Source organism: Plecotus auritus, assembly GCF_963455305.1.
Source record: "Plecotus auritus genome assembly, chromosome: 5".
NCBI classification, from domain to species: domain Eukaryota; kingdom Metazoa; phylum Chordata; class Mammalia; order Chiroptera; family Vespertilionidae; genus Plecotus; species Plecotus auritus.
Window position 1 is genome coordinate 44,880,833 of NC_137776.1, and position 144,179 is coordinate 45,025,011.

The 144,179-nt window shown below is 38.7% G+C and overlaps 2 protein-coding genes across 3 annotated transcripts; both read right to left on the reverse strand.

Moving 5' to 3' along the window:
* Positions 1–30,389: 30,389 nt before the first annotated feature.
* On the reverse strand, positions 30,390–30,876 carry LOC308248805 (U6 snRNA-associated Sm-like protein LSm4; the record flags this gene model as incomplete). Its single annotated transcript, XM_080669108.1, has 1 exon — positions 30,390–30,876. The coding sequence occupies exon 1, from the start codon at positions 30,807–30,809 to the stop codon at positions 30,390–30,392; it is 420 nt and encodes a 139-aa protein (XP_080525234.1). The 5' UTR covers positions 30,810–30,876.
* Positions 30,877–54,628: 23,752 nt separating this feature from the next.
* On the reverse strand, positions 54,629–119,324 carry MTX2 (metaxin 2). Of its 2 annotated transcripts, XM_080668091.1 has the most exons (10): positions 119,059–119,324; positions 95,714–95,761; positions 94,673–94,719; positions 76,289–76,361; positions 70,163–70,239; positions 68,785–68,877; positions 68,248–68,286; positions 67,732–67,857; positions 65,553–65,629; positions 54,629–55,088 (listed from the first exon to the last, which is right to left on the reverse strand). In XM_080668091.1, the coding sequence occupies exons 1-10, from the start codon at positions 119,096–119,098 to the stop codon at positions 54,905–54,907; spliced, it is 804 nt and encodes a 267-aa protein (XP_080524217.1). In that variant the 5' UTR covers positions 119,099–119,324; the 3' UTR covers positions 54,629–54,904. The 2 variants fall into 2 exon arrangements, with proteins under 2 accessions (XP_080524217.1, XP_080524218.1); XM_080668092.1 differs by lacking the exons at positions 94,673–94,719; positions 95,714–95,761 and having other exon boundaries at positions 119,059–119,292.
* Between the last annotated feature and the right edge of the window lie 24,855 nt (positions 119,325–144,179).

Sequence of the window (144,179 nt, forward strand, 5' to 3'; positions counted from 1 at the left end):
ACTTTCATAAGTGCTACTTATTGTCTAATGTGTGCCAGCAATTCTGCTAGGCTCTTTAAATACAATATTTTGTTTAAGCATCACAGAAACTCTGCAAACTGAGAGTTACCTTTCCCATTTTACAGATGATGAATTGAGGCTCAGAGACACTAAATAATTTTCCAAGTGTCACACACCGAGAGCATGGTAGAGCCTAATTAAAATCTAGTTCTGCTTCCAAAGTTCTTACTAAAACATCTTTTAATGAAGATCAAAATAACCCATCCTCACTGGGGAAGATATGGAAAGGCACAAATATTATTTAAGAGAAAAAAAAATCTATAATTCTACCATCCAGAGGCAATCACTCAATATTTTCACAAATTTCATTTTAATAGTTTTCCAGTATATTTTTTCTCATAATTGAATTTATAGGCCATACATAATTTCATTTCCTGCTTTTTAATTTAACATTACATCATACTCATAAGCTTTAATGGTAGCATGATATACTATTATATAGATATTCCATCATTTAATTAAACATTCTTGGATGCTGCCCGATTTTTTCTATTATAAAAAGCACTTCAATAAACCTCTTTATACACAAATCAAGCTTGGCAAGAAAATCAATTAAAAGATGAGTGCTTGGAATAAAGGGCATGGGAATTTTTAAGACTCTTATTGAATTTTACCAAATTTCTTTCCAGGAAGGTTATATCTATTCAGCGGTGATTGAGAGCGTTAATCTTACAACACCCTTCCCGTGACAAGTATTATCTTTGAATCTGCTAACGGATAAGTGAAAATTTAGGCATACCATTCTTGTTTGAACTACAGATGGAAGTTGCTTTTTCACATATTATTTTTAAAATGCAATATTCTTCTTCAGAGGTTATGCTAATTCCCCTGAATTATTCCAGTGTTAGGCACGTCATGAAGCAATCATAAGCCCTTGAGCTTTCTATTACAACATGCTACCTCCTCAAATAAAATGCATCTGCCATCTTTAGTTCATTTATTCACCAACCCATCCATGCAATCCTTAAACAACCTTGATTGAAAACATTTTGACAAGTATTGAATCTTTTTTTAAATATATTTTTATTGATTTCAGAGAGGAAGGAGAGGGAGAGAGAGATAGAAACATCAATGATGATAGAGAATCATTGATCGGCTGCCTCCTGCACACCCCCTACTGGGGATCAAACCCACAACCCGGGTATGTGCCCTTGACCGGAATCAAACCTGGGACCCTTCAGTCCACAGGCTGACGCTCTATCTACTGAGCCAAACTGGCCAGGGCACAATTATTGCATCTTTAAAATATTCATCTTTTAACCCCACAGACTCTCTCCTATAGGATGCCTTCTATGGATCAGTCACATTTGATTTGTTTCTAAAGAAACTTAAGGAAAGTAAACCCCCCAAAAATAGCCCTCATCTTTTGCTTTTCTTTGTCTCTCTCACCTCATTTCAGAAGAGTAAAACATAACCAAGAAAAGCTGTTTTGAAAACAGTGGAAACTAAGCAGTTGGTACAACCTATAGCTACCTAATTACAAGCTGTGTAAGGGGCTACCCAGTTGTGCTGATATTTAGTTATTCTAGATTCTGTTGGAACCAGCTCCAAGCCTTGAGGAGATCCTAGTTCAGAATCTTTCTGATAGACAGGTAAGTAGATAGGTAGGGTAGATAAAGAGTTGATAGGAGATAGATAGATAGATAGATAGATAGATAGATAGATAGATAGATAGACATATGACCTCTGAAATATCAATAAATGATCATCTAACTTTCTAATTTAACAGCTGTCATATCAGTCTCTTTCAGCTTGTTCCAGGGTTGATCTATCTGTAAACCCACCACCTGCCTCAGGTCTGCCTAATAGAGAGAGCAGATTGGTGCAAGCTAACTCTCCCTAATCCATGGTCATTTCCTCTGCAACATCATGAAAGCATTATTTATGTCTATGTGCGTGTGTGCTTGTGGGGATAGGTGGGCTGGCAAGTATTCTGTAAGCCTTAAAGTGCCACAAACCAATAGGCCTTCAAGCCTTATACATCCAAGCATGTACACATTTGTTCACTTAACAAATATAATGGGTACTTAGCATGTGCTAAATTTTAGACATAAAATAAGAAATAAAAAGGATAAGGTCACTTCCATGTGTAAGGTCCTTGCACAGTGCTTACATTCTAAAGGAGAAAGACAACATGAGGAAACAAATGTATAAACAAGAAAACGTCAGCTTATGATAAACATCAATAGGCAGATATGGTAGAATAACAGGGGGATGTGGCCAGTTTATAACTTTTTAGTTCAGATTTGGCATTCCAGCTGAGACCTGAAGGGTGAGAAGATGCCTAGGAACCAACCATGATAAACCTCCAGGGACAAGGGTCTCAGGCAACAAAGAGAATAGGGTCTGAAAGACACAGAGGGTTGACCAGTGTCGCTGTAATAACACAGAGCTGGGCTAAGAGAAGAACAAGGTAAGGGCTGAGGAGAGAACTTACCTTCTATGAGATCCTGTTGAATTACCTTTAAGAGCTATGGGAAAACTGAAAGGCATTAAGTGTGAGGGGGACATTGGGGACAGACACAATCTGATTTATATTTCTCCCGTATGCACGGCTCTCTCCCTCACCTCATTTTTTGCTGAAATATAACCTGGCCAACAAGACCTCCTCTCAGCACTTTGTTTAAAATTGTGAACACTGGCCCTCCTCCTTTACCGCTCTCATCACCCTTCTGATCCCTTGAAACTGCTTGACCTTTTTTTTTTTTTGAGAAGTTTAAGCGTAGTGGTAAGATTTATAGGAGTGAGAATAAATAATATGCCCTTGGGTTCTAGGGAGTGGGCAGGCTCTAGTAGCAACCTCCTCCACCTTTTCTTTTTCCAGGACACTTAGCACCTTCTAACACACCATGCAATTCACTGTATTTGCCTTTTATGGTCAGTCTCCCATGTGAATGTAAGTTCCATGAGGGAAGGGATATTTGTTTGATTCACTGACCCATCCCAAGAGCCCAGAATGGTACCTGGCACAGAGTCGGCCCTCAGTAAGCACTTACTGATCAAATGAATGAGTTTACATGGAGATAATAATTTAAAGTAATAAATAACTACCATGGTCATATTTCAAATCAGTTTTTTCCATAGAATGATCTGAGAAAACCACACTTTCTCCACAGCAATGGAAGAACTCAGATGGGACACTTCAGTGCCTGTTGTCATCACTCCATTTAATCAAGTCAATGGCAATTTTCTTACGGTGAAACAGCCGGCTTCTTCAAGGGGCAAAGAGCTGCCATGTGTTAGACTGTGGGTCTTTACTCGCGCTGGCGTGTCATTTTACCTGGATTCTCGCAAGGGCATGAAGCAATATGCATTTTATTGCTTGTGACTTCTTGTGCCTTACCATATAGTCCTGCTGCCAGTAATAATAAAGGGACCACATAGTCTATTCATTTACTGGAATGCACTACTCTGTATTTTGCAGCTGTAGCTATCAATATTGTTGCATAAATTCACAAAGGTATATAAGATATCTAGCTACTACAGTTACAGAAGCTTCAGGCACAGATAATATAGAAAACTTGCAAGATTATTATATTTTATATTTATTATATAAAATATGCTGACAAGGTCTGCTTTTGTACCTCATGATTATACATATACTAGAGGCCCGATGCACGAAATTTGTGCAAGGAATTTGTGCAATTCCTTTCCCCCCTTACTGCCAGCACTGGCTTCCCTCTGCCACCCGGGACCCAGGCTTCCCTTGCAACCCTGGCTTTGTCTGGAAGGACGGAAGGACATCTGGTCTAGTTAGCATATTAGCTTTTATTATTATAGATTCACAAGCAAGCCAGGGTCATAAAACAGGATGAGGATGACAAAGGAGCCACAGTGAGGCTCACGGACAAACAAAAGATGGACACCCAAGAGGAGTGGCCCGGCCCCTCCTTCTGTGAAGGCCATTTTGACCCAGTGTCTACTTTTTCCTCTGTGAAAAACAGAAAATGTTCTTGCCATGCCTCAAGATTTCTGGAGCAACCACCCAAGACAAAATTATAATCCACTTTAGGATCCCAAAGAATTTCATGAATAGAAACTAGAATTTTCAGAAGAGTGCCCTGAGGGTTCCTGGTCCCAAAACACAGCAACTGATTTGTTAATCACAAGCACTGCTCCTGCCTTTCTAAGAATCCTCTGCCACGGGGGTTGGCTGCCCAAGGCCATTCCCCTTGTCTTTCCCTTGAGAAACCCCCCTGTTACTCTGGCTTCCACCCTCCCTCAGCCACAGAGGGTGAGTCGTGGTGGCCACAATGCTGGCCAGTGAGACACAGCATCTTCTGTGGGGCTTCTGAAAAGATCTTCATCACTGGTAAAGTGATACATGAGAAGAAACAGCCTCTTCATGCCTCTTGGTTGTTTCAGTTGAATGAGGTTATGTCCACGCAGTGCCTGAGAATGCGGCACTATCTCACACCCAAAAACAAAAGACAAGCTGGGCCAGTTTGGCTCAGTGGATAGAGTGTCAGCCTGTGGACTGAAGGGTCCCAGGTTCAATTCCAATCAAGGGTACATGCCCAGGTTGTGGGCTCGATCCCCAGTAGGGAGTGCAGGAGGAAGCCAATCAATCTCTCATCATTGATGTTTCTATCTCCCTTTCCCTTCCTCTCTGAAATCAATATATATATATTAAAGACAAGCTGGAATGTTGAAGATGGCTCAGCAGAAACACAGGAGAATGTAGGTCCATGGTGATGTCCCACACTGTGAATTTCCTCTCCTGGAGCCACTCTGCTTCTGGACTTCTTGATATGTATAAGAATAAAGCCCTTTATGGGTATAATGATGTCATAGGCTGGATAATGCCCCCAGAGATGTCCCGGACCCAATCCCTGGCTTCTGGAAATTTAAGTTATAATGCAAAGGGGCATTAAGGTTGCAGATAAACTCAAGGTTGCTAATCAACTGATGACTATTCTGGATTATCTGGTGGGCCCACAATAATTACAAGGGTCCGTAAAAGTGGGGGAGGAAATCAGAGAGAGGACCAGAGAGTTGGCAGTGTCGGAAGGACTCAGCAGGACATTGCTGGGGGAAAGAGCCACAAGCCAAGGAATGTAGGCAGCTTCTAGAAGCTGGAAAGGCATGGAAACATATTCTCCCCTAAAACATCCAGAAAAAACACAGCCCTGCTGACACCTTGATTTAGGCCCAGTGAAACCTGTGTTGGACTTCTAACCCACAGAACAGTAATAAATTTGTCTTGTTTAAAGACACTAAGTGTGTGGGAATTTGTTAAGGCAGCTATTGAACACTAATGTGATGACCATACGCTAGTACTGTATTGTCCAAATATGAGCAATTTTTAGAGAGGAAAGAATGTTAATAATTTGAACAGAAAAAAAAAGGGTAAATTGCAAGTATCCTGGGAACACCTCCCTTTATTGTTTATATCTATGAATTGAGTTTTCTGATATTTGTGGCCCAAAATATCGTAATTATAGTGAACATACCAATGCATTCCATATATTGACATAAATTCATTTTTGAAATGCTTTAATTTTAAGACATTAATTTCAACACACAAACATAGAGCCAACATCATAGGAATTAGTAGTTACCTCAACCAAACACCAGCTACACATGTGAAGGGCACCCTCATAATATGGTGAACCCAATCCCAAAGTCAACTCAGAGTGTGGAGGGAAGGAAAGCGAGGAAGAACCAGTCCCCACTTTCAGAAGTTGGTCATTAAGTCGGAAAGGCAAATGTCACAGAAATTAAGTGCTTGATGAACTGATTTATAGAAGGAGCTGTTTCTTGGCAACCCTCAGAATGCTCCTATGCCAAATTGTTTTATTCCCCAAAAGCCAAGGGAAACAGAAGACTAGTATTCTCACTCCCTGGTATTCTCATTCCCAGAAGACAGGGATTGGGTCCTTACCACTAAATGCAGTGAAAGTTCTTTCCCCAACATGAATTAAAAGAAACAGAATGCAAAGGTTCATCTTGAAAAGCTCGGTAAGAAAGGATTTGGCGCATAAAAGAATGACAAGTCAACTGTTGAATACAGAAAAAAAAAATAAAAATTATATATATATATATATATATATATATATATATGCATTAGAACCTCACTTACAGAAACTCTCTTTAATGCAACTCTACCTCTATGCAAACAAGTAAGGATCAGCAACGGAATGAGCTTAAGGGAATTTCCCTTTGGTATTTCAGTAGAGAACAGCAGCAGATTTAAGAGGCATACGAAACCTGAAGGAATTAACTGAGATTATCTGTCTATGAAGTAATGCAAGAAGAAAGAGGTAAATTCAGGGGCTCCTGCTTGGGAAAGGAATTCCATTTCCTGGGATCACTGAAGCGGTGAAAGCCCTGTACACAGAGCCATCATTCTGGGAAAGGATCAGAGGACCCGGCTGCTGTGGCCAGTCTGGGCATCCGTGGGAGAGTGACTCCACTTACCAGTACAATTTCCTGCATTGGGAGGAACAAGGAAAGATGAAGGGAGAGTCTATTGGTTTAAGATGTATATAGGAAGAGATTCAACCTCCTATAAAGTGACAAAATCTGTCGGAAATCACAGATGACTTTTTCTTTTAATTGATTTGTTCAGGTGTATTAGAAAATGCTTGGAGAAAAGCCAACCACCCTTTGAAGACAGAAGGCAAGTCTGCAAAAGACTAAGCAGGTTAGGGAGCACACTGCAGAGGCTGTGAAGCTAGGTTAAAGAATACGTAGGTAGCCCATGCAAAATAGCTTTTATAACAGAGCAAGCATGTCCATGGGGAACAAGACACCTGGAATTTGGCGTTTGATGTGTCTCATTTCTGTGAGAGAGGAAACCAGGGAGCATTAAGGATATGAATTTGATTGGTGGAGCAGTTGAAGATCTGGTATAACCAAGGCGTCTAATTGAGTCAAAATAATCCCTTTTATCCAGCTTAACTGCCACCTGCACCACCACAAAAGAAACCACAGTTCCCATCTAGGTAATGACTTCTTCACTTTTATAAAGAAAAATGGCTCTACTCCATTCTGAACCTTCCTCAACCCTCCATAGCTTCCAACCATTGATCAATAGCTATTAACTTGCTCCTGCTTCTGAAGTATCCTTCCAATTTAGGCTTCCTTCCTTCCTTCCTTCCTTCTCTCCTTCCTTCCTTTCCTCATTCATTTTATAAATATGTGTCAATATCCCAAGAATGCCAGACTCTAAAGGAAACTAAATAAGATCCAGTCTGATTCACTTCCTGATGAAAGACTCCCCTTAGGCAACAGAATCAGAAAGATCATCCCCATTTCTTCGGATTCACCTTTTTCATGTTCCCCTCATTGCCATCCTAGGCAAGGCCCTCCAAAAGTCATCCGGGGCTTTATCAACACCTTCAAGATAGGCTTTCTTTCCCAATCTGCTCTTCATATAGGTACAGTGTAAATCTGGCCCCAACCGCAGTTTGTTTCCCCTACCTCAGAGACCCAGTTAGATCCTCTCCTGCTCAGCAGAATAAAGCAACACCTCAATCTGGTGTTGCTCTAGATCAGGTTCATCTTAGGAGCTAGCTCAAATCTTAAAAGATCCAAAAAGTTGCCCTTGGCCAGCCCCACCTTACGCATTATCACTCTCATTATCTGTGATGTACTCTGGACATATGCACACAGACATTTTTATCTTCTCTTGTTCAGGTGTTGCTATTTAATTGTCCCATGGTTCTATGTGTTTGGCTTCCACAAAAATTTTCCTTTTATTTCATATTCTCAGAGTACCTAATACAGAACTGCATTCACAATACATTTAAAATATTGTTCAACAAATATTTGCCTCATCATTAATTAAATGTGGAAAAGAAAGAAATTTTCCTCTTCCTTCCCCAATTTATCCAAGTGTTCTATTTACTCATTACCATAGCAACAGTGCTATTTCAGACTCTCACAGGCAAAAAAAAAAAAAAAAAGGCCAAGAGTCACGTTGAGCTCACACTGTCTTCTATGCATCCCCTATGACCATAGCCAAACATTAGTGCTCGGCATGCACTACATTTTCAGAGCCATCTCCTTCCTCTCAATCTCCACAGCTAAAGTGTCAGCCCCAATCCTGTCTACCCTAATGTCAGGAACCCATCTCCAAGACTTGGAGAGAAAAATTCATCCACCTCATCCACCAGACTCAACTCAGCAAATAAGACAACTTGAGTGCTTTGAAGATGGCAAGGGCATATCAAATGAGGAGCACCTGGGACAATTTCACTCCCATGTCTTCACTTTACATGGCACTTTCAGGAGCAGCCCTGAGTGGCAGATACTTACCTGTGGCCTTTGGAGACAAATGGATCTAGTTTTGCAAGCCAGGTCAGCCACTAGCAAAGAGTGTGAAATGGGTAACATTACTTACCCTCCCTGTGACTCAGTGTCTTCATCTGTGAACTAGAGATAATACCACCTGCTTTGCAAGATCACTGGGGGCATTAAATGAGACAACACATGCCAAGGTTGTCACTTTTCAACATGAATGCCCTTCCCTCTTGCCCTGCTCTGCCCCTGCCCCTGCTACTTTGAAAGTATCACAGTGGCTTCTCTCTGGCACTGGCCACAGTTTTATTTTCAAGTATCATGAAGTCCAATCTAAACCACTTCAGAAAGGGAATTAATTGGGTCACAGCTGAAAAGTCTAGGGTAAGACCCACATCAGACTCAGCTGGACTGGGGCTCAAGGAGGTCTCCAGGATGCAGCCTTGGCTGGGCTCTGCTCTCCTTCGCCTGCTGATGCCCTTCGCAGCTCCACATGGTCCACAATGGTGTAGGTGCTTCCTGCCTCCCAGGTTCAAGACCAGCAGGAAACACCAGCCTTTTTAATTTTTTTAATCTTTATTGTTGAAAATATTACATATGTCCCCCTTTTTCCCCCATTGACCTCTCCTAGCCCACCCCCACCCCAGGGCTTCACCACCTTATTGTCCATGGGTTATGCATCTGTGCATACAAGTTCTTTAATTGATCTCTTCCCACCCACAACCATTTTAATCTTGACTTTTTAAAAAAGGATTTAGATGAACTCTGATTGAAATAACTTGAGCCAAGGACCGGTCCCTAAGCCAATCACTGCAGTCGGGGGGATACAAGCTGGATTGGCCAGGCTAACAAGCCAATACCCGTGAGAGGTACCACGTTCCTGCACATCCTGAGTTTAGGAAATCTTCAGTTAAGATGGCAGATCTCAGCTTTGAATTGAGGTGTTCCTTAGAGTCCAGATTGTTAGTGTCTGAGGGCCAGGAGAGGGGTACTTCTGAGCAAAGAAACGAAAAGAGGATTTGGGAGATCCCAGAATGACTTTCGAGGGCTTTTTGCTCCGTCAAATTGTGTTGATCTGGGTCGTGGTTAAGTGCACAGCTTCTGGGCTGACTGGATCCAAATCCTGGCTCTGCCACTTCCTAGCTTGACAAGTTATTTCTCTGAGCTTCTATTTCCTCGTGTATGAAAAATTATGAGTAATAATCACCATCAGCAAGTAAAGAGCTTAAGACAGTGTTTGGCTTTGTAAGCCCTCAGTAAGGCTTCTCTGTTAATGGAGACCTTAGGAACAGAGCGCCCACAACCCTGCCAAGGGCATTAACACTGAACCGCAAGTGGATGACTAAAGCTACATATGGAAACCTCTTTGGAGAAACAGTAAACCACACGTGGCACTCTGAGTTTCCAAATTCCCTATGATGTAAGCACAAAAACTTTGCATTGCACTAAAAAATGTAATTAAAATGTACTTCAAATAAAAAATTTAAGAAGAAAGGATGGTTATTGAACATCCTACCCCCAAGTGCCTTTGTTTACTGAGCTCTTACATGGATGGGCATCTAACATGCATTTCATTAAACCAGGAAAGCTAGAGCCAGGCTAATTGCATACCTGGTGGCAGGATTCATTACAGAGGCCCCTTAATCAGATGGTGAGCGTGAGTGATTCCCCTTGGAAGGTGACCTGACTAGTATCTGAAAACACTCAGATGTCCCAGCCAGGTTGATGGAGGGCAGGAAACGTAACCTTTGACCGGGCAAGTGGTAACAATGTTGCCCTTTCTGCAACCAAGAACCAAAGGAATTAAAATTGAGTCAGTCACCAAGTAGATTGCATTTAGGGTCACCTATAAATCTCTCAGAAGCATTTACCAAAATGTTTACTTTTCTTAGTAATTTAAAACGAATGGGAAAAGCCTTTGTACCAAACATTGAAAACAGAAACTTGGTTCTGTCTTCCTGGTTCCATTCCAGCAGTTGGTCTTCACTTCCCCTCTGAGCACCCTTTACTGAGCACCTCCCCAACATGATAATGATGCTGCAAATTACAGTTAATTCCTTCACAAATTAGATATATTTCTGCCCCTTCTGCTGAGTACGCTGAAATGATTCTTCAGTAATATACATATGTGGATGACATTGAATTTTGTACAAACTAAAGCAGAAATGATGACAATTTGTTTCATGTAATTTACTTTAAATCTCCCTTTTGTTTTGCACTTCCCTTTTAATAACATTCAGATTGTGTTTTTGCAGTGTCACCAAGAATCTGAGTGGGACACCAGGGACCCAATTCTGTGGTTTTTCCTGTTTGCAGTTATGCTGTTTATTCTAGGGAAGGGGGTGGGATGTCGTGGACGGAAATGTTCTTTTACAATTAAAACCAAGCAACTGTAAGTCTAAAAGCAACTCAAACCTGATTTTCAGCTTCATCCTGTATCATAAGCTTTGGTCAGTCCAGGGTAAAGATTAGGTGGAATTGTAACTGCCTTCGAACCTTCCTTTCTCAGATGCTCAGCATTGACCAGGACTACTTAAGGCCTGATGCAAAGTAAATGCAGCTTTCAGAATGCTTCCTACTTTGACACTACATCATGTTATCCTTCTCAAGCAACATATTGATTTTAAAATTGGCTTCCTGACATCTAAGTAATTGTCAATTTTTTAAATGGAATTCCTGTTTACTGCATACACATTCTTTTTTTGTTTTTCCCCTTCTCTAGTGAGGGACATTTTGAATTTCTCAGAATCATTCTTGTGTTCTTCTTTTTTTTTCTTTTTTAATCCTCACCTGAGAATATGTGTGGGGGTTTTTTTATTATTATTGATTTGAGAGAGAGAGAGAGAGAAACATCGATGTGAGAAACATCAATCAGTTGCCTCCTATACACACTGCAACCAGAAATCAAACCCATAACCTGAGTATGTGCCCAGGAATCAAACCCACCACCTTTTGGTGTATGGGACAACACTCTAACCAACTGAGCCACACCAGCCAGTGCCATTCTTGTGTTCTTAAGATAAGAGTTGAGGCAAACCAATGGAGTCCTGACCTAGCCCCAGGACCTTTCTCTACTTCTCCACAAAGAGTCCCTCAGCACTCCCTGTGTTCATGCTCCCCCTGAACTTTAACTTCAAAAATCCATGTAGCATTGGTCTACTTGTTAAGAGAGATGATTCTTTGCCCTCATTGAGCAAAATTTCTGTTTGGGTTTTACATTTGCCATATTAGGACAGAAAGGTTTAATTGGCCTCTACCTGCCGGGTCAACATAACACAAGCAATTTCATTTGTAATCTAAACTTTATGTGCATTGTCAGAAATGAAATGCTATGTTGGTCTGGAAATTACTGGGGCTAGACAGGGAAAGAACCTGAGGCGGCAGGCTGTTTCTCAGGGTATCCACCTGCTATTGATTTGAGTCATTTATGAGAAGGCCTGAGATGATCTCTTTATTAGACACTCAGGTAGATGGAACTTTCTCTGAATGTCCTTGAAGGCTGTAGAATAGCAAGAGTACAATAAGCTACAGCGAGAGCTTCATCCAGAGAAAGCCACTCATTGCAAGGCCTCCTGCTGCTCAGGGCCCTCAGAGTTTGGCTTAGTGCTGTCTCTCTATGGCTATGCCTCATTGCTAATCGTCCATTCAGAAGTGTTTCTTGAGTGTTGGCAACATTCTCCTTAGACCCTGGCAGCCACTACCCCTGCCCTGGGCTACACAATTTAGAAAGCTGGCTTTGGCCCATCCCCCATTTTCTAAGCCATGCTCTTGGTACCCAAGACCCCCAAATCTCCTGTCCAAATAGCCCTGGAGGAGGAGGCAGAGGACTAGCTGTGGTTGGGTAGAAGAGGATAGAACCTCAGTGTAAGGCTGGGTTGTTCAAGGTTGGAAGAGAAAGGAGGGTGTGGGACCCAAGGTCCAGGGCCTCCACTTGCAGCTTTGCCTCCAGTCCTGCATGCAAGGATTGGATGGTGAAGGAGAGGGACTGTCCCAGCTCTGCAGAGCCTCCGCCCCAACTGGGAAGACAGATAGGGAAGAAGTCATTGGGAGAGTGATGAGTTCTGCAAATGAGAAGTACGGGGTGCTTTGGGAGCCTCTGCTGGGGGCAGGGAGCCAGACTTGCATGGGAGTGAGTGGAAGAAAGTAGAGATGTCTTCTGTGAGGAAGTCCTATCCACAATTTCCACCCACAATTTCCCATGTACCCAAGCCAAAATTTTCACACTAGCACTCAAATGTGCAATATCTGCAACTTTATAAGCATAAGTCTGATGGGCTAAAGTAACATTCTCTTTCAAGAAGTCTTTTCTAGCTGAAACCAGTTTGGCTCAGTGGATAGAGTGTCAGCCTGCGGACTGAAAGGCCCCAGGTTCGATTCCGGTCAAGGGCATGTACCTTGGTTGCGGGCACATCCCCAGTGGGAGGTGTGCAGGAGGCAGCTGATTGGTGTTTCTAGCTCTCTATCCCTCTCCCTTCCTCTCTGTGAAATATCAATAAAATATATTTTAAAAAAAAAAGAAGTCTTTTCTAGTTTAATTCACTTTTTTTCAAGTTCCCCTTAATTGACAAATATACCTTTTTCTCCTAACAGCTGCTGAGAAGTGTCTTAAGAGCAAGATAAGATCCATTTTTAAATAAAGGAAGCAATTTTTTTTCTCATAAACTGTAGAGTATAAAGTCTGCACCTTGCTACCCATTCAGGTGTCCCTTGACTCCCAGCTCTGTGACCTTGGGCAAGTCACCGCATCTGTGTCCTGGAGAGAACACTATCTCAGAGGCTGGCATGAGAGGTAATAGGATGAAATATTTAAAAGCAGGAAGCACAGAGCCTAAATTGTAGAATGGGATAGGTTTTGGTAACTGTTAGTCATACTTCTCTGTTCTCCCACTAACCTTAGAAACCCAGACTGTTTTCCAAAACTTTTGAATTTAAAAAAAGAGCCCAGCCAGTATGACTCAGTGGTTGAGCATCCACCAATGAACCAGGAGGTCAGGGTTTCATTCCAGGTCAGGGCACATGTCAGGGTCATGGGCTCTATCCCCAGTAGGTGGTGTGTAGGAGGCAGCCAATCAATGATTCTCATCATTGATGTTTCTATCTCTCTCTCCCTCTCCCTTCCTCTCTGAAATCAATAAAAAGATATTTTTTTAAAAAAAATAGAAAGAAAGAAATGCTGTATTCTTCATACTCAACAATACTCTGGTCCACTTTAATGCTAAGAAGCCATGATTATGTTTTCTATAAGGATAGATACCTAATAATAAATGCACACATGCCTATTTAGAGACAGAAAGAGAGCAAGAAAGCTGCTCCTTCCAAAGCAAACAGAAATATAATTAGGGCAAATATCATCATTCAGATTTCTGTTTTATTTGCTACTAGTTTTGTAGTTTAAAGTCAGAGAAATGGATTCCTGACCTGGAATGGCAGATTTGGAAAGAAACTAAACAGAAGTCATTTGGTGTTGTCAGTGGTAAGGGTTGTAAACAAGTAAACAGATGTGGAAATGATGAGCATCATGACACTACAGATTCCCTTTGAATGTGAACACTCCCTCGCCTTCTGTTGCTATCTGGAGTGTAGATACTCTGCACGCCACTCGTTCATCTTTGTTCCCCATCAGCCTCCTACCTTCTAGACTCTACCTCTTAGTTTTACTAAAAAGCTTTCCAAAGATGACGGTCTAGGATAAAGAATCAAACCCTGGAATTATCTGAGCATAAAAATCCACAGCATCATAGCTCTCGGTGGGTTGATAAATAGCACTTTTATCCTCACCTTGGGTTTCCGGGGTGTTATGGTAATGTAACATGCCACCTTTCTATATTTACTGTCTCTGCCTCCTTTTATTTATAGGGACTGACAAAACCAGACATCTATATTTTTTGTTTTGTGTAGTTTTGGGGGGAAAGTGGATCTATAAATGCACTATTTTCAAAATAATGTAGTAAGTGCAGCCTAATAAAGGTTTTTTCTAAAGGCAGTGTGACTACCTCCATAAAGTAAATTTAAAGATAAAAGCTGTTTGGAAGTCTGTTTGAGTTGTTGAAAAAAATAATGGATGTAATAAATAAAATGTTAGAAAAATTTTATATAACAAAACACATCTATTCACACACACACATACACACACACACACACACGTCGACTTTCATCCCCGACACACACACATTCAGCTGTTTTCACTGTCTTCTGTGCAGTTTTCATTCTATGCATTCATTTCACAAAGCAACCTTAATTTAAATGCCATTGAAGGTTTTGCTTTCTAAACTCATATTTCCAGTTTTCTACAGAACAAACAAGTTTTGTCCATTTACTATGAATCTATATAATTTAACTAGAGGCCCAGTGTACAAAATTCGTGCACGGGGGCGGGGGGGGGGTGTCCTTCAGCCCAGCCTGCACCCTCTCCAATATGGGACCCCGGTGGGATTGGGCCTAAACGGGCAGTCGGACATCCCTATAACAATCCAGGACTGCTGGCTCCCAACTGCTCGCCTGCCTGCCTTCCTGATTGCCCCTAACTGCTTTGGCCTGCCAGCCTGATCACCCCCTAAGCACTCCCCTTCCAGCCTGATTGATGTCTAATTGCTCCCCTGCCAGCCTGTTTGCCCCTAACTGCCCTCCCCTGCAGGCCTGGTCACCCCTAACTGCCCTCCCCTGCAGGCTTGATCGCTCCCAACTGCCCTCCCTTGCAGGCCTGGTCCCTCCCAACTGCCCTCCCCTGCTGGCCATCTTGTGGTGGCCATCTTGTGTCCACATGGGGGCAGGATCTTTGACCACATGGGGGCAGCCATCTTGTGTGTTGGAGTGATGGTCAATCTGCATATTACTCTTCTTTTATTAGATAGGATAGAGGCCTGGTGCACGGGTGGGGGCCAGCTGGTTTGCCCTGAAGGGTGTCCTGGATCAGGGTGGGGGTTCCCTTGGGGCATGGGGCAGCCTGGGTGAGGGGCCTATGGTGGTTTGCAGGCCAGCCATGCCCCCTGGTGACCCAAGCGGAGGCCCTGGTATCTGGGATTTATTTATCTTCTACAATTGAAACTTTGTAGCCTGGAGCAGAGCCAAGCCTTCTGCTCGCTCCGTGGCAGCAGCCATTTCTGTTGGGATTTATTTATCTTCTATAATTGAAACTTTGTAGCCTTAAGCGGAGGCCTGGGCTGGCCAGGGTGTGCGGAAAGCTTGGCTTCCTTCATCGCCGGGAAAACCCAAGCCTCCGTCCTGCTCTCTCCGTGGCCACAGCCATCTTGGTTGGGTTAATTTGCATACTCACTCCTGATTAGCTAGTGGGTGTGGCTTGTGGGCATGGCTTGTTGGTGTAGTGGAGTGATGGTTAATTTGCATATTACTCTTTTATTAGATAGGATTACTATTAATGGCTTCAGTCACAATGATTTATATTTTGCTAATCACCGCCTTCTGAAGAATTCAAAGTTTTAAAAACAGTACCTTGGCTAGCTCATAAGCCCTCCTGGGGCAGTGTTCCATTTTTACAGTTGGGGAAACTGAGGTTCTAAAGAGGATATGGGACTAGCCAGGATTATTCTTAGCAGATCCGGGGCTGCAACCCCAGACCCAACCATGGCTTTCTGCCCAACCACAGCTGCCTCCTGACAGCCCCCAGCATCTCTGCTCCATCCTAAATGGATGTTTCAGTGGGTGGAGGTCACAGAAAGATAACATCCTACTCTACTGATCAGTTTTCCCAACTCAAGTGGACCAGGCAGCCACTACCTGCTTCTACAAAAGGCTGTTTTGAATGGTATGATCCTAATCTGACTACTCAGAATGTGATTACTTTTCTGCTTTTGAAAAACTTTTCTGTATTTCATGGGAAGCTGAGCCGGGGGTACTGGATTCCACACAGCTGCAATCCTGAACATCGTACGGTAGAATCGGAGGCTCTATGAAGATGGTATGCACCTTCATGTAAATTTTACTGCATCCAAGTCACATCAAAGGACTGAGCCATGCCTCTGCTGGAGGTAACTCCCTGGGTTACCTCTTGGCGCTTTGGGGTGAGACAGGGGCCTGCAGGAAACTCAGAGCTATGTGACTTTTTCAGAGACATGGAGTCAAACCCAGAAGCCAAGCCGTCTATACACCAGCACGATTCTCGGCAGCTGGATCCACGCAGGAAAGGTTTTTCTCTGGGCTGACAGAGCTCGTGCAGTTCACACAGTCACGGGCACACGCCAGTTTCTGCCAGCACACGCCATGAGCCTGCAGAGCCCGGGCATTAGGAGGGCAGCTGGCAGCAGGGCTCGCAGATCGTGGGAGTGCTAGTGAGCTGCAGTTTCCCTGAGTGCCAGCTGAAAGAGCGGTCCTCCTCGATGGGGCTTCCGCTGCCCAGCTGTCGGCCAGGGAAGCAGGAGCACCCGCCCCACTCCCCAGCTGGCCCAGGAAGCCATTCTGCGCAATAATTTTTAGTAATGGCTGAGCACAGCTGCCTTTGAACTGACGACCTGGTAATCTTCACTAGAAAGGCCCGGATCCCTTTACAAATCCCTCGAGCCTCCAGCCTGGCCATTTGTTTGACTTGTTGCTCTTAAAGTTTCACATAATTTTCAACATGTTAAGCCACCACTTCAAGAGCATTATTGAGTCTGAGGGAAAAGGCAGCCCTGAGCATGTTTTCTTTGCCACTTTGCCCTCTCCCTTTTCTTTCGCAGCTCACCCACCGGAGTAGGCAGGCATAGAATTGGTTTCAAGACTCAGTGCTGCTTTGCTCATTTGAAGGATCCATCTGCTGAATATCTACCGAGGAATCAACGCTTGAAGAAATGCTTTCATGAACACCTACATGCCAATGTAGACGACTCTTCGTGAAAAATAGTGATACAGCGTCCTACATCCTACGAGAGTTCACAAACACACAGATGGCTGCTCCAGAACAATCAAGCATTTGTCAGGAATGTTAGACAAAGGAAGTTTTATGTTCACTCACTATTACTGCTGCCAGCACCATCCGTTTAATACAGAACTTACAGACCCAAAAAGTCATCTTACTTTTGCTTTATGAGCAATACTGCACTCTGTGTGTGCTCCTGGAAATTGACGAAATATAGTCATATGCTTAAAAATAGGCATTTCCTTCTTAGTCTTTCACCCAACCAACATATGATAACTATTCCATGAATCATATGTATGTTTATTAAGTATATATTATCTTCTAAAGAAAACCAAAAATTGTATAAAATATGACCCAATTAGAACTCCTGAATCATTTCAGAATTTTTAAACTATTCTTATTGTGTGTGTTTTTACCACTTCTATTGCTTTATGAATTTAAAGACAACAAAACTTATCTGAAGTCTGATGCAATAAAAAATATGTGGGATATGTCAGAATTGTGTTTTTCTTTTTTAAAATGGTTATCATTTTTTTGGCACTTCCTGGTGCTTTATGGATCTAAGGCATTATAATCTTTTATATTCTATCCAAACTGACAACTCGCTTTGTGCCCAGTATAACTCTGCTTGAAGAATTCTCTAGTGGTGAGTATTTGGCAGCATTATTTTTTATCTTATGTACTGATATTTATGACAAGACTGAGAAATGTGCAGGATAGCCAAATTCCTTCCTTAGTCCATACACACATTTTATTCCAAAAGAAAAGTAATGTTTTTGCTCATGCTGTTTTGCAAAAGACCTAAAAAGGGAAGCATTATGCAAAACGTTTTACTATTCCTTTGAGTTTGGGGGGAAGAGGTAAAAGGGCTTGTAATAAACATATATAGTTATATGTTTAAAAATGGGCATTTCCTTCTTAGTTTTCCACCCAACCAACATATGATCATATGATCCGTTTTAAAATAAACTAGCAATAATATGTGTTTCTAGCAGCATCTTAAGTTTGAAAGTTCCAGATTGAAAAATAACCTTCCTAAGCATTTTTTTCCCAAAAACATTTGTCATGGTCCCTCACTGTGAGATCCTGGGGGAAATGAGTACAATTTCCCTGATCCCCTTATGATTGCTAGGCCTTACTTTCCACAGCCCATGTTCTAAAAGCATATTTGTCTTTTTTCTTTAACTTATCCCCATCAGGTATTGAAGAACAGAAATTTTCCTCAAAGTAGACAACTTCAAGGTAAAATGGTTTAACTACTGACCATGCCACAGGCCAATTGTTAAAGATAGGCCTCCCTGCCCTTTTTACTCCGCTGCTGGGACTCAGTCTAGAACCTTGCCTAAAGACACAAGTCAGGAGGGTGGTCAGTGTTACTTTGATTACTGTATTTGTCCTGGTGATTGAAGGGGTAAGCGACAATGAGAACTGTTTCTGGAGCCCTTAGCAGAGAAATTTGGATTGTACTTCCTATGAAGAAAAACGTGTTGAATACAGAGGGGCACTATATCCTAAACTGACAACTCTTTTTGCTAGTGGCTTTTTGCACAGCAAATATTTAATAAGGAATCCTTTAATGATCAAAGGTTTTTTTTAAGTGTCAATATTCTCAGGACTCAACAGGCTCTAACAATTACGCTGTATTTATCAACTCAGGCTGCTATAACACAATATCACAGAGTAGGTGCCTTAAATGACAGAGATTTTCATTTGCACAGTTCTGGAGGCTGGAAGCCCAAGGTCAAGGTCTCAGCAGGTTTGGTTTCTCCTGAGGCCTTTTTCCTTGACTTGCAGATGACTACCTTCTCCTGTGTCTTCACTTAGTTCTCTATCTGTGTTGTTTGTGCCCTAATCTCTTCTTCTTATAAATACACCAGTCATATTGAATCACAACCTCCCAATATGACCTTTTACCTTAATTATTTCTCTAAAGGCCCTTGCTCACATTTTGAGGTACTGGGGGTAGGACTTGAACATTTTAATTTGGGAAAGTTACACAATTCATCCCATAACATATGCTTATGAGAAATATGAGGTAACTCTTAAGTGGTAATGTTTGTTTGGGTTATTCATAATGTTTTTACATTTTAAATGTAATGGTGACACTAAGTCACTTATCCATCTATGTGGTGCGGAAAGACAGAAGACTTGAAATTCAGGCAAAGTTTAGAAGATTTTCCTGAGACTATTAGTAGAAGTACTTATCCTGTAGCTGTGAGATAGAACATACTCCTGCTTATAACAGTAAGGGGTCCAAGAGAAACTGCAATTTACCTGACATGTTTATATGTAGCCTCGTGAGGTTGAAAGAATCGTGTGGTAGAAATCAAGAGAGCTGAGTTTTACCCTGATGGGAAGTGACTTGCCTCAGGGCACTTGTGGCTTATTTCCTCCGTAAAGGTTAGCAGTTAAGAATAAGCTTCTGGGGTTACATTACTTAGGCTCAAATCTACCACCTTTTAGCTGTGTTACCTTGAGAAAACTACTTAACCTCTCTGTCGTTCTGGTTCCTTATCTGTAAAAATAATAATAACCTACCCAAAAGGCAATGAGATTAAATAATGCTCTATCTCCAATGCACTACAACAGTGTCTGTCATGATATAAAGCTTGGGTACTTACCATTTTTATTGTCTATAAAATGCAAGGATTAAATTAAATACTTTTTAAGTCTCTTTAGACTCTAAAGCTAAGATAGTAATGTTGTTATTATGTTTTATGATTTTCAAAATTGCTGCTTAGCGCTTGCCCGTCAACATTTGTAGACATTGTAGCACCTCAGGAGTAAATTCCCTTCATACTCTTTGCAATAAATTAGCTGTTTTATACTTTAGAGAATCAAATGCTCTGTCCATCACTTTACCAGAAGCTCCTGAAATTATTCTGTATCAGTTCTTCAGCATAACACAATTTGCCCTAAAACGCAAATAAGGTAGTACCATATTGCTTTCTGCTGTATTTCTGTTATGCTGTAAAAGTTTTTTCTTTTGCTCTCATAATATTCAATATTTTATTGTGGGTAGGGGAAAGTACTAGCATTTTTCATGCTCATATCGAGGATACTAAAGCATTCTATGATTAATAAATATACCAGACCACTATGAAGGTCCCTTTCATTTAGAAAATCAAGCATTCAGAGACACTTTACCCTCAATTACAATTCTTTTATGGAAATTGTTGGCAATTTAATTGATAATTAAGTAACATGATAGGTGAACCATGGATTGGGAAGATGAGGAATAGTAACTATTAGAAGGCAATGGGCCAAGTCACACTGTCTGTCACCTGTGTCCCGATCTGAGCTGGGTGTGGGAAGCAAAGCAGCCATGGGAGCAGGAGACCTCCCTCAGACGGGGCGAGGGTTCAGGCCCCTGCAAGGTTGGGAGGGTGGGGGTCTGTGCCCCACCTCTGATGATCCCCAAGTTCTCTCCTGATGTGACTTGGCCCAGCTCAGATTGGGACCCAGGTAACAGACAGAGACTTGGCCGACAGCAGCTGCCCTATATCTAAATCCAGCCTAGCACCAGGAATGCTCAGGGCCTACTCAAGAATGCAAATAATCCTTTCCACTAATATTTACAGGGTAAACTAAGATTGTTGGTAGAGTATTAAATTTGACAGTAAAATAATAATCAAGTTTTCAGATTAAATTAAATAGGCTAATTCAAATAAGTGAATATTCAAGAAAATTTAACTGTACTGGACAAAAAGCTGTTCCTAAAGTAGTAACTAAAATTTCTATTGGTAGTTCATCTCATGGTAAAATTCCTGAACATGCAATGAAACTAAAGCAGCCATATTTTTGTGCAAAAAATTAAAATTTAAAGTTATCAAGACTGCATTATAAAATTTACAAAAGCCTCCATTAATCAAAAAAGGGGGGATAGTAGGGTAATATCATGTAAGGAAAAATATCCTATAAGTAAATTACATCTAGAAAATTTTTACTTTACAAAATTAATTTTTATTTGTAATGCTAACAGCAAGACACCCATGAAAAACACACATGGTGTCTAAATAAGACAAAGGAAAATCGTTTGGGCAAAAATAAAAAGGATCCCAAATCAATTATATAGAAAAGATTGCTTTATTAACTTTTGGTCGAGAATATGTTTGTATATTTTCAGAAAACAACTCCAAGACCATGTGGATTCCTGCAACAGAGAGGAATTGACAGGTCTGCTCCAACCAGGAAGACAAGAGGAGAAACAGTCCAGAGATGGGAGACGCTGAGGACGCCTTGTCACGCTAGCAGTCAGAAGCTGTGCGATGCAGCAGGTTGCCTAGGACCAAACCAGAGAGGGTCGGACCTGCATTGCCACCTTGTGCCCACCATCCAGATATCATTGCTGACATGTACACATAAGGAACTGTTTGACATTGAAACAGGGACTCAGAACTGTTGGACATTGAAACTGGGACTCAAACATTTTTTGTTATTATATGTTTATTTCTAGTCTGCAGAGGCAAGATTTTTTAAAGGAAAGAAAAGGGGGAAAATAGATACAGAAGCAAAGAAGCATTGAACAGACTGTCAAACTACAGCGGGAAGGCAGAGGAGGTTTTTTTTTTGGGGGGGGTGGGGGGAGGCTGTAAGAGATCAACCGAAGGACTTGTACGCATGCATATAAGCATAACCAATGGATAAAAGACACTGGCGGGGGGCGGGGGGGGGGGGCAGGTAAAGGCATGTACTGGGTGGTAGGGGAGGCTGGGGGGAGGTCAATGGGGGGAAAAAAAGAGACAAATGTACTACTATTTGTAATACTTCAAACAATTAAAAAAAAAGACAAAAAAAAAAAAAGAAGAAGAAGGCAATGGGAATACTTGTTAAAAATACAGATTCCCAGATCTTTCTTTGGAACTCTTGGGTAGGGCCAAGGACTCTATTTCAGTGAGTGACCCAGGCTATCCTTAAGGCTAGTCAGGTTTGGGAAATACTGCCAATAGTCCAGAGATTAGATATGTAGAGCCAGCCCTTGAGAAAAGAACAGGGGGGAACAATGCTTTATATGAGGCCAGTATTACCTGAATGCCAAAATAAAAAATAGCACAAAAAAAAGAGCCTACAATCAAATCTCTCTCGTGAACTTAGACACAAAAATCCCCAACAAAATGTTAGCAAATTGAATCCAGAAATATGTAAAAAAAATTAAATAACACAACAAAGTGAAATTTACTCCAGATATTCAAAAAGCCAACAATGTCATCTAACAAATCAACACACTAAAGAAGAAAAACATATGATTTATCAACTGATGAAGGAAAAGCATTTGATAAAATTCAACACTCATTCATGATTTAAAAAAAAAGACTCAGCAATCTAGAAATAGAGAACTTTCTCAACTTGATAAGAACATCTACAAAAATCCACAGCTAACATTATTCTTAATGGTGAAAGATTGAATGCTTTTTTCCCTAAGACTGGGAACAAGGTAAAGATGCCCTATGTTACTGCTCTTATTCAACATAGTTAATTTAAAAGATCACAGTCTTGGATGGAAAAAAATCATAAAAATTTTAGAAAAAAAAAATTTGTGACCTAACGCTACGAGAAGAGTTCCTAAACTTGATACCAAAAGCACAGTCCATAAAAGGAAAATATGATAGATTGTACTTCATCATAATTTTAAAATTTTGCTCTGCAAAGGACCCTTTTAAGAGGATAAAAAGATAAGCTACAGACTAGGAGAAAATATTTGCAATATAGCTGATGGACTCTCAAGATTGAACCATAAAAATCAAACAATCCAATAGAAAATGGGCATAAGACATGAACCAACTTTTCACCAAGGAGAATATACAGGTGGCATATAAGCACCTGAAAATATGTTGAAAATTGTTCGCTATTAGGAAGATTAATACTACAAAAAGATATCACTACGCACCTATCAGAGTCAATGGCTAAATAAAAACAGTGGTCAAAAACTGGATTACTCTTACATTGCTGGTGTGACTATAAAGTGATACAACCACTCTGGAAAACAGTTTGCAGTTTAAAAAAACAACAACTATATATGGAATTACCATATGGCCCAGTAAGTGTATTCTTGGGCATTTATCCCAGATAAGTAGAAACTTGTATTCACACAAAAACCTGAACGAGAGTGTTTATAACGGCATTATTCATCATTGTCAAAAATTGGAAACTATCCAGATGTCCTTCAGTGAGTGAATGGTTAAGCCAACTGTGCACATCCTTACCATGGAATACTCCTTGGCCATTAAAAAGGAACAAACTATTGATTCATACAACAACCTGGATGAACCTCAGAAAATTATACTGAGTTTTTTAAAAAGCCAATCCCAAAAGGTTACACACTGTATGGTTTTATTTTTATAATAGATATAAACTTACAAATAAGAATAAAATTGAAATACAGTTACAGGCATGAAAAACATATTCGTGGTAACCACTGGTTAAAGATGGGAGTGGAAGGAGGGGGGGTAGCTAAAGAGATAACACAGGGAGCCGTGTGGTGGTAAACAGTTCTGTATCTTAATTATAATGGCGGTTACACAAATCTATGCGCGCAGTGAAGTTACAGAGACCTACACACACACACACACACACACACACACACACACACACACACACTCACACACACACACACACACGCATAACTGAGTGCATGTAAAACTGGTGAAACCTGAATAAGCTCTGTGGGTTGTACCAATGTCAATTTCCTGCTTTTAATATTGTACTCCAGTTTTACAAGACGTTAGCATTTGGAGAAACCGAGTGAAGGGTACATAGGACCTCCCTATACATTTGTTTTATGCAACTTTGTGTGAATCTATAATTATTTCAAGATAAAAAAATTAAAGAAAATAAACCCAACTGTTTTAACAAAAGCTGAGGCGTTCAGGAGTGTCAGGTTGGGGGGTTGGGGATGTCTTTCATTTTTTACTTTATACACTTCTATAATTGGTTGAGGTGAATATATAATAAAGGTGAAAATCTTGGCAGGGGTGGGGAGAGACACAGATTTCTCATTGAGGAAGTCTGGAGTAGAACTTAAGAATTTACATTTTTAATCTGTTTCAAGGTGAGCTGATGCTACTTGTCTGAACCCACACTTAAAGAAAAAGGCTCCTTAACCTAGTGGTTTGATAACTGCAAAATTAATCTGAGCCATCATTTCAAATTTCACAGAAGCCATTTCTCTCAAATATACAAATATAGACAAATAGTTCATATAAAATATCTTTCAACTCAAACAAATGGCTACTCAACCTGGTCCTGGAAAATGAATAAATAAATTGACTTAAAATGAAATACAATCAGTCTGTCCAGGGAGATATCCCCATCTAATCTGTATCATAAAATGAATCAACCCTTCTGAAACTCTAGACAGAAGCAGCCTTTGTAAAAATCTCCTGCTCACCCTGAGCATGGTAATCCTGAGCCTTGCATTTTTATACCTACCTACCACCCAAAGGAGGGGTGCCCGCCATCGCACAGATAGAAGCGGAATGCAGCTCAGTAAGTAAAATGTCAGTTTCTTTTCCAGTTCCTTTCTCAGCCACATTTCATACCCTCTTCCCAGAATGTTTATCACCACCAACATCCATATTTCTGTTTGAGTATCTGGCAAGTTACTCCCTGCTGAACAGGCAGGGAGAAGCCCCATAAATCAGTCCTGCAGGCCACATGCTGCCTTCCAGCCAGTCGTGGACCCTTGAATATTCTTCAAAGCTAAGTACTTCAGAGCAGCACTCTTAAAAATAAAGACCCAATTACTCAAGGCTGGATGGCATTAGAAATATACCAAGTCCCCAAGTTAGAGGAACCCTGAGGGGCTGTGAAGAGTGCCCGTGGCTTTCAAGAGCCCTCATCAGCATTGACCCAGAGAGTTTAATGGAAACATACCTGTCTGCAATGCCAGACTTCTCAGATGGAAGAACAAGGTACCCACTGGGATACCAGGAGAGGCAAATAAAGTACAAAATCATGGGTCTGTAATTATCTGTAAGAGATCATGGCAATTCAACGAGGAAGTTTGGCATGTCTGCAACACTCTTACTTTTAAAAATAACACAATTTAAGCATGAACAAATTTTTCTGAATATTGCCACCTTCTTACAATTCAAAGTATGTTCCTCAGAGGAGCAGTGTTGCATCACCTGGGAGCTTCTGCAAATTGAGACTCTCCGGACCCACCCAGATCCACCAATCAGAGTGTACATGATAACAAGATCCAAGCTGACTTGTGGGCACCTTGAAGTTTGAGCAGCTTTGGGGAAAGGTAGCCTAGTGCTCATCTAGCACTGATTCAGACACACACACACACACACACACACACACAACTTCCAGATCACATGGTAGATACTCACTCTTACAAATCAGCAGGCAAGGATCATTAGACTTTTAAGAAACACTTCTACAAAAGGGGGTAGGAAGGGAGGAAGGGAGGAAGGGAGGGAGGAAGGAAGGAAGGAAGGAAAAATTAGATGGACAATGTAGATACAATGTAGAGGCAGAAGAAAACATCAAAAAATCAGTAAGGTCCTCAAAAATATGTTATTTTTAAATACATATTCAAAGACCAGGAAGAGTTCTTAGAAATTATAACCACTGGAATGAGGGGGTAGAACAGAATGACTGGAAGACAAAGTTGAGGAAAATTCTTAAAAAGATAAATGTATGACCATGAAGGAAATAAGATGAAAAGTTAGATAATTTCTTCAGGAAGTCGAACTTTGATTATAGCAGCTTAACAAAGAAAATACAGGGAAAGAGATGGGGAGGAAACCATTGAAGAAATAACAGTAGAAAAGGACACAGAAGAGAAAAACATGAGGTTCCGTATTAGAGGGCTAAAGTATCCAACGTAGTAAATGAAAAAAGACTGATTTCAAAGCTCATAGTCATGAAATTTCAAACTCTGAAAACAATGAGGAAATCCTGGAGCTCTGATGTAAGGCCACACACAAAGGATGGCATAGGAAACCTTAATGGCAAAATTGGAAAATAGAAGACAATAAAGCAATGCCTCCAAAAGACTGAGGGGAAATTATTTGCATACTAGAATTCTATTCTCAGCCAAACTATTGAACAAATGTAAGGATATAATAAAAACATTTTTGGAAATGCAAAGACAAAAAATGATCTCCTCTGCATTTTTTTTACTAGGAAGCTAATAGATTAGATACTTCCCAAAGGAGTGATAAAACAGGAAAGAGGAAATTTGGGGTCCAGGAAACAAGGGATCCAGCACAGAGAAAGGCAAGGGAATGTACATGATGATGGTAAAGGGGTGTTCTAGGGCAGCAGCCATGAGCCAGTCTAGACTTGAGCAAGGTGAAAAAGGCATCCTGGAGAGATGTATCTAAGAAAAACTACCTGATTTGTTTAATTGTCATCAGAGAATATACCCCTTTGGCCCAAGATTTGGGGCTAAACTAGAACAAAAATAGAAAACTAAGCAAATGAAAAAGAGTTATTAATTTCAAGAGAAACAACAACATAGACAATAAAGGAAAAGCTATTGTATCATACAGCTCAGTTGTAAAAAAGATGTACTTAGTCATAGACTCTGAATATTTATCCTACCAAAATGAGTGAAGGTGTCAGGGAGGAAGGGTGTGAAAGCTAAACCTCATTATTAGAGGTAGGAAATTAATAGGTAATACCTAAAGCTGAAAAATAATTTAATCATAGGGTGAGGATGTTATTCAGGAACATAATCACAAGTACTAGAAGAACAAGTTAGAAGACTGAAAAGTGGTTATGCTGAAGAGGTCCCAGGAGAGAAAGACTGAGTCAGGGGCTGCTGCTTTTAATTTTAAGCCTTGAATATAATTTTCCTTTTAAAATTGTATCTATGTACACCTTTTTTAAAAATATTTTTTTATTGATTTCAGAAAGGAAGGGGCAGAGAGATAGAAACATCAATGATGAGAGAGAATCATTGCTTGGCTGCCTCCTGCACACCCCACACTGGGGATTGGGCACGCAACCCAGGCATGTGCCCTGACGGGTTCATAGGTTGATGCTCAACCACTGAGCCATGTCAGCCAGGCTATACCTTTATAAAAGTTAAAAAATAAAGGGACAAAAATAAGCAGAATCAAGATATCAAAACAAACCCATATTTTAGAATCTGATGCATTTATGACAGTGAATGCATATTTCATATTTAATGACAAAACATGTTAAACAGTCTTTCAACTGTTACAATTTCAAGTTAATAAAATTTTTTAAGGAAGAAAAATGAGATAATTTTAATGGAATTATATAGTCACAATATTAAAAAGTGCTTCTTAAGACAGTTCCAATACATTAGGTACAGTTTAAAATCTTAAGTATTTTGTATTTTTAAAATAACACACATAAATCACTCTTTTCCGAGTATGTATTCATTGAAAAACAATACTGAGTAGATGACATAGTACAAGATCTCCAGTCCACAGAGGTTTAAAACATTTATTTCCCATGTTTTCCAGATGTCTATGGGGTAGAATTCTTCATTGATTTTTTTTCCAATTCACTATTTGAATAGTTTTTCCCATTTGTAAACACGAGTATCCAAACAGTAGCTCACAACACATTTCAGTGTACACATTTAAACATTTCAGTGGGACAGAAAACTGCACTTCATTCAAACAACAGATTAGGGATAAAATAGTGGTTTTAAGGTTGTTTCTGACATTTAAAAAGGGTGAAGTATTTTTTATCCCTTTGCTGCCTGTTGTATCTCTAGATACCTAATAACTTTGAAGAGAAGATCCCAGCATGTTATATACACTGAAACCTCCTCCAATAGCAAAGAGATATTTTCCTTTCTATTTTTCATTTCAGGATGCTGGCTACAGTCAACAATATAATTGTGTTCTCGTATTGATTTTCTTATAAAAATGTATCCTTGTTAGATTCATTGATGACTATACATTACTGAGGCACCTGATAAAATTTCATTGTGTTATTACCACTGCACTGGAAATGCTCTTTGCTCGATGAAAAGAATGACTTTTAAGGTGAAGATGAAACTGTGATTAATGCAGAATTCCAGAGAGTGTCATCCTTACTTGAAAACTCATCATCAAGAACCCCCACCCTCAAATCCATTCAGTATTATTCTCTGTTGAGAAGATGCACTGTATCATTCTAACTTGACCTCAGTTTTCCAATTTTAAGAAAAGATGAATTTCCCACTTTACACACTTACCCACAGAAACCTTTACGTTCGTCACAAGAATCCTGGTTCTCTGGGGTGGCCTGTGCAGTGCACCTCACCACGCTGGATAGCCTTTGGTGGCCTGTATCTGGTTAACTGAAATTGATTGGGGTTAGAAGATTTGTTAGAACAACTCAAGTCAAATAGTGACTTCGTGTTTGTAGGGTTGCACAAATATATAACCCATAGCTCTTTTTCCTTTTTTCTTTGGGGGATTATAATAACAACAAGTCCTCCTTTTTACTAAGAAATACTAAAATATTCTCTTTCATTTTTACCAGAATTCTAGGCTTCCTGAAATTCCTAAAGCTCCCCATTGGCAAAACAAGGGAGAATACATTTTTTAAAGTTTATTCAACTATTATAGATTATTTTGAAGGAGTCCAACTACTCTTACAAGATCATTTACTTTCCAGTTAAATGCATCTCAGCCTGTGCCATTCCTGATGAAGTGGATCATGGAGATTCCGTTTAAAAAAATAAATTTTTTTTCTTGGTGGAAAATAATTCTTAAAATCAATTTCTCATTTAAAATTAGAATCATTGTTAATTTTAAATAAAAAAGTATTCAGAATTCCACATCGATTAGATGACAGCAAATTTATGAATAAACTTAATTTTAAAGATTAGGACACAAAACTAGGACTTTGCTACATAAAAGATGGTGTCAGATACCACAACACTTCCTAGTTCAGTCTAATATGAATTAGAAACTATTTTAAACCCATCTTCTTATTTCTTTAAATCACATGCAATAACTCAGCCAGCTCACTAGGCATTGCTAAGAAGAAATTATTTAGGAGCCTGATTGACAAGTAGAGAAATAATTCATAATTAGCATGTCAATTGCATATGACTGGCTGCTTCCCGGGACTTAAAATAACAGGTACACTAAACTGTGCTTTGTAGAATGTTAGTTTGTTTAGCAAATTTTGTCTCCAGTCTAGAAATAAGAGCCCAGTTCTCGTCTTGATTATCAGAGCTCCTCTTACAGGTAACACATTGGCAAGGTTTTCAAATAATCTGACTTGGCTCCTGACTACCCACTGTTTTTGGCTTAAACTGGAGTAAGTTATCTATATATCTGCAAGCCTTGATTTCCATACTTGAAAAGTAAGGACAAGGGTCTGTGCAAGTTCAAGTGAATCAAGAGTTCAAATTGAATTTGATGCTAAAAAAAGATGACCAGGTACATAGCAGTTTTCTCCATAAATCATTTTGAGGGAGTTCTGCCCACAATAACATCCCACTTGGCCATTAAATGTGTGTAAACAAAACTACTCTTTTTTTGTAGTTGTTTTGTTTTTATTTCTGTAACACAAAAGAGGGAGAAAGGCAAAGGAACAGGGCCCAACCAAGGCCCCACAACAGCATCTGAGGCACATGTCTGTGCAGATTTGTTTTGAAAAGACAGTTTCAGGTCTGTCTCAGGAATACTCCCTGGACTCTCAACCTCAGTGCAAAGACCTTAAAATGAAAACTTCCCATCTGTTTGCCACACAGGAATCCAACAAGGGATACAAAACAAACCTGTTTGGAAAATGCCCCCGTTAACACAAGGGGGAAGGTTCTACAGATGCATTAACACACACAACCTTCCAGGGATCAAGTTGGCTGCAACTTCACAAAATCAAAACCAAATAATATTTCCAACTGTAGAAATGCTGGCTTAAAAAAAAAAAAAAAAAGGACTTAATGCCCTGGCCAGTGTGGCTTGGTTGGTTGGAGCATTGTCCTGTACACCAAAAGGTTGCAATTTCAATCCCAGTCAGAGCACATATCCAGGTTGCAGGCTCCATCTCCAGTCAGGGTACATGCCGGAGGCAGTAGATCGATGTTTTTCTCCCATCGATGTTTCTCTCTCTCTCCCTTCCTCTATCAAAAATCAATTTAAAATTTTTTTTAAAAAAGACAACATAAAAAGGACCACAAAATGCATAGGTGGGGTCCCCCAACACCTGCCTCTTTTTTTCTGTTCTGAACAGACTCATGGACTGGAGCAGACATGCAGCCTGTTGGGGAAGGGCTTAAGTCTCTGGGGGAGGCAGGGCCAGCTCACTGTTTGCACGCCTGCCTGCCGGGCTTCTTTTCTGGCTGACCTCTGCCAGTGCCTGAGATCCCGCCTCTGCCACGGCCGCCAAACACACCTCGTCCAGCACCCCCCATGCCTCGGCCTCTCTGCTGCTTCTGCTGCTGCAGGCTACCACAGCCACGACCCTTGGCCACCACCTCCTCTTTGACCATGTCAATGATCTCATGCGGGATGCGCAGGTACTTGATGGTGCTGCCGCGGATGTAGCACTCGGGCATCCGCCAGAACTTGTCCCCATCCCTAGAGGTGCATATCACCTCGCGCAGGATGTTGTTCATCCAGTTGTCACAGCTTACCAGGTGCCCATTGTGCGTCTCCCCGTTTTTAAGCTCCACTAACATGGGGTGATTCTGGGCCGTCCTCAGCAGTGACCACGGGAGCATGGTGGCGGCAGGGACCTGGCCCGCCGGTCACTTCCGCCGCGGCCGCCTCCGTTCACGCGCCCGCCGGTAGCCACTCCGCCGCGCCCCACTAGACTGAATGGAATGGCCAAAAACTACTCTTTTAAGCTAGTCTTAAAAAATATGCACTTAGGGACTTAAAATAGCATATTTTTATTCATCAAATCATTTTTAAAATAGGCTGTGAATGAGGACTTAAACGTGCTTAAGAAAATATTATTTATTCTGCAAAAGAGTTACTATGGCCTAGAATACAAACTGGTCCCTGGGGACTGTTTGGAAGCCACAAGCAGGAGGAGGCAGAGGCCATTGTCCTCCTCCCTCTGTGACAACTCGAACCTCCTCAGCCTTGGCCTGTCCACTTCTGAGGGACCGTCCACTGAGGCTTTTGCAGCCTGAACATGACCGAGATGTTTGATTTGAACAAGGCAGAAAATCACACAACTAAAAACAAATTTGCTATAAGGGGGGAAAAAGTGCTTTGCTTTCCAGATTTTATTTTAAAACATTTATTCAGGCTTCTCTATGATTTCAAGCCCCACAGCCCAAAGGCATTAAACTGAATTGAAGCTTAATGGCCTGAAAAGTTGCCTTTTGAATTAAAGCACATTCAGTTACAAAGCAGGGAGGGGAGGGCATCTGCAACTAATCTGAAAATTCCATCTGATCCTGGACTTTGAGGACACAGAAATAGCCAGAAGAATACAGTGCTTTTAAATCACATAGGGGAGCATATGATTTCTGGGAGCTGGGTTTCTGTACCAATGCCTAGTTAAGGGGCTTTCCCATTAGTGAAGAATAAACTATAATATAGAGAGGTTTAGATGGGCATGGAGAAGAAAAAAATAAGCTTTTCCAGATTCTCTTCTCACTAAGTTATTCACTTACTATGGAGGCAAATTCTACAACCTTTCATTTTATAGGTAAATGGGCCATTGTTCCCAGACCAGTGGGCTCCAAAATAGGAATGATATACTGGATACAGGTAGAAATTTTTAATTTTTTTATTTCTGTGTGCTACTTCAACCATCTTTCTAAATTTTGTGTTTGGTATGTGTAAAATACATGTGACATCTCTTAAATAAATAAATAAATAAATAAATAAATAAATAAATAAATGTACTTATATTGGGGTGCTTAATTAAGAAAATCCAGAGACAGCTCCTCTAAACATTTTATCTGAGTCACAGTGAAGTTGTTTTAAATCTTAGTTCATAAAGAAATCCCTTGAATGCTGCAGGTGCAGCCCCCACAGTTCAAAGAGCCTGATCAACAACAGCTCCTGCTGGGTTTTCTGTTATTGCATCCTGATCCTTTACCTTTCTTTAAAAAAAAAGTGCTATTGTGCATTAACAATGGTACTATTTAAAAAAGTACAAATAGTTGAGTCCTGTGCAAATCTGCAAATATTTAGCATCAACTGTCACTGTAAAATATGTTTATTGGTGTTAGTGCAAAAAAAAAGAGCAACTCTGACATGATCATGTTATACTGGACATCCCAGTTATTATGGTAGCATAGATTATCTCAGGAACAGCGATATGCTTACCATCAAAGTGAACATTTTTCAATCTGCTATTTTTGAAGAGCTATTTTTTATCTCTGTACAAACAGGATATCAATTATAACTTTCTTTTGTTGATTACCTGTATTTCCTTTTTTTAGTGTAAGTTGCCTTCATGGTTATTTAGCAAGTGGTTCTTTGGAGGTAAGAGAAATAAAGCAGGGAGCAGAAAAAAACTTCCAAAAAACTACACCTAAAATTCTCCAGGGGAAAAGAGAAAATATTGCATCCATGAAACAAGAACGAGCTATAAAAACAGAATAAACAAGGATGAGCTTTTAAGGGGGAAAAAGAAAAGAAAGGAAAGATAGCCAAAATAAAAAATCCAGTAAGAAGACTGGGAGATAAAGTCAATAAAATCTTCTAAGGAAATAGACAAAGAAAAATTTAAGAAAATTTGATCAATGTAAAATATTAAACAGCTGATAAATAAAACTGACAAAAAGAAAATGATTGGGAGACAATTCTCAAATAAATAATATAAGAAACATTCCCAGAACTGAAGTTTATAAATCTGAGAAATGAAAGGCCCTCTGAGAATCTAATATAATCAATGAAAGATGTTCACAGAAGGAATTTTAGATCACTCTGGATAAAGGGAAGATCCTAATAGCTTCCAAATGGGAGACCCGGCACAGACAAAGGATCAGGAATAAGAATGGCATCAGACTTCTCAAAAGCTACATTGGGGCCTACAGAACAATGAAACAATGAAGATCATATTCAATTAGCATTTCATAGCCAAACTATCATTCCAATGTGAGGGTAGAATAAATATATTTTAAAATGAGATGAAATAATCACTTCTCGTGAGCTTTTTTCTCAGGAACCCTTTTTTGGAGCAAAACAAGAAAGAGTTAAATATGCACTTCAGCCAGTTTGTCTCAGTGGATAGAGCGTAGTAGGCCTGCGGACTGAAGGTTCCCAGGTTTGATTCCAGTCAAGGGCACATGCCCGGGTTGTGGGCTTGATCCCCAGTAGGGGACATGCAGGAGGCAGCCAATCAATGATTCTCTCTCATCATTGATGTTTCTCTCTCTCTCTCTCTCTCTCTCTCTCTCTCTCTCTCTCTCTCTCTCTCTCTCCCCCTCCTCCCTTCCTCTCTGAAATAAATAAAAATATATTTTTTTAAATATGCACTTAAAGAAGATAGGTAATCCAATGTAGACAAAAGGCAAGGAGAATCCCAGGACCACAGGCCTCTAGAGCCATGGTCAGCAAACAGCGGCTCGCGAGCCACATACCGCTCTTTGGCCCCTTGAGTGTGGCTCTTCTACAAAATACCACGGCCTGGGCGGGTCTATTTTGAAGAAGTGGCGTTAGAAGAAGTTTAAGTTTAAAAAATTTGGCTCTCAAAAGAAATTTCAATCGTTGTACTGTTGATATTTGGCTCTGTTGACTAATGAGTTTGCCGACCACTGCTCTAGAGCAACTGACTCAGATTAGAGCAAGAAGATCCAGGGTCCACGTGAGATATTTCCAGTGCGAAAGAAATCAAAGGAAGGGGAACCTGATAGAGTGTCAGATAGGTTAACCTTTAGGGAAACTGGACAGAGAGACATAAGAGGGTATGGAAAGATCTATTACTGAGTACAAAGAAAACAAATCCAATGAAAATCAATAAAATTAGTAACTCTGGGGAAAGTGAAAACTTATATGACAGAAGAAACGTAATCATAGTACACTCTTGGGCTCAGACAAGAATAATGGTAGTCATAGTTTTATAAACTCTGAAATACTAATTTAACCAAAACTAGTGGAGAAAGACTGCAGGGTGGTGTAAGAGAGCTAAGTCCTCTCTGTCAGAGTCACAGTCAAAGGTGCTGAGTAAAACTAACCACTCACTCTTATTTAGAAATTGTGGAAGTCATACCAAATAACAAACAAACAAAAGAGCCAAAAGAGCTCAAAGCAGTTGAAGGGTGGAGAACAGAGCTTTATTGCATAATCAATGAGACATTTCCTCTTCCTGGGAAACTTTTATGGCTCTTACCTAAAGATGAACACCAATTCTGATATTCTACTACAAAGTGCCTTAATTCTGTACTTTAAAAAGTAGATTATCATGTTCTTGTTAAGCATTTAATATCAAAAGGCAAAGAAATTCCTCCCATCCTACCCACTTCATCACAGGCCTGCCAAGCTCTCTATGCCAAGATGAATGGACCAGACTAGACACTCCACTGGCCTGAATAAAATATATACTGTCTCTAACCTGCCAATGGATTCTTTCAAAAGTTCCTGGGCCAGTTGTTTGAAATATGAGAATGTTTTTTTCTGCATTATCCCTACCCCAGGAGATATGTTTTAGATGATTACTTATCACAGGATTCTGGATTCTGCTCCTTGGGTCGAGGAGGAGGGAGATTGGATGGGGGGAACAGTAAGTTAGATGTAGGTTATTGTTAAGACTGAGCTTTTGTGTTAGATGGTAGGTTCATGGATACTTATTCACAAAATTATATTTATGAAAAAGTAAACAATAAAAACAGGACCATTGATAAGAATATGTCATGAACCAAAATTATTAACTCATTTCTACATACCAGAAACACAATGGAGACAAAAATCTATTAACCCAGAATGCTGTTTAACTCCTGATAATTCAGATGGCACATTGCCTATATATTCATCAATTACATGCAATGAATATTTATTAAATAGCTCCTAAGAAGTAAGGTATTAAATAGGTCCTAGGGTTACAGTAATTAATAAAGGTAGGGCCCAAGACCTGTGGGTATTAGAGAATCACCTTTATCTTTCAGAATTCAGAAATTATATTTAAATATCTAGACCATTTCAAATGTTTTTAAAACATACACACAGCAGTTCCCTCAAACATCTCATATAACTATTTAAAAAAAGGAAGGCAACAGTAAAATGGATTAGGAAAAGTATATATATATATATATATATATATATATATATATATATATATTATTGTTGACACTTGTGAAAGTAGATTTAATTGGAAGTTCCAAAAAAGTCTAAGCAATTTTGATGATGCTGGTCCTTCCTTTTCCCTTGACACGCATGCCCTTGAGCACTGCTTTACGCTTATTAGTCAAGATTAGGGACATAGTTAGGTCACAGATATAGTGGGTACATGTTAATACTGAGAAAATAACTAAAGTCTCTAGATTCTCTTTACAAAGAAATATATTTCCATTATTTTTTGATTGTTCGTTCTTTACACACATTCTTTTCCAGAGTTTCTCTCTAGTTCTCTTGAGTTGCTTTCTTTCATTCTAAAAATGTCTCTGAGTTCCTTGATTACAAAATAAGTTTTAGCCCAGAGGGATTCTGGTTTAAACCATTCTCTCCACAGCTCACAGACCACACACACACTCACCCCACATACACCTGACAGCTGCACAGTCAGCAGTCTCAGACCTGAAGTTCATGGTCATACATCAGGGGCAAGGCTTCACATGGGCTCATTCAGAGAAAATATACTAACCCTTAAGTTACAACTTTGCCAGGGGCTGGGACTGCAGGTAGGTGGTGCCTGGTTCCTGGTCCCCAAACACATAACCTCATCCCTCAGAATAACAATGCTATAGGAGATAGCAAGGTAGTTAGAGGGAAGATCGAAGAGGAAAAATTTCTCATTATTTGAGAAACACTAACATAGCACTTACTCTTTGCCAGCTCTGTTCTAAGTGCTTTACAAATATTAACCTGTGAGGTAGATACTATTATTCACATTGAAAGATGAAAAGATGGAGGCCAGAGAAGTTAGGTAACTTGTCAAAGATCACACAGCTACAAAATGAAGAATTTGATCCAAGCAGTCTGGCTCCAGAGTCTGTGCTCTTAATTATGACTCTCTGCAACATCCTTGAGCCTATTCTCTACCTTCCTAACCCTGGGATAATTAATAATCTGTTTTCATTATCAGAATGAATAGAGTGTGGGTGGGGAAAGTGCTTGGGCTAAGCCCAGAATCTACCTTTTCAGGCAGGCAGAGGAGCAGAAGCTAGAACAGGGGAGTCAGGGTTTAAGATCTGTAGAGTGAGAATCTAGTACTCCCTGGCCAAAGCATGCTTGGAGATGGATAATGCTGGTTGCCAATGTGGAGGGAGGTGACTCCAGGCCTGGAGGCCATTCATAAATAGGAAATAAGCCAGAAGTAGAGGTTAAAGTCTGTCTGAACTGATAAGAGGACTCTGGCTATCTGTGGATGTAGCACATTGGAAAATGAGCCAAATCACTGTCATCAGAGAAGCATATAAGTAGCATTAAGACCTTGGCCTCTTTTCCTATTCAACTCAGTGAATGTTCATGAAGGCCTTCTATGAGGAAAGGATCACATTCAACAGAATAAAATAAGGATATGGCCCAGATTTTTCTCATCTCAGTGAGTCTTTACATTGAACTTGACTGTGGGCATGATAGGCATGAGGTGTTTGGAGGGGACCTCAGCCACCAAGGCCCCTTGAGAGTGCTGTCAGCACAGTCTGCAAGACTGAGAGCAGCAGGAATTCTGGAGGGAAAAATAAATGGGGGGGTGGGGGGAGGAAAGCAGCCAATATTAGTCAAGATAAAAGAAATCCACAATAGGAAGGTCAGCCACTCTAAGAATAACTGTCCTGCAAAAACAAAACCAGGCCAAATAGAACGTCTCCTACCTCAGCCAAAATCATCTGCCTTTTGAAGTTAATGTTATGTTCCGGCTTTGTTTCTGTTTTTTTTTTTTTTTTTTTTTTTTTCTCCTTTATCCCTTATAGGTTCTTCTAAGGTAGGCCATTCTCTGTGAGAAGATATATGTGAACAAGGTTTCATTTGACATCTGTTTTCCAACTATTAGATTTGAGGTGGTTATTTTTAGAATAAAAGATCATTTAAGAAATAATTAGGTGCCCATATATGATACAGACTAGATGGTTTTAAATTTTTTTAGGATTATGTCTAAAATAATTCAGACTGATTGAAAAGTAGGAGAAAATAATGTAGATTTGAAGTTTATTAAAAGGACCAAATATTTAAAAATCAGCAATATAATGTATCTGTGTGTACCTCCATTTCCCCATTTGCATGATGCACTGTCATTTGCAAAACATGACTCCCCTGACTGGGAGCCAGCATGAGCAGTTGGGTTTCTGGGAGTGGTGATGTGGTGATGGATTTGCTATGATCCACCCTCACCCTTTCTCCCGTTTCCACCCATGATGAATGGACACCATTACAAGATGGTGACTGGGGTTAGGAGTGCACCTGGGAGAGCTCACCTCTAAGGGGGAATCAAACGCTGGACCTTGGCCTCTTTTGTGTGATGCTTTACCCCTACTGAACCAATCAGAAAAATAAGGATGCTTATCACTGGCTTGCCAAATGGAAGTGCTGTGAGAATGTATTTTTTAAAAAGAAGGAGAAGGATGAAGAAAGATGGTAGAAGCTTTGCTTTCACAGTAAAAAAAGCTTTACTTTCAAATACCAGCTAATATTACTATAAATCAGGAACTGAGGCAATGGCATAAAAGCTGTTTCTGTAAGTCAACAACTGGCTAGAGACTACATGTGTCTATAAAATAGGTTTCATACGATCATGTTTATTTTAGAAACGTCAATACTAAAACAGCAGTAACAGAAAGTGTTTTTCCCCTTAGTTTAAGCACTGCTTGAATATGCATTATATCCAGCCAGGCAATAACTGAACAAATTCCTTTCTTAAATGTCCCCAAGTTCAAGTATATGGCTTCGAGCACACCACAAGCTTTATAAAACAGCCTAGCTTTAAGTGTGCAATAATCGCTCATTTCCTGGCCATTAATTCAGACATCATGCAATCAGTCAAAGGCATCCATTTTCCTCTGCTGCTATTTTGGGGACTGCTGCCCTATTGTCATCCCTGCCTGAGACCCCTGACTTAGTCGTCTTTTAATTAGAGCCACCAAGAGTGACAGGCGGAGCCAGCCTACTGAGGGTGATCCATCACATGGCTCATTTTGCTCCCTGGCCTCGTAAATGACAGTGTATAAACAGGACATCTTGGATATCAAGATAGCTGCTTAAGGAAACAGAAGAACAAATGGTGACCACCTTGTAAGCTCCTTCCCTGTGATTATAAGCTCTAGTCTAGGGCTGTATTTACTGACACAATATTTTGATTTATCACCCAAATAAACTTTACCAATGATGATGCTATCAAAGATGTTTTCTCTAAGCTTGCCCTTAAACAAACTGATGTCATAACCTAACATTTGTCCAAGGTATTGATTCATATACTTACACTGAGCAATTGGGCCAATTTTTAATGGAACTGCTTTTTAATTAAATCCTTTCCACATTGGTCAACAGCTATAGTCCCAGTCCTAGAAAATAAAATAAAATAATCAACTCAATACTGGTAGGCTTTCTTTGTCATTATAGAAAGCACTACAAATTAGCCTACAGAATGTTACTATTCAATGATCTTTTCCAGGTAAAATTAAAAAAGTTATTTATGCCTGATTAAATATAACCTTATTTTTACAGAGATAAGATAAATAAGACCCAAAGTTATGTTAGGTTGGAACTCAACTCTATACCTATGTGGTGAGCCAGAGAAATGGAGTCTGGAAGTGATGAGGGTCAAGAGGTAAATACTTAGTATTACCTTCTTGGGATTTGTCCATATCTGGGAAGGTGCATGAAGTTTTGGTCCTCACACTCAATATCTACACATGGCCAGAAAGTTAGATGAAAGGCAACTAAAATAATCATGTGGATGAAGCAGTTTTCAAAAAAAGGAAGACTTAAAAAGTTAAGACTCCCTACCCAATAAAGTCTAAAAGGGAAACTGTATTAAAGCCTATGAAATTAAGATAAATAATGAGTAGGCTACCATGATATACTTGCTCATCAAATCCAAGAGATCAAATTTTAGACAAAATCCAGCCAACCAGGGCATTTCACATTAACCCTAAACTTACAGAACCGCCAAACAAGGGCCTTGGAATTTGTATTTTAACTAATGTCTCAGATGGTTCTTATGCTTAGGCAAATTTGGGAATAACTCAAAGTAGAGGCTACAAACTCCTAGGGTGAGTAATATTAATTGCAAAAATGTTCTCACCTGTTCCACTGTTTGTCATACATATGCCAATTATCAGTACACCGAACACTCGGATCCCCCCGAAGGATGGCTGGGGCTATTTATGGATAACAACTGACCCAGAGGTCACCAGCCTCTTCAGCCCAGGGAGACAATAAAGGTTCAAGCAACAGTGTTTGACTGTGACAAGCTCAGCCTCCTTCAAAATGTACCTGTGGTTTCCCCAGGTTCTCTCACAGGAACATGTTCATTTAAAGTCTTCTTCTTAAGCCACAGGACGTTCAAGGCAGTCATCACATGGCAGCTGCAGCTCCTGGTGGCCTCCTGTGTCCCCCTCCTCTCTCTCTCTCTCTCTCTCTCTCTCTCTCTCTCTCTCTCAATGCCCTTCTCTAAAGCCCTGTCCTTCCTTTAGACTGCAGGACCACAATGGCTGGAGGAAAGGGCTGGGACTTGTGCTACATTCCCGTTCCTGGCTTTACTTTTCCAGGACTGCACTGCTAAAGGCAATTCCCCTAAAAAGACTTGATTTTTACCTGCTTGTCAAAAAATTTATTTTCATATTCACAAGTATCACTTTAGGTAATATTCCCAAGCACATAAGGGATTTTTAAATATGTTTATTTTTCAATTACAGTTGACGTTTAATGTTGTTTTATATTAATTTCAAATATACAGCGTAGTGGTTAGACCATTATATAACTTACAAAGTGATCCCCCGATAATTTTTGCACACATCTGGCACCATGCACAGTTATTACAATATTATTGACTATATTCCCTATGCTTTACTTTATATCCCATGACTATTTTGTGACTGCCAATTTGTACTTCATAATCCCTTCTTCACCTTTCTCACCCAGCCCCCTAGCCCTCTGGCAACTCTCAGTTTGTTTTCTGTATCTATGAGTCTGTTTTTGTTTTGTTTGTTCATTTATTTTGTTAAAAGAGAGAATTTAAAAAAAATATCTAGAATATAAATTATTTTGTCGAATTTCAGCTTGATGGCATTTGAAATACAGAATCAGTAAAATGATGGGGCTTCTGCATCGTAGGAACCACTGGGGAAAGAGCATGCCTTTCCTGGCACTTGCATAAGCCAACAGCAAATGGAAGACATTTACAGCTTAATGAATATGGTACATAGACTTCTAAAATGTACTTGCATTTCAATGATCTGTATTAAGTGAATATGTTCTAAGTAAGAGCTCAGTTAAACTAGAACCATAAATACAACTGCTTCACAAACCAAATCTAAAAACTCCAAAGGTCTAGGGTGAGTGTAGAACCTTCAGTAGTGTGAGTCAAATTTGATTCCTTGTTTTTTGGTAATTCCACTGCGCTAAAACTATCAACAAAAGGCAGAGGAAAGACCCCAAATCAATCAATGATAGATGTTGATTTGCTACATAGAGAACCCTACAGTCTGAAAAGTCTGGAAGGACCCCTTCCTGGGTAATGTAGACCAAGAGAAGTTTCTGCTTGGCAAAACATTCTCATATGCTAAACAAGTGCATCAACTGTAGACATTCTGTTTACAACTTAATTAAGTTTACTTACTAGTAAACATCAGGGTCAATTTACTACAGCCACGTGACTCCTCAAGAATTACATGAGTTTCATAAAGGGAAAGGAAGCCATCACCAAACAGAGCCACTCCCCTGCTCAACCTGTTACCTTCAAAACACGTATTGCCCTCATGTGATGAGTGTGTAGGTCTTTGATAATGATAATTCTCCTACTCAGATGATTGTCCAGGAATGGGGTGCACTCACCCTATCACTTCTGTTTCTCCATATGATTAAAGTCTGGCCACTTGTGATGTGGATCCTTATTTAGAAAAGGGAATAGTTCTCTAAAGATGTCAGCCCTGGTCATAGGTACTGATCAACCACTTTTCATTATTCAACATTTTGTACTACAAGACCCTTTTCAAAATAAAATATGAGACAATATATTTGTTCATCTGGTGTGTTTTGGGCCCTAGACATACATCAATGTTATTCTCTTTTTCCCCTTTAATTCATTGGATAATAGATCTTAGTGTTGAAATGCTTCTTTCAATTAAACTTGCAGTAGATCTAAAGATTCAGGATTGTAAACTCATTACAATGGGAGTAACATAGGAGAACAATACCATTGCTGGTGGCCCTGGGTACCCAGATGTAAGGGGGGAATTCCTTATAACAAGTTTCAAATTTAATCTTTGTGTGAGATGATTCAATTCCTGGGAAGAAGACAGAATCAGACATCAAAATGCAATAAAAGGAACTCTGAGCATGTAAAATCAGTAGTGGTGAAATATTTAATAAAAGCCAAATATTGGACTTGGACCTGGAGAAGAAGACTTTGTTTCTGTTGTGACCTGTTGGGGGTGAAATGGAAACCCCCAGTCCCATGTTGAGCCAGACAACAGAAAGTGGCCACATAATCCAGCTCAGACTGTGGTGAAAGACAAACTTGGGGGGTTGGGGAAGGAAGGGAGGAGTGTTCATTCCCAGAATATTTTACCTGATTACTTAAGCCTGACAACTATTTGCCCTATTTAGCAAATAAAAATACTAAATATTAATTAAATTTGTATTTTGGATAAGAAATAATTTGTTAGTATAAATATGTCCCATATAATACTTGAGATATACTAAAAATATATTCTTTCTTTATCTGAAATCCAAATTTAACTGGGCATACCATAATTTGTTTTTGTTTTTGTTAATTCTCATCCAAGGATATTTTTTCATTGATTTTTAGAGAGAATGGAAGAGGGAGGGAAAGACAGAGAGAAACATTGATGTGAGAGAAACACATCAATTGTTGCCTCCTGCACAAGCCCTGACCATGGCCTGGGCCAGGGAGGAGCCTGCAACCAAGGTACGTGCCCTTGACCAGAATCCAGCCTGGGACTCTTTGGTCCACAGGCTAATGCTCTATCCACTGAGCCAAACCAGCTAGGGCTGGGCATACTATAATTTATCCGTTAACTCTACCCGTTTACTGCCACAAAAGGAGACCACACTTGAGTCTAAGATAAGAAACAAAATTTGAATTAATTTGTCTGGTTCAATATTACCTGAAGACCAAGAGTCCTAAAGCAGAGAACAGAGATTTGGTACAAAGGAAAACCTCTTGTTTTTTCTGTAAAATAGAAGGACATTGAATGTTGTGATGATGGTTTTATTTTTGTTAAATTTCCTTGAGTTAATATAATATAAAATCATAATCCTTTGCATTTGTAGTAGCCTGGGGAAATAAGAATGTCATCCCTATGGGAGTTTATGTGCATTTCTAACAAGACTACAGTGACAAAGGACTAAGTACATACCACAGTTGTATTTAACAAGGGAAAAAAGGATTGTCAATGTGGCCCTTGTGATTCAAAATGGGCAACCTTAAGGTGGGTTTATTTATTGTTTGGGGTTTAAGGTTTGGTATGTAAATGTGTGCATTTGAGAGTTTCTCTGTTATAATAGGGTAAATCTCAGAGAAGCATTGAACAGTGCACTGATAAAAACAAATTATTTTTAAAATCCATGATAAAAAATTATGTATTTTTTAGAATGCAGAATACATATATATCTTTTTATAAATAGCAACCTGTAAGGACACAGAACACATTTATTAACTTGTACTAAAAATACCAAGGTGACTCAAGATCAAAAATTATCATATATAATTCATTCCCAAATACACGGACTATCTTTGAGACTAAGGAAATTACCCAGCCACCTACTATATTTCTTGAGTATTCTGATGTTTTTTAACATATGTAAAATCCTATTCTTTCTCATTATGCATCAGGAAATCAGAAATTATTCCAAAGTAAAAGTAAGATTGAATTTCTTTATTACACACCTTAGTCTCTCTTTATTTATCTAGAGATCTCTTAAGCACAAGAACATCTCTTTGTTTTTTATGTCCCTGCAACCCGGCAGTGCCTGACTCACCATAGGTGCTCATAAAGTTATGCTCAGTGGATGAATCAATGATTCCAACAAGATTTTTTGGAAAATAATTCAATACTATAAAGTGTCAACTGCCTTTTAGCATAGGTTTTATTGGGTAAGATTTTAAATGAGGTGTGTGTGTTTTTTAATCTCCATAGTTGAGATCTAAGAAAAGTGATGTCAAGCCCTAACTTGGCTTTAGATTCCAGCCCTAAGATTTCCAAAAGCTGCGCTGGCTTTCTCTGCATCCAGGAAGGGTCCCGTTTGCTTCTGTGAGAGCAGAGCAGCAGAGATTCCTGCATCTGTTAGTTTCTTTAAGGAGACTGACCATAAAAGCAGGCGGCTTACTTACCAGCTCTTGTTACAAATACCATTCTATCAAAAAAAAACCCACATTATTTTATCCCTTTATAATCTAACTCCAAATAAAATGAAATATAGAAAAAATGAAATATAAATTAAATGTGAATTTCTTCCATAGCACAGTGATAATAACGCTGAGTTGTGTCAATGGCACACTGCAGAGAAAGAATAGGGAATGAAATAAACCATAGCCCTCTCTACCCACACCTGCATTACTGATGCCTTCGTAAAAGATAAAGGAGAAAGGAGAGAGAGAGTATTACACACTCAGCACCATATACTCATTTTACAAATGAAGAAAAGCATCATATACTCATTTTACAAATGAAGAAACTGCCTTTGCAAAACTAGGAAGCAGCAGTGCTAAGATTTGAACCCAGGTCCAGGTCTGTCTGATCCCAAATGCTGCACTTTTGCTAAGGTATCATGATGTTCTCCCTACACCAAGGGCAGATGGCTTGCAGCAGGCCATCACTGCTAGTGCCTAGTCAATTAGGTACACATATCTGACTATGAGTGGATAAGGGGTGTCATTGCCTATTTGAAAGGACAGCAGATAATTCTATTATTTTATGGAATGAGAAGTGCCAAAGTTAGGATGAATCAGTTCTCACTAAAAATTGCAATTGAGCACACAAGATCAGATTAGTACAAAAAGAATAAAATACATGACTTCTTTCATTGTTAAATTTGGATTTCTATTCTCTGCATTTTTTCATGCTAGTTTGCTGAAACATCAAGGTTAATGTCTGTTAGGTTCCAACTCCTGAATAACCTTTATCCCAATTATCCTTCCATGCAACACCTGCTTCAGAAAAATTAACCTTCAAAATTCCCCTGAAATGGAATTTTCCCGAAGATCTGTATTCCAATCCACTTACTTCTTGAGTTAAATATGCTCAAATGCCCATGCTGTCACAAAAGGTAAGATTTCCTTCTTTTTTATAGCTGAGTAGTATTCCATTGTGTAAATGTACCATAGCTTTTTTATCCACTCATCTACTGATGGACACTTGGGCTGCTTCCAAATCTTAGCTGTTGTAAATAATCTGCAATGAACATAGAAGTGCATGTATTTAAAGCTGATACAAGTCATCTAGAATCTAATTCAACTCAATGGTGCACAGAAACAATGGGGATGTACTAGTATGTATAGACAAGATTGTCTATGAGTTCATTATTGTTGAAGCTGGGCAATGAGTACAGGGAGTTCACTATATTATTCTCTTTGAATTTTTATATGTTTAAATTTGGCATAATAAAAAGTTTTTAAGTACCGTATGTAAATAGTCTAAAGTAAAAGAGAAATCAAGATCTGGACATGTGAGCTAAAAATAGATGTCATGTACAAGAGCGAGCAGACGTGGTAAAAGCTACAACTCAGCTTAAAGAACAACATCCTAAAACTCTATGCAAGAAGTTAATAAGAAAATAATATTTGATAAGACATGTTTGAGGAGACATAAATAATCCATCATATAATAAGGCCATGAAGTTCCTGGAGCTGGAAGAAGAAAGCATTACACGGACCACAAGGAAACATGTACCCAACTAGAGCAGAGGCAGAAACTGGAGACCTCAGTCTGGAGAAAATAGTTAGCAAAAAGTAATAGAAGAACAATGAGGATCTGAAACCAGGAAACAGACAGCGAAGTGAAGATGATGGGATAAATTATAGAGATAATTCATAACAACAGTTGGCAGTACTTGATGTTGGGATGAGAAAGAAAGAAGAACCAAAGATGATTCAATTCAATACGACAAATATTTACCGAGCATGATTTAGCCTGACATGGTCTCAAAGACCTGCAGTCTAATAGAAGAGCTAAATAATTAAAACAATTTACTATATACAAGTGTTTTATAACAGACATTAGCATGAAAGTTGTAGGAGATCACAGACAAAGGAGCAACTATATAGATGGTGATATTAACTGAGATGGAGGAACAGCAGTTTAGAAAGGACTGTAGAATTTGAGATGCTTATGGGACATCCAGTTGAATAGGTTCAATAGGAGGTTAGATATAGAGTTCATATATCAGCATATAGCCAACGAATTCTAAAATAAATGGATTAGTTAAGTGTGTTGGAAGACAATTTTTAAAATGCCATCTTTATACTTTGGGCCTATAAATATAATTTGATTTTATCAACATGTTTATCAAGTTAAAAAAATTTTATTTAAATCTTGCCTGAATGCTAAGTAAACAAAATTCCAATTTAATGCTACTATAAAGATTTGCCTAAATCATCTAAACCTAATGTCAAATTCCCTGATGCACCATTTAAGTGCATCATTTAAGATAAATTAAAACAATTTCTTTGTAAATGCTTGCCTCACTACACTTATCAGTACAGATATAAAACAGCAGCATGATAATGGCTACCTTCAGTGAAAAAATGTTACTTCAAAAATGGAAATGCAATAAATCTTTGTTTTAAGGGCTATGTAAGAGAAGACAGATGCAGCTCTGAATGGCAGTAATTTTCCAAATGAAAACAAATCATATTTCTCTTTAGAAATGTTTGTACTCAATTTCTGAATGCCCTCTCTTAGAATTTATTGTTTTCTTGCAAAGTAGGAAATTGTGAGACTGTCTCTAACGTTAATTTATCAACTGGTCCAAATATATGCATAGAGCAATGACTCTGAAGTGTCTACATTTGCTATGTATGGTTAAGCTGTAACACACCATTTTCAACGTCAGTTGACATCATCAAGAACTCAAAAAGCAAAAAGTGCCATATGGCGTAAAGTTCATACCATAGAAACAAGGGACTACACCGTCTACTATTTAATCACCACTTACAGTTATTTTCTTAGGTTGAGAAACAAATCCCATATTACCAATATACAATATATAAAATTTAAGCAAGCTATGAGGTATCATTGAACATTTGCATATTAACTTCTTTAATTTATTAGGAAACATAAGAAAAATTCTTAAGATGAGCCATTTTCATCTTATACCTGTCTATAGATCGTCATAGTGAGAAATGAAAGTCTATATTCTCAAAAGTAAGCTCGCCAACTTGAACAATGAACTAAAGCTGAGTAATGGTATAGATGGAAAGGTTTATTTAACTACCACCTCACAAAGATATGGCATGGAAGACTGCCTGGAGATCCCCATCCCCTGGAATGCATGTTTTTATTTTTATCTAAGCAACGTGCATGATACAGTACATGACTAAACATAATCCAATTCGATTTGTGTTGCCATGGTTCTCCAAAGAACAAATCTGTAAAATGACAACGTGTGAAAGCTTAACACAGTGATAGAAAATGGCAGTGGCACGGTTCATATCTTAAACTGACAGACTGATGGTGATTATTGCAAGGACAATGCCCTGCATATGTCAAACGATTTGCAAATAATTTATGTCACCTTCCCCTCCATTATTGTTTTTGCAGAGGACATAAACTGTGTCACCAATATTAAACTGTCTGCAAAAAGAGCCGAGCTCAGCTTTCTCCTCTCTGACAAAGCAGAGCCATCTGCACCCAGACAAACATGCATATGGCCATCATTTGTCCAACATCGTACACAGTGTGAAGGTTTTTTACTTGAAATGCCAACCTGGGTGGCAGATGATGTATGTGTTTCCTCAGTCCTGTGATTACCAGGCCCGCGCGCTGCGCCGCGCTCTCACCTCATCAGTTCCACAAGCTGCGCTGCAAGGTGCGTGAGGCATTTGCAGCAAGATGGCTTCTGACACGCGCCGAGGGGGAGGCGGCCTGGTGTGAATATCCGACTCCAGATTTTGTTCCAATCAGGGTCAAAGTCTGACCCGCCGAAATTGGTGTGGGTAGAGATTTAGGGCTAAAAACCGGCAATTTGAAAACTGGAATGAATATATTTTGATAAAGGGGAAAGCAAAGGGCATTCGCTATCCCCCGCTGAACTGCTGTGCCAAATGCCTTGGAAGTGGCCCGAGCATTGTTCCTCTGGAAGAGGATGCCGGGGAAGGCATACTGGTTAGCACCGGTTGTAAATAGGAAAGGTTACACCTGCAACTAGAAGGTGTCGTTAGTTTGGGGGATTTGCCATTCCTACAGACGAGAGTAGAGGGAATTGTCACCCCTGCAAAATGACATGACAAGGCAGCTCTCCTACAGACCTGTAGCAAGGTTTAGGGACACTTCAATAGGATTTTCTTTTATGTATTTGTGTGTGTGTACACACACAGAGGATGTGAGATCTTAAAATATAATTTCAAGCTATGAAGATCTTTTCTTTTTAAGAGCTCTCCAGAATCCAGGCATGTGATCCAAGACAGAATACATTATTTTTCTCTTCCTGTGAGCCTCTGTTTTTATTGGGGAGGGAAAGGAAGCAATAGAGGAGAACTGAGTTTAAAATTGTCCCAAAGGGATCTGTTTAGACATCAAATAGCTTTTTTACAAAACCACACACTTTGATGAGTTACGTGTAAATTCATTAGCAACATATGGACTTAGTTTCCTGTAAAATTCACATGGACATAAAATATCTCCCTGAGCTCCTTTATTCAGTGACGTGTGGTCGAGGGACTAAAAGAAGACATGTGACACTTAGTTCTCGTCCTCTGTCATAAACAAAACACTTTTCAAACATGGACTTTGAAAATTCAACCAAATACCTAATTTTATTTTTCCCCCCACTGATTTTTAGAGAGAATGGAAGGGAGGGAGAGAGGGAGAGATGTGAGAGAGACACATTGATTTGTTGCCTCCTGCATAAGCCTGACCAGCCTGGATTGAACCTGCAACCCAGCTACGCATCCTTGACCGGGAATCGAACCTGAGACCCTTTAGTTTGTGGGCTGACTCTCTAACCACTTGGCAACACCATTCAGGGCCAAAATACATAATTTTAATTAAAAGAAATAATTGCTCAAAATCAATTTATTAAGAAAAAAGTCTGTGTTCTTGCCAAATTGAAAATATATCCCACCTAGGAGCTGTTATGCTTATGGGAGTGAGTGAAATATAAGCCATCAAGACCATCTTAGTAGTGACTCAATGTGATATGATTTCCAGAAATTGAATTCTCTCAATTGAAAATAACAGGTAGTTAACATTGTTTCCATCAATATTTGCCACTTCTGATTACCTGCAGTTCTTTCAATTAATGACAAGAGGGATGAAAATGGAACATACATAAGTTAATAATAAAATTATAGAAAAACAAGCATGATTGATTTTGTGGATTTACATTTGGGGAGTTTGTAAAATGTGGCCAGAAGCCCCTTTGGAACTTATCTTGACAAGTTTAATTTACATGTTTTTAAATGAGCATTGTCAAGGTTGGCAGAGCTAAATAACATCCAGTTTCCCCCTCCTCCAGGCTTTTTGTTCTCCTACACCTTAACAATATTAACGATATGGTTATTAAAGGTCTCTTTTATGTACAGAAGATTTTTTGAGAGATTCATTAAATTAAAATTGTGAAAATTTAGTCTTTTATTTTTTAATATATTTTTTATTTATTTCAGAGAGGAAAGGAGCGGGAGAGATAGAAACATCAATGATGAGAATCATTGATTGGCTGCCTCCTACATGCTCCCTACTGGGGATTGAGCCCACCAGGCATGTACCCTGATGGGGAATCGAACCTATGACTGCCTGATTCATAGGTTGATGCTCAACCACTGCGGGGCTAATGTCTTTTAAAACTGTCCATGGGGGGAAAAGGAGACATATGTAATACTTTCAACAATAAAGAATTTTAAAAAAAGAGAGATGTCATATACAGAAAATAAATAAATAAATAAATAAATAAATAAATAAATAAATAAATAAATATAAAAGTGCCTACTGGACCTTTCCATTTGGATGTCCAACACAGCATATCTGAAACTGGCCTCCCAAATTGTCAAGGTCTCATGAATTGCTTTTCTATCAATTATACCTTTTCTTCCATTGAGGCTCAAAATCTTTGATGCTACTTTCTCCTTCACCACATCTAATTAACTATCAGCCCTGTTTTTATCAGATCTGGCCCTTTCTTTCCAGTTTTTATCAGATCTGCCCCTTTCTTTCCTTTTCCTTGGCAATATTTCTGATCCAAGTGCTCATTACCTCAACTCAAATTAATGAAAAGGCCTTTCATGTTTGTTTCCTACCTCCAGGAGGCAGATGACACATCACTTCCTGATCAATCCTTCTCAATAGCCAATTTAATCATACCTTATTCTTCTCTCCAATAAGAATAATATTTGGGATTTGTGGAATACTTAAAAATCCACAAAGCGCTTTCACATTCATAAATCTGTTTGATCTTCACACCAAGCCTGTGAGGTGAGCTGAACAGGTATGGACATTTCTGTTTTGTAGATAAGGAAGCTAAAACTTGGAGAAGCACTTGCCTGAGGCTGTACATAGCTACCAACTGAAGCAGAAGTCCAATCCCAGAGCAATTTCCATTACACTATTCTGTCTAGGGCCATGGTCGGCAAACTGCGGCTTGCGAGCCACATGCGGCTCTTTGGCCCCTTGAGTGTGGCTCTTCCACAAAATACCACGGCCTGGGCGAGTCTATTTTGAAGAAGTGGCGTTAGAAGAAGTTTAAAAAATGTGGCTCTCCAAAGAAATTTCAATCGTTGTACTGTTGATATTTGGCTCTGTTGACTAATGAGTTTGCCGACCACTGGTCTAGGGTAACTTCATGTTGCCTAAATGTAGAAATCGCTTAAGTACATTGAAGGCCTATTGTAATCAAGTCCAAATTTACACTTATAAGATTATGTTTCATGGCTACCCTACAGAAATCTGATCCAACTGCATTAATTTACCTACTGTCCAAAAATGTGCAGGGCACTCTTTATTCCTACTGTGAGCTTCTAATAAAAGTCATCCCCTATTCAAAGTCTACCTACCTACCTTTTAAAATGCAATTCAGTTTACCTTCACCATGAAGCTTTCCAAAACCATTCCATTAAATGTCAATAATTTTTTCACATGTTTAAACTCAGTGTAATTTTTTAATACTAATTTGGCCCTCATCCCCTTCTGAGGCAATACCCTTCTGGGGACTTCATTTGATGACCATGTGTATCAGGTGATCTTTCCACTCACTGGTGGGAACACAAATGATTTCCAGCCCTTTGTGAGCTCTAAAGATCATTTTGCTTGTTCTTTTCCAATAGTTCTTTTTGTATTTGAAAGTCATGCTTTATTCTCTTCTGGAATGAGAACAACTACACCACTAGTTCTTTCCTGAGTCTTGGTAGTGTCTTCATATCCATGTGATGATCAACACTCAGTTGAAGTCTAATAGCAGAACCCTCTACAGCTCTCTAGAGTTCTCTATGCAGTTATCTCATCTCCAGTGTTCTACTTTGTGAATTCTAGCCACCTTAGTCTTCTCAAACTCTGAACCTTTGTCTTCTCAACTCAGGGAACCTCCTGTTTGGTTCCCCATTCCTGTGCTACAGCATGGACATGCTCACTAAGCAGCAGCTGGGATAATGAAGGACTCACCTTGTTTCTCTTCACGCAAGGATCACTATTCTGAACTATTGTTTCAGTCTGAACCACTGTTTCCTATATTTTGTCTGGTTGCTTTAGTTGTTTAAAGCAGAATAAATCCAGTCCCTGTTACTCTCATCATGACAGGAGGTGGACATTCTTAGAGAGCATTCTGAAATGTAAAGATTGCTCTAGAAGTCAGAGTAAAAATAAACCTTTCTTATTTGGAAGTGTTAAAAAAAAAAAAGAAAAACACTAAACAAAAAAAAAACAACAAAAATGAAAATTTACCCTTTCCAAAAATAAGCCCTTCTGCAATGGTATTTAGTTCAAAGTAGAAAAAGCAAAATATATTGACTCATTAGAGTGAAATCTTTAATTTATACACATATAAGGAGGTAATTCAATATTAAAGGTAATTTACCTAACCTCTTTCAAACTCATTTTAATTTTTTAAAGGTCACAAAAAAAGTTTCAGTAGCCAGAAATATTTTCTGATGTACTATTAAAATATAAGGCGTTTCTCCATTTGTGTTGTTTAGTCTGAGAAAAAAAAAAAAAAAAGTGGGATTGGCAACACAAATATGTTTGTAGTCAGAAAGAGAGAGAGAGAGAGAGAGAGAGAGAGAGAGAGAGAGAGAGAGAAGAAAAATTGATCTGAGCAAGCTAGTACTTTTTTTTCCCTACATGCTCCACTTTGTATTGGTAAGACCAGATAATGAGTAGCACTTTTTCTTTGTAACAATTCATTAATCAGAGAAATGATCCTTGCTAGTGTTTAGATGTTTTACTTAATTTGGTACCTCTGGCCTGCTGCCCCACTAGTGCCAAAATTATTATTTCTCACCCAGCAGGTGATAAATAACAACTTCAGTCGTGATTAATACCATGAATCCTTCAACCTGACTAAAGCAAAAAAAAAAAAAAAAAAACCTTGAAACCTACAGAACAAGTGGGTGATAATTGTTGTGAGAACTGTTGAAGCTCTGCTCAGCTTGTGAGGAATAAATCCACAGGAAATGGAGCGTTTGCTAGCAGTCCAGCTGATCCTAGGAGGCCTCATTAAGCCCATCTCAGCCACATTCGCCATTTGAATACCAGCGTTAGATTTTTCTCCCTCCCAATACTAAATTTTAAATATCTTCTGAAAAAAGAAACCACTAACTCATTTTTGCATACATTTAAATATTTATTGAATGGATGAATGAATAATAAATGAGAAAATAGAATTCTTGCCTAAGTACTTGTCATTGTTAATATGGGTCATTTGAGAGCTACATATGGTTATTTCTCTAATAACGCAATTGTGTACAAAAATGTAGTTTTGCTAAAGCCCATAGCAATATTAACATTCTCTGCTGGCAAAAAGAAAAATGTTAGTTATGGCCAGTAACTAAGGCCATCATCTTAATTATTATCGCTTAGCAATAGGTAAGATATCAAGGTAATATATGAGTAGTCAATTAGGCAGATGGTAAAGGGAATACGTATTGTTTGAAGAGCTTCTCTGGATATTCCTTGCCTCCTGAGAAACTTCTTTAAATGGTACAATATATTTTAAGTCAATGAATGGTGGTCAACCAGTTGAATACGGCTTGCAGGCGTGTTTGTTTGGCAAGACAAGTTGTTTTAATTTTTTACGCTATTTTAATGTTTTAGGTGGAGAGATGCATTCTCCAGTTTGGCACAGCCCCTACTATTCCTGTTGTCTTAATATCCAGTCTGTCTCACTCTAATCACCATATGCCTGGCTTCTCAAGTAAGTTTGTGATCCCTGACTAAATGGGGTGGTGTTAAATAATGACAACCAAGGTAGGGGGCCCCGGGAGACGAAAAATTAGCTTGGATTGAGATATGTGGCTTTTTGTTACAAGGTGGGTCAAAAATAGGTTTACAGTTGTTGATGTTGTAAACCTCCTTTTGCCCCACCCTGTATATCCAGAGATTTTTCAAGAATCACAAATTATCTAAACATCAATTTCTTCAGTTAAAAAATATTTTACCTCATGGTGGTTTAATTACATTTATTTGATGACTAAAAAATCTTTTTGCCTAATCCAAAGTTCTAAAGATTTTCTCCTATTTCTTTAGAAGTGTTATTGTTTTAGCTCTTACATCATTTAAGTGTATAGTCCGTATTGAATTAATTTTAATGTATGGATTGCAGGTTGCGGGTCTGATTCCCAGTCAGGGCACATGCCTACGTTGCCAGTTCAATCCAGGTCAGGGTGCATATGGGAGGCAACGAATGAATGTTTCTCTGTCTCTCCCTTCCTCTCTCTCTCTAAAAAACCAATAAAAAGTGAGGATTAAGTATACATATATATAAACCTGTTATAAAAATTGTGCAAAGATTAAGTATATATACATAAGCCTGTCATAAAAATTGTGTAAAACAAGATAACTTGGGATTTTTTTATTTTAACAATAATACACATTACAAAATTAGTTCATGGAAGCTATAATAAATAGCACTGTAGTCCAAAGAGAGAGCCCAAAGTTTATGGGGGATTTAGACTAAGGAGACTATAATGTGCTCCTCATATGGTATATATTTATAATGTTCAACAAAAATAAGTATAGTGTTCCTTAAGGCCAAACAGATGCCAGACTGCCTGCGTTTGAATCCCAACTCTACCACTTATAACTCTAGGACCTTGGGCAAGGTATTACCCTTCCTGTCTCCATTTCCTCTTTTTTGATTTGGGGATAATAACCTTTGCAGTGTTTTTGTAAGGATTAAATGAGTTAAAAATGCGTGGTACCTAAAAATACAAAAGTAATATTATTGTAGAAATTATTTTTACATCTGATTCTTTATAGCATCCCTGGTTTTATGTAAAATATTAGAAAATTTGAAAAGGACACAACATGTAATCCTTAATGCTTATATATAAACTCTTATTGATACTTCTGTGAAAACTATCCTCCCTTCCCCACAAAAGGAATAAAAAAGCATTATTAAAATATCTCAAAGTTTCAAAAAAAAATAAGGTCCTTGAAACTATCCCTTTATCAATATAAATTATAGCTGCTCTGATTAAATGTTTTTAAATTTAATTGAGTTTATTTTTATTCCTTTTTATTGAATTTATTGGGGTGACACTGGTTAACAAACTTCTACAGGTTTCAGGTGCACAATTCTACAACACATCATCTGTACACTGTATTATGTGTTCACCACCCCAAATCAATTAAGCTTAGACATGAAGAATGTTCTTAAATGGTAATCTGTCCAAGGCTTTAATCACCTTGTAATCATTCCCATTTTCCAAAAGTGTACTTATTAGGAACATTTTTCCTATGACAAGGTTTACCATGTAGCTAGCAAAATAATCTTGGGCGTAGGAACACCAATTATTTGCCTGAGAAAAGACATTGTTTACTCCATGTATAAAGCTCAGAAAGTGGCTCTCAGAAAGATCAAGTAAATACAGCAGCCATAGTTGTTTAAAGTTTATTTTTATGTGCATACAAGTTTCAAGAAAACAAAACTTTCAAGATATAGAGTATAACATATCAAATGGATTCATTCAGAATTATTTCAATTTGTACAGAAACAACAGTATAAAGTACATGTACAAGATACATTATATAATTTGTTTTGAGGTTTCAAAAGCAGTGTTTTGGTTTTAAAATTTTGATACCATTCACCTATCATTCAAGTAACATATTTCAAAAGTTAAATTTTTTAAGAACAACTAAATTAACACATAACTCTAAGACAACCTAATAGATGAGCTGCCTTTAGCACGATCTTCAAAATAGTGCTGTTCAATCCTTCTACAAAAAGCAAGAAGGTTGCTATAGTTTTTCACCTTCTCAGAAAGTTCATCATTGGTCAATTGTGTGGTAAGAATGGTGTACAGATGGCCAAATACCAGTGCATCTAGTTCAGTAGGCCTAAAACAAAAGTAGAAATGAGAGTAACATAGTGTTAAACTTGTATGGTAGGGTATATACTATTTTTAAAAACTTATTATTCATCTATTTAAAAGGAAAACTCACAGAAAAAAATTCTACCCAACTTGACAGAATTTATTGTTTTAACTTAGTTTGTTATAAGATATGAAAAAATAATTTTAAACTATGATTTGCTAGTGTGTGCCTTGCTTTTTGAAGTAATAGTATTATTTTAATGTGTTAAAATTATATTGGTACGATTGATGATATTCATTTTATTCATTCATTTGTTCACTAGATAAATATAGCATGTCGCCGATGTGCCAGAACCGTGCCAGATGCTAGAGAGATAAAAACAAGAAAGATATTCTAAGACATGGACACAAATTACCAGAACAGAATTTAGTAAATGTGTTAATAGATGCATAGACAAAATGTTGACAAAGCACAGAAGATTTCATTGAGGTGCCAGGACAACAAAATGATACCTAATTACCCAATCATATACTAACAATATATCATTTTAATTTGACCATTTTTAAAGTGACTTAACTTTAAAAATGAAGGTGGCTTCAACAAAAATTTTTCCAGGGGTTTCCCTATAAAAAATGAAATTTATCTACCTCACGACTAATGGTTTATAAATGGGGCATCACCAATCTATATTATATTAAGATAACCATGATAATTATGAACTAACTAGAGGCTCGATGCACGAAATTCATCCAAGAGTAGGCCTTCCTTCCCCCGGGTGCAGGCACCAGCTTCCTTCTGGCACCCGGGACCCAGGCTTCCCTCGCAGCCCTGGCTTCGTCTGGAAGGATGTCCAGTCTAATTAGCATATTATGCTTTTATTATTATCAATTACTGCTATTAGTCCTTTAGTGATACAAGTTTTTGAGAAAATATGTGTTAGTCCACCTAAATGTGAAAAAATATTACAGTAATCTGGTTTGGCAGAAGATTTGGGCAGTGGGGGCGGTATCTATCAAATCTAAGTTTGAATCCTAAAGCTGCTACCTACTTACTAGCTATGTGGCCTTTATCACTATTGATGAATGAGCTCATGCAGTTCCATGGCTTTAAATGCCTCTTTATGCCACTAATTCCCAGATGTTTATCTCCAGTCCAAATCTTTCCCCTAAACTGCAGAGTCATATATTCAATGAATCAATAAAAAGATGATGCCACACTAAAACTGTAACTAACCCTCCCCCATTATACTTCAAGTTATTTAAAGGTAACACTGCACATATCTTTATATCCCCAGTTCTTAATAAAATATCTAAGGAACTGAATCTGTATTTGCTGAATGAAACAAAAAGAAAGCATCTTGCCAAAGCTGTGTAAAATACTTAATTTTTCAAAGTCTCTTTCTCTCTTTTGACACATTCATGAAGTTTTCATAAAAGTCAGATACACAGTTGATGGCCCTGTTTAAGAGGGAAGACAATAGGATGGTTTCAAAAAAAATCACAAGTGTCCTTGGACTTAATAAGAACATAATTCTATCACTATAAATGGACTATCAAGGCGGGGAGGGCAGGAAGAGATTAACCAAAGAACTTATATAAGCACTAGAGGCCCGGTGCACAGATTCATGTACAGAGGGGTCCCTTGGCCTGGCCTGCACCCTCTCGCAATCCGGAATCCCTCAGGGGATGTCGGAGAGCCAGTTTTGGCCTGATCCCTGCAGGCCAGGCTGAGGGACCCCACCGGTGCGTGAATCTGTGCACCGGGCCTCTAGTATGCATATAAGATCTTTGGTTAATCTCTTCCTGCCCCCTCCCTTCCCTCTGAGATTCATCAGTCTGATCCATGTTTCCATGCCTGTGGTTTCCGCTCCTGCATTGAGCATCTACCCCCTGGTGGTCAGTGTGTATCATAGCTATCAGCTGGTTGACAGGTCGCTTACACTTTTATATATATAGATAACCCATAAACAGACAATAGTACAGAAGGCCTTGGGGTGAGGGGGGGTGGTCAATGGGTGGAATAAAGGGGACAGCTGTAATACTTTCAACAATAAAGATAAATTTTAAAAATACATACCCCCAAAAAAAGAACAAATAAAAAATAGATCCCTGGAAAGAACCAAGGATGTAGAACAAGCATGTCAAACTTGCAGCCGACGGGCCGCAAGCCTCATCTAAATAAATTGTAGAAGGTGGATAAATGTAGAGCCTTGGCACTTTGTGAGAAGTAATATAAACATCAACACTTCCATATCCCTAAACATATTTCTCAAAAGATATATCTTATCTTACCAATGGAGAATTTATTTTTCTAATCCTTTTTTATGGTGAACTACCCTTTGCTTCTTATACGAGAGCCTTAAAAAGGTGAATATATTCCCTGATGCAACTCCCAGTAGTGTAGATATCATCCTTATCAATAAATGCTCTGAATGAGTTGGAAGTATAAATGTATGTTTAACCTAGTGTGGTCTAGAAATGCCTCTGAAGTGTTCAAAATGTTCTTAATTCCAAATATATGTCCACATAACTCAAAAGGTGCTGAATTGCATATGGATTACAAGCATACAAAAACTGATCTGAAGTTACATAAAAATAGCTGTTTTGTGGCCAGTTACTCTAGAACAAGCATGTCAAACTCAAAGGCAAAAACATGGGCCAAATAAACAAGGTTTAAGTTTATGTAGGCCACAAAAAAACAAAAGCTTCAATTTTCATAGAAACAGGTTTATTTCAAAAAGTATAGTATAAAAAAAACAAGAACAATGATAAAATTAATGTTTTCTTCCTGACACTTGGCATCTCTTCTCTGCTACTATCTTTCCTACTTTGGGGGAAATCTTGTTTGCAGTGATTACTTTCAAAACTGACCCAAGGTGAATGTCAGTCATTCTGGATCTGACAGGAGGCTTATTTCCTTTCATAATTGTAAATAACTGCTCACACTGTTATATTGGCTGAGCCGCAAAAATATGTTGTGGGTTGCATGCGGTCCACGGGCCATGAGTTTGACATGCTTGCTCTATAACATCTAACAGGAAGTAGAATACAATATACCAAGTCAAACAAAACATACACACACACAAACTGTAATGCATATCTGTTGCCATCCTTACAAATTTCAGCAATTACTTATATTTATTGACTATCACATATATAAATTACCAATTTTCTCAATTCTTTCTTCTTAAAAAGTATGCTTATAGTAGTGATTAACATAATGTATACTATTACTAAAACTCACAGAACTATGCACATAAAAGTGTCAATTTTACTATATGTAAATTATACAACAATAAACTTTAAAAAAGCAACAAACTCAGAAAAATGTTTGCAACTCATATGCAAGACAAGCACAAAAAATACATTTTACCCAGTATTTCTACTGAATTATTTAATTAAGCTAAGATCCTTAAGTACTTCCCATTTTAATTAACTTTCCTATATCATATGTACAGGAAACATAATATTTGCACCCTTCTGTTTACTAAGTAGTTGGTGAATTGTAATTTGGATATAGATAGCAATTCTCCTACTAAAACTTTTAACATCTTTCATACATAGTATTGCATTTATCTTTATAGACTTTTTATTAGAAAAATATCCCAGGGTGACAAATATATTTTTAAAGTCTTAAGCAATTTGTTGCCTTCTTATTATTCTTTCCACATTTCTGATGGTTAGCTACTATTCTTTCATGTGAATATTAAAATAAAAACAGCACTGTAAATGTGAATATTTTCCTAACCTTCCCCATTTAAATTGTTTGCACTCATCTTTTTTGCTTTACTTATTATGATTCCATACTTTTCTTTCTGTCACAGTCAGTCTAGTTTCAAAAAGATGAATTTTGTCTGAGTGTTCCTTAATCTTTCTTTCCAGTTACACCACTACCTTGTCATGTCTTCAGACCACTAGAAATAATCTACATATCCTTTCTTTAAATACTGGCCACTAATCTTTAGGACAGTCATTCAAGTTTGTAAATCAAGCCCCTTGCCATTAACCTTTTCTATATTTTGCGTTTGGATATTTTTGAGCTATTTTCCCTTCCTTTTCTTAACTGGTGATTTCTTAATTGAACAAACCTCAATAAAATCCTATTCCTTCTGGAAACTTTTTCATCTTAAGATTCCCAAGTATAATTCTTGCACCATTTCTTCAATATACTTCCCCATCCTATCTAATAAAAGAGTAATATGCAAATTAACCATCACTCTGCTACACCCACAAGCCATGCCCACTAGCCAATCAGGAGCAAGTATGCAAATTAACCCCAACCAAGATGGCTGCGGCCACAGAGAGAGCAGGAGGAAGGCTTGGGTTTCCCCGGCGATGAAGGAAGCCAAGCTTTACGCACACCCTGGCCGGCCCAGGCCTCCACTTAAGACTACAAAGTTTCAATTGTAGAAGATAAATAAATCCCAGATACCAGGGCCTCTGCTTGGGTCGCCGGGGGGCGTGGCCAGCCTGCAAACCACCACAGGCCCCTTGCTCAGGCCGCCCCACGCCCCAAGGGAACCCCCACCCTGATCCGGGACACCCTTCAGGGCAAACCAGATGGCCCCACCTGTGCACCAGGCCTCTAGCCTATCTAATAAAAGAGTAATATGCAGATTGACCATCACTCCAACACACAAGATGGCTGCCCCCATGTGGTCAAAGATCCTGCCCCCATGTGGACACAAGATGGCCACCACAAGATGGCCAGCAGGGGAGGGCAGTTGGGAGGGACCAGGCCTGCAAGGGAGGGCAGTTGGGGGTGATCAAGCCTTCAGGGGAGGGCAGTTAGGGGTGACCAGGCCGGAAGAGGGAAGCTGGGGGCAAACAGGCTGGCAGGGGAGCAGTTAGACATCAATCAGGCTGGCAGGGGAGTGGTTAGGGGGTGTTCAGGCTGCAGGCAGAAGCAGTTAGGGGCAATCAGGAAGGCAGGCAGGCGAGCAGTTGGGAGCCAGCAGTCCTGGATTGTGAGAGGGATGTCCGACTGACCATGGGATCGGGCCTAAATGGGCAGTTGGACATCCCTCAAGGGGTCCCAGATTGGAGAGGATGCAGGCTGGGCTGAGGGACACCCCCCGCCATGCACGAATTTCGTGCACCGGGCCTCTAGTCTGTATATAAAGGTACTAGAGGCCCAGTGCACAAAATTTGTGCACGGGAGGGGTGGTCCCTCAGCCCAGCATGCACCCTCTCCAATCCGGGACCCTTCGGGAGATGTCTGACTGCCTCTCGCAATCCGGGACCACTGACTCCTAACCACTCACCTGCCTGGCCACATGATCGCCCCTAACTGCTCCCCTACTACCCTGATTGCCCCTAACTGCTCCCCTGCTGGCCTGATTGCCCCTAACCACCTCTGCCTCACCCCACACCCAGGACCCAGGATTCCCTCCTCTGGCCAGTCGCAGGCACCTGGGACCCAGGTTTCCCTCCCTCTGGCTGGCCGCAGGCACCCAGGCCCCGGGCCAGCTTCACCCGGGCCAGCCACAGCCACAGGGGACCATGGGTGGGTGGCTTCGCCCAGGCCGCAGGCGCAGGCGCTGGTGCCTGGGACCGTGGGAAGGGCAGATTGTCCCTCTCCCGGGCCATAGGCGCAGCTGCTGGCGCTCAGGACCACGGGGTGTGTGGCTTGTCCCTCTCCTGGGCCGCAGCCTGGCTGGTCCCCATTCCTCTCTTGTGAGCTCATTTGTGCCTGACTGGTCCCCATTCCTCTCTCCCCAGTGTTGAGTGTCTGAGCAGTTCTGGCACAAGGGCACGAGGGCATGATGACCATTTGCATATTAGCTCTTTATTATATAGGATATTTTCAAATTTTACCATTTACTTAATGGTTATTAGCAATATTTTTTCTTCTTAAAATCTAACTCCTTTTCCAATTCCTCATTCAACTTAACCTAGTTTTAACCAACATTTATTGAGCTGCTTCTAGCTAACAGGCTTTGTTTGGAAAACACAGACCTGCAAGGAGGTCATAAATACTCTGGAATACTGTAACTCTTTCTTGATTAAAATGTTTCTTGATTTAAAATATATATATATATTTCTACTATTTCTTCTCCTTTATTAAAAAGGTCACATATAAATATCACTTTAAGAAAAGTTTTCTTTTTTCATTCCAAGTCTACACTTGAAAGGAACCAATTGGACAAGTAGTCTTTGCTTAGGTATCTTAACAGATCACACATCAGCAAGACAGCGTAGTACCAATTTTGTTTTTGTTGCATTTCAGAAATATGACTTAAGATACTTAAAAGCTACCAACTCTATATAGTTAAAGGAATAAAAAGCCACATGTTTTATTATCTACCTTGTATTATTTATAATATTTTTCAAATTCATTTTCTTCTGCCTTTCTACCATTTAAGCTTCTTTCTCTTCTTTTCCCAATTACTATTCTTGCTGCAAGATCTCCCTCAACTACCTTTGTTCCTTTCTCTCAAGTAAAGCTATTGGGCTTCTTTCATGAGCTCTCTCAACAACCCCAATAGGTAAGCAAGGAGAAAGTTTTATTCTAATTTAAGATGGTAAGGAGAGGACACATAGGAGAGTCAAGAATAGAATTCAGGGCCTCTAACTTGGAATCCAGTACTATATATCTTGACTTAAGCCAGTGCTCTTTTCACTACTCTTATAAAGTAAATATGTCTGCGATAGATAAAGGAACGAGAAAAGTTTTGCCACAACAAAGTGCAAATACACGTTACCTTTTCCTAAATGTAATTTTCTTGCATGTTAATATTAATTAAACAGTTGGGTGAAATTAAAATTAAAAATTAAACCTATTCTTTAATCATAACTGTTAAGGAAAAATGTTTATCTAGGTAAAATTATTTCAAATACCTATATCTTAATATCAATTAACTGTTCCTTGATAGAAAACCTCTTTGGTTTTGCAACTGTTCTAGATTTTTTTATTTTTCATTACAAGTTTAAATATAATTGTATGCTTATGAAGAAAAAATAGATATTTTTTAAATATGTTTTATTGATTTTAGAGAGAGAGAGTGAAAAAGAGAAACATCAATGTGTGAGAGAAACATCAATCAGTTGCCTCCCGTACACACCATGACCTAGGACCGAATCCCACATTGACCAGGGACCAAACCCCACACTGACAAGGACAGAAAAGAAAGTTTTAATATTTTCACTAAGTCACATGCCAAATGTTACCTGGTTACTAAATCTTTAACACCGAGTTAAAATGAAAAGAAAAATAAGTTAGATCTATCCTCCCAAGAAGGTAGCATGTATAACAAAACTAACTCCTAATACACAAGATACACTTCAAACAGTAAAATGCACCCCTTCTGAGCTTTTCAACTCCTAGAGCTTTTGAACTCTTTTTTTTTTTTAAATATATATTTTATTGATTTTTTACAGAGAGGAAGGGAGAGGGATAGAGAGTTAGAAACATCGATGAGAGAGAAACATCGATCAACTGCCTCCTGCACACCCCCTACTGGGGACGTGCATGCAACCAAGGTACATGCCCTTGACCAGAATCAAACCTGGGACCTTTTAGTCTGCAGGCTGACGCTCTATCCACTGAGCCAAACCGGTTTCGGCAAGCTTTTGAACTCTTATGACCTTTCTTTGGAGATCAACAGGCTCCAATTTATTTTAATATCAGTTACATATAGTACACATTAATATTAAATATTTCCAACCTATCAATAGTCATTTTTGCTACAAATATTAATATCTCTAACCAAAAGATGTTTGATATGGCTATAGAAAATGACTGCCTATAAGAAATCCTATCTAATAAAAGAGTAATATGCAAATTAACCATCACTCTGCTACACCCACAAGCCCCACCCACCAGCCACACCACCAGCCAATCAGGAGCAAATATGCAAATAAACCCAACCAAGATGGCTAAGGCCACAGAGAGCAGAAGGGAGGCTTGGGTTTCCCCGGCAATGGAGGAAGCCAAGCTTTCCGCCTGCCCTTGCCGGCCTAGGCCTCCACTCAAGGCTAAAAAGTTTCAATGATAGAAGATACATAAATCCAAACAGAAATGGCCGCAGCCACGGAGCTGGAAAGTGCAGAAGGATAGGGATGCCTGCGGCGATGAAGGAAGCCAAGCTTCTGCAGCCCTGGCCAGCCCTGGCCGGCCCAGGCCTCTGCTTAAGGCTACAAAGATTCAATTATAGAAGATAAATAAATCCCAACAGAAATGGCTGCTACCTCGGAGCAAGCAGAAGGTTTGGCTACACTCTGGGCTGCAAAGTTTCAATTGTAGAAGATAAATAAACCCCAGATACCAGGGCCTCCGCTTGGGTCACCAGGGGGTATGGCCGGCCTGCAAACCACCACAGGCCCCTTGCTCAGGCCGCCCCACGCCCCAAGGGAACCCCCACCCTGATCCGGGACACCCTTCAGGGCAAACCAGATGGCCCCACCTGTGCACCAGGCCTCTAGCCTATCTAATAAAAGAGTAATATGCAGATTGACCATCACTCCAACACACAAGATGGCTGCCCCCATGTGGTCAAAGATCCTGCCCCCATGTGGACACAAGATGGCCACCACAAGATGGCCAGCAAGGGAGGGCAGTTGGGAGGGACCAGGCCTGCAAGGGAGGGCAGTTGGGGGCGATCAAGCCTGCAGGGGAGGGCAGTTAGGGGTGACCAAGCCAGCAGAGGAGGGAAGTTGGGGGCGACCAGGCCAGCAGGGAAAGGCAGTTAGGGGCAAACAGGCTGGCAGGGGAGCAGTTAGGCATCAATCAGGCTGGCAGGGGAGTGGTTAGGGGGTGATCAGGCTGGCAGGCAGAAGCGGTTAGGGGCAATCAGGAAGGCAGGCAGGCGAGCAGTTGGGAGCCAGCAGTCCTGGATTGTTATAGGGATGTCCAACTGCCCACTTAGGCCCAATCCCACCGGGGTCCCAGATTGGAGAGGGTGCAGGCTGGGGTGAGGGAACGCCCCCCCCCCCCCGTGCACAAATTTCATGCACCGGGCCTCTAGTAATAAATAATAGCAAATAAAGTTTTATAAAAAATTATCAGTCTAGCCCTGGCTGGTGTTTTTCAGTGGTTAGAGTGCTGGACTGAGCATCAAAAGGTCTCCTGTTTGATCCCTGGCCCATCGGGGAACGTGCAGGAGGCAACCAATCAATGTGTCCCTCTTGCATCAATGTTTCTCTTTCTCTCCCCCAACCTCCTTCCATTCTTTCTTTTTTTTTTTTTTTTTTAATATATTTTATTGATATTTCACAGAGAGGAAGGGAGAGGGATAGAGAGTTAGAAACATCGATGAGAGAGAAACATCGATCAGCTGCCTCCTGCACACTCCCCACTGGGGATGTGCCCGCAACCAAGGTACATGCCCTTGACCGGAATCGAACCCGGGACCCTTCAGTCCGCAGGCCGACGCTCTATCCACTGAGCCAAACCGGTTTCGGCCTCCTTCCATTCTTTCTAAAAATCAATGAAAAAAATATCCTCAGGTGAGGATTAAAAAAAAAATCATCAATCTAAAAAGCAAGAAAATTGTATTAAAAAGCCAGGAAAAGGTTAGAATTTCTAAGCTAACCATTGAGATTAAACTGCTACTTTAATTCCATCTTAAACTGGATCACAGGATAGCTGATCCTGGTACACTAAACGTATAACTTTAAAAAAAGAAAAAGAAAATTCATTCTTTGCCTACATTAGATATTCTTCTCCAAATTACAAAAAAAAAAAAAATCTGTCTTAATGGAACATGAATTAACCTATATACATAAATATTTAATCTATATCCTTCGTATTCTCTTCTATACTTTACAAATATTTTCACTACTTTAAAAGGTAAGTTAATAATAGTGCTTGTCCACCCAACATTATTTTTTATTGCTTAGCTTTTATTCACTTTTCTAGTCTTAGGGCATCATCCTACATAGACAAGTGTGGTTACACTTCATATGTTAATAGTACTTTGCAAGCTTAGAATTCTGTTAATTAAGATGTCATATTTCACCCTGGCCAGGTGGTTCAGTTGGTTGAAGCATTGTCCCATACACCAAAAAGGTGGCTGCTTCAATTCCTAGTCAGGGTACATACCTAGGTTTCGGATTTGATCCCTGGTTGGGGCGGGTATGGGAGACAACTAATGGATGTTTCTCTCTCACATTGATGTTTCTCTTTCTTTTTCTACCCCTTCCTTTCTCTAAAATCAATAAAAATATAACCTTGGGTGAGGATTTTTTTTTTAAAAGTCCTATTTCCATACACAGCACCTTGAACTACCTCTAGTAGAACCTCTATAATATCATATACTAATAACTGGTTTACATATTTGCCCTTTAGAGAAATTCTCAGTCTCCCAGAGCCTAACACTATGCCTGACACCTATGAAGTGCTAAGTAAATGTTTAATGAAAGCAAAAATAAATTTAAATACAACTAAATTTTTTCACAAATATTTCTTGATAAAACAACTCCTCCATGATAAAATAAGTTTGTAACCTAACAATATAGAAAAGAAACTAACTTTAAAAAAATTTCTTACTGCTTATTGAAGAAATATGGTTGTGTTCCCAGTCTTTGAGAAAGAGCTTGACAGCACTGGTCAACATCTTCCAAGACCTAATATAGGCAACAGACCCCCCAAAAAATATTTAAATTAGCAAAACAATAAAATATGTCTAAAACTATTTATATTACAGTTTATAACAAAAATATAAATTTAGGTAATCTTACCTAATGATAGAAACATGTAAATTGACTGTACCTCCGCTACTCCCACAGCCAATCAGAGTGAGTATGCAAATTAACCCAACAAAGATGGCAGTTAATTTACATACATACCTGGGTCCCGCGAACCTCCTCGGCACCCAGGTCACTCCCAGCCGGCCACCGGGCAGAGGCTTTAGGCTTGGGAAGGGGTCGAGCCTGCGATCGGAGGTGCCGGGGACGAGGGGAACCCCTTCCCAAGCCTAAAACCTGGGGCAGAGGCTTTACACTTGGGAAGGGGCTGAGCCTGTGATCGGAGGTGCCGAGGATCCCCCTTCCCAAGCCTAAAGCCTGGGGCAGAGGCTTTAGGCTTGGGCAGGGGCTGAGCCTCGGATCGGAGGGAAGGGGATAAAATCAATGGAAACATATCCTCAGGTGAGGATAAAAAGAAAAGTAAAGAAAGAAATGTCATATCCTATGAAAGACACATCTTGAAAATGCTTAAAGAAAGTTGTCATTTTTTCATGGTGAAGGGACTGGAGTCCGTGTTGATGAAAATACTTTGGTGGCTGCATTGACTGGCAGTGGCTGCAGCAGCGGGCTAATGGGGCTGGCACCTTCCCCTGATCAGCCCGGTCACCTCCCGCAAAGGGAGGCCAGACTGCGGCTTAGGTCCGCTCCCAAAGGACATCAGTAGGACATCCCCTGAGGGCTCCCAGTATGTGAGAGGGGGCAGGCTGGACTGAAGGACCCCTCCCCAGTGCACAAATTTCATGCACCAGGCCCCTAGTCTTTTATAATACTAGTATATTTAAATTTGCCAATAGGTCACATATAAAATATAAATAATATTTCCTATAGAAGACATACAAAGAAAATTTGAGAACTAATTTCCTTTAAATGCAAGTACAATTAAGTTACTTATAAGGATTACTATCAAGAAAGTTTTTACCTTAAAACTGTTTTTGCTGAATCCAATGATTTTAAAAATATTAAAAAACCTGCTTCATAAAAATTACATTGCTGACCTACCTTGAGCAAAAGCATTTCAATTGTTTTTTCACTAGTGGAGATGGATTTTATTTACTCCATCCCTATTAATTTACCCAAGGTCCCTTACGGCCAATAGCACCCATAAGTGAGTTGTCTGGCTAGGACTAGGGGTAGCCTTATAAAAGAGACATTAGCCCTAGCTGGTTTGGCTCAGTGGATAGAGTGTCAGCCTGCAGACCCAAAGGTTCCAGGTTTGATTCCGGTCAAGGGCGCATGCCTGGGTTGCGGGCTCGGTCCAACATGCAAGAGGCAGCCAATCAATGATTCCCACTTATCACTGATGTTTCTATCTCTCTCTTCCTCTCCCTTCCTCTCTGAAATCAATACCAAAAAAAAATAAAATAAAAAAGATGTTTAAAAACATAAATAAATAAATAAATAAATAAATAAATAAATAAGAGACATTAATTAGTCTAATGATATTTAAACTCATGACCTTGATAAGATTTATATTTTTTAATCTTGCTACTTCAGTATATTTAAGACCAAAATCTTAAAAAACATATATTAAGGACTGTATTTAACAGGGTGTTTTTTAAGCCCTGATACTGTAGATCAGTATTTATTGGCATAAAAGATGCCCACAATATATTGTTAAATGGGAAAAACATCAGGTTATAGAGTGGGCTGGTATAATATGATCCCATTTAAGGAAAATGTTATTAAGAGATATCTAGAATAACGTTCTCCAAATAGTTAACAGTGGCTATTTCTAGGTGGTAGTATTTCAGGCCATTTTTATTTCCTTTTTATTAACTTTTCTGTATCATATAGTTTGTTTTACAATCAGTGTTTGATTTTTATAAAATTACTTCATGTCAAAGAAAATAAGAGCAAATGTTTTATTAGTTTTTTATTATGTTGGGATTTTTTAAGGACTATCAATACAAACAAATGAATTTAATACTTTAAAGGTTTATCTTAAATGCATTAAGGGTTTGTGAACTTCAATCTGAACTGACCTGGTCCAGAGTCTTCTTACCCCATCCAATAGCTTTCATCTTACGTTTGACTTCCCACTGTTTCTGATAGGCCAAAATACGATTCAGAGGCCAAGGGTAAGGAGATCCATATCTAGCATGTGTGATCTGAAGCAAAAAGATTTTGTTAAAAACGTGATTCTTCCTAAAAACAAAGCCTCTTTTTCACAAATAGAATTCTAAGGGAAACAGAGTGTCAGAGAACACAAATAGAGCAATCTGAAAAAAAAATACAGAGCTTGCAATCTAAAAAATTAAAATTTTAAAACATTCCTTTTAAAAATATATAAACTTTTATGTACTTCGCAACCAGTTATATCAAACAATGACACATAGCTTCCCTAAAATGTATGTGCAAGCAAAATTAAAGTAAGTGAAAAACTATATCACTAATGGTATAAACCACAATGTTTCATTTATGAGCAGGGACTTACAATTCTGAACAAAAGTATTTTCTCATTAAATTTTAATTAAGATAAATGCTGCAGAACCACTCACCTCCCCTACTGTAGCTTCATCACACCACTGGAGATACAACTAGGAACAAAAGAAACAGTCACAAAAACTTTAGAATACCAAACAGAAAATGGATAAAAAGAAAGTTATTTCTTGCCACGGTAATTTTTTATAAGCCAATTTTATAAAAGTCCCATATGTGAGGGGCTTTTATCTTCACTAATGTTGCTATATATAATTATTAAATTTAATGGTGGTACTTAATAAAAAGATTTCTTATTCATATAGTAACATCTCCAAATACCATTATTTTACAGATATTATTTAAGTACACTTAACAAGGCCAAATAAAGTGATAAGTGAGCAAGAATCACTCCTTTTTACAAACAGAAAAATCAGAAGTGAAAATGTCAGGCAATTTGTTCAAAGATAATGATCAAATAATTTGGGTAAGCATCCTAGCCCTTGAATTGCTTGACTATTTTACTATTTCTCAATAACTTTAAATAACCCATAAGAAAAGATTATCTTTTATGAGAGAAAAAGCTTATTTTTAAGGCCTATTATTTCCAATTATACCTCTGCAGTCAACAGCATATTGTTGACTAATTCCATGTAGGCTTTCATTTCTGCTTTTTGGACTTCATCCAACCCATCACTAAGAGAATGGCCCTAAAGGGAATTTAAAAAAATTTAAGAGCATCATATTAAATATACAAAAACTTTCAGTTATGTTACTACCAAGTAATATAACATCAATCCTTTTACTGCAAATGTCCAATGGATTAATTTCCAAAATGTTTCCAAAAAGAAAATTATTTTATATCAAAACGTTATTTTATACTCTATGGCTACAACATATTAACAAGTCGTATTTGTCATTATAAAATGATTCTTTCAACGGATAAAATTACATTATCAACTATTTCACAAAAGAAGAAAATAACAATGATCTGTAAACCCTGTTACTTTAAGAGACTAACCTTATTAATAATAAAATAAATGCCAAAAGATTGACATGCATTACTTATAAATTGGTCAAAGATAAATAAAAGCATAGGGAAATAGATACTAATTTTTAAAAGCTACACTATAGTAATGAGTGAATGCATAAAATGATATAACCTTTAGTTCAATCTGGCAATCTGTTTTAAGATTTTAAATATGCATACCCTAACATCACTATATTACTCTTAGGAATTTATCCTAAGGAAATAATCTGACAAGTGAACAAATATGTATGTACAAGAATATTTCTCGTAGCACTCAATAGCAAAAATTGGCAACTTGCAACTTAAGTGTCCATCAGTAAAGACAATAAATTATAATATATCCATATAATAAAACACTATACAATTTAAAAGGGTAATATATATAATATACACACACACACACACACACACACACACACACACACACACACGTAAATTTATATATATAGTCATTACTATGGAAAAATTTCCAAGCATACTGATGATTTTAAAAGACAGGTTGCAAAATAACTAATAATAGTATGATCTATGTTTTTCTATATATACAAAGAAAAAAGTCAGGAAGGGTTTAATGGAGGCTGTCCTTTAATAACTATTAAAATCTAAACTGAATAATTCAAATGGATAAATTAATACATTCAACTTCTAAACAGATCCTATATCTCCCTTCTTAAAGGTTAATTTGACATTTTTTAAAAACCTAACAGTTTTCATTCATGGCCAAAATTCTCATAAGCATAAGTTACAAATTATCTACCATTTTGTAAAAATCAAATTACCTCTTTTGCCAATGATTTTCATTATTTAAAAAACTTGCACTTCAGAAATATCTCTCCAGTAGTTCATACTGGCATTTTCTAAAACTAGGTTAAAATCGATGTAAATGTTAAAACATGCTAAAAAATGATGAATGACTTTATTTAAGAGTAGTTGTAATCAAATGCATTTGGTATCTTCTTTATTACCTTGGCTTTAACGAATTGGACTATTGGACCAAGTTCTGATACTACTTGATTTCCTACATGAATAAAAGGTACTTTACCTGTTGAGGAAAAAAAAGAGTGTGAAAACACTGTCAGTATATTAAAGTTTGTGCTAATAAACATAAGAAATTAACACAAAACTGAGATATGTTTTATTAATACAGAATACCAGAAAACTATAACTTCTGAAAATTATAGTTAAATGTGTATGTTAAATTCTATACAATTTTAAATACTGATTATTTACTAACTTTAAAACAAAAGAGAAAAGAACTATTTGAATTATTCATTTACATAATTCTCTTATATATAATAACAGATCACAACAGTCCCTTTTCAGCACTAACACTAACAAGTCACTCTATAACGTAAATATTAATTATTCAAATTACATGAACCAAGCCCAGATACTGGTTCATGACCACTGATAAATTTCAAAGAAATTCAACTGGGCCTTCTCTTCAATCCATATTTTAAAATACACTTAAGAAGACTTCCTTTTGTGTCTTCTACATTCAAGTCTGATATTCATTAAGGTCGATATTTTAAGTACATAATGGTGTATTAATAAATGTGTTTGAATCAGAAATATCCAAAATTAAGAGAATTAACAATCCTTGAAAGTATGTTAGTTTATGAATCATAATACAAAGTATGTTTCCAACATATATTGGAAAAAAGAACAAGTAGGATACTTATAAAAACTGGCTTTTCTAAATAAATGTCATGTTAAAAAATTATTTCATTCCTATAAGCACTAATAGTTGATGAAATTATCAGAGATGATGAGAACAAAATAATCTCCAAGTAGCAATAAAATTTATCCCCAAAACTAGAGAATAAACCTTGCTGTCAGGCCTAGTTCAAACAGAGTTCACATTAACAGCAGGCTTCTTCATGGTCCTTTTCAATAGATTCACTCCTCTCTGGCTCAGTTAGCCTGAGGGTAATGGATGAGGTACAAAGCACCAACAAAAGCTTCATATGCATCCATAGGATTACACATTACAAAGGAAAGTCAGGCCTCTTGGAACACAACTCAATAGATGTATTTAGAAGACATATTCATATTACCTACATAGAAACACTGAATTCTGCATCCTTTTCTTCTACTGTTTTATAAATCTTGCAATAAAGAAAATAATTTCTTATTTGGGTAAGCATTAGGGCATATTGTTTTTTAGTGCAGATCCTTTGAGATAAAATAATCTTAGAATGAAAACTATTAATGAATGCCTAGACTGAAGGGTATTTCTGGGGTGTAACATTTTGAGAGCAAAGTGTATTTCTCCTTTTCAATAACCACTTTGGAGTTCTTGGAAGAAAGAGATTTCATTTTATTTCTTTTCTTAAAAATATTTTTAGCACTGTAGAGTCTGAAAAAGGGAAGCAGTGTGGGTAATCAATTAAATACTTATATATCACAAAATATAAAGATATCCTAATATATAAAAAGCCAGGGGCCGTCATGACCAAAACAATCAGATGGCCAACCGAACAGCAGGCTGCATGGGGCGACAAGGCCGGCAGGGGTGTTAGTGAGGGACAACCAAATGACTGAACAGCAGGCTGCATGGGGTGACCAGGCCGGCAGGGGGGTTAGTGAGGGACGACCAAACAAATGAACAAGCAGTCAAACTCAGATTGGAGAGGGTGCAGGCTGGGCTGAGGGGACCCCCACCCCATGCACGAATTTCGTGCACCGGGCCTCTAATATATATATATGGCAACAAAGTAGAAGTGAATAATGTTTTTTGTTACTTGCTTCATTTAAAGTGAAGCCAATGATATCTTTATTGTATCCTTATTATAAGGCAAAAAACACAGTGAAACAGTTATTGTCTGGTACCAATCAAAGGTTATAAAAGAAAACTAAAGGTACTTTTACTCACTTTAGGCAGAATAATCATTTTTAGAACTTTTATTTCTAAAGAAAGCAAGGACATGTTGCCAAGCAAGTATTAAGATTTAGAGAATATTAGAAAAAGAAAAAACCTTGGATGTCATCATATCCAACCATCTCATATTACAGATGTGGTCACCAGAGCTCAAAAAACGAGATGTCAAATTTCCCAAAGAAACTGTTAATATGTGACAAAGTCACAGAAGAATTAGACTAAAATTTCTTAACACTTAGCCAAGTGCTCTTCTGACTATTCTATGATGCTCTCTGCTTTAAAAATCTTCCACAACAACCCTGGCCAGGTGGCTCAGTTGGTTGGAGCACAGTTCTGTACACCAAAGGTTGTGGATTCCATTCCTGGTCAGGGCACATACCTAAGTTGCGTGTTCGATCCCTAGTCAGGAGGCAACCAATTGATGTTTCTCTCCTTTCTCCCTTCCCCTCTCTCTAAAATAAAGAAAAACATACCTTCAACTGAGGATTTAAAAAAATCTTCCACAAGGTTAAATAAGTAAATAAAATGAAATACATTCCCCTGATCACCCCATGATGAAAGAGACTAATATTAGAGATATGATAAAATGTAAATATCTTAATAGAAAGTGCCATTTCATCTACCTATAGAAACCCCCTCCTATGAATGAATGTATATCTGTATGTATGTATTATTGTAGTCTCTACAATATTTATCTGTTTGTCTTTCATAGTCTATAAAAATAAGGTAGATATCTATCTAGGTGATACTTAAGTATATAATATAGTCATTTTAGGAAGCAGGTAGGTATGGCTTCTCCTTATTTGCCAAAGTTATCAACTTCAGTGTTAGATTACTAACGATTTTATATGTATGCATACACTCTTTGTATGGCTACCTAGAGGAAAAGGATAGATAGAACCCAATATAATTCATTTCTCCAGTATTCAGTATTTATAAAACCTATGTGTACAATTAACAAAAAAATGAGTCAGTTAATGGCCTTCAAGAATATAAAATATGTCTATGTTTATAAGTCTGGAAATTACTTTATGGACATGTTTTAAAATATATATTCATAAACCTATAAACACAGGGTGGGGCAAAAGCAGGTTTAGAATTGTGAATGTGCAAAACACAGGTTTTTTTGTTTGTTTTTTAAATATATTTCTTTATTGATTTCAGAGAGGAAGAAAGAAGAAGAGAAACATCAATGATGAGAGAGAATCATTGATCAGCTGCCTCTTGCACGCCCCCTACTGGGGATTGAGCCCACAACCCAGGCATGTGCCCTTGGCTGGAATCAAACCTGGGACCCTTCAGTCCGCAGGCTGACGCTCTATCCACTGAGCCAAGCCGGCTAGGGCACAAAACACAGATTATATCTTATATTTTCTTTTGAAAATGTGCTAAAATTTAATCACTCATAAAAGCTGTAATTATTCTTGTATTATTATTATTGTATTATTTTCCACATGAATATCTGTAAACCTACTTTTGCCCCACCCTCTATAGAGTATTCACAGAGAATTTTAGAATTTTCAGTGTGTATGGAGAGAGCATCTTCACAGCTTTTGACAATTATTACTACCCTTAAGAACATAAGATGGAAAAAAATGTTTAACACAAGTTATCATTACAATGAAGAGACAGGTAGATATTTCCCTAAAAAAAAAAAAGTAACACACTTATGCCCATCGGTTATATTCAACAAGATTTATTCATAAAAATATGACTCTATGCTATTATTGCTCCAGCAAAAGCATAGTTATAATAATCCATATCAATTCTATTTAACATTTATCAGCTTTGTGGCATTATCCTAATAAAGAGGGGATATGCAAATTGACCATCACTCAGCCACAAAGATGGCAGCTCCCATAGCCACAAGATGGCGGTGCCCAGTCCTCTCAGCCCCGCTGGAGTCCCCCGGTCCTGGGGGGCGGCCGCTGAGAGCAGGCAGCGTGAGTAGCCTGACAGAATGCTTGCTTCGTCCACCCCGGCCGTGGAGGGCCTCAGGGCAGCAGCCATGGAGCGGCTGGGGCGGGGGGGGGGGGGGGGGAGAGAGGGAGGGGAACGCTTGCGTCATCGCCCCAGTGACAAGGCAAGCATTCCACACCTGGTCGCAGAAGGTCTCTGGCCAGGCACAGAGGGCCTCTGGCCAGGCCTTGTGCAGAATGCTTGCATTGTTGCAGGATGGGCTGAGGGCCTCCCCTACCCCCATGCATGAATTTTGTGCACCGGGCCTCTAGTATTTTATATTAAAAATATCTGATCATCCTTATTTAAAACTGTGCTAATACATGACACATAGAAAAGCAATACTGCTTATGAAAATTATCAGAAAGGCTAAAATCTTAATAGAAAGTATCTTAAAACTTGTTAAAATGAAAAGAACTAAAAACCAAAAACATTCAGAGATGACATTAAGACCTATGACAAGTTAATTTAATTATTTCACAATTTCTCTTCTTCCATATTTATAATGGGACAATATAATTTAGAGAAGTCTGTTTAATAATAAATGGGTCCATCAATATTAAAATTTGTTTTGAAAAGAGGAAACAGTCCTGTATAAAAGACTGGCAAAATCTAAGATTTTGTATTTTCCTAAAATCTACTATTTAAAACAATTCCTTAACTTTCCAGTAAATATTTCTGACCACAGAGCTGAAATGCATAGACAGGCCCACCACAGTATTGTCAAGTTTGCAATTTTACTTTATAAAAACCAGTAGGGGCCCGGTGCACAAAATTCGTGCACTGGGGGTGGTGGGGGTCCCTCAGCCCAACCTGCCCCCTCTCACATACTGGGTGCCCTCAGGGGATGTCCTCCTTTGTGGGAGGCGACTGAGCTGATCAGGGGAAGGCACCAGCCCCATCACCCCGCTGCTGCAGCCACTGCCAGTCACCACAGCCACAAAGGTGTTTTCATCAACACGGACTCCAGTCCCTTCACCATGAAAAAATGACAACTTTCTTTAGGCATTTTCAAGATGTGTTTTTCATGAGATGTGACATTTCTTTCTTTTTTTATCCTCACCTGAGGATATGTTTCCATTGACTTTTAGAGAATGTGGAAGAGAAAGGGAAAGACAGAGAGAAACATAAAAGTGAGAGGAACACTTTGATTGGTTGCCTCCTGCATGAGCCCTGACCTGGGCCCCGGCCAGGGAGTAGCCTTCAACCTAGGTACATGCCCTTGATCAGAATTGAACCCAGACCCTGCAGTCGGCAGGCCGAGGCATTATCCACTGAGCCAAACCGGCTAGGGCAGGATATGACATTTCTTAGCCCTCCAGCAGCGGACCTTCGTTTTTTTCTCCAAAAGTGTGGTGGAAAAACCCTAGATCACCTTTTTGGATTCTTATTACCCAAGTTAATAAGAATATTACCAGTGGCATACAGGAAGCTTAGCCAATGAGCAGTCAGAAAAGATGTTTCCTCTGTAGTTCACACCAATCGCCGGCTGGGCCCTGCCCAGGCCGAAAGCCTCTGGCCGAAGCTTTAGGCCTGGGCAGGGGACCCCCAGCTCCCTCCGATTGCCAGCTCCGCCCCTGCTCAGGCCTAAAGCCTCGGGGCCTGGGCAGGGGACCCCCAGCTCCCTCCAATCGCTGGCTCCGCCCCTGCCCCCTTGGCTCTGATCGCAGGCTTGGCCCTGCCCAGGAGCCCCCTGGCTCAGGCCCTTCCCAGGCGGCTCAGGGCCCATGCAAGGCTTACCTCAGAGTGACCTGGGTGCCAGGATGTTCCTGGGACCCAGGCGCTGGGTGCCTATGTATGCAAATTAACCGCCATCTTTGTTGGGTTAATTTTTATTTTTATTAAAAAATATATTTTATTGATATTTTTACAGAGAGGAAGGGAGAGGGATAAAGAGTTAGAAACATCGATGAGATCAGCTGCCTCTTGCACACCCCCTACTGGGGATTGCCTGCAACCAAGGTACATGCCCTTGACCGGAATCGAACCTGGGACCCTTGAGTCCGCAGGCCGATGCTCTATCCACTGAGCCAAACTGGTTAGAGCTTTGTTGGGTTAATTTGCATACTCACTCTGATTGGCTATGTGCGTAGCGGAGGTACAGTCAATTTACATGTTTGTCTATTATTAGGTAAGATAGGGAAATTCTTCAAAGAGTAAACAAAACATATAGGCATTTAAAAAAATCTAGGTACAAATTGGACTAGCACAAAGTTTGTCAATGTATAACAGTAGAGAAGAAGACACTTACCAGATGGAGACATATATTCTGCATTTGCCCTACAAACTACTTTGATAGGCAGATTACACATTTGCAAAAAGGCCTGTAAATCAAGAGAAATACAGTAAGCCTAGGGAAGTATATGCATATTTGAACACAACTTTTTAAAAACTTCTTTTCTAAACTTAAGTAATCACTTATATAATAGTAACACTTTATTGGAAAAGAATGTATCTATTGAAAGTGAAAGATTTGTATTCCAAACAAAAATAAAATATTTCCCTACTGAAAACCCAGTATGATGTAGACACCAGTGAGTGTATGAAGTTTAAAGCATTTATACATTTAAGAAAGGAAATGTACATTATCCACATTTATTTTACTGTGTTCATTTACATAAGTCAACAGTATTGTACATTGCTTTAATTTTCTTTAATAGATGGCAAAAGTCCAATTTTTATAAGGTATTATTACTTAATTCTACTATTCATTTTTTGTCTTAGGATAAAGCTCTCAAAATGTTATTTCTGCTATTTTAAAATTCTCTCCAATAATACTAAATATCCTAACATGTAGTTTTTAAGCTCATTAATCACTTACTAAAGATATAGTTTATTTTTACTTTGTTTAACAAAAATTTTATAAGCAACTTAAATATCTAACAATAGGAAATGGGTAAATCATTTATGATAAATCCAAACCATGGAATATTACACAATTTTAAAAATCACACTTTTAAATAAAGAATATTTTATGACAGGAAAAATATCCACATTTTAATACTAAGTGAAAAAATATAAAATTGTATTGGTGATATATACTAATTCATTTTTAAGTGTTTTTAAGACATCAGTAAACTCTCTGCCAACATACATGCCTTCTGATAGATTCTCTCCACTGTTTTTTTTGTAACACTCAAAGGTTACTCCCCTTGTTCTCTCTTCTATGACATGTAGGTTTCTTTTTCTCCACTCACTATATTTACCTATCTTCTTTCTATAAAATTGTTCAACTGGGATAGTCATCCTATATAATAAAAGGCTAATATGCAAATTGTCCCCTCTACTGGGAGTTCGACCAGGGGGCGGGGCCGGCCTGCCAACCACCCACAGCCCCTTCCCCCGGCCAGCCGTGGCCCCTCCCCCTGGCTGCCCCACATCGGCCACCCGACCCCAATCAGGGGCGGGGCCAACCACTGGCCTTCTGTATCCCCTTGTCCCCTCCCCCCACTGCACCCCGATCTGGGCAGGCCAGCCAGACCCCACCCATGCACAAATTGCACCAGGCCTCTAGTCCTATATAATAAAGAGGTAATATGCAAATTGACCATCACTCCAACACACAAGATGGCCACCCCCATGTGGTCAAAGATGACCGCCCCCATGTGGACACAAGATGGCCACCACAAGATGGCCAGCAGGGGAGGGCAGTTGGGAGGGACCAGGCCTGCAAGGGAGGGCAGTTAGGGGTAATCAGGCCTGCAGGGGAGGGCAGTTGGGGGAGACCAGGCCTGCAGGGGAGGGCAGTTGGCAGCAACCAGGCCGGCAGGGGAGGGCAGTTGGGGGCAACCAGGCCAGCAGGGGAGAGCAGTTAGGGGTGACCAGGCTGGCAAGGGAGGGCTGTTAGGGGTGACCAGGCTGGCAGGGGAGGGCAGTTAGGGGTGACCAGGCTGAAAAGGGAGGGCTGTTAGGGGTGACCAGGCCAGCAGGGGAGGGCAGTTAGGGGCAATCAGCCTGGCAGGGGAGCAGTTAGGCACCAATCAGGCTGGCAGGGGAGTGGTTAGGGGGTGATCAGGCTGGCAGGCAGAAGCGGTTAGGGGCAATCAGGCAGGCAGGCAGGTGAGTGGTTGGGAGCCAGCAGTTCCGGTAGGATTGGGCCTAAACAGGCAGTCGGACATCCCTCGAGGGGTCCCAGATTGGAGAGGGTGCAGGCTGGGCTGAGGGACACACACACACCCCGAGCACGATTTTCATGCACCGGGCCTCTAGTTTATAATGGTTTTAACTACCACATACAAATTAGAAAACAAAGTTTTTATCTATTCAAAACTGAGGTAACTACTATAAATAACAGTCAAATCTCAGCTGAGATAAATTAATAAATAACAAGGCTAATACTTATGATATATTAAGTCTATTAATAGACCAGCCTATCCTAGCCAATAAAGATTTCTCATAGGGGTTGCCTATTACAATTCCTTCCTCAGTTCTATATTGGACATCAGTCTTAAGATTCTTTCAAAGCAGTAAGTGTGTTCAACAGTGATTATTATCTTATATGAAGAGCTCTATTTACCTAAAAATATGTCAATTCTCTTCTTTAAATCTGTCTTCCCAAACTCCAGTCTTCTAGAAATGGTCTTCTCTAAAAATAAACCACACATGACTCTGATCCCTCTCTACTTATACCCTCTGATTCCTGCATTGCTCTAAAATTTATGTCTACATGTCTGATGTCATCAAGTAAATGTAGTATCTTAGAGAAGCAAGGAATAGATTTGAATTTTTGTAATTCTGTCACCCCTCCAACCTCCCTCATTTTCCTACAGCTACCATAAGATAGTGTACTACTTATACTAAGCATTCAATACTTAGTGACTGAGCCAACCAAAGCTCTCAGAGTTTATTGTGGCAGAGGCTCAATTATCTCTCTATATGTGTTCCCCCTCTTTCTCTACAGTGGTAGAACCCATGAGTTATATCTTCACACATGACTGCCTGAAATAAGAACTTTATTTCCCAGGCTGTCTTGTAACAGGGTGTGGCCAAAGTCTAAATTCTGACCAGTGGGATTTAAAGTTCTGGGCAACTGCTGGAAAGTTTCTTAAACAGGAACCATTTTTTCCATCCTGTTGACTAGAATGTGAAAAGGATAACTGTAGCCACAGCAGCCAAACTAAATCATTAAGTACAAATTCAGTGTTTAACATGGTAGAACAACAGGAGTAAAGAAGCCTAGGTCTTTGATAGTCATGTAGTCACCAAACTTGGATTACCTGTGTTTATAAGAAAAAAAAAAAATTTCCATTTGGGTTTTTTGTCACTCACAGACAAAACTTAATCCTAACTAATTCACCAACAATTACTGTTTCTAAGTTTAAGCACCACATCAGCCAACCAAAAGCTGATTCCTCTGTGTCGCTGTAAGTGTATATTAACATTCCTCTAAATACCATAATCTGCACTCAGAATTTATAGTAATAATAGTGAGCTTCTTGATTGACCTCTAAGTATAGACTAGGGAAGTGGTTCTCCAACCTGGTTGGCACGCATCAAAATCATGTGGAAGGCTTATTAAAACACTGTTTGCTAGGAAGAGAATTAGAGACAGTAAGTTTAAACAGCTCTTTCAAGAAGACTACTGAGGAGAAGGCAGGAAGGATTAAAAAGGTCAACTCCCTTCAATTATACATGCAACAGCACTGATGATGGAGAAAGGCTGAGCTCATTAAAACATAAATAGAAAAAAAAAAAAGTGAAAATAGGCTGAAATAACAAGAAATGGGTAGAAAAACTGACATGCAAAATCCATAAGGTAAAAAGGAATGGAATAAAAGCACAGGTGGAGAGACTTCTGCCAAAAAACAGGACACTTTTCCCACTGTAATATAAGGGGTGGTCGGAAACAGTGATGAGAATTGCAATATAATAAGAAAATTAGAGGGTGCTCATATTCCATGATTAACAGAAGGAGAAATTATATGCTAAGAATGAGGGACTGAGAGAGGATTGAGACCCTCAAAAGAAGAAATCTTAAAGAACTGCTTATATCTTCTCAAAGGTCTAAATAATATTCAGTTGTTAGTTAACAGTCATAATATATAAAAAATAATAAATATGGTATACTGCATTTTGCTATACTATATGCATAATGGCAACTATACTAATAAATATTCCAGAAAGCTGTATTTCACAAAAATGATTAAGCAAAATTGTAATGTTCTGTAATCAAAGCCATACTTCCAGCCCTGTGAATTTTTCCCTACTTTACTATAAATACAAACTTAATTTTGTCCAATTTAACATCAATTTTGTCCAATTGATGGCATAATTCTGGTTAGCCAAAGATTAGTTTTACAATATTTACTATAATTACTCTTCATCCCTGATTCAAAATATGTTTTCTGAATTAATCTGTACTTCACAAAGAAGTCTGATGTCACAAACACAGTATTTTCATCCAAATTTTCAAAATACAAAACAAAACATTACTATGATTGTGTTCAAGAATATAATAATTCTAAAACCAAACCAGGCTTTGATTCAAACAGTATTACCCCTTCTCTTGTAGGATGAAAGAAAATCCCCAAAACATTCCAAAATAGTATTTTCATCTTTCATTTTCATTTTCAATCCCCTATCAGCACTCCAAATACTCCAAATAAAACAGGCATGAAACAACAACCTAAAACACATTTTACTTTCAATCTGAAATCAAAATCTGCATGTTTTTATTCTTATCTAAATCCAAAGGAAAATGTATTTCTAATCATAGTAAAAAAAAACTTAGGATAACTCACCTAAGTCCTATTCCTCAGTTGGATATTTTATTCCAAACTAATTCAAGTGATTGACAATATAAAGTTTTTGAGTCAAAAACTTACTACATTCTATAAGAATAATGATGTATAAACTGTGCTGTCCAATATGGTAGCCACTAGTCATCTGTGGCTATTTAACTTAAATTTAAGTGAATTAAAGTTGAATAAAATTTTAAATTCAGTTCCCCAATCATACTAGCCACATTTCAAGTGCTCAAAAGTCACATGTGGCTACTGGATATCATATTTATTGGACAACACACAAAACACACACACACAAAAAAAAAAAACCACCAGAACATTTACATCATCGCAGAAAATTCTATTGCACCCAGTGGGTCTGTAACAATGGTAATCAGTGCATTAAAGACATCTTAGCAACAAAAACAAACAAACAACAAAAAAAAAATCTTAGCAAGTGAAGACATGAATAACAAACAACTCTGCCCTGCTCTTTTCAAAGACCTGGAGATGCTAAGGTACAACTACATTCTTTGAAACCAGACAAGCATGTTCTATTAAAACACTGAGAAGCCCAATCTCAAAGGCCACCCCATCTCTTTTATGGACACAGGTGACAGAAGTATGTATGGATCAATATCATCTTTGTCAATACTTTCCTGCAGGTCTGTAATATCAAGGTGTTAAGAAACTGATATTATACAGAATAAAAATACAATCAAGGATAGTTTTATCTTTGGTGATTTCTATCCCCTGCATCTACAGCCCACCAAGTGAAAAGCCAATTTAACTGCCTGGTTAAAATAAGCAGCTTTAAGAAGCTAAGAAAGCCATCCAATGAGAGCAGTATTATCTTCTGAAAATTTGCTGAGACATGAGTGACATGAAAAAGCCACTGCCAGCAGGAGTCCTTTAAAATCTCAGCAACTATGGCTCAACCTTCAGGAGATTAAAAATAAGTATGCAGGTCTCTTATAATTAATATAAGTAGGAAAGTAGAATAACATTAATGAGAAAAATCAAACAAAAGCAATACATCTCAAGTATTATGCATATCTAGTTTCTTCAAGTCTTTGTTCATGGAGAAATATACTAATAATATTCCAGAAACAAATATAGGGAAGAAATCAGTGAAATTAAATTCAAAGCCAAAAAGTCATTCATTTCTTTTACAGAAAACAATAAATATGATAGTTCCTGAGAGAAACAAGGAAATAGAATGCACAATATTAAAAACCTTAAAATATCAAACATTCTTTGATTTAATTGCATTATGGCTTTTTTTTAACTGCATTATGGCTTTTCAAAAAGATAACTAAAAACAGTTCAGAAAATGGTGAAAAGGGCTCCATCCCAGTTGAATGGAAACAGGCCTGCCCTGGTCGCTACATTTACACAGAGAAGATGTTGCCTCATTAAGATGCTATCCTTACCATCGTAGAGCAATTGACTTTCTTTGCTGACTCATAAGCGATACCACTATTATGACTGGGTGAACCATTAGCACATCCCCACTCCTTAATTGTCACTGGATAAGTGCCCTAGCAGAACTTAATGGATCCTAACAAAAGATAGCTTTAAGAAGCAAGTTGTTTAAATGGAAGACTACAGTATCTTTTGAAAAATGAAAAGTCTCTGCATCAGTTTTAAGAGTCAGTATAGAACAAAAAGGAATTAATAGAGCAGAGCCTCCCAGTGAGACATCTCGCAGTGGAGTCTTAGCGACTGACTGTGTTAGCTTGAGAAAGCTCCTTTATCTCATAAGCATTCTGATTTCTAAAATGAAAACAATTTATTAAGCAGAGTAATTGAGGTACTGCATGTAAAATATTATTTAAAATCAAAATAGAAAAATTGTACACTAAGATAAAAATCTCTGAATAGATATTTAAAGGATAAATAAGGCAACATAACCCAAAATACTTTATTAAAGAATAATGTAAAGAACAAATGTAGATTTGTTTTTAATATGTATCTCATATAATATAAACTCTTTCTAACAAGGCAAAAACAAGTGAATAAGGATATTGACATAAACTTTTATTTTACAAATAATTTTTCTAAGTAACACACACTGATGAAACTGGTAAAAGGCCTCTACCACCAGAATTCACGCTCCATTAGTACACAATGACCATGTCCATCTTATCCACTGCGTTATCATTGGCATACAACAGGTTCTCAATAAATATTTGCTTAATGAGTAAGATATTGATATTCATAATAATAAATGCAAACATAACTTCATAGATAACTAGTAATATACAACAAAGCTCACTGTTCTTTAAAAATTAGATGTAGGAGGAATTGGGGGGAGACAGCTATATACTCTCAACGATAAAAATTTAAAAAATAAAAAGTCTGCAACCCAGAAGAGGGCCCTCCCTCAACCATGTTGCAACCCTGTCTTGAACTTCTAGCCTCCAGAACTAAGAAATAAATTTCTATTGTTTATATGCATACAAAAAAAAATAGATGTAACTCCTTTTAAATTCAGAGAATTTTTAAGTCAATAATATTACAAATATCAATAAACAGATAGTGTTTTAGGAAACAGTAATAGGAATTCAACTTAAAAAAAAATAGCTGTGCAGAAGTAATCAGAAACCACAATTCAATAAGCATAAATAAGCTTTAAATAGAGCAAATTTGTTGCCAAAACATGAAATGCTATTGAGAGCAAATCAGAGGACCTTCCATAATACAACTCTCACCTGTAAACTATTCCTGGAATATTTGACTCAATTTTAGATACATCAACATCTGACAGCTGTAGAAAAAAAAATCAAGTGTAGAAGAAAAAAAAAACAATAACCAGAATAGGAAAAGATACAAGCTTTCCCTGTTAGAATAAATAAAAGTAAGTTGTAAGGTCAAAATTAAGCAAAAGAGATATAAAATAGGCAAAGGAAGGAAAAGATTAATTCTTGTAACCCAAGAACCTAATATGCAATACCAGTTGCATGGTTGGCACTCAATGAATAATTTCGGAGTAAAGAAAAGAAACTTTTCCTCCTGTGGTCCTATAATGAATGTTTTAAAGTTTTGTTATTTACAGATAAAATAAATATTCCCAACTGAGAAGAATAAAAACAGAAAAAAAAATTCTTAGGATATGCTAAATAGTAAATGGCAAGAATAAAATGTATTCCTTTCATTTTAATAAAATAATGGTAACTCAATATTGAATAATTTACCAATGAGCAGTAACAATGATCTTCTTTCCTCTTCTTTATTCCAAAAACAAAATGAGCATTGGTAAAATACGTAACAGTATTCTTTAATTGCACTTAAACAAGAAATTCAACACTGCTTCCCAATCCTATATAATAAAAGCCTAATATGCAAATCAACTGAACGGTGGAACAACTGGTGAAATGACTGGTCACTATGACACGCACTGACCACCAAGGGGCAGACGCTCAATGCAGGAGCTGCCTCCAGCCTGCAGGCCCCAGACCAGCCAAGGCGAGTGCCAGCAGGGGCCCCTGATTGCCCTTCTGGTCGCCCCTCAGATTGGCCCTAACTGCTGGCCAGGCCTAGGGACCCTACCCATGCACCAATTTCGTGCATCAGGCCTCCAGTAAAGATATAAAAATAATTCAAAAGTTTAAAGAATTATATTGAATAAGTTTTTTAAAGATTGGGTGCTTTATACTAATTAATTTTGTGAAATTTAAGGAATTATAAGCATAGCTTCTAAAAAGTATGTGAATCACATTAACAAAGTTATCCAAATTCTAGGTAGTGGACAATCAATCCATTTTTAGTACAACAAGGTAAATCTATCCTGACAGCAGACCTTAGGTTTTCTTCTTTAGGACAAAGCTTTTATTCATTTCATAATTAAATTTGAAATATTTTATGTAAAGATTCACCAAGGACTATTCTAAAGCATGCAATGTCATTTTCAGGACACAAAATGAAAATGGTTCTGAATTTTAATTCATATCCTGTTTTACTATGACACAAAGGAAAACTATGATGACAACTGAAAAATTATTTTTCACTTTACTGAAGAGGCATGTTTTAAAATTAAAAACCATGAACAAATCTATCTACAAAATAATTTTTATATCAAACAGCTGCAGATCCTGTAATTGAAATAATATATCTAAGGTTACAAATGAAAAGTGTTAGGTATCATTCTTGAAGTGACAGATTAAGTACCTAATCCAGTTAAAGTAATAGCCATATTTGTAGTTTAACATAAATTAAGACCTTAATTATATTTGTGACTATTTTAAACAAAATAACAAACTCCTTTGTACCTGGGAATGTAATTTATAGCAAAGCCAGGTTCATTTTCCAAACCAATCTATTTCACACTGCAGAAGTACTTTGGTATAATGGTATAATGTAATTCTTGTTGTAGAATGTTGAAAGAGTAGATTCACTAAAAGCACAGAAGAGGTTTGAAGATAAATGAAGATGCTATTCATTCAAGGGTAATTTCATCTTAGAACTATATGAAAGATGTTTCACTCACACGAGTAGTGTATGGCCTCAAATTTAAGTGTATTTTCAGCTCAAATACAATGCTGCTAGATCGATTATGTTGATACTGTATATCTAATAATGAAGAATTCTAGCCTTTTTCTGTTTAAAAAATTGACTGTCATTTTTCTCATCTTACTGCTGTCTTTATTGCTCTGTTTAACAGCAACAAATTTTGAAATTCTGCTTGCTATTTACTTTTTAAACAAAAAAGTATACAATTGATGTTCTTACTTGTAATATCTCAGAATTACAGGAGTATGATTTTTTTGCTAAGTTAAATAGATATTTATATTAGTAATCCATTACCCTACATAATCATTTTACATTATTTCACTAATTACTAAAAATAACAACTCTCTTAGCCACCTAATTCTATTTTGAATATTCTTCATTTTCACAACTCTGGTAAGATTAATTTAAATATTTTATATAACAATACCATTTATGTGCTGATGGATTAATATTAATAAAAAAAATTTTATTCTGCAAAATTCTGTTTGTAACTTAAGTTTTACATATTTAAATTATTCCAGATTATAAACATAAATCACAAAAAAATGTTTTTTATACTTGTGGTATAGAAAAGGTGATGAGGATAAAATATTCAATCTGAAAAATTTAAACTCAGTGATATCAAGGAAACCTCTGTGGCCTCCATTTTGCTCATTTTAGAATACTAAAAAGGATTTTACAAGTCCCCTGATGTAACAAATGTTTACCAAATTCTCTCTACCCCTTAGTTTTCCTTTCCTTCTCCTAATCCTGAAAGTAAATACAGAAGCCTCATTTTGCAGAGGATGAGCAAAGTGGGAGGGGTGAGCAAATGTTATAAAACTAAAATTTAGCACTGGTCGGGTAGGCCAGTTGGTTAGAGCGTCATCCGATACACCAAGGTTGAGGGTTCGATCTCTGGTCAGGGCACATACAAGAAGCAATCAATAAATGCCTAAGTGGAACAACAAATAGATGTTTCTCTGTTTCTCTGTTTCTCTCTCTCTCCTTTCTCTCTAAAATAAATAAAAAAGTAAACTCACATTTTCACTTTATGAAATTTTAAGATATCAATTTTTAAATGTTTCCCAGAAAATATTAATTCTCTATTAAAATATATCCACTGATATCATCCTACTTGTATTTACATCAGATTTAAATTAAACTAAGACAAAAATTGCATACAACCATAAACAACTTGTTTAAAACAAAAATGTATCCAACTAAACTGAAAATTGAAAATCATTTCCTTCAAAATTCTGCAGGTAAGCTGTCCACTGTGGCCATCTGCTATACAGCATTTTCATAATCACAATGCAACAACTGACATGCAGTCCCAAAGGAGAGAGAAATATTCCTCCCTCTGTTCTTCCCTAATCACTACATTAGGATATTACTATTTAACTACACACCAAAAACAGGTTTCTTTTTATTTATTTATTTTTAAATACATTTTTATTGATTTCAGAGAGGAAGGAAGAGGGAGAGATCGAAACATCAATGATAAGAGAGAATCATTGATCAGCTGCCTCCTGCAGGCCCCACACTGGGAATCGAGCCCGCAACCAGGGCATGTGCCCTTGATGGAAACCAAACCTGGGACCCTTCAGTCTGCAGGCTGACGCTCTATCCACTGAACCAAACTGGCTAGGGCAAAAAGGTTTCTTTTTAAATTAGCTTCATATATACTAATCAAAACCTTCTCTAAAACTGACTAGAAAGTAACATTTTATTATATAAAGACATTAAAAATATGTATATAAATCTTTGAAGTCAAAATAGGCACTAATTCAGCATTTAACATCATGTTTCTATTGCTTTTACTTTTTTCCCATTTATTACCAAACTTCAACTTCACAATAACTCATAATATAGGTAAGACTGCCTTTATCACATTTCAAAGATCCAAAAACTAAGACATGTCTTAATGTCACATCTTAATGTAATCTATAAGAATAAGATATAATTGGCTAGGAAATGTCAGAAATAATTTTTGAATTAAATGCCCACTTACATACATATATATATGTATATGTATATATGTATATATGTATATGTATATATGTATATATATGCCTAATATGCAAATTGTCCCCTCAGGAGTTCGACTGGGAGACTAGGAGCTCAATCGCTTGCTATAATGTGCGCTGACCACCAGGGAGTGGCGCAGAAGGAAGGCAGGCCCCAGCCAGTGGCCAGCAGCCGGGGAAGGAAGGCCCCAGCTGGCAGCCAGAAGGCCCTGATCGGCCCTGATCACCAGCTAGGCCTAAGGGCCCTATCCATGCACGATTACGTGCGCCAGGCCTCTAGTCTATATATATAACAACCTAAGAAACTGTTTGACCTTTTGACTGGTCACTATGACACGCACTAACCACCAGGGGGCAGACGCTCAATGCATAGGCATGGAAACATGGAACAGACTGATGAATCTCAGAGGGAAGGGGAGGGGGGAGGTTGGGAAGAGGTTAACCAAAGATCTTATATGCATACTAGAGGCCCAGTGCATGGATTCATGCACCATGGGGTCCCTTGGCCTGGCCTAAGGGGATTGGGCTGAAACCGGCAGTCCAATGCCACCGGCTGCTCCCCCTCATCCTGGCCCCGCTGCACCTGCCGGCGGGCTCCCACCCAGTCAGTCCTGATTGGGAGAGGCTCATGCTGCTGTCATGGCGCTTGCCAGCCATGAGCCCTGAATCTAGCGCCTATCCCGAGGGGTATAGGGGATCAGGATGCGATTCCCCCGGGCAGGTGGTGTGACACCCTTGCCAGCCTGGGATCCATCCTGCTCACATTCACGCCAGTTGTCAGGAGCCACCTGGAGGCTGCTTTTATAACGTTTCTTCCTTGCGTAGTGTCTAGGGAGGGGCAACGGCCACGGTGCCCAAGGCCGACTTGCAGGAGGCGGGCGGCGGCGCTGTTGGGATTGTGCCGGTGGTGCCGGTCTGTCAGTGCCTGGCCTGTTCTCTGGAGATTGGGCCTGCAGGACTACTGAGGGAGTGAGTGGCTGCTGCCAGGCTGGTGGGCTGCCAGGACAGGTTGGTCAGCTGAGCGGCACTCCCGCTGTGGGAACACGCTGACCACCAGGGGGCAGCCCCTGCATTGAGCATCTGCCCCCTGCATTGAGCGTGGTCAGTCCGCTTCATAGAAACCTGTCATTCGGTCATTTGGTCGTTCGGTTGCTTAGGCTTTTATATATATAGATATCTATTAAATAATTGGTTTAGGTTTAGGGATATGAGTAGCCATAGAAAATTATTATCAAAGTTCTTTTACCAATCAATACAAGCTTAATTCCTTCAAAGTGGAAGTATTATAAAATGAAAAGTTTCTCTCTCACTGTGTGTGTATGTGTGTGTGTAGTATGTCATATATATGTATATATACCTAATTATATGTATGTATGTATGTACATATGTATATATCATGAAAAAGAGAAACACACACTACAATAATACTTAACTACATTCAACACATGAGATTATTTTATGATCAGGCAAACACTTGAGGTAATACCAATACTTTGTGGATGAGGAAAGAAAAGCAAATCAAAGAGGAAATAATAGCCATGAGAAAAAATTTTATTTTCTTTTAAACTGAAATCACAAAGGTTCCTTTAATCAAAAATGATCTAACCACTTAGTTTCAGGAGTATAATAAATGCCACCTCTATGTGGTAAGTAAAATTTAAATTTCCTGATGGCTTAACTAGCAGACTACTAAAATATCTGATGTATGATATCTGGTATCTTCTAGTAAATATCCAGTTTATGGATACCTGTCACATTGTTTTGATCAATTTTATACATTTAACTGATTCTTCTAAATGGATACTGGTCCACTATATAGATGAAAATTACTCCATAAAGTTTACATCAGATATCTGGAAAAGTCACATTTATAGTCATGGCTACTATCAGCTGTCAAGCCAAAGAATATTGAAGAAAACCAAGAATTTTTAATATATGCTGGTTAATTTATCATCTAAGTGACATATGTAGTATAACAAAACAATTGAAAATGGTTAAGCAAAATTCTGCATTTTGAAAGGTTCCTTTTTTCCTGGTTTTATTTTTAATTGCAACTATGATTTGAGAAGCCATGGTGAGAAAGCAAATTAACAGGAGCCATAAAAATAGAGTTGCTAAATAAAGTACACACCAAGATTTTTTTCCCTCCCACAGATTATTTAAGGCATTCATTTTTCTTTAATCGCTAATATACCAATATTTTAGTTTGCTATGAAAACTAATTAAGCCACCTATCCCAGGGTTCCTCAACATTGACACTACTTATATTTGGGGCTGGATAATTCTTTATTATGGAGAGACTATCCTATGTATTGTAAGATGTTTAAGAGCATCCCTGGCATCTACCCAATAGATGCCAATAGCACTCTCCCTTAACAGTTGAGACAACCAAACATGTCCAAACATGGTCAAGTGTCCTCTGTGGAGTTGAAGAACCATTGGTGTATTCCTACCCAAAATACTTTCCTTAGTGAAAATTACTTCAGTATTTCCCAAACTACTCTTCTTTGGGGGTTCCCAGACAGCTTCAGCAGAGAGATCAGTAAACTTCCTAAAACCATATGCAGAATAGTCTGGGTATGTTTTTACTTGTGTGCGTGCACTGGAATGTGTTTCATCAGATCCTGAAAGAGTTATCCCAAAAATGGCAATTAAAAAAAGGTTAAGAATTAGTGCCTCGACTAAAATATTCACTGTTCCCTGAGCCATCTTTTCAAGATTGAAAATACTAGTTTATACACAGCAAATAATTTATTGGTGCTATCAATTACTAGGTAACATTGCTTTTCCCACACGTACAAATCCTTCATTCAACAAATATTTACTGAGTGCATTCCATATTCTAGGCACCATGTTATTAGTATTTGAAAGCTAAACTTAAATTCTATTTTCCTCACCAAAAATAAATAAATAAATAAATATTTTTTTAAAATTAAATAGCAGTATAAAATCCATATTTATTGCCTATAACCAACTAAAATTTCTGCTTCTCCAAAGTTAACATAAGAAAATGCACTAGTTATAATGCTAGTGCCTAAAGATAAAATAAAGGTAAATAAATAAAATAAACATAATTTATATTCTAAAAAGATACAAATCTTCAAGAAGAAACTTAAAGATACTCATACAAATAAGTTACTGTTCAACACATTCCTTTTCATCTCTCCTTTCCCTATCTTAAACAAAACACAAATGTACTGAATGATATTCTATGTATTAGACATAGTTATCAAGCCCAGAGGATACCAAGTGAATAAAGAAATATAATGAAAAAAAAAAAAAAAAGAAATATAATGAGATAACCAAGTGCCTAACATCATGCCTAGAACACAGAAGTTCACAGTTCCTTTTCTTCCTTTCTGTCTTCAAGATGCTCACAGTCTCATCTCCAATAAATATCACATGTCTTACCTTTCTCTTTTAAGTTATCTTTTAGATGCCGGACCAAAAAAAAATTTCTTTGTAATTCAAATTATGTAAGCTAACTGAATAAACAGCAGATAAGTATATAAAATGTTTGAATACCCTACATGAACATTTCTTTCTTTTGTTAAAGCAAATAATCCCCAAGTATCCTATTCTTCCTACAGTACAATTTAAAATTTATAGGACCACTAATCTTTTTTGGATTATACAACTGTGATACGCAACTTAAAGAGCTATTGCATTCAATAAGTGGTTTGGGAATAAACACTAATGTAATCAATCCTATATAATAAAGAAGTAACATGCAAAGTGACCCTCACGCCCTGACAAGATGGCTGGCTGCCTACAACCAGGCTGCAGGGGGGTTAATGAGGGACGACCAAACAACTGAACAGCAGGCTGCGTGGGGTGACCAGGCTGGCAAGGGGGTTAGTGAGGGATGACCAAAAGACTAAACAGCAGGTTGCGTGGGGTGACCAGGCCAGCGGAGGGGGGGGGGCAGTTGGGGGTGACCAGGCCAGCACGGGGGGCAGTTGGGAAGACCAGGCCGGCGGGGGGGGAGGGGGGACAGTAAGAGGCTACCAGGCCGGTGGGAGCAGTGGGCAGTTAGGGGTGACCAGGCCAGCAGGGGGGGCAGTTGGGGGCGATTAGGCTGGCAGGGGGGCAGTGAGGGGCGACTAGGCTGGTGGGGGGCGGGCAGTTGGGGGTGACCAGGCCAGCAGCAGGGGTGGCAGTTAAGGGCGACCAGGCCAGCAGAGGGGGCACAGCTGGGGCTGACCATGCCAGCAGGGGGGGCAGTTAAGGGGTGACTAGGCAGGCAGGCAGGTGAGCACTTAGGAGCCAGTGGTCCAGGATGTGAGAGAGATGTCCAACTGCCGGTTTAGGTCCGATCCCCGGGATCGGGCCTAAACCAGCAGTCGGACATCCTCCAAGGATTGGAGAAAGTGCAGGCTGTGCTGAGAGGATCCCCACCACAGCCCCGTGCATGAATTTCGTGCACTGGGCCTCTAGTAAGTATATAAAAAATTACTAGAGAAGAATATGTCTGCTTCAAGATTATCAAAATGTTAGAATGAGTATAATGACAAAATGATGCTTTTAAAAATGTGAATAAATCTTCACAAATAAGTTAGAAAGTAATCTGGTGTCTGTAAATGTACATATCACCCCCCAAAAAATCAACACCATCATATCTAGCCAAAAGCAAAACTACTAAGAAACAGAAATAATTTTTTATAAAAAGAACAAATAATGAAAATGTTACGCTTATTTTATATACTGACAACAATTAACTGAATAATCCTATTTAATAAAAGAGTAATATGCAAATTAACCATCACTCCGATATACCCACAAGCCAGGCCCACCAGCCAATCAGGAGTGAGTATGCAAATTAACCCAACCAAGATGGCATGGCCATGGAGAGAGCAGGAGGCTTGGGTTTCCTTGGCAATGGAGGAAGCCAAGCTTTCCGCCTGCCCTGGCCAGCCCAGTCCTCCACTCAAGGCTAAAAAGTTTCAATTATAGAAGATACATAAATCCAAACAAAAATGGCGGCAGCCACGGAGCTGGAGAGCGCAGGAGGCTTGAGTTGCCCCAGGCGATGAGGAAGCCAAGCTTCGGCAGCCCCGGCCTGCCTTGGCCTCCACTCAAGGCTACAAAGTTTCAATTATAGAAGATAAATAAATCCCAACAAAAATGGCTGCAACCACGGAGGGAGCAAGAGGCTTGGCTCCGCACAGGGCTACAAAGTTTCAATTATAGAAGGTAAATAAATCCCAGATCCCAAGGCCTCCACTTGGGTTGCCGGGGGGCGTGGCCGGCCTGCAAACCACGACAGGCCCCTCACCCAGGCTGCCCCATGTCCCAAGGGAACCCCCAGCCTGATCCGGGACACCCTTCAGGGCAAACCAGCCAGCCCCTACCCGTGCACCAGGCCTCTATCCTATCTAATAATAATTTTCTAGAAAAGGCCGATAAATTTAGCGAGAACCTCGAGGATATGAAAAAGGACCAACTAGAAATTAAACATACACTGACTGAAATAAGAAATATTATACAGAGACCTAACAGCAGACTAGAGGACGGCAAGAATCAAGTCAAAGAGTTGAAAATACAAAGAAGCAAAAACACTCAACCAGAAAAGCAAAAAGAAAAAAGAATCCAAAAACTTGAAGATAGTGTAAGGAGCCTCTGGGACAACCTCAAGCGTACCAACATCAGAATTATGGGGGTGCCAGAAGAAGAGAGAGAGCAAGATACTGAAAACCTATTTGAAGAAATAATGACCGAAAACTTCCCCCACCTGGTCAAAGAAATAGACTTACAAGTCCAGGAAGCGCACAGAACCCCAAACAAAAGGAATCCAAAGAGCACCACACCAAGACACATCATAATTAAAATGCCAAGGGCAAAAGACAAAGAGAGAATATTAAAAGCAGCAAGAGAAAAACAGTTAATTACCTACAAGGGAGCACCCATACGACAGTCAGCTGATTTCTCAACAGAAACTATGCAGGCCAGATGGGAGTGGCAAGAAATATTCAAAGTGATGAATAGTGTCCTAGCTGGTTTGGCTCAGTGGATAGAGCGTCGGCCTGTGGACTGAAGGGTCCCAGGTTCGATTCCGGTCAAGGACATGTACCTTGGTTGCGGGCACATCCCCAGTAGGGGGTGTGCAGGAGGCACCTGATCGATGTTTCTCTCTCATCGATGTTTCTAACTCTCTCTCCCTCTCCCTTCCTCTCTGTAAAAAAATCAATAAAATATATTTAAAAAAAAAACAAAAAAAAACACAAAGTGATGAATAGCAAGAACCTATAACCAAGATTACTCTACCCAGCAAAGCTATCATTCAGAATTGAAGGGCAAATAAAGAGCTTTACAGATAATAAAAAGCTAAAGGAGTTCATCAACACCAAACCAGTATTATATGAAATGCTGAAAGGTATTCTTTAAGAAGAGGAAGAGGAAGAAAAAGGTAAAGATAAAAATTATGAACAACAAATACATATCTATCAACAAGTGAATCTAAAAATCAAGTGAATAAAAAATCTGATGAACAGAATAAACTGGTGAATATAATAGAATCAGGGGCACCGAAAGGGAGTAGACTGACAATTCTCAGGGGGAAAGGGGTGTGGGGAGTGTGGGAAGAGACTGGACAAAAATCATACACGTATGGATGAGGACAGTCGGGGGGAGGTAAGGGCAGAGGGTGGGGTGGGAACTGAGTGGAGGGGAGCTGTGGGGGGGGAAAGAGGAACAATTGTAATAATCTGAACAATAAAGATTTATTAAATTTTAAAAAAGAATATGCAAATTGACCATCACTCCAACACACAAGATGGCTACCCCCATGTGGTCAAAGATGACTGCCTCCATGTGGACACAAGATTGTGGACACAAGATGGCCGCCACAAGATGGCCAGCAGGGGAGGGCAGTTGGGAGGGACCAGGCCTGCAAGGGAGGGCAGTTGGGAGCGATCAAGCCTGCAGGGGAGGGCAGTTAGGGGTGACCAGGCCTGGCAGGGGAGCAGTTAGGCATCAATCAGGCTGTCAGGGGAGTGGTTAGGGGGTGACCAGGCTGGCAGGCAGAAGTGGTTAGGGGCAATCAGGAAGGCAGGCAGGCGAGCAGTTAGGAGCCAGCAGTCCTGGATTGTGAGAGGGATGTCCGACTGCCCGTTTAGGCCCAATCCTACCTGGATCGGGGCTTAACGGGCAGTCCGACATCCCTCGAGGGGTCCCAGATTGGAGAGGGTGCAGGCTGGGCTGAGGGACACACCCCCACGTGCACGAATTTTGTGCACCGGGCCTCTCGTATTATATAATAAACTTACCCTTCACAGAAGAGATTATATTGATCATTGTAAATCACACAAAAATTCTAAACAGACCACATCAAATTATCTGGGGGGAAAATTTCCAACTCAAAATGAAAAAATGTTACATTATTTATAGATTTACCTGCACAGCAAGGGAAGCTGCATTGTCAGAAAGCAAAATTTGCTCCCCTGTGGAAATACAATAAAAGGTTTGAGTCAAAAGTGTGATTGCTAACCAAGTCAGATATACTTATATTTTTATTTTTAAAAACTATTCTTATTTTTAAAAAGATATAGCCTTTCAGTAACATAAGTATTAAGTTCTAGATCAAAGCTACTTAATTATAATTTTGATTATATTATCATTGTATGTAAACAATGATAAAACAAGACTATTTCCTCTAAAACTGATTATCACATTTTTATCAGCAACATATAATTAAAATCACTCACTTAAAAACAAATTCATTTTTCAAGTTTTTAATATATTCCTCCTTTTCATTAAAATTAAATATATTTTAAAATTAAGTACTATTTGTATCTACTCAACCCTCTCTAGTTAAAAATAAAACTATTCGAAATCATATAAAACCAGCTGCAGTTAACATTGCACAGTGTGTCTAGGTCTGTCACACAAAAGAAAGATGACAAGTTCACTGCAATAAAAATTCCATGCTTAGAAGACTAGGGCTGCTGCATATTAGTCTTCATTACTTTGCAGTCTTCTGACAACTGTAGCAGGCTGCTGAGCCCCAAATGGGGTCCATAATGTGATCTGATGATATATGAAGAGCTGCTAAAGGGAGCCTGAACATCCTGGCCTATACATTTTAACAGTTCCTTTTTACTGAGAGCCCACTTTACCACAGGACTTCAAAAATCTGCTGTGTCAGCTATTGGTGCAGTAAATCTGCCAACTGCTCCTGCAACCACATCATTTTACACTGCCTACAGCAGCCAATATAATGAGTCAATAATAAACTAAGGACCTTATAGGCCATGAATAGTTGGTTTACACTGGCAGATACAAGTTTAGGCAAAATCTCCTAGACAATTACACAAGGGAAGCCTTTTCTTTATGTTTTTATGTTCTCCTTGCAGTAAGTTATATTACTGAATGAATTTTTTTGGTAATAGATATATTTTGATGCAAGGCCATTTTTAATTGTGAACAAGTTCCTACCTTTCAGTTGCTGATATAATGTAGCATTTTCAGGCCAAGGTTCTACAGCTGTGGAAACAAGGCAGTGGTAATTAGGCACATAGGGCAAAAACATATGAATAACCCAACAAGTTAATTAAGCACATGCATTGGCCTAGAGCCGTGGTCGGCAAACTGCAGCTCGCGAGCCACATGCAGCTCTTTGGCCCCTTGAGTGTGGCTCTTCCACAAAATACCATGGCCTGGGCGAGTCTATTTTGAAGAAGTGGCATTAGAAGAAGTTTAAGTTTAAAAAATTAGGCTCTCAAAAGAAATTTCAATCGTTGTACTGTTGATATTTGACTCTGTTGACTAATGAGTTTGCCGACCACTGGGAGCATTTAAAGTTAATTGTCAAGTTACCTTAACTGTAGCAACTACTCACACTACCTTAGATTCTATGGAAACCTGTATAAGTAGTTTAGATAACATTTTAAATGTATATTTGGTTTATTGTTTGGTGGTAATTTGTTTTTTGTTTGTTATGGGGAGGAAGTGGAAGATATCTTGCCCAATCGAAAGTAAGAATTGAAAAAACTAACATAGCCTATATGCTACTATTCCTTTAGCCTCCTTCAAACACAGACATATCCAAAGTATTACTCATATATATAAAAAGATACTGAATTCTGATTCACTATAAAAACAATAGTGAAACAATATTTATAATATTTCACTGTAACATTTAACAAAGTAAATTTTCAAACATTTAACAAAGTAAATTTTCAAATGCATGAAAGAATCAAATATATCTGTATGATGCTGTGCATGTTGCTTTATAAGCTGGTAATATTTAAACATATGCCCTGACCGGTTTGGCTCAGTGGATAGAGCGTCAGCCTGCGGACTAAAGGGTCCCGGGTTCGATTCCAGTCAAGGGCATGTACTTTGGTTGTGGGCACATCCCCAGTAGGGGGTGTGCAGGAGGCAGCTGATCAATGTTTCTCTCTTCGATGTTTCTAACTCTCTATCCCTCTCCCTTCCTCTCTGTAAAAAATCAATAAAATATATTTTAAAAAATAAAATAAATAAATAAACATATAGTGGAATCCTGGTGTATTCTAGAACATTTCATTGCCTTGATCCCACCACCACCACTACACAAAATCGAAGGAGAGTAGCATGATGAAGCAATAAGTATCTACAATGTCAAAGCTGGTAAAACTAATTTTAGGCCTAAAGTCAGGTTTGATCTTGACTCTTAACCATTCATCTATAGAAGACTCTAGTTAGCTACAAAAATATTAGCACTTACCAGTGCTTGGAAAAAGCACTAGATTTAAATTCTGTCTAATCAACTGCACTTAAGAAGCAATGTCTCCACTGATAGAATATATAGGATATATGTAATTTGTTGAATTGTCCTTTGTAAAAGCCATAAAACATCAGAATCACCAATTCTAGCACAGTAACTACATTTGCTCTCAGGAAAAAAGTAAATTAAATACATGAAATTTGATAATAATTAGTATTTTCTTATTCTGTTTATAATACAGTTTCTGTGATATAGCAATAAATTATCATTTAATATATAACTCTGACTTTTTTAAAGAAATGTATGTATGTGAAGTATTTTTTTCTTATGAATGATCATTTAAGATGCACTAAAACAGTCCCAGGGATAAGGTGACTCCTTAATTTGCTTTTATTTACACTTTAGAATAAAAAGGAAAACATAATAGTAGTATTATAAATTGTAAATGCTTTGGTTTTGTTTGGGCTACACAAAATTAAACTCATACTTAAGGGTAATACCATGAAATCACCAAGCAAATAATGAACATACATAGTTTTATATGCTGTTACCCACAACATTATACATACACATAAAGGCTGCTGAGTTTCAACTCACATACCAAAAAGGCAGTGAAACTAAATATTTTGTTATTGTAAACTTTTTAACAAAGTAAAATTGCAGTAAGAAACCCAATTAACCTGTGTAACACAGTTTTATAAAAAGTCAGGGAAACAAAAACAAGCTGACATTAGCAAATTACTCAAAAATAACCTTTTAGGATAAATTGTATGGTCAGCACACCTACACTGTTTACATCTATATGAGAAACAATACAATGAGGTTCATTCATTATAAGATCCTACATCATCAAAGATTCAATTGTATGTACTATATTAATATTATTAAAGCAATAAAGCATAGAAATAAAATTTACAAAAATTTCAAAGATCTTGAAACTAGGACACAGATGTGTTGTATACATCTTCTGTATCATGTTGTGTGTATATAGTTGGTGTTCATTAATTGTGTGTCGAAAAAAAGAAAAGGGATATTTTGGTTAAACCTCCTACTCTATTCCCTAAATATTTTAGCTAATCAAAATTTTATCTGAACTGCCCTGGCCAGTGTTGCTAAGTGGTTAGAGCATCAACCTGCACATGGAAAGGTCCTGGGTTAAATTCCCAGTCAAGGGCACATACCTGGGTTGCAGGTTCAATCCCTGGCCTGAGTCAGGGAGCATGTGGGAGGCAACCAAATGATATGACTCTCACAATGCTTCCCCCTCCCCTCCCTCAGTCCCTCCCTCTCTCCCCACCCTCCCTTCCACTCCCTCTAAAAATCAATGGAAAAAATGTCCTTGGTACTGAACTTAATATTATCAACTATGTTAAAGTAATGGATGTTCTAATTAAATATTCTGGTAATTTTAACTGCTGGTTAGCTGTTTTGTACACATACGAGACATAGATTTAAATTTTTAAAAACGATGGAATAGCATTCCCTTAGCATTAAATACATGGTGAATATAATTTAAGTGGTCTCTGATAAATCAGAAACTATTTCACTACTCTGCACTATCAAGTTCTTATATAAACAGTAAGTTATGTTGAGTTAATTTATCATCAACCCCATGGATTCTTCAGATCTATTACAACAGACATATGTGAAAGTAAAACAAATCTTGCAACATATTGTCTAACTGCAAATAAGAACAAAGAAGTTGCCTACAAATACTAAAAGCTCTGCTATTAAGAACCTAAAGCTGAAAATGAGGGTGAAAGTGCTATGCTTTTCTTGATCCAAGATGCAAACTATGTTCCAACTCAGAAATTATTATTGAAAAGAAATTCTTGGAAAGTAACTGCTAAAACATCTGATACTATCTTTACAACTAGAACCTACCATTTAAAAAGAGAAGGCAATAAGGCTGACAGAAACCTATATAATCATGTTATTTTAACAGCCTGGAATTCCAGTGCATCCATAGACCAGGTGGCAAGAAATGGTAGATGAGGCAGGGAATGATTAGCTACTTATCTCATCCATGAGCAGTTGAGAGTATACAGATATCACTGATTTAAATGTGTCACCTATGTAAACCAGCTCAAATAATTACATTTTAAGCATGACATGGAACAAGAAATGGCTAGCATGTTATTCGATAGAGTGTCCAAAGTGAAAATCCTAAGTTGTGTAGATCTACAAATCAACCATATAGATTTTTATCTAGAAAATGAGCTCTATAACTGCCTTCATAAGGAAGTCCATGAATCATGAATATTATTACCCACACATAGCAAAGTACAAAGCCTATTTCTTGATTTGGGTAATATTAATTAAAGCCTTTTTATTGAGAATGCCTATTGTGTGAAAGACAAAGTCCAAATATACAACTTCTTCCCCACTCCTCTTCCCAAGGTTAGGCAACTCAATACCCACCCTTGCTTCTGACCCTATGTAACAGATTACGAACTTAAAATTATAATGCTGACAATAGACTTTAAAAATCTGTAGTATTTAAAAAGAAAATTCTTTTTAAGACAATATTAAACATTTTCATCTCATACAAGTTTTACTTCAGTCAACCTAAAATGTTTTAGACCACAGACTAAGTCTTTTTATTTTATTTTTATTAAATTTATTGGGGTGACATTGGTTAATAAGATTATATAGGTTTCAAGTGTAGATTTCTATGATACATGATCTATATATTGCATTATGTACCCACCACCCAAATCCAAATCATCCTCTGTCACCATATATTTGCCCCCTTTGCCCTTTACTGTCCCCTACCCCCTTCCCTCTGGTTAACCACCATAGTGTTGTCTAATTCAAGAGTGAGTAAAATTTCAAATTTCATCCATCATATTTTCAATTTCTACCAGCAAAAGTATACACTGATATGAAATGCCTTTTTAAACCTGCCTTAGAGAAGGGCCAAACTTAGAATAAATATAGAAGGTGTAGCTAAAAGTTTCTAAAAGAAGGCTGGGCCCTAGCCAGTTTTGCTCAGTGGATAGAGCATTGACCTGCAGACTCAAGGGTCCCAGGTTCGATTCCGGTTGAGGGCATGTGCCTTGGTTGCAGGCACATCCCCAGTGGGAGGTGTGCAGGAGGCAGCTGATTGATGTTTCTCTCTCATCGATGTTTCTAATTCTCTCTCCCTCCCCCTTCCTCTCTGTAAAAAATCAATAAAATATATTTTTAAAAAATAAAATAAATAAAAGAAGGCTGGTAGGAAATGGGGATTGAGAGAGAATGCTGTCTAATGCTGTCAAGGTGCCAAGTTACTGGTATTATTAGACAAAAAGTAAACTTTATGCTTAACATACATCAATAGTTTGTGTGGCTCTTGAAATAAACATCAGAATCGTCAGCTTGGCCTTACACATAATTCTCTCTACTCTCTGACCTCATCGTAACTCCACTCAACCCATTCTGTACTCCAGCCACACTGGCTTTCATCCAATTCCTGAATGAGCCCCATTCCTTCCTGCCCTAGAGATTCATTTGGGCTGTCTCCTCTGCCCTGGAGCAATCTTCCCATACTACTGTGTCCTCACGTCTGCTCAAACATCACTTCCTCGGGTTGGGCCAATTTCATGGACATGCAACCTGAGCAGATACACAGGCCTGCACTTAGAAAGGCTCCACCCTTAGTTTAATGTTGTGCTATCTCAATCCTGGAATACTTTTGAACAAGGGGTCTCTCTTTTTCATTTTGCACTGGGCCTACATGGGCCTACAGCTAGTCCCGTCTTCAGGAAAGTCTTCTTTGACCTCCCTGAATAGTTCAAACACTCTTTACAAGCTTGAAGAGCATGCACACTCGGTTGTACCACTTAACACAGCCAACATTTTGACATAGAAGTCAGGACTATTTAATATTGTTTATCTCTCCCTAGAACATAAAAACACCATAAATCCCCATGTCCAATTTTTGTTACCACTTCATCCCTAGAACCTACCACCTTATAGGCAATCAGTAGATGTTGGCTGAATAAATGTTTTCTATTCACTATCATTATTATTATCCATCTGTTACCATTTAGGCTAAGAATACAGCAGAGAAGATTAGGACACTACACAACATGCTCCAAAAAAGGAAACTTTACCCAAAAAACTTTAATACTACAACCAATAACACAACTGTAAAAATATTAAACAGCTGTCTGAAATAGTAGGCAGAATTTAATTCTATCAACTCACCTATGCAATGACCCTTAACACTGAAAATTTGTTTATATATTTTATATCAAATATATAGTTTTCATGAGATATTACTGCTATAACCCTCCTAAAACTAATATACTAGTAAGGCCCTCAACCATTGATAAGTAATCTCACTAATCCCCCCTTTCAACATTCTAACATCAACCCAGGGATCACCACCTTTAAATCTCATGTCCCCAGCAATAAAATATATGAGCATGCGGGCCCAAATAGATTTAGAAATCATATGGTTGGTATTCCTGAGCTAATAAATCACATCCATTATAAAACATACACTAAAAATGAAAGTAGAGTTTTTAAAAATTGAAATCCAAGTTCCAAGAGATTAGTCCTGTACTTTAAAGGATTGTCTTGCACAATGCAGGGTGTTTTTACCCCACCCCACCTTGGTAAACACTGTTCTAGTTAAATAACTACCTTTTTGAAATTTTAGAAGAGAACCCAGCCATTCATGTACCCTTGAACAAAGAAGTACTAGTATCCTCCTCTATTTTAGTAAAATCCTTTTTTGACCATAGAAAAAGCTTAGAAAGAACAAACAAATTAATGGGAAGAAGAAGGGATATCTGCCTGCCTTATCTACCTAACAACAGGACCCTCATATCCTGTGACAGTACTTAAAATTTCCCCATACATTTCATACTTTCTCACATTCGTGACTTTGCTCAAGTTATTCCCTTCTGTCCAGAATACTCCTTCAGCAGCACAAACTTAAATCCTATACCTTTCTCAAGACCAAGTTAAAATGCTACCTCCATCAAGAAGGCTTTCATTAACTTATCAAACCTAATTTCTCCTTTATCTATACTGTCCATAGCAGTTTGTACTTGTCTTAGATCATATATTACTTTCTACTCTGTTCTATTATTATGTCAATATCTTATCTCCCTTTCAAGACAGTAAGTTCCTAGAATGTGAAAAATTCCTATGGTCCTGAGATTATTTATTAAAGACTTGGATTCTCAATTGCTCCAAACCGAATATGGCATTTATAATAATATATGCCAAAACATGAAATTCAAATTAAGCAATATTTAAGTGTTTTGATCTAAGTAAAGCTAATATCTTTATTACAAGAGTTCCAAAGTAAAACTACCCACCTTTCAAAAATTTGTTCTTTCACAATAAGAAACCTATTATATCATTTTCATACCAAAGCAACAATTTAAGGTACTTTTAGTGACTGCATAACAACGTTTCTCTCCAATTAACATTATTAAAAGTCTCTCACCCACTTAGTCCTTTACTTACTTTCCAATTTGCCCAAGTAAAATGATTACATTTAGTATCTCTTTCCAGTAGCAAAGGAGATGCCTCTTATTATTTCAGTCTTCAATGGAATACAGAGGGGTTTTTTAATCCAAATGAGTATTTTTAAATTTTTCAAAGAAACTTTCTCTAGTCCTAACAGTATTTATGTTGGAGAACAAAGTTTAAAAAACAAGAGAGAGAGGGAATCTATATGCTTGGACTTTTGAAAGTCATAAGATAAACTTAATAATGCATAAATAAATTAGTGTTAAAATGCATACATTGTAAAGCAACACCCACAGCCCAAAAATATATATATATTTGCTTCTCATTTAATTATTTTTAAGGTACCTACTATTTTTAAGTTTTATCAACCAATACAATAGAACCAAAAAAATCAATATTCTTCACTACTAATCCATTATAATTTTAGAGAAATGACTACTGGCCAATAAATTTTAGGGATATACGTATCCCTAGATCTCTTAAAGGTTCTACATTTTACCTGAGGTATTCTTTCAAGTATCAGGTTGGGTGACAAGTCATTGTGGTAACAGATGATCTCTCTATTCCATTCAATTCAGGGTACATCAGTATGAAAGTGCTATGACCTAATAAACAAATCTATTTCCCAAGTCCATTTCTTGATGATCTAACCTAAGAGGACAGGAGAAAGGCCATGAAAAGAAGTGCCCTATACTGCTGTTGGTTTTTAAATTCAGCATTCTTAATGTACAACATAACTCCTCTGGCATATGAATGTAGGTAAAGACATAATTTGTAGAATAATAAGCACTAATATTACATGCTGCTTCAACGCTGTCATATTTCTAATCCATCAAATTGATTAATGTTATAATAACTCTACACAAACCTATCATTTGTGCACTAATGAAGTAAACTACAGTTTATCCTTAGGCAACTGGATCCCAAAAGCTCATAGATGTCATCTCTTCAGCTTCCAAAGATGATGTAGACAGTGTTATACAAAAGGAGTAAGAAACATGTATAGCCTACCCCCAAATTTGAATGGCTTTCTGCCAAAGGTGTAGATACAAATACTACTAATATAACAAATGCTCAAAGAGCCTTTGACAGCTCTTAAACATGGACAAGTTATGGCAACACACAAAGAGAAAAGAAGAAAATAATTCACTAGTTTGACATAAATACTATTCTGATGATCTCAGTGATACCAACAGACATTAATTTCAAAACTTAACAAGTTTTAAACGATTATGATATGAAAGCCTCATTTAGAGGAGATTTTAAAGATGTTTAGACTGAAAACATGATAATATGTGACTTTATTAAAACTAGAATTTTAAGAGCTACGTATTAAATTCAGAGCAATTCAAATTGCAAACTATAGTACAATTCAAAGATAACACTATATCTCAGATATCACTGATAATGAAATGATTAAATAGTGATGCCCCTGAGCTGTTTCATAGGGGATGTTTAATGATATTACACAGGATATGTTAGAAGTGACTCTTCCCACAGAAGGAGTTTAAAACCCATCTCTCATCACCTCAATAGTCAGAGAGCAATGTTTATGTCAGAAAGTGGCTCATGTGAAAAAAATGGAGAAGTACAGTGTAACACTGTCATTTCCATAAACCTAAAAAAACCGGCAAGTAGCATTTTGTATCATTAGCTGTAAGTCTACTGTCTTAGTCCATTTGGGCTGCTTATAACAAAATACCAGAGACTGGGTGACTTATAAACCAAATGAAATAAGAGAATAATGAGAATCTATCATCTTCTGGTCAAACACTACCCAGACTTCTACCTCAGCAGATGATGATGTTGATGATGATAATGATGATGGTGATAGCAGTTAAAATTTTCCAAGACTCATAAAGCTTATATCCAGAATATACAAAGAACTTTTATAACTCAATAATAAAAGACAAATAACCCCCCAAAATTTTATGGGCATAGGATCTGAATAGACATTTAAGCAGATTATGGCTAACAAGCACATGAAAAGATACTCAGTATCATAAGTCATTAGGGAAATACAAATCAAAATCACAACATACCATTTCATAACCACTAGAATGACTATTATCAATAAGACAGACAAAATAAATATTTAGAGGATGTGGAAAATTTGGAACTCTCATACATTGCTGATGGAAATATAAAAGGTTGGTAATTTCTCAAAATGTTAAACACAAAATTACCATATGACCAAGCAATCCTACTCCTAGGTATTCACTCAGGAGAAATGAAAAAACATATATCCACACAAAGTCCTGTACGTGAATGAGCACAACAGCATTATTCACAATAGTCAAAAACTGTAAACAAATGACCATCAATTGGTGAATGGATAAACAAAATGTGGTATATTCATACAATACAATACTATGTGGCAAGAAAATGGAACCAAGTATTGACATATGCTACAATAGGGATGAGCTTCAAAAGCATTGTGCCCAGTGAAAAAAGCCAGACTAAAGAAAATACATTGTATGATTCCATTTATATAAAATGTTCAGAATAGGCAAATATAGAGACAGAAAGTAGATTAGTGGTTGAATCGGAATGGGGATGGAAAGTGACTGTATTAAATAGGCAAGAGATTTTTTTTGGAGTGATGGAAATATTCTACAATTAAATTGTGGTAATAACCACAACTCCGCAAATATACTAAAAAATCCTTAAATCGTGTATTTAAAAAGGATATCAACATCATATCTCAGTCAAGTTGAGGTAAATAAAAAATTTTAAACGACTCTTACTGCACTTAAGTGCTTGACATATTTACTATCTCACAACTTTATGAGATAGACGTTATCATCATTATTATTCCTATCTCTATATATAAAAGTCTAATATGCAAAGTGTCCCCTCGGGAGTTCGACCGAGAGACCGGAGTTCGACCGAGAGACCAGGAGTTCGATCGCTCACTATGATGTGCGCTGACCACCAGGGGGCGTTGTGGAATGAAAGAAGCTGGGGAAGCAAGGCCCCGGCCGGCAGCCAGCAGTCAGCAGCCAAGGAAGGAAGGCCTGGCTGGCAACCGGAATGCCCCAATCGGCCCTCATCACCAGCCAGGCCTAGGGACCCTACCAGTACATGAATTTCATGCACCGGGCCTCTAGTTTTACAATAAGAAAATTGAGGCACAAGCATAAGTAATTTGCAAAGACACACTGCTAATAAGTGACGAGTGTCAGGGTTTGAACCCAAGTAGTCTGACTCCAGAGTCAGTGAACACAGAACTTCATTGGCTAACATCTTACAGAGCCCACAAACATTCTGGTATTAAAGCAATTATAATCATCCTACAACAGTTGTTCTCAACCCTTAGCATATAAGAATCACCTGAAGAACATCATAAAATTGTGTACTTCCACCAAATCCAAAGCTCAGAGATTTGAATATTGTAGAGGTGAGGACCAACATCCAAGCATGCCACAAGGACTCCCAGTAAATCTGATGCAGAAGTATATGAACACAACAAAAAAAGACTGTACCTAGGGCAAAGAATATACTTGAAATAAGACTGAGTTCTTTTCTCCTCTTTCATTTATTTGCCTCAAAGAATGTGATCTTAAGGATCTATGTAGATTCATTCTATTCAATAATATTTTTGCCCATCTTATTCTACTCAAGTATTTGTGGCTATGGCTGAAAGCCATGTTTTACAAAATGCCTTTGTAACATGTTACAATTGTATAATGTTCCAGAATAAGCCTTTATGATTAATGAACTGAAGCATCACTAATTTTGGAACCAAAGTGGCTAAATGATAGTTTTTCCATTAAGTGTAATCAATAAGGAAAATAAAACTAAGTCAATAATTATAAGACCTGAACATGAGCCATCTAAATCTATCTATATGAAACGAGATCAATTTCAAAATGGTAGTCAAAGATCAAGTTCATAAAACTGACAAACTTCTGGACGTTAACAAGGGTCAAGAAAACAAATTCACGATAGCCGTCAGCCTTTCCCAACCCAATGTCTCCGCGCCAGCTCTGCGCCACCGCCATGGCCGACGGAAGACGGTGAGGAGCCCTGCGCCCTGTCCTCTCACTCTGGGAGCACATTCTTTCTTTATAAGTATGCATGTGTCATCTCAAATAGTTATGTTTAGACTTTGTCCCATTATAAAAACCAACAACCATTTTTCATTAGTTTCCAATAAAAAGGAGGCCAACTACATGTGATTATAAATAGACTAGAGGCCCGATGCATGAAATTCGTGCAAGGGGCTCAGCCCTGGCAGCAGAGGGGGCATGCCTCAGCCCTCGCAGCGGCAGCGGCTTGCCTCAGCCCTCACAGCCCCGGCTTTGTCTGGAAGGTCATCCAGAAGGACGTCTGGAAGGTAATTTGGCTGTCCAGTCTAATTAGCATATTATGCTTTTATTATTATAGATATGAACCTTGTATCTAGGACTAGAAATTTGAATTCTTTTTTTTTTATGGTAATCTGAAATGCAAAAAAGAAACACTAACACCATGTCCGAGCTTTTTTCAGAAATAAAGATGAATATGAGATTAATAGCAGAACTATACAAAAGCAACTGGTTAAGATTAAAAGTGTAATTTGGCAAAAAAAAAAAAAGAAGACAAACAGCCCCGCACAAGTATTAGACCTCAACAATGTTAACAATGTTAATCTTCAAGGTTTAATGGTTCTCTAAATCTAATCCTAGAAAATGGAAAATAGATTTCCTTCAAAATAAGGAGCAATTCTCCCCACTACTCTATGCCAAACATTATCATTGTAATAACAGCACCTTTTTTTTAAGAATCTACTATTTGCCCACTATTCTAAGTACTTTGCATATACTCACTCCATCACATTAAGCTAGGTAACCAAAAAACTCTCCACTCCTCCTTCCTCGCTCCTCCCAGCTAGCTAGGAAACACAGGATTCCCTACAGAGGGTATGTCACTGCACCTCCTGAAATCCTGGCAGAACTGCAAGATACCCCAAGAACAAACAAACAAGAAAGAAGATAACATAGCCTAATCATCACAAAATCCCTTTATGAACAGGAGTTCAGAGGTAGAAAATCCTCAGAAACAGAAAAAATATAGTATACATTTAACACTTAACTGAACAAATAAGTTACTAAACTTACAAAATGTATCAGACTATAATAAAATGATAAAGATAAATATAAAATTGTCATTGCTCTCTAAAATAATTTTGTTGAGTGGGTCAGGAGCCCAGGGGTGGGGTGGTTGATAAGAGGGCTGAGATATATAACCATTCACAATACAATAAGTGAATGCAGGTGTTATAGGGAAAAAAACATGGTCTTGAAGTCAGGCATACCTGGCCTCTCCTCCCAACTCTACAACTTATTGTCTGAGTCACTTTGGCCAACCTGCTTAACCTCTTCTTGCCTCAATTATCTCATCTGTAAAAAGGGAAAAAATTACCTACCTTGTAAAGGTTGTTGGAAGAATAAAATCAGATAAATTAGGTAAGTGCCATATACAGGCTCTAGCTCACAGAATGTACTTTCAATAGAACCCCCAAATTCCCCCACCCCATCAAGAAGTGAAATCTAATTCCCCGCCCCTTGAATCCCCTTGTAACTCTCTTGTGACCAATAGAATATGGTAGAAGTGATGCTTTGAGATTTCCAAGGCAATGTCATAAAAGGTGATGCAGCTTCTGCCTTGTTAATTTGGACAAATGCCTTTGGAGAACTGTGTAAGAAGTCTTACTACCCTGAGGCCACAGGCTCTGAGGAAGCCCAGGCCACATGGAGAGGCAATGTGTAAGAATTCCAGAAGACCACCCCAGCTCAGATCATAGCCAGCACCAATTATCAGATATGTGAGTGAAGATGCTTCCAGATGTTTCCAGCCCTCAACTGTTGGATCATCTCTGCCTTTGGTTCTTTCCAGCTGAGAATTCAGACATTGTGAGGTAGACACAAGCCATCCCTCCTGTGGCCTATCTAAATTACTGGCACACAGGATCCATAAAGCTAATAAAATAGATGTATAGTATCCATAGTTTGTGGTCTGGTTTATATACTATAAGAAAAACTAAACAGTTATATTTTAATAATTACTATTAGTCACAGATTTAGCATGAAAGACAAAATTAAATGCTAATTCATATGAAGCTTTAGAATTCCCTCTATTCACCTAAATCAGATATCAAACTGATTCCTGACCATGTTACTTTTATAAACTCCACTATGCTGCTTCAGGTACCGATTTTGACATTTCCATCCACCTACCAATCAGTTCCATTTTATTAACCCATTACTTTGAAACTTTACCTTTGGGAAATTTCACTCTCCAACTTCCTTACTACATAACAACTCTCTGGCTCCTAGTCCCCAGAATTTGAAATCCAGTGGCCACAATGGCTTACCACCATCATAAACTCTGGTCTGATGTCAGTTGCTACATTATGCAGGAAATGAGAAAAAAAGAAAACCCAAAAGAAAAATGACTTAATTATACTAGCTAAACTCAAATCTTACCCTAATCCTATATAATAAAGAGGTAATATGCAAATTAACCCTCATGCCTTCACAAGATGGCTGCCTACGACCAGGCCGGCAGGGGAGGTTAATGAGGGATGAACGACTGAACAAGCAGGCTGCATGGGGTGACCAGGCCGGCAGGGGGGTTAGTGAGGGAAAACCAAACGACTGAACAAGCAGGCTGCGTGGGGCGACCAGGCCGGCAGGAGGGTTAGTGAGGGAAAACCAAACGACTGAACAAGCAGGCTGCGTGGGGCGACCAGGCCGGCAGGGGGGTTAGTAAGGGATGACCAAACGACTGAACAGCAGGCTGCGTGGGGCAACCAGGCCAGTGGGGGGGGCGTGAGGGGCAACCAGGACAGCAGGGCGTGCAGTTGGAGGCAACCATGCCAGCAGCAGGGGAAGTTGGGGGCAACCAGGACAGTAGGGGGGAGGGCAGTTAGGGGCAACCAGGCCGGCAGGGGGGGCAGTAAGAGGTGACCAGGCCGGCGGGGTGGTGGGCAGTTAGGAGCAACCAGGCCGGCAGAGAGGGGCTGTTGGGGGTGACCTGGCTGGCAGCAGGGGGCAGTTAGGGGCGACCAGGCCGGCAGGGCAGGGCAGTTAGGGGCAATCAGGCCAGCTGGCAGAGGCAGTAAAGGGCGATCAGGCCGGGGGGGGGGGGGGTGGGGAAGTTAGGGGCGACCTGGAAGGCAGGCAGGTGAGCGATTAGGAGCCAGCGGTCCAGGATTGTGAGAGGAATGTCCAACTGCCGGTTTAGGCCCGATCCCCGGGATCGGGCCTAAACCGGCAGTAGGACATCCCCCGAGGGGGTCCGGATTGGAGATGGTGCAGGCTGGGCTGAGGGGACCCCCTCCCTGTGCACAATTTTCATGCACCGGGCCTCTTGTCTTTTTATAAAATATTAGTAAAGTCATTTACCTATGATACAAAGATAATACAAAATAGTAAATAATAAATATACTTTATATTGTCTATAAACTAAATTCCATGATTTCTAAAATATATCTCCCTTTCTAAAATATTTATTTTAATATTAAAATTATTTTATCTTCGCCAAACCACCACCAAATGTTACACTATGAGAAAATCGGTTCAAGTATATGACAAGAAGGAGAAGTCTGTTTTAGGAAAAAATACATCAAGAACAATTCATAATCTCAACTAAAGAACAAACATCAATTACCATGCAGTTAACTTTACATAACTAGTTCTCATCCACTAACCTAACCAGAATGCTAAATTGATGAATAGTAAATATAACAATGACAATACCTAATGAAAAAAATATAGTAACTTTTATTTTTACATTATTTCTCATGATGTATCTTTTAATTTATAAGAAAATTAGGACCATTGCTTATAATTCATGATGCCAAAATATTTTCCTACAACATAATAATTAATCGAAAGAAAAGGAGGTGGATAAAAGGCCAGATCACTAACGCATCATCTGTCAATATTATCTTACAGAAATAAATGCTGGAGTAACGATGGCCTCTTCATGGCTAACAAATGATACAATTTTTTTGTATGAAGTTCCAGTCAGTGCTCTATTTTGACAAAGTAATGAAATATGACCTGAAGGGGAAAATATTTAAGGATACTGTATTCACTGGGATATACACAACTATATACAACAAAAGTCTTTTTTTTTTTTTTAATCCAAAGGCAGGTTAAGTCATAAAGAAGCTTTGACTTAAGAGTTCTTAGAGATAAAAATATATAATCAGCACAAAAACACAGCTAAGTGTATAAGCACAATGAAATGCTTTTTATGGTTTCTATTTTGCTAACACAAGTTACAGTTAATGGGAATTGCCATGGTAAAATGATTGTTTTTATGAAATGAACCTTCTTTATTACTAACCAATCAAATTTCATTTTTATTACTGATGTAGAAAAGTCCAAAACCATGATTCATTTATAGAGAGTACAAAAATAAGAAAAGTGTTCAAGAATAGAGGATCATTTACAAAGCAATAAAAAATTAAAACATGCATTTCTCTTACTGGCAAGGCAAATAATTCTACACAAACGTCTGTAGCTGAATTTGCTGAATATTGTAACATTTCTGAACAAAAAATGAGAAGCCTGAAATTAATATCTCATCCTCCATTTGATATTTTAGTCCATCTGATAACTGCTTATCAAGAAATTTTTAAAATGTTTAAAAATGTTAAGAAGTTTGATGATGTTTTCTTTTAATTTTCACTCAAATATGGAAGGCTTGAGCTAATAATAACTCAAATGTCTTCATAGAAATAAGAGTGACGAATTTTATGGGGCACCCATCACCAAAACCTTTAAGTTAAAAACAAAAAGTCATTTAATTTTAGAGTATAAAATGTTAATAAAGCACACAAGAAAATTAAAACTCACATTATGTTTAACTACAGACTATTTGAAGATCAAAATAAGCCTTTCAAGTGATCTTAACACATCGAAGTTTCCCAAAAGGCAACAAAACACTTCCTCTAAGAATTTGGCTTCCAACCTATTCATGAATACAAGTATGATAAACTAAAATAGCCACACTGCTGTCAATAAATTGTACTTTGCCTCTAAGCCTCTAATCTGAAGTAAAACCATTTTTTGTCTTGGTTTTGCTTCTCCATCTGCCCCTTCACATCTGCCCTTCACATGTGCCAAAGTGCTAACACTATAATATGAGACTACTCATATAGCTAAAATGAATCAAAGAAGATTCTCTGAAATGTAACAGCCAGTTCAATAACTTCTCAATAATTCCTCAGTGCCTTCCTCCATACTGGAGGATCCTCAGAATACTGATTATAAATAACTAACAAAATATCTTTATTTTCAAGAACAAAAGAATTAAATGCATTGTGTGTTTTTTTCCAATTATATGTTGCAATTATCAGGCTCAGATATTCGGACATGCAGATTTAAGAGCCTTGATTATCATTTTCTTCATTTTCAATAAACCTTGTGAACAATAGCATCTCTTCTATTTTAAAAAGGACTTTTAAGCTATGTTTTCCATTTCTTTGCACCTTTAGAACCCTTCTGAATGCTTTTCAAGTCCAGATTTCCCAGTACTCATGTGGAAATGGGATGAAATAGAAGCACTTTATTACTGATATAAAAACAAAAATTTTTAAACATGCCTGTTTTGATTATACTTACTTTCAATATTTTTACATATGGATTCCATGGAACCTGTGAAACTACTTTCCCAGAGCATACCATAAACTAATGCTACTGCTAAAATGAAGTTATTAATAAATTTAAATAATTAAGTACCCACATGCCCACAATGAGATAAATGAAATATTCCAAGTCTTCTTTTCTCATTCTTTATATAGTTTTGAGCTTCTAAATAAAGAACAGACATAGTCGTGATTTCAAAAGATTAATAATTACAGTATGACAAAATTAACCAATATGCTTAAAATATAGCAAGGCACTGGGAAGTAATAAGATCATTCAGAAAAGATGGTATATGACTTAATAAAAATAAAGGTACCTTGGACATTTTCTGCTGTCTAAAATGGTAATGGGATAACATCCTCTTAAGCAATAAAAGTAATAATAGAAGCTACCATGTATTGAACACTCATCATATACCACCATGTACTAGGTGTTTAATATCTATACTAATAAAAGGGTAATATGTAAATTGGTCAGGATGCCCTCACAGTAACAACCAAACAGCAGGCTGCATGGGCAACAAAGCCGGCAGGGGGGTTAGTGAGGGATGACCAAACGACTGAACAGCAAGGCTGCGTGGGGCAACCAGGCTGGCAGGGGGTTAGTGAGGGACGACCAAACGACTGAACAACAGGCTGCATGGGGCTACCAGGCTGGCAGGGGGCTTAGCAAGGGACAACCAAACGACCAAACAGCACATTGCGAGGGGCAACCAGGCCAGCTGGGGGGTTAGCGAGGGACGACCAAACAACCGAACAGCAGGCTACATGGGGCAAACAGGGGGGCAGGGAGGGCAGTGAGGGGCGACCAGGCTGGCAGAGGGGGGCAGTTGGGGGCGACCAGGCCAGTGGGGGGAAGTTGGGGGCAACCAAGCCGGCGAGGGGGGGCAGTTTGGGGTGACCAGGCCAGCAGGGGGACAGTTGGGGGTGACCAGGCCAGCAGGGGGAGCATTTGGGGCGACCAGGCTGGCGGGGGGGGGGGAGGGGGCAGTTGGGGGCGACCAGGCTGGCAGGGGGGGGCAGTTAGGGGCAACCAGGCCGGCAGAGGGGGGCAGTTGGGGGCGACCAGTCTGGCAGGGGGGGCAGTAAGTGTGACCAGGCCAGTGGGGGGGCAGATGGGGGTGACCAGGCCTGTGGGGGGGGGGGGGCGGTTAGGGGCAATCAGGCAGGCAGGCAGGTGAGCAGTTATGAGCCAGCGGTCCCAGATTGTTATTCATACTCAACTGACAGTGGTCCCGGGGATCGGGCCTAAACCGGCGGTCGGACATCCCCCAAGGGGTCCTGGATTAGAGAGGGTACAGGCTGGGCTGAGGGGACTCCCCCCGCCCCTGTGCACAAATTTCATGCACCGGGCCTCTAGTATATTGTAAAATACATTATCCCCCTTTTAAAATAAGGAAACTGTAGCCAAGAAGGGTCTGCCCAAGATCATAAAAGAAGAGGCAGAGATGAACTTAGAACTCAGTTCTTCTGTCTTCCTTCAATGGCCTGTTCCTAACCTTCATGCTTCCTTACCTAAGGGAGCTTCAATTTCTTCATCTATAAAATAACACCTATCTAACAGGATCAAATTACTAATATTAGCAATTATGTATATAAATCATCTAGCACAGTGGCTCAAAAAGGGACACTTACTCTTAATATACTAGTAGTAATCAGATAAATATCAGCTAAGTTTTTAAGGTTAAAACTTTCTGGCACTAAAAAATCTGCCTCTACTGAAAAAGACTCAGAATATATGTATATCTATGACCTATACCAAAATTCTATTTTATAGTAAAGACTAGAGGCCCGATGCACGAAATTCATGCAAGAGTAGGCCTTCCTTCCCCCAGCTGCCGGCACCAGCTTTCCTCTGGCACCCAGCACCCGGGCTTCCCTCCAGCCTCAGCAGGCAATGGGGACCCTGGCTTCCCTTGCAGTCCTAGCTTCGTCTGGAGGGACGTCCGAAAGGACGTCTGGTCTAATTAGAATATTAAGCTTTTATTATTATAAATATGGGTGGAGTCTATCAAATGTATAATCGTGAAACAAGTATCTTAGAACATTTGTTATAGGAGTAACTTTAATAATTGTAATAACTGTAGATGTTTTATATTATTGAAATAAATTTTGTATTCTATTTATAAATAACTTTTAAAAGCTTGACCAAAAATATCTTCACACAGGAAGTTAGAAGCAAAACCCAGTAGAAGAGAAAAACTGATAAGTAAACAGCTAAAAAGACTATTAATGAACAATTATTGGGTGCTTAAAATATGCCAGACACAACACTAAGCATTTTATATCTCTTCTCATAATTTTAAAATAACATATAATTTATATTCACTATTTTACAAATAAGAAATTTGAGACTTAAAAAGGCAAGAATTTGCCCAAGGTCACACATTTAGTAAGTAGCTGAATAAGAGCCCAGATCTAATTCTTACTCCAAAATTCAGACAGTGCAAAAGCAAAATGAAAGAAGTTATCAACACTACACACATGCCTCCTGCTTGTGCTCATCACCTCTCTCCTTTTGTATGTACCTGGTGGCACTGTGGAGCCCTAAAGTCAGGAGCCACTCTTGACACAGGAATGGGCAAGTAAGTCAGGCCTGTCCATCATAGTACATCATCCTTTTGGCAACACTGACTGCTCCAAATGTGGTCACACAACTCACATGGGGCTACTTAATCCTCCCCTTGGATATATTCATACTCAACTGACAGTGAAAATTTAAAAAAAAAAAAAAAAAAAAAAACAGAAACTCAAGAAATATACTGGAATACCACCTTGTCGTTAAAAGAAAAAATGCAAGTCAAAATTTAAAATACACTGGCTATTATAAAAGATTTTGAAATCCATTCAATATGCAGGACTGTTTTTATTTTTCTTCTAAAGTTCTAAATCTACCATATAACAATCTAGTGACCAAACCACTAGTTCAAAATTCATATTTTACCATTCCTTTCCATGTTATTGAATTAAAAGAACAATTCAAATTCCTTTTCCATTTTAAGAAACTTATCCAAAGAAACTACTCATTAGATACAAACATATCTATGCAAACACTACTTATACAGAGAAAAATCACATATACCTGTGATGGCTTTAGGATGCATCAACTTGGCTAGACTGAACTTATATTTGCCAGAATTCCCTTTCTACTATATTTCTGATTAGGGTGAGCTACAAGGAATCTTCTCTCACAGACTTTAGGAAGACAGAAGGGGCAACAGTCATTCTATAGCATGTAAAACACCTCCTAGTTATTCAAACTCACGGCTGTGAAGGGATTTTGCTGATATAATTAAAGTCCCTTAATTAGCTGACTTTAATAAAAAGGGAGATTATCCTGGGTGGACCCTATTTAATCAGTTGGAAACCCTTTAACAGAGGCTCTAAGTCCTCCCAGAGATCAGACACTGCAAGCAGCAGCTGCTACCTGTCCTCTCTCCCTCCTGGATCTCCCATTCCTGCCTGTCCGCCTTGTGGACTTAGTACTTGGTTGGTCAACCCACATAACAGCATAAGCCAATTGTGTGTGTATGTGTGTGTGTGTGTGTAGAGACACAGAGATAAAGATAGAGATATAGAGCTCCTACTGCTTCTGCTTCTCTGTTGAAATGACTAATACACACCCTACATACCCATCAGAATAAGACTACATAAGTAAATTATGATTTTATTACAATGAAATACTATATGACCATTTTAAAATGATGTATAACTCCATTCATAGACATGACGTATGACAAAACAGATTACAAAAAAGTATGCATATTTTGCCGAGACCGGTTTGGCTCAGTGGATAGAGCGTCGGCCTGCGGACTGAAGGGTCCCAGGTTCGATTCCGGTCAAGGGCATGTGCCTTGGTTGCGGGCACATCCCCGGTGGGAGGTGTGCAAGAGGCAGCTGATCGATGTTTCTCTCTCATCGATGTTTCTAACTCTCTATCCCTCTCCCTTCCTCTCTGTAAAATATCAATAAAATATATTTTTTTTAAAAAAGTATGCATATTTTACCTTTATGTTATTTTTTTTTTCCAGTATTAGGGAAAGAGAAAAGAAATAGCTTTGCTTACCAAAGTTTTAATGATGAGGATGGGGTTTTAAAGTCTTAATCTGAGTGACGATTTTAGGTGATCCTTACTTCATTCTTTTTATATTTATTTGGGGGAGGGAGTTGTTTTCATTTTCTACAATGGCCATGTATCATAATTTTTCAGAAAAGAAATAAACCTTTCTCATTTGAGAGGGGAAAATGTCAGGCAGACTTACAGGTTAAAATGTGCCAAAAGCCTTAAAAGACAAACAGGAGTTATCCAAGCAAAGCGGACATTTCAGGCAGAGGGCAACATGTGCCAAAGGTGGACAAAGTTTAGAAAGGAGAATGTTCAAGGAAAGGAGTGACAAGAGATGAGGCTAGACAGGCTTGGACTAACTTATGGAGAGTCTGACATGCTCCCTCCACCTACTGACAATGGGTAACTAACGAAGGGATTAAAACAAGAGGATCACATTTGCATTTTAGCAAAATAAAAATAAAACAACACAAACAAAACCCCACTGAGGCTTGCAGTGTGGAGACTATATTGGAAGGAGACTAGACTGGAAGCAGGGAAACCAATTCAGAGACTACAACAGTAATCCAAGCAAGAAAAGCAGTGGAGATGGAGAGAATAAGCCAGAGTCACAGGAGTAATTACTGAGAGAACTTAGTGGGGGACACACTGGTAGTAGAGACAAAAGTGGTTCACTTAAACTGGGGAGTTCAGAGTAGGCTTCCAAAAATATGTCCTTATGAATAAGGCTCCCCAGATATCACAGACAGCCTTATAGGCAAGAAGTCTTTAAATGTATCCAAAAGAAATATCAAACATTGTGATGGCTCACAGCTACTCAAAGGAAGAATAATAAGTGAAGTGTTAAATACATTAAAAATGAAAGCTCTGGACTACAAAAACAGGTTCACAATGGTTTATTAAGTTAAAATAGGACTATGTATGTATATCTCTCAAATCTCCTGAGGTTGAGCTCTTCCAACAAAATCATATTACTGCCAAAAATAGAAGATTCTGAATTGCTGGATCTAAGTCACACTTAGATGTCACTTCAAGTCAAACGCAGGGTTTCACATAAATTATTATTTCATCTGCCCTTTTTTCACTGCTTGCCAAAGTAAAATCTTTTAAATCTTTAAAATTAGAATCGCTTAAATTACAAAAGTAAAATATTCTCACTAGAACAATTTAAACAATTCAGAAATATAGTTCCTCCACCTTCCACCAATGCCCTACCCTGATTACCCTTGAAATTACTCCTTAAGCCAAAACCGGTTTGGCTCAGTGGATAGAGCGTCGGCCTGCGGACTGAAGAGTCCCGGGTTCGATTCCGGTCAAGGGCATGTAACTTGGTTGCGGGCACATCCCCAGTAGGAGGTGTGCAAGAGGCAGCTGATGGATGTTTCTCTCTCATCGATGTTTCTAACTCTCTATCCCTCTTCCTTCCTCTCTGTAAAAAATCAATAAAATATATTTAAAAAAAAAAAAAAGAAATTACTCCTTAAAATTAGTTAAATATTTTTCTGTGGTTTTTTTGTTTTTGTTTTTTTGCTTACATATACACGTTTACACAGCATTTATTTATTTAACAATAATGGGTTGATACAATATATATTATTCTATAACTTGTTTTTTACTTATGATAATCATAACTCAAGCCAATATATTCAAAAAGTGTACCTCTTCATTTTCAGTATCTGTAATTATGTGAGCATACGATTTGATATATAATTAGGACATTTCTCGTTTGTTGCTCTTACAAATATCATTTTATATTTCTTTTATTTTTCTGTGTATTTCTTTAAACACTGGTCCTTAACATTTCTATCAGATTGAATCCCCTGAAGAAGAATTTCTAGGTGTTATGTCAGTCCATCAAATCAAAGGTGTTTCTAAAAAGTACGTGTAGCCCTGGCCTGGTGGCTCAGTTGGTTGGAGTCCCTCCAAACACAAAAAACAGCTGCAGGTTCCATCCCCAGTGGGATGCATATGGGAAGCAACCCATCCATGTTTCTCTCTCACACAGATGTTTCTGTTTCTCTGTCTCTCTTTTTCTTTCTAAAATTCAATAACAGAGAACAAATCCTCGGGTGAGGATTTAAATATATATTTATATTTAACTCTAGTCGGTGTTGCTCTGTGGTCGGCCGCACACAGAAAGGTTAGATTCCAGGTCAAGGGCATGTACCTGGGTTGCAGTCAGGAGAAGGGCAAGGACAGGAGGCACCTGATCGATGCACATCAATGTTTCTCTCGCACGCCCTCTCTCTCTCTCTCTCTCTCCCTCCCTCCTTCTCTCTCTAAAAAAATCAGATTAAAAAAATATCCTCGGGTGAGAATTTACAAAAAATATTTAATAAGTATTTTTTTAAGTACATGTAGATTTAAAGATGCTTCAGTGAATCCTAGAGACCTATCGTATGGCTATATTGTGTCTCTTGGAGATAAAACAAAAACTTCGGTTACCCCTCAATGACAAAAGGTCACTAGGACGACTTATTAGTGGCCATCACCTTACACTTCAGGTCTCACCACCGAGGCTGCTCCCGCTCCCACGGTAGCCTTGGGACGCCAGGCCCCTGGTGGCCACGCCCCCACCCCAATCCCAACCCACCTCTTCCTCCACACACACCCGCCCCGCAGGCCCATAGGGGAGCCGGATAAAGCACCGCCCAGGGGCGGCAGCCCGGGCTCCCGCCACTGCGAGGTGACCTTGACCAAGCGTCTCCCCTCAGTTTTCTCATCCGCGGTATAAGGCTGGTACTCTGTGCTCGCCTCCTTCCTCAGGCCTGGGTTCCGCACCTAATGCCGCAAGCCCAGGGGGAAACTACAGCCCTAAACCTCACGCTGCTCCCCGCAACTGGCCCGCGCCAGCCCCCGCCTACCCCGCGGCCCTGGGCCACGCGCGCTACCTGCGATCTGCGAGACGAAGGCTTCCGCCACGAGAGACATGTCGGCTGGGCGACCCTGCGCCCGCTGTGCCAGCTCCCGCGGCCCTCCTCACACTCCTCCGCAACCCCGGCGGCTCCCGGCAGCTAACAGGCCTGGGCCGGGCTGCGGCTTGGACTCGCAAAGCCCACCACCACGGCGATTGCGCCGGCGTGGACCCCAAGGTTACCGCCAGCCCGACCGGGAACTTCCGGCGCAGCTGACAGCGGCGCGCGAGCGCTTCCGCCGCCCCGCCCCCGGCCTCCGCGCCCGGCGCCCAGTGCTCCTGGCGGGTGGAGGGAGGAGGAGTGGGGGTACCTGGCTCCCGGGGACCCTAGACTCCAACCTACGTGGGCAGGGGAACCCTGGCAGTTTGTAGTGCCCTTTCTGTAAGCGAGAATCTTATAAACAGCTCACATTTTTAAGGGCACACTAGATACCGGGCACTTATTAAAATATATACAGCATTCTATTTCATTTCATTCTCTCAACAACCCAATAAAATGCCTCTGTTATCGCCATTTTACTGATAAGAAAACAAGCTTGGAGGGTTTAAACGTTTGCTTGGGGAGTCTGCTTAGGCCCCGATTCACATCCACGTTAATTTCCTCTCTTCTATTATACTGCTAGGTTGATTAGCCCATGGACAGACATTAGTGTTTATTCCTTTATTTAAACATGCTTGCCAAAGAGAAGGAGACTTGAGCAGCTCCTGAGCTAAGAGACTGTGCCCTTCAACTCTATACACCACAAATGAGAATAAGAATACTCTAGTTTCACACACTTCTCCACTTTTGGGGGTGAGAAGGGCAGGAAGAGAAGACACTAAATCTCATAAGTGACTTTTTAACCCCTTAACTTGATAACTTCCTAAATTATACATACATAATTAAAGAAAAAAACAGAATATGTTACAAATTAAAAAGTGGGACAGACTTAAGAGATCATCTTGTGGGCCAAAGCCGTCTCTCACTGATGAGAAACGGGTTCAGAGGTGAAGTGACTGATTTTAAATCACACAGTAAGTCAAAAAGTCAGGTAGCTTCCTAAGTTTTTGCAAAGGAAACCTAGTGTTCTAAGAATTGCTGTCCATGACACAGGATATTTAGGAAGTTATGTCTCCTTTCTCTTTGCTTCCATAACTCTAAACCTCTATTACGGTTTATTGATCATATTTCTGCCTAGTTCACTAGTGTATTAGTTTCATAACTGATTGCCACAAACTAAGTGGCTTAAAACAACAGACATGTCTTCTGGGGGCTAGAAGTCCAAAGTCAAGATGGCCATGCTTTCTTTCATGGCTCATGCCTTCCCTGCCTCTTTGTAACTTCTAGGGGTTGCCAGAAATTTTTGGCCTTCCTTGCTTTAGGCATATCACTCAAATCTCTGTCTCCATTATTACGTTATTTTCTCTGTGTCCAAATTTCCTTTTCTCATAAGGGTATCAGTCATCGAACGAGGGCCCACCATAATACAGTATGACCTCATCTTAACTTAGTTTCGTGTGCAAAGGCTCTGTTTCCAAATAAGATCACAGGGGTTAGAGGCTTGAACATATTTTATTTTATTTTATTTTGCAGGTATGGGTGGATTCTACCCACTACACTAGATACGTTTTTGTTTTTTTGTTTTTTTTGTCTTGTCAATATTTGCATCACCTTCTGCAACTAAAAACACTGGTTGAATCAAATTTAAATTTACCCCAAAACTTACATGAACAAAAGCAGTGTTTTAGGAAGCAGAGTTTTTTCTATGGCTGAGATTCAGAGTTGATAAGAGGCTAAGAGGCTTTTCTTGTTCATGCTGAGGGCAGTAACACTGTTAGTAAAGAGTATGCTATGCCCAGTTTCCTCATCATCATCCCAGGGGTGGTATTGACCAAGAGAAATTAACTGTTCCAGGTATTTGGGTGTCAATTGAAGAAAACTTTCAGTTCCTGTCTGTTCTCTGCACAGTGGGGAATTATATATAACCTGTACAAGTGAAGAAGATCATCAGCTATTCAAGTTCTATTACCAGATTTGGTTGGTTACTGTGCGGCGCCAGCACAGCCAAGGGTTCGGGGAGCCTGAGGGAGGGCCGGCAAAGGATGAAGAAAAGACAAAGAGCCGAAACCGGTTTGGCTCAGTGGATAGAGCGTCAGCCTGTGGACTGAAGGGTCGCAGGTTCGATTCCAGTCAAGGGCATGTACCTTGGTTGTGGGCACATCCCCAGTAGGGGTTGTGCAGGAGGCGGCTGATCGATGTTTGTTGTTTCTCTCTCATCGACATTTCTAACTCTCTATCCCTCTCCCTTCCTCTCTGTAAAAAATCAATAAAATATATTTAAAAAAAAGAAAAAGAAAAGACGAAGAGGTGGATCTTCTGTTTGTGACTGAGACCACAGAACAGATCCAGACTGCAAGCTGATGCTTTATTTTATAGTCAGAGGTAAACAAGGTAATTTATAATGTTCTTGTAAGTTTCACTTGTTTTGGCAGCACTTGCTGCACCTCCCACAGCCCAGTAGCTACCCAGGAAAGATCTAGGGAGCAGTCACAAGATCAAGCTTAATTATGCTAAGAGGGCTGTGCCCTGTAAGCTGGGACTTGTTTGTGCCTTTGCCAGCAGGTCAGTCCAAGGCTTAACCCTATAACCACTCCCTACAGGTTACCATTAAAAAATGGAAGATAAAGTATTTTGACACATGCAGGGTTTTTTATTTTTTTTATTTTTTTTTTATTTTTTATTTTTTCAAATTTTTATTAAGGTATTATATGTGTACATATCTTAACATTGCCCCCCACCCCCTCCCCACTCCCATACATGCCCTCACCCCCCAATGTTTTGCATCCGTTGGTTACTCTTATATACATGCATATAAGTCCTTCAGTTGATCTCTTATTTCCCCCACCTCTCCCTAACCTTACCACTGTAATTTGACAGTCTGTTTGATGCTTTACTGCCTCTGTAACTATCTTTTTGTTCATCAGTTTATAATGTTTTTCATTATCCCCAAATGAGTGGGATCATGTGGTATTTTTCTTTCATTGACTGGCTTATTTCACTTAGCATAATGTTCTCTAATTCCATCCAAGTGCCTACAAATGGTAGTAATTCCTTCTTTCTTACGGCAGCATAGTATTCCATTGTGTAGATGTACCATAGTTTTCTGATCCAGTCATCTGCTGATGGGCACCTAGGCTGTTTCCAAATCTTAGCTATTGTAAATTGTGCTGCTATGAACATAGGGGTGCATATATCCTTTCTGATTGGTGTTTCTGGTTTCTTAGGATATATTCCTAGGAGTGGGATTACTGGGTCAAATGGGAGTTCCATTTTCAGTTTTTTGAGGAAACTCCATACTGTTCTCCACAGTGGCTGCACCAGTCTCACATGCAGGGTTTTTTAGATTTCTTTATATCATAGAACTGAGCCAGACCTCTTAGACTTAGAATTGAACTGGGGAAAACAAAATCCAATATGTCCAAGGGGCAGAAGTGAGGCCCAAAATGGAAGAGAGGGGCAAGAGTCAGGGACTGGGCATTTAGGCAAAAGAAACAGCAAGATGAGAGGCAAAGGAGAATACATCCTTGAAATGTCAATAGACATCTATGGCTTGATGCATGGCACATGAATGAACTGGGCTGGCTGAAAGTTACTGGGTTGGGACTGATATCAACTCCCTTCTACCAAGGTTTTGAGAAAGAAAGGGATCTGCTGGGGGCACTGTTTTTGCTCAAACCTTTCTTCATTGTAGCCAGGGTAACAGAAGCATCAGTGCCATATGGATTCACTTTTTCTCCCTGACTGACGGTTCCTTTGCTTCCCACACAGGCTAATTTAGGCTGGAAAGAATCTATAATGTGGGGGGTCTTTATTACTAAAAATTAAATCCAATAAAATGCAGATGTCCTGATGGTACCAACAAACAAGCTGTCTTTGTAATAAACAGCCAACTGGAGAAAATATATTTATGCATCTGTATTAGAACAACTGGCAGCTTTAAAACTGAAGATCTGTTTAAGATCACCGCAATTAAGGAAAATACAAGAAAACAAGCCACTGGAATTTCTAAGAATGAGGTTATAAAACAAAAGTGTTAGGGAATCCATATGTTTCTAAAAGGATAATCACGCAATTATTTAAAATGAAATATTAATGCATAACACTAAGAGCCTTATTGTTTGCCCTAATAAAATCACTTATCTTGCAAAACTGTACCATCAGAATATTTTTATGTCTGTAATCTAGATTTTATATTACTATATTAAATAGAAAACATACAGCTATCATGATGAATATATGCTTTATAAAGATTAATATACTAAGGCATTTTATCTGCATTTCATTTTTCTCTGACAAAATGTTAATATTTTAAATGTAAATATTTTCTTTTTAAAAAATGCCTGCAAGAGAAAAATTTGGGCTAAGATTCTTTCAAAATTATACTATTTATAAAACCATGCTATAATAAATTCTAAACTGTAATATTTTTATGACACTTTCTCTCCCTCTCCCCCTCCTCCCTACTTCTATAAACTAACTAACTAAATAAATAAATAAATAAATAAATAAATAAATAAATAAATAAATAAATAGTGACTATTATGGGAAGTGCTCTGACCTGTCTACTACATCCAGGCCTTATATAATATTGGTCTCATTGACTTTTAATTGCACTGCTGAGAACCTATGTTAAATCAGTTTCATGTTCGATAGCAGAGTCACTCTGACAGTAATAATGACAGAACATGTGCAGGCAGAACAATATCCAAAAGTTATTATTTGATTGTATGTCCTTATTTAAGACTGTATACAGATGGGCAAGACACATTATCATTGGGCAACTATACTGCTTAATACGGAATGATGTGTTAAACAAGGAGAACCTGGCAAACTTTGTAGACTGGCTGTAGACACTCTTGCTGTTGATAATGGTTTGGCATTGGTTTTACACTATTCTGAGCTCTCATATTTTACCCTTAAACAATGCCAAAGAGTTGGTGATGGTGATTAAGGAGCCTGAAGCAAGAGTGTCTACCACATGTGTCACACAAACAACTGGTAAAGGGATGGGTCTAAGCAGATTTGGAAGGACTGCTGAGCACTTGGAGCCATTTTGAGGAAGGGGTCCCGTGATGAGGAAATAGGCCATCTCTGATGTAAAGTCACATTGAGAAGCTTATGCCAAATGACATGGCCACCACTGTTTTCCTTTGCCTTCTTTCCAAATTAGAATCTATATTAGAACATGAGATTTTTTCAGTCATTCAATCATCAGATAATTATTGAACCCCAAATTATAATGCCGAGCCCTCAACTAGATCATGGAGATATTATGGTGAACAAAATTCAGTGTCCACTCTGAATTATAATCCATCTCAGAAGATGGATCCAGTTGAGAAGGTGAACAAGCAAACAAGCGATTTCAACACAGGGTAGTGGGGACTATGAGTGTCCAAACCTATTTAAAGTCATAGACAATCTTACCTAAGAAATGTTTCAAGTTGCTGTGTTGCCATAGTACCACAACTCTTCAGTGTAAGTGAAATGCCCTTGCCAGGATACCAAATGCCTTTCTTAAATTTAGATGTATGAAAAATAACTCCTTGGGCTGGTGTACACCTTTAGTAACCCAACAGGTCATCTAATATGTCAGCATTAAAAGGGTTAATGAACAACCTCACAGTCTCTCAGAGCTGCAGCATGCTTCTGTTCCTGAGAATTATTATTATTATTATTATTTTTACTTTCTAGATAAAATGAAAAATCTTACTATATAACTCTTCAAAACCACAAGCAACCACCTTAAGTTGTTGCTCAGTTCCAATTTCAGTGTGAAATATTTAGTATCTTGCCAGCCTCCCTTTTTTTTTTTTTTTTTTTAACAGTACTCCAGGAACTAAAACACAGGAACTCAAAAGGAATAAGACAGCTAATACTGGATAACAGCACCTCTTGGCAGTCAGAGCAATGGTTCCCATTTTCTCTCTAGAAAGTTTTTAATGAGTGACTGAATATCCTTTTCATTGGCTTCATTCACATGAACCACATGCATTTTATCAAGATCTTCTATTTAGTTTTGTCTGTACTTTACTGTCAGTAAAGAACCTAATTCTATCTAATAAAAGAGTAATATGCAAATTAACCATCACTCCGCTACACCCACAAGCCACGCCCACAAGCCATTCAGGAGCAAATATGCAAATAAACCCAACCAAGATGGCTACAGCCACAGAGAGCAGGAGGGAGGCTTGGGTTTCCCTGGCAATGGAGGAAGCCAAGCTTTCCGCCTGCCCTTGCCGGCTTAGGCCTCCACTCAAGGCTACAAAGTTTCAATGATAGAAGATACATAAACCCAAACAGAAATGGCGGCAGCCACGGAGCTGGAAAGAGCAGGAGGCTAGGGTTGCCCCCGGCGATGGAGGAAGCCAAGCTTTCTGCACACCCTGGCTAGCCCAGGCCTCTGCTTAAGGCTACAAAGTTTCAATTATAGAAGATACATAAATCCCCCCAAAAAAGGCTGCCTCCACAGAGCAAGCAGAAGGCTTGGCTCCGCTCCAGGCTACAAAGTTTCAATTGTAGAAGATAAATAAACCCTAGATACCAGGGCCTCCGCTTGGGTTGCCAGGGGGCGTGGCCGGCCCGCAAACCACCACAGGCCTCTCGCCCAGGCCGCCTCACGCCCCAAGGGAACCCCCACCCTGATCCGGGACACCCTTCACGGCAAACCAGCTGGCCCCCATCTGTGCACCAGGCCTCTATCCTATCTAATAAAAGAGTAATATGCAGATTTATTATCACTCCAACACACAAGATGGCTGCCCCCATGTGGTCAAAGATCCTGCCCCCATGTGGACACAAGATGGCCACCACAAGATGGCCAGCAAGGGAGGGCAGTTGGGAGGGACCAGGCCTGCAAGGGAGGGCAGTTGTGGGTGATCAAGTCTGCAGGGGAGGGCAGTTAGGGGTGACCAAGCTGGCAGAGGAGGGAAGTTGGGGGCGACCAGGCCTGCAGGGAAAGGCAGTTGGGAGGGACCCAGGCTTGCAGGGGAGAACAGTTTGGGGGGACCAGGCCTGCAGGGGAGGGCAGTTAGGGTTGACCAGGCCTGCAGGGGAGAGCAGTTGGGGGGGACCCAGGCCTGCAGGGGAGAGCAGTTGGGGGGGACCAGGCCTGCAGGGGAGGGCAGTTAGGGGTGACCAGGCCTGCAGGGGAAGGCAGTTAGGGGTGACCAGGCCTGCAGGGGAGGGCAGTTAGGGGTGACCAGGCCTGCAGGGGAGGGCAGTTAGGGGTGACCAGGCCTGCAGGGGAGGGCAGTTAGGGGCAAACAGGCTGGCAGGGGAGCAGTTAGGCATCAATCAGGCTGGCAGGGGAGTGATTAGGGGGCAATCAGGAAGGCAGGCAGGCGAGCAGTTGGGAGCCAGCAGTCCTGGATTGTGAGAGGGATGTCCGACTTGCCCATTTAAACAGGGAGTCGGACATCCCTCAAGGGGTCCCAGATTGGAGAGGGTGCAGGCTGGGCTGAGGGACACCCCCCTCCCCCGTGCACGAATTTCGTGCACCGGGCCTCTAGTTCCAAGTATAAAAATCACAAAAGAGCCCTGGCCGGTTTGGCTCAGAGGATGGGGTGTTGGCCTGTGGACTGAAAGGTCCCAGGTTCGATTCTGGTCAAGGGCACATGCCGAGCTTGCAACAGGCAGCTGATCTATGATTCTCTCTCATCATTGATGTTTCTGTCTCTCTCCCTCTCCCTTCCTCTCTGAAATCAATAAAAAAATATTTTTTAAAAAATCACAAAAGAACATTTGCCTTTGCTTTGTTTCAAATTGTATTTATAATACTAGTAGTGTTGTCAGACTACTGCTTCAATTCAGGGGGAAAAAAGATATTGCATATAAAGCACTCACAACACATCATTTCCATCTAAACGGAAATCTAAGGCTGGAGTATTAAAAACTCAAATATGAAGGAATTTCACTAGCTTAAGTGATAAGAAAATTCAACTTCTCCTCTGAGACTCTCTCACCCAGCTTTCTCCAAAGTATTTGTAGCTAACCTCCCCGACACCTGAGAAAAAAGAATCTGCCTACATAATGCACCTATGTAAGTGTAGTTGCACATATACAGAAATACATGAAAAACAAAGAATCTCAATATCTTAAAATGAGATGAAGACAGAGTGAACAAAGATGCTACCTAAGAGAATAAATTTCAAAATAATAATAATAACTTTTCCTGGGTACCTAATAATAGTTTAAAGATCATATAAGTTGCTTATATTTTTTTTCTTATGATGACCTAAAAGTATATCTCTCCTTTTTTTAATGCCCGTTTTCATGTTGAAGTGTATATTTACAGCAAGACATAAAGCTTTTAGAAAAAGAATGCATACTAGAAAACACTTTAAGCTCACCAGCCCTGCCAAATCATGTTGTACAAGAAAACATATTAAGGAAAGCGGAAGTTGGATTAAAAGGCACTATAACAGGCTTTAGATTACAGTTAATATCATAACTTTCCCTGTATTTTTAAAATTTAAGTTCTTGAGTTTTAAAGCATGCACTCCTGATAGCCAAAGGTTTGTCCTATTTTATTTGTTTTTAAATTTTGTGTTGATTGTTTGACTTAAAGAAAAGTGGCAAAAAATGTAGAGTTGCCATATACTCTTCACTCAGTTTTATCTAATGCTAATAACTAATAGTAAAATATAATTTGTATTTTATGTAAATACAACATTGTATTTGCAAATGTAACGCATTTGTATTTATAAAATGTATGCATATTTGTAAATGTAAAAATAAAATTACTGAAATAAGAAATTAACATTGATGTGGTACAATGAACTAATCTCTGGACCTTCTACTCGTTTCTCTAGTTTTTCCACTCACTTCCTCTTTCTTGTCCAGGCTTCCACGTTGCATTTTTGTATTTAATAAGTACATTGTGGAAGATACGTTGAGACTATACAAAATCTTCTTTCTGATCATACTTTTGTCCACTAATTTTAATATCCATTGATGGCTCTTGCCTGTGGCAATTATTAATTTGGTGTTTACTTAATGGTAATTTTGTATTTTTATCATTCCTCCTACATTTATTAATTAGAATTTTACTGCAAGGAAGAGCTATGCCTTCTCCCTTTTATTTATTTATTTATTTATTCAATTACTTATTTGTATAAGTATGAATTTTATTCTATCCTATATAATAAAAGGCTAATATGCAAATTGTCCCTATGAGCAAGAGTTCGACTGACCGGGAGTTAGACATGCGCTGACCACCAGGGGGTGATGCAGAACATGGCGGGCATCAGTGATGCGGCGCTGCCAGCCCTGATGGGCCCTGACGAGAGTGGGACCGTGGCAGGATGGTGGAGCAGGAGAGTGGGTGATGCCAGGCCAAGGCAGGTGCAAAGGGAGGCCCCAGCCAGTGGCAGTGGCAGGCAGCCAGGGAAAGGGAGTCCCCAGCTGGCTGGCAGCCAGCAGCCACTAGGGACGCTACCCATGCACGAATTTCGTGCACTGGGTGTCTAGTTGGTTATAATACAAAACTATTATTGTTAATTTTATTATTTAAATGTCCCCAGATTTGGCTATTGGTACATTTTCCAAGTTGATTCCTGTATCTTTTCAAATGCCCCTATTATTATTTGAGCTTTTCCTTATTTTCTGGCACTAAAAGGTGTTCCAGGCTCATTTTGTATTTTCCCTGTTCCAGCCATGGAATCAACCATTTTCCAAGAAACCCTGGTTTCTTTTAGTGAAGCATGGTATTTAGAAACCAAGATCTGGATGCTTCCAGTGGACAAAGGTAGGAGATATGTGTATAGTAACACCATATTTATTTCTACAACTATCCATCTGTGTGTATGCATGTGTGTATGTATATGTGTGTGTGCATATACATATTTAAAACCATGAATTTATACTGATAATTTCCATTTTAACCCAACACCACAGAATTCATTCTAGCCTTCCTCCCTTTCCTTATTGTTAACTTCTTTCTCTGGCAGTGAGAAACCTGGCTTTCATTATCCACAATATATTTTCTTATTTGTTCAATCATAGTATATGCATAAAGAAGTTACAAAATTGCAAACCCGTATCCCCAATGAGAAACAAATTTACTAAATAGAGTACAATATTTCTATGCAGGATTTTTGGCTTTAGCTTTACAATGTATAGTCAATAAATTATTTTCCGAAGTTGGTTAGGTTAGTTCTTTTCTTCCCTCCCCACTTCATGTGATTATGTTATTCATTTAATACACTTAGTTTTATGTATTACTCTTCATGTTCCATTTGAGGTTCCTTCCAAGTCCTGGCTGATTTTAATTATTCATTTGGGGGGGGGGTGGTGAGGAGCATGTAAAACATTATCATGGTCCTCAGAGTTAAAGCAATATAGAAAGACATACACAGAGAAGTGTGACTCCTCCCTTATTTCTACTATACAGTCTTTGTATTCATCCCCATCCACTCCCTGTAGGTAACCAATCCCTTTCTTTCTGCTTTATCCTTTCTGCATTCTTTAAGCACAAATAAGCAGATACTTATTTTCTTAAACTCTCCTTCCTTTTTACATGAAGTAATTTATCTTCTTCAATATCTTTTCTTATAATTTGGAATGTTATCTTGGCTATTCTTGCATGTATACTTTTCTACATAAACTTTAATATCAACTTGTACAGCTCCATAAAAAAAGCTTGCTGGTATTTTTACAGGATTAGCATTAAATCTATAAATTAATTTAAGGAGCATTGACATCTTTACAATGTTGACTCATCCTATCCAAGAATAGAGGATGTCTTTCTATTTGTTCAAATCTCTATTTTTGGCTTTCAGGAGTGTTTTGAATTTTTACATTTAGGTTTTACACATTTCTTATTAAGCTTATTCCTGGGTATTTGATCACCTTTATTGTTGTTAGAATGTGGTTTTCTCTAACTTTATGGACTTTAACTGGTTATTGTTTGTGTGTATACACAGAAAGGGGTACATGTTGTAGGAAGAGAAGTGTAGACATGATTTTCAGGTGGCAGCAGAATATACAAGTGAAATTACTCTGGAGGTATTTTGAGATGCCTAGAGCTAGGAGGGATAGTAGGATTGATTTTTTAAAAATGCATATATGGCTGATGATTGAAACCAGGAGATGGAATGTGACCCCAAAGGAAGAGAGTTATGAAAGAAAGAAAGAAAGAAAGAAAGAAAGAAAGAAAGAAAGAAAGAAAGAAAGGAAGGAAGGAAGGAAGGAAGGAAGGAAGGAAGGAAGGAAGGAAGGAAGGAAGGAAGGAAAGAAGGAAGGAAGGAAGGGACTGTGAGCCGAGGCCTGAACCTTGGAGAATACTCCGGTTAGGTTGGGACACAGGGAGGAGGTAGGAGAAACATCCAAATAAGGAAAGTCACAGCAGTCAAGAAAGAAGAAAGATCCAGAGAGATAAAGTGGGCCTCGATGGCAGAAGTGGCAAAGACAATGAGGTCTGAGCAAATGCCATTAGATGGAGGTAATTCTAGTGTTTTCCAAAGCTTGGTCCCCAGAATTCTAGTTCCTTCAGGATGATAATATGTATTGTTCAAAAAAGTGTTATGGGGATCAAATAATTTGGAAAACACCAGATTAATCAAAGCTAAACAGGTTTCTTTACTGCAGAACTTTTCAAAGCTATTAATATGTTCCTATGAATTATCAATTTCCATAAAAGAGAATAGTATGCAGATTGCTACAATTTTTTAACCAACTAACCTTAAGTTTTCTTAACCCATCTTTTTTTCCAGAAGGATTTCTCAGGATGAGACGTATCTTGGAGCACACTTGGAAATTTTAGAGCACACTGCAAACCAATTTTCCTTAGCCTCTTCTCTGCCCTCAAAGTCAAACACAGAATTGAAGAATTTCACTTTTTTTAAATTAATTACCTTTTATTGTTAATCATCACCCAAAAATATTTTTTCCATTGCTTCTTAGAAAGCGTGGGAGGGAGGGGGAGAGAGAGAGAAAGAAACATCGATGTGAGAGATACACATCAATCAGTTGTCTCCCACACCTGGGATCAAACCTGCAACCAGATACATGCCCTCGACTGGGAATCGAACCCGTGACCCTTTGGTGCATGGACCAATGCTCTAAACACTGAGCAACACCAGCCAGGGAAGTAACTTGTCCTTTTCTTATGTCTTCAATTTCTTCCTTGAAGTCTACAGTTGCGTAAATCAGATATTTGTTAATATTTAAACAAATGCTTCCATTCATTGAAGTTCTGACCTTCATTCATTGTAGGTTATTTCCTTGCATATTTCCTAATTTTAATCTGTGCAGCTTTTTCTGTGGAAATTATGTGCAACTCAGGTTAAGTGTATATTCCTTCAGAAAGGTTTTGCATTTGCTTCTACCAAGCACTCCAGCCTAGCATAGACCACTTTTTTGTTATTGTTGATTTATCAATGTGGGAGAGTTTCTAGACCTCTACAGATGGTATAAGTTCAAATGACAAATCCATAGGAGGGCTTGTAGTTAAGAACTTAAAGCAGATACTGTTTTGGTCCACCCAGAGCACAGGTGAAAAACATCCAGATCCTGCTTGCTTCCTTGTGCTGGTAGGCAGGTTTTTGCTAGCGTGCCTTTTCTCTGAAGGCACAGCCTTTCAGGGGTTCCAGCATTATGGAGGTGTCTAGCCTGGCCCTGGCCCAGGCCTCTCGTGTTCTTGCATGGGGTAATAAACCCCAGACGCTAAGTTAACAAGACCAAGACACTTTCCAGGACAGCAATGCATCCTCTTCCGAGGCTCTGTTTTGTTTTTCAGTCTACTCTCCGCTTTTGGCATACGGGGACGTTTTATTCTACCCTGATTACCAAGTGTTTTGTAGTGAGAGAGCTTTTCAAGTTATTTAAACCACAATTTTCCTAGAAGTGGAAGTATCAGTGTGCCTTTTTAATAACAAAAAAATTCAATTGGTAATTCTATCTTTATAATTATATTTTATTTAATATGATTTTTACATACACAAAAACTACCTTCAAGAAAAGTAATACAAAACCTTAAAATAATGTACTTTAGATAGTATCTCATTGTAGCTTATGTTATAAATCAGAAGGCCTAGAATATAATTTCTGCTCTATGAAATAATAAAATATCATTCATTTCCTATAACCTTTTTCCATAGTCTTTATATATCCACTACCATTGTGGTTTAAGCCATTATCTCATGCCAGAATTTATGAAATAGACTCTTAATTGATCTTCTCATTTCCAGTCTTTCTCAACTCCACATCATGCCACAGATAACCACAAGATTAATCTTCGTAAAATTCTGCTCATTCAGTGACATGCTCTCTACATATCTCTGATACCTCTCCACACAACTTAGAAATTTACTCACTACGTTCCTGTACTGTTTGTTAATTCTTGTTTCTATTCATAATTCTCCTCTCATCTAGAATGTCCTTCTTCCTATACCCTGCCTTTCCAAACTCCTGCCCATTCTTAAATGTTTATAAATCTTCTGCCTTGAAAAGTTCCCTCACCTACCTCCTTCACTCACAGGGGGGGCCCTTTAGTACACTTCCAGTGTCCCGCATCTGAAATATTCACTTAGCATTTATCATATAGAATACAGAGAATCCCCAATTTACAAACAAGTTGTGTTTCAAACGTATCTTTGTAAATTGGCTGCTTGAAATGCTGAATTCCATTTTCTTCAGAAGTCAGATTACAAATGCTGGTTAGATTTTGAAGCAGGAGTCGCAGAAGTCTATTCAGCCCTTGAAATTGAATCAAAGTACTAATAGTACCAGCTCAAGAACCTATAGGTCAAACATTATGCTATCCAGAAAAAGCAAAAGGATAAATATTAATTTATTCCTCTCTTTTGATAAAGCAATTGTTTCCACTCTTAGACAAATTTCTACTTAATGTAACAAACATTTATTGGACAATTACTAAGTATCAGGTACTCTTGAAATACAACTAAGACATACATCACTTGGACTCATAATGTCCTTCATCTCTACCCCTTCATGTATACAATCCTCCTCCATTTCATCATGCTCTTCTCCCTGGGCCCAAAGTTTCTGACCTGGTGACTAGGTTATTGGAGGTAGTGTCATTCACCAAGGTGGAATTGCCAGAGAAAGGATAAGTGTGGTTTAGTTTGGTTTGGAGTCTTTTGGTGGCTGTTTTTTGTGATAGAAGTGGTTTCTGCTTTTGTTATATTTTCTTTGGGAGAGAGATGGTATGTTGGGGACAGATTCTATATTATATTAGAACTTAAAGTTTGGCATGCTTGTGGGACACCAGGTAGAGATCTGCAGAGTGAAAAAATAAGGGAAATAGACTTAGCATTTATATGAGTAAGAAGTGACCTGGCCGGGAGCTCAGTTGGTTAGATCATTGTCCCAATAGGCCATGGTTGTGGGTTTGATCCCTGGTCAGGGCACATACAAGAATCAACCAATGAATGCATAGATAAGTGGAACAATAAATGAGTTTCTCTCTCCCTCTCTCTCTCTCTCTCTCTCTCTCTCTCTCTCTCTCTCAATCAATCAATTAAAAAAAAAAACTTAAAAAAAAAAAAAGATATGGCGTGGACCAGAGCTAGAGGTTTTGACTCATCAGTGTGTCAAGGGAATCATTCTCATCATGAGCATGAATAAAACCATTTTTGTAGGTATAGGTTATTTGAAGGTTTATTTTTTAAGTGCTAGGCTATATGATCTAGCTTTTTATTTTGGGGTTTTTTTCCTTGAGGGCATTTTAAAACAGCAACTAGCCTGCTCCCTTAGGGCAAAACCCTTTCCAATCCAACTTTATGCCCCATAAAGACTTTGCACACTATATGGATTCAATATTTATCCATTGTTCCACTGTGTCAGTGTTAGATTTTGAGACACATCAATAATTTCCCTAGGGTTAATAAAAGTAATTGTAAACAGTCGGAAAGTCTGATGTATCACAGGCTGGCTAACTATAGAAATAATAGCAATCACATTTGCTAAAATAACAGCTAAGCTGCTATACACAATTTGGGATTAAAGACTCAGTAAATAATAATATTCTTTTCAGCCATACTGACCCACTCATTATTCCAAGACAGGCATTGGATATTTCTGCTCCCACGTTTCTGATAACTCCATTTATCACACCTGGAAAGACCTATCACTCCTCTTCAGAGATCCACACTCTTCTTTTTGTTAACCTCTCTCAAGTCCCATTTGTGAAGGGCTTCCTAAGCACTCTGGCCTCAGGTTATCATTCCCACCCAGCACACATTACCCTGTTTCCTCAGTTTTATCTATCTAACCCACCTTCCCAGCCAGAATGAAGAGGAATCCTTTAAATTGGTAAAAGATTCCTTGCCGAGCCCAATATGGTAAAATAATAGGTACCCCGTAACTCATTGTTGTTGGTGATGATTGAAGCATAGGCACCAAATAAGTCATAGACCCATAGACTGTTAGAGTTGAAAGGAAACTGGGAATTCTGTGATCCCAGCCTAACCTCTAGCAGGCATTGGGCTTTTGTCCTCAAATTAACTACATAAGCTAATTGGAGGTTTCTAACTAGGAGTCCCTGGACAGCTGCTAAAATGAGGTCCTCTGGAGGTGAAGAAGGTCAGGAAAACTAGTCTATCCAAACTTTCTTATTTTGAAAGTGAAGAAACAGAGTTACAAAGAGTCAAAATTATTTTTTCCAAGGTCGTACAACTGATAAAGTGCAGTAGAGTCTAGAAACTCAGCTTACTGACCCTTACCCTGAAGGTTTTTGCATAATGTCAACATATTTGGAGGCTGATATCTTAGTTATATTACCAATATAAAAGACATACACACTTGACAATTTTCCCTTACTGCTTTCAATAATAATATTTTGAGTTCAAAATTTATCGAATAATTGAACTAGATAGTGACTGGATAAATATTGTCCTTTAGTTTAACCAAAATAACTTTGCACTTAAAGGTGTTCTTTATGGTTATTACCACTGAAGCTCAATTCCAAATGGAGTAAAGTACGAGAAAGATTCCAGAATGAAGCTGCTTCCACTATTCTAGCCTTGCTACCAACTCCCACAAAGGCAAGGATGCTATGAGTGACTAGGTCCCCTAAAATACTTTTATAATATAGGCATGGCTTCTTTGATGTTTTAAAATCAAAATGCTTCATTTTGTTTTGAACATCCTAGATAGAATTCAATCAATTGTCTTAAAATATGAAGCTTTAAAATAGGGTAAGCTAGAACACAGTCAAAAAGAGAATTTATTACATAAATGAGCACATGTAGCTTCCATTGCATCCTCTTAAAGCTCTGTAATGGGAGTAATCAATACCAAAATTAAAAACCATTTCTTTCACATCTATGCTTAAGAATTTGGGGGTACTACCTCAATAAGAAAAAATACCATTTACTAGAGGAATTAGCTTTCTTGCTCTTTCCCTCCCCCCATCTTTTAAACTAGCAAAAAAAAAAAAAGAAATGTGAATTTTACTTTTCAGACAATTTATTCAGTCTTGCTATTGCTATATCTCCAGAGACTAGATTTACATTTGGAAAAAAAAAAATACCCTACTCAGCCAACATATCATAGATACTGTGTAATGACATGTGGGAATATTAAACTTTGCCTTCACTGGCAACCCAATTGGCATATTTAATTTACATTGCAGATGTTTATACTGATGTGTTTGGGAAATATTTGAAGTATTCTTAAGACAGTATTCTGAGGTTTCTGCAGTGGTCCACTTTCATCTTTTGAAGTTCTTTAGACAATAGGATACATACATAGATTTCCCCAAATATGCCTTGTTGGGGGGATAAAAAGAAAGAAAAGTTCAAGTTGGCATTATCCAAAGCTTCCCTCAGGGGTCTGTACCTAATTCCTTTTTGGCACTGTTACTTTGGCAGTCAGTGAGCTTTACGATGCCCATCTGAGAAAACCGTTCCTGTTCTCAGACTGCTTTGTGCAATCTAAATCGTTTTAATGCCTGGTATTTATGCAACACTCATATTTATAAAGTACAGGTATAAAATTTTAATTTTACTTCTGAGTACATCGTATTTTGGCTGCGCATTATCCAGAGGGCGATGCCCCATGACAGCAATTATTGCCTGAATGTGCGGCGATGGCTGATGAACCCATGAACGATGGTGAGCGCTTCCAAGGGACTCCCACTGAAACAGTGTTCTTTCATTCCAGACCTCTGGCACTTTCACGGAGCTTGCTCCTGTTTATGCCACTGGCTTCTCAACTTGAGCACAGTCCGGCTTTTGTTTAAAAGGAGCTGCCTAAACCGTCTGCCGCTCGTGTTTGCCAGGAGTCCACTACTGTGCCGCATGCTTAAAATGTGGACTTTGGAACATTTTTAAAGCAGAATTTACATCTCTCCTATTTCATCTCCTTCTTCTATTATGGAGAAAGCAATACTTTCCTGATCAGGCTGCAGTGAGGATTAAGTAAGAGGAAGTGGGTAGAACATTTTCCACAGTGTCAGATCCCCATTAGGGTGTGCAATTAACATTCTCTGAACTCAGTTGGATTAGCAAGTGTTAAAATGCACACTGAAGTATGCCACAAGTTTTTTTTTTTTTTTCACTATTAAGCAAACCATTGTTTTTAAATAGTTTGAAGAGTATGAGACAATAAATAAAATATATGGTGTCATATTTGGTCAAGTCAAGGAAAAATATGTAGCTATATTGTATACTTCAAGAAACCCAAAATGCCGTAAATTATTGAAGAAATGAAATGATTTGGCAGAGCTGCTTCTAACATTGAGGAAAAAATATTCGTCTCACATAGGCATCATTCCAGAGTGACTATCCCGTTTACCTCCCCTGAGTTTGCCATCTGTGGGGGCCCTGTCTAGAGTGCGCTGGATGTTCAAGGCCACTCTGAGCATGGGAATGCCAATCAGGATGTTCAAGACTAAGTTGCTATATGCAGGTGCCAAAGGAAAGACACAGCTATCTTACTGTATGTACACTGTGCGAGAGTGCCCTTCTATAACCCAAAATAGTGGGGTCACTATTTGGAAAGAAGCCTCTTTTGTCTAAGTTAATATTCAATTATGTTACTGACCAGCAGGTAGCTAGCTCGGCTTGGAGGCGGCTGCTTAGTGTGGCTGTAACTCTAAGGATGGCTCCTGTATAGCTCCTATGTTGGAGGCTACTGCTCCTTTGTAGGAAAGATGTATTGTTGCCTCGCCAGTGTATGGCTACTGTGTGGGACTTTACTTTGAAGAACTGTTTGGTCTAATGGCTCCTTGTTAACAATGGCTACTTGGGCTACAATAAAGACTGTCTTATAAATCCACAACTTCTCATGTCTTCTCTGTCAAACACCCAGATTCCAAGGAGGTCCAGTCCCTGGCAGAGGGGCTCAGACCTGACACCATCCCTCTATTTGTATATCTGTCTGCTCTGTCAATGCCTACCTTGATATCCTACAAGTCATGTTTATTGGGTAAATAAACCAAAAGCTGATAAACACTAGCTGCAACAGGTTTCTCCTGAATCCCCCAAGGATAAACTGAATAGATAGGTTGGCACCGCTAAAACAGGACTGTCTGTAAATCTGCTTGGCTGTCAAAAGAAAGAGAAGAAGAATTGTACAGGAAGTGAAAGAGTCAATGAGACAAATTAAAGGAAATAAAGAATTCTGGTGTGTATTGAACTGACAAGCTCAAGAACAAAATGATAAAGACTTTTAATCACTTCAGAAAGTCTATAAAACTGTATTAAGTACAAGAACTAGAAGATGTTAATAATAAACCTTATCCTATTACATAAGAGACAAAATTAATTGCCAGAGCTTCAGAAACATCAGCTCTATCATATATTGTATCTGTATTGAATGTTCATACTAATTGGAAGTCTAATGAAGAATTTGCTTTGCTAGGAAAGAATGATCTTTTTAATTAGTCAAATGATTTCAAATATGTAAGCCACTTAGACCCCTATAATTGCCCTGAGAACATGCTTGGGCTAACCTGCTATAGGGTGAAACACAGGAGAAAGTGAGCCATCCCACCAGAGTCTATCCTAGATTAGACAGCTAGTGAGTGAGTCCTAGCTGAGCCCAGAAAAATTGCCAGCTAAGCCCAGCAAGATCAGCAAAATTGCCCAGCCAACCCCCCCGCTCAGTCCCTCCGTGGATATTACCCCTTACAGTGTGGAAGCAAGGGCAAGTGGGGAGACCAGTCAGGAGGCTACTGCAATATGCTATGCTGACGGCCCCCAAACTACTAATCAATGCTAACATCACAAAAAGAGAGACAACGAGGCAGTACGCACCTTCTGATGTGATGCAGTAGGGAGGACACAACATCTCTTGGAGTTGTTTTTCCAAACAATAAAACCTGCTCTAACTAAGCATCCAGATTTAACTACCAATTTACAAGAAATACAGGAGACAGAAAACATGTTAAACATAACAGGGGATGCAATCAACAAAATTTAGACTATGGAAAACTCTTATGTTTTCTTCAACAAACAAGGGATAAGGAAAAAAAATAGAGCAGAGGTAAAAAAGCAGTCACACAAGCCAAATGTAAAAAAAAAACAAACACACACATATTTATGATACAAACAGGGAAATTTTAACAATAATTGGTTACTTAATAATACTAAGAAATTTCTAAGGACTTTTAGATGAGATAATATTGTGGTTACTTTTTTTAAAGGTTCTTATAAAAATACACACTGAAATATTTATGGATAAAAAAATATGATATTTGGATTTGCTCCAAAATAATTCAGTTGGGATGGGGAGAAGTGGAGGTATAAACAAAACAAGGTTGGGCATGAATTGATCATTGCTGAAGCTGGTTGGTGGATACATAGGGGTTTATTATACTACTAGAGGCCTGGTGCACGAAATTCGTGTACGGGTACAGACCCTAGGCCTGGCCTGCAATCAGGGACATCTTCCCCGGCTGCCAGCAGCCGGCCCCGCCCCCCGCCGCCACCCACCCCCAGTTCCTGTTCGCCATCAGGCAATGGGAGCCTGCCGGCTGGGGAAGAGACCAAGAGGTGGTCAATGTGCTTCATAGTGACTGGTCAAGTGATCATTCTGGTCGATCCACTGTTAGGGTCAATTTGCATATTACCTTTTATTATATAGGATTCTCTCTACTTTTGTGTTTTAGAATTTTTCCATTTTAAAAAGTTTTAAAAGCATGTTGTGTCATTTACATACAACAAATGACAGGAAAAGGTTCATAAATATAGCTCTTTTTCATGATTGACAAGCCCTGCTGTTGCAAAAAGCCCTTCTCCCTTTGAAGATCTTTGTTCCCCTGGGAACCCCCAATGACATTATTAATGCAAAAATCCCCCAGAGCTAAAAAGTGGCTCTAACTCAAGAATGAAATTGAAAGCATGGTGCAAAAGCATATGTACAATGCATGCCTGTAGGCTATAGTATGTATTTCAGGGTATGCTCACTGAATGGCTATCCTTTTTAATTAGCCAGCTTTTAAATTATTAAAATAAAATCATGTTCCTGGCAAAAAAAAATAATAATAATAATCCCAATAGTACAGAAGATGGGGGAAAGGCGGAAAAGTTTTTCTCAACACCCAGTCTCTCTCCCAGAGGTGTGGAACCACATAATTAACACGCTCTGGAGTATGCTTCCAGAAATATTCAACACATAATCATGGTGTGTGTGTGTGTGTGTAAAAGTTATTTTTAGGAAATATTTGATTAAGTGCAAGAATGATCTGGCTTTTGGTTAATTTTATTATAAACAGTTATTAGTGAATATATAATACATCTTAATTTGGAGCAACACTTTTATATTTGCAAAGCTGTCTACTCATACAATTTATTCCTAGCCCTCATGCCACATGATTTTCCATGTCATTCTAATATAGTTATTTATATCTTTATTGGTCATTTGAAAATACAGCTGAAGTTTTCACCCTAATATAAAAGAAGATACATTAAAATGAAAACAAATTAATGGTTAATTTATTATTGTTTCTTTAAAACCTTTCAAATTAAAAAAAAATGTTTAGATAGATTTTCCTCTGGGGCTGTTATGGTGCTGTCTCACATCAATAAAGTAATACAAAACTTTAATGCATAAGAAGATTGCTATCTTTGCATATTCTTATGCCATCTACCTCAATTAGGAGTAAAAATGGTTATGTTATAGATATATGCAAAAAAATTTTTCAAAATATATTCAAATTGTGAGAGCAGCTCTTTTATATTAACCTTTTTTCTTACATTGTAATGGTTGCATCAATAAACAAAAATGTTTGTCTCGAAAAAATTTTAGTCTATTAATTTTCCTCACAACTAAAGACGATTCTCAAATGAACATTGACCACAACTTCTTTCTTTCCTATTAACTTGTTTACGATATTACAATATTTATCTCAGGCATGTGTTACCCATTATCATGTTACCTTCCAATATTGCCCCAGTTGGCATGTGATCATTTTGTTTGTGCTCTTCCAGTGATTACTGATCTTTCAAATTACTGTAAAACGCCAGATAACTCTTACTTTGCTTACACGCAGGGCTGGCTTCAAAGGTGTGTGACCTATGTAGTAGTCACCCAGGACCCCACATTCAGAAGGTCCCCACACTTGGTTAAATGCTCTGCTATCACTGTCTTGAAGTTCATAATACTTTTGTCTGTGAACTTGTGTTTTGTAGGTGAAGTCCAAAGGGGCAATGACATGAGCAGATATTCGTGTGTCCGTTGCTCCTTGCCACCCCATTTGCATAGGACATTTCTGATGCTGCATGAGCACAGAATTCCAATGGACCCAACATGGCAGTTCAGCAGGACTCAAAGCAAGTAAAGGCCAGCATTTCAAGGAGTGAAATAAAACATAGTCAACTTAGTTTTTGCAGCATTTCCAGTGTTCTGGTAAAAACAAAATACATATGCATGGTATGAGCTACAAAATACAAATTGTGTAATTTTGGTGATTCCTCATAAAAGTAAAATGTTCTCATATTTGCATTTAAAACTGGCATTCCACAATAAAAAAATGAATGATAAAAATTGTGCCAATAATTTAGGATTTTTAATTTTTCTTTACGGAGGAAAGCATTAAATAACAAAAACAACAGCAACAACAACACCACCATGACAAGTCAAGAGAGAAACTGGAGAAAAGGAAAAAGCTTCTATTTTAGTATCTTTTATGTCACTTTTTTTCCTGACTTTTGAACAAGGGGCCCCACATTTTCATTTTGCACTGAAACTCACAAATTCTGTAAGCAGTACTGGTCACATGTTCTTTGTCTGCCTGGAAAATCCTCCTGCGGAAAGTATCTGTCTTCCATTCTGAAGTCATTAGTTCACTCTTGCAGCTGAGGTCTGGCTGGAGAAAGGACATCTTTATTTTGGCAAATGGGCAGAATTGGCAAACAGAAGTAGCAAAAGGAATAATCTTGTGTCCTGCAATCTAGTCTGGTAAAATGCTTACACTCAATGATTGGGTTTTGTTTGGTTGGTTTTTGTTGTTGTTTTGCTTTGCTTCATTGTGGTTTACAGCTGTGGGTTTTTCACATTGAAGAGCAGTTGTCAAATATTTTCCTTCATCACTTTTTTTACAAAAGCTCCAGCCTTCCCACTGCTGTCTTGCTGTGAATTTTCTTTTCTCCTAGAACTAGTAGAAAGGACCCAGACTAATCAAATGCTGTGTTGTTCATTTTTATGTCATTGTCTCTGATGGACCATCTTCAGATTATTTCAAGAAATATTTATTGAGGACTAGCTTTGTGACAGCCACTATGATAGGATACCAAGTGAAACAGGAAAAGTCGCTTGCCTGGAGGGGTTTAGATCTAAATGTTTCCCAGAGGGAACAAGTGAGGCCAAAATGGTGAGAGATCTCGTGGTTCATAGGAAAAGGTCTTTTGTTTTGTTTTTTATTTCCATACAAACTAGTGAGCTGTATTTTTCATGGTACATAAATCACTCCCTAACAGTGAGTTAAGAAAGGTAAGTTAACCTAGTGCTTGCTCCAGCAGCACATACTAAAATCGGACCAATACAGAGATTAGCATGGCCCCTGCATAAGGATGACATGCAAATTCGTGAAGCGTACCATATTTTTTATGGTTTTGTTAACCAATGTCACCCCAATAAACTCAATTTTTTAAACGGTAAGTTAACTTTGCCATTGAATAAATATATCGTTGCTGTGGGAAATGGCAAGAAGGGATTGAAACTGACCCATTTGGGAGGGGAAATGCTTCTTTGAAATAAACCATTGTCATTTTAAGTTGAAATTTCAATTTCTCTGATTTGAAAATCTAAGTACAGAAATGGTGCTTAGGAGAATCCAACCTAAATGAAATTCCCCAAGTCCCAAATCTGTGATTCAGAGTAACTCTACTGACAATGATCAAAACGTCCCTCACGGGTGACAGGCTGCTGTTCCACTTCCAGAGTGCATTTATGCACAAGTCTCCGAGGTCTTTGTTCTCAACATGCACTCACTCGTCCTCATTCTCAACACCCACAGTAGGAGTAATAACGTGTGAAGTGCTTCTAAGTCCAGGCTCTTGAGAGTTGTGCTTGTGGCTCTATAAAAAAAAAAAAAAAAAAAAAGTTCCTGAAAATGATTTACATATATTTAAATTATTTAATATTGGAAGGTAGAAATCATTTGGAACTTGTTTCATGAAATGCTTGTGGATTTTTTTTATCCCAACATTTCCCAGTTACATCATATTTATCTATTTCCCAACATCTATTTTTTTTTCCTTTTTCCTTGCAATAATACTCCTAATTTTCAGCTTGGCACATGGGCACCTGGAATAAAGAGATTTTCCAGGCCCTGCCCAGGTAGCTCAGTTGGTTAGAGTGCTGTCCCAAAACACCAAGGTTGCAGGTTGGAGTTCTGGTCAGGGCACGTACAGGAATCAACCAATTAATGCACAAATAAGTGGAACAACAAACCGATGTTTCTCTTTCCTTCTCTCCTTCTTCTCTCTCTCTAAAATCAATCAATAAAAAAAAATTTTAAGACATTTTCCAGCTTCCCAGAAGTTAGGTATGGCCATATGACCAAGTGTTATCTAATGTGATATAAGCAAGGTATATGTATCTAATATCCATCTATCCTGTTGACTGGAATGCAAATGTGACAGCTAGAGCTTCAGCAGCCACTTTGGACATGAGATAGAATATTAAAGACAGTAAAACAAAAAGACAGGAGGATCCTGAATCCTTAATGACTTCAAAGAATGCCTACTTCTAGCCTTTTCTATAGAGAGAAATAAAGTTCCATCTTGTTATTACTTTGGGTTTCTGTTATTTGCTGCTAGATCTAATCTTAACTGATACATTTTCTTATAGATTCCTGGCTCATTCTGCCTTAGGTGAATTTAGTCGTAATACTGAATTTCCTGCCTTGAAAATTATTGCTCCTTCTGCTAAAGGAGCTAAGGAAAGTTGTGCTTTTCACAGTTCCAGTTAATTCATCCCTAGTTATAAAATAGATTTAAGCACCATAACAGCTGTAAATATTAAAGTAATAGAGAAAATATCAATTACTAGAGGCCCGGTGCACAAAATTAGTGCACGGGTAGGGTCCCTTGGCCTGGCCAGTAATCAGGGCTGATCAGGTTCCCTGCCTCCCAGCTTCCCAGCCTCCTTCTTCCCTCGCTCCCTCAGCGCCTGCTGCCACCGCTGTTCCATGTTCCATGTTCCATGCCACCCACCATGTTCCATGCCACCACCTGGTGGTCAGCGCATGTCATAGTGAGCAATTGAACTCCCAGTCTCCTGGTTGAACTCCCGAGGGGACAATTTGCATATTAGCCTTTTATTATATAGTATTGTCTTTCTTCCAAAGCATCTTTCTAATTCTGCTAAAACACTCTATCTATCCTAAATTACAATTCTATATTCCTATATTCTAATTCTATCTAAAGCATCCATCCATAAGCTCACCTTTTGTTTGGTTTCTGGTCTTAAATCAACCCACCAGCTTCCACAATTCAACACTTAATTAGCTAACAGTGTTTGTTTGTTTGTTTGTTTGTTTGTTTGTTTGTTTTTTAAAGGAACAAGGCATATGGGTCCCACCTCAAGCCTGGAACAACTCTAATAGAAGCATCATTTCCTTTCCTAAGTAGAGCTTGGGAGAGCATTTC

Coding starts and splice junctions, on each gene's coding strand:
- MTX2 (XM_080668091.1), bottom strand. CDS start 119,098: ATGTCTCTCGTGGCGGAAGCCTTCGTCTCGCAGATCGCAG. Junction 76,362..94,672: donor CAGCTTCCCTTGCTGTGCAG/GTAAATCTATAA, acceptor CTTGATTTACAG/GCCTTTTTGCAAATGTGTAA. Junction 68,878..70,162: donor TCCAATTCGTTAAAGCCAAG/GTAATAAAGAAG, acceptor AATTCCCTTTAG/GGCCATTCTCTTAGTGATGG.